At 44.2% G+C, this 144,179-nt stretch overlaps 2 protein-coding genes and 1 pseudogene across 3 annotated transcripts in view; 2 read left to right on the top strand and 1 right to left on the bottom strand.

Annotated features, from left to right (window-relative positions):
- The window catches only part of LOC149287748 (uncharacterized), a 792,175-nt gene extending 769,317 nt beyond the window's left edge, over window positions 1-22,858 (top strand). The window contains exons 3-5 of the mRNA XM_089492616.1: window positions 13,249-13,417; window positions 14,249-14,369; window positions 20,838-22,858. Of these exons, the coding sequence (XP_089348742.1) occupies window positions 13,343-13,417; window positions 14,249-14,369; window positions 20,838-22,495 (1,854 nt within the window). The 5' untranslated portion in view covers window positions 13,249-13,342 and the 3' untranslated portion in view covers window positions 22,496-22,858. The remainder of the gene's footprint in view (window positions 1-13,248; window positions 13,418-14,248; window positions 14,370-20,837) is intronic.
- A 25,304-nt stretch (window positions 22,859-48,162) lies between these two features.
- Window positions 48,163-59,083, top strand: LOC149287747 (uncharacterized; annotated as a pseudogene). Its single transcript, XR_016277456.1, has 4 exons — window positions 48,163-48,205; window positions 50,811-50,989; window positions 52,004-52,124; window positions 57,615-59,083. The product of XR_016277456.1 is annotated as an uncharacterized LOC149287747 (transcript).
- A 742-nt stretch (window positions 59,084-59,825) lies between these two features.
- LOC149287746 (uncharacterized) lies at window positions 59,826-86,255 on the bottom strand. Its single transcript, XM_089492578.1, has 5 exons — window positions 86,181-86,255; window positions 85,220-85,340; window positions 80,581-81,347; window positions 61,811-61,962; window positions 59,826-59,934 (listed from the first exon to the last, which is right to left on the bottom strand). The coding sequence occupies exons 1-5, from the start codon at window positions 86,253-86,255 to the stop codon at window positions 59,826-59,828; spliced, it is 1,224 nt and encodes a 407-aa protein (XP_089348704.1).
- Window positions 86,256-144,179: the final 57,924 nt, after the last annotated feature.

The following is a 144,179-nucleotide window of genomic DNA, read 5'->3' as shown; positions in this document are numbered from 1 at the left end:
TCACAGGTGCAAGGAGGAGATAACGCTTGGTGAGAATTTAATTGTTTTGAGAACAGGCCAGAGAGCCCGGACAAGAGGACACTACGTCATCGGGGTGGAGATTCCTCACTGCGCGGGAAAGACTGATCCAATTAATTAACTTTATTGCTTTATAGGGGTGGGTCTGCTCATAGGACTATATAACCCATCTGTAACTATGTATCTTCATTCCTGACAAAGAAGTCACTTCTGTTGCCTATACCTTTACCTTTCAATAAAGCTGTTACTCTTTAGAAGCACAGCCTCTTGTTGTTTGGGGGGTGGCAATTGGGAGCCTGACAGTTGCCCCCCTTCCATGGGATCCAGCCCTCCTCCCAGGATCGAGGAGCACCAGAGCATTGAGCTGATGGCAAGAAAGAACCCAATTGCCATGGCAGTCTTCTGCATGCAGAGAAGTCATTATTCTGAGAGTGCCTCTGCCCATGTGACCATAAGTGACTGGTGAGTCAATCTATAGGTAAATCCAACTGATTCAGTGATTCTCTTCTGATCAGGACTAAGAATAGGATAGGATACAGGCTAGGATTTAGGAATGCATGTGGCTAGAACAAGAAATTTCCAAGCAAAGATGGACTGGTAACAGTGTGGAAAATAGGCACTCTCCACGTAGAATCATAGAATTGTAGAGCTGGAGGAGACTACAAAGACCACCCAGTCCAACCCCTTGCCATGCAGGAAATCTCAATCAAAGCATCCCTGACAGATGGCCCCCTCCCCATTTAGACACTGGTGAAAATAATTATTTTATTTTTGCAAATGAGACTATTTCTCTGAGCTTAACTGCTGTGTTTGTCTATGTCAGTCATAGTAGGAGCAAGAAGTGTGCACCTCCTCCCTCTGCTTGCTAAAGCCACATAGAAGTTGAGGCATGTACGTTTGTGTGCATTGTTTCAGAATGGACCTATTGTCAAAATCACATTCATCTAAACTTCTCCTTGCCTATTTTTTAAAAGCATGCACACTGCTGAATGTGTTGCACTTGATACATGAAAAGTCTATAAATGTACAGGTTTATGCATGAAGATTACTCCCTGGATTATGCTCATTTTTGGGAAGTGAAGATGTAAGTAAATTCATTATATAAACCAAGTGAAACAAATACCTCACAAAACTCTAGAAAACACCACATACACACACAGTCCCCAAACAAAGGACTCACTGGCGCATTGTGTGTCTGGGGTCTGGAAATCTCACTTCCACCTTCTGGGAAGACAATGCTGCAAGAGACTGATTTGGGGCTTGATGCCTGCAAAGCATGGACTCACTCTCTCAGCTGCTGCACTTCCACACAAACCTGGGCTGAAACATTTAAACAAAGGTCATCTTTCAGCTCCAGGAATAAAAGCCTACCTTCAGTACAAAGACACTGACTTCTTCAGCCCCAGAAAGGGCTCTTCTGCAGTCCTTTATGGCCGGAGCTTCCCTGGGTCAGAGGCCGTCTCCTCAGCCGTAGAGAAGGGTTGCTCTGAGTGCGAAGGAGGAGGAGGTCCACAGGGCTGAGGGAGGGAAGGCAATGGGAAAAGGTCAGTGCCAATGGCCATGGAGGGCAGAAGGTAACAATGCCTAGGAAACTCCTCTGAGTCCCAGCCATTCTAGGAATGAGTGGCAGGAGTGAGTCCAGGGGGATGAGGGGTCTCCTTTCCCAAAGGGGGAGGCAAGGACGGAAGGACCCTCCCCAGCTAGGGCCCAAAGGGAGGGTCTCTTTCCCAACTCTCTCTCCCAGCCCTCAAATCCCAGCCTCCCCACTGGCCCTGAGTCCCTGCCTCTTCTTCCTCAGAGCCCCCCACAGGCCCCTTCCTTCCTTCCTTCCCCCCAAAATGGAGGGGCAGAGGCACAAAGGAAGACACTTCTTTCCTTTTGGCCCAAGGAGCCTGGCCTCCTTCTGACTCTGGAGCCTCAGGAGAGAAAGAGAGGCCTCTGTTCAACTGAGGCCTCAGAGAAGGTTCCGGAACATTTTTCCCCACAGTCACAAGCAGCAGAAAATGGCCGCCAGAACACAAAATGGCCAGGGATGGTGGAAGGGACTGGGATTCCAAGCAATCAGTTCTACGGATAGTGGGAGGGACTGGGATTCTAGAACACAAAATGGCCACTAGAACACAAAATGGCCACTGGGATACAAAATGGCTGCCCCTTCCTCATCGCTTGGCAGTTGGCAGTCTGAGGCCTTCAGGGAACCCAAATTGGTGGATGAAAGGGCCCCAAAGTCGGAAGGGATCCCAAATAGGATTTCCAAACCTTAACAACACCTAGACATTTTCCTGATGCTATTGAAAGTGAAACTGATCCCCTCCTTATTTACAATCAATAGTGAAGGATGTTAATACTAATATTAAGAGTGCCCATCGTCCGCAACCCAGCTCAGGTCTTGACCGTTCAGGGAGGCCAGTCCAGCTGCAGGTGGCCCTCCGTCCGTCTGTCTGTCCTCCTTTTCTTCTGCATTCCTCCTCTTTTCCCCAGCATCAGCCCCTTTCCCAAGAAGACTGCATCTGCACTATAGAAATAAAGCACTTTGACACCGCTTTAACCGCTCAGTGCTATGGAATCCTGGGATTTTATCTTTGGACACTTAGCCTTCTCTGCCAGAGAGCTCTCATGCCACAACAAACTACAGATCCCAGGATTCCATAGGATGGAGCCAGGAGAGTTAAAGGGGTTTCTAACCAGATGATTTCTGTAGTGCAGATGGAGCCCAAGTCAGTTGTAAAAGGATAGAAGCAACCAAGTGAAATTTTTATTCTGTTAAAAATGGTTTTACTTTTTTAAAATATAAGCAGTTTGTTTTTCTGTCTAATCCTTATTCTTCTAGTTGTTGTTTCTTTGTATGTTGGTTTGTTTCATTCTTGGTAATATGAGTTATTCTGGCCGGTCTCCTTCCTTCTTGCCTGAAAGTCTATTAATACGAAAACTGGGGAGTCTTTTTAAACTTTCCAGAGGAGCCACTTTTGGCCTTTTTTGGGGGACTAGCCTCCTCTTAGAAGCCAAAGCCCAATGTTTGTGAAGAAGAAGAATAAGGCTTGTATTAAAACTATCCTCCCATTTCTGATCCCTTTTAACACCCTTGTTCCCCAGAAGAAGCAGAGCTTTGTAATAAGAAAACCCTCTCAGAAAAGAGACACAAAAGACACACAAAGAGACACACTTCCTTCCTTTTGGCCCAAGGAGCCTGGCCTCCTTCTCTCTCTGGAGCCTCAGGAAAGAAAGAGAAGCCTCTGTTCAACTGAGGCCTCAGAGAAGGTTCTGGAACATTGTTCCCCACAGTCACAAGCAGCACAAAATGGCCACCAGAACACAAAATGGCTGGTAGAATACAAAATGGCTGCCAGAACACAAAATGGCCACCAGAACACAAAATGACTGCTAGAAGACAAAATGGCTACCAGAACACAAAATTGCTGCCGGAACACAAAATGTTTGCTGTACCACAAAATGGCTGCCAGAACACAAATTGGCTGCCAGAACACAAAATGGTCACTGGAACACAAAATGGCCGCTGGGACAAAAAATGGCTACTTCTGTCTGAGCGCTTGGCAGTTGGCAGTTTGAGGCCTTCAGGAGAGAGAGAGAGACTGAGGGAAGAGTGGAAGGAGGTCCTGGAGGGAGGGGGCCTTGGGAGATATAGGGCCTTCCTGAGATATTCGGTGTTCACTTCCTAACAAAGGGGGTTCTGGCCTCATAAAGGATTTGGGGCAAACTGGACCTGAAAGGCAGTAGTAGCCTTTTCTCTTGCCAATGGGATTTAAAGTGCATTTCCTGGACTGGATCTCCCAGCATCCACATGGCCAGAGAGAGGAGGGGTCCTGCCTTGCAGTAAGGCCCCTCCAATCCTTCTGAACCAAGGACTACAACTCCCACATCTTCTTTCTTTCTTTCTTTCTTTCTTTCTTTCTTTCTTTCTTTCTCTCTCTCTCCCTAGCTGCCTTGTGTTAGTGGTGTTACTGGACTTGTTGTCGTTGTGTGCCTCCAAGTTGTTCCTGACCTATGCCGACGCTAAGGGAAGCTCTTCGCAGGCTTTTATTGGCAAGATTTGTCCAGAAGTGGTTTTGTAAGTGCCTCTCTCTGAGGCTCAGAGAGTGTAACTTGCCTAAGGTCATTCAGTGGGTTTCCGTGTCTAAGAAGGCATTCGAACCCTGGGCTTCAGGGTCATAGTCGAATACTCCAGCCACTAAACCATGTTGGCTCTTTCTTGAGGCTTTGTCGTTTTTTGTGGAGTGGCTCTAAGTCATTGTCGACTTCTGGGGAGCCTCTCCTGGGGTTTTCTTGGCAAGAGCTGTTCAGAGGAGGTTTGCCATTGCCTTCCCTGAGGCTGAGAGAGTGTGACTTCTTGCCCAATGGACCCAGCTGGTTTCATGGAGGAGTGGGGCACTGGACTCTGGCCTCCAGAGTTCTAACCCAACACATAAACCACTGCACCACACTGTCTCCCATTCCCATGTACAACCTGAGAAATAATTGCAGGTTTTTTTCTTCATGTGTATCTTCAAGTCACTTCTAATTTATGGCAACCCTAAGGCAACCTTATCATGAGGTTTCTTTGGCAGGTTTCTTCAGAGAGGGGTTGCCATTGCCATTCTCTGAGGCTGAGAAAGTGTGACTTCCCAAGGGCCGCCTAAGTCCAAAACACACTGCGGCAATAATCCAATCTGAGATTGCTTTAACTGCCCTAGCTGAGCTCAGTGCTAAGGAATTCTGGGAAATTTAGTTTTCTGAGACATTGAGCCTTCTCTGTCAGAGAGCTCTGGTGCCACAATAAACTCCATTTCCCAGGATTCCCTAGCACTGGGCCAGGGAAGTTAAAGCGCTCTCAGACTGGACTATTGCTGCCGTGTGTTTTGGACCTTACTTGGCCGCAAACTGTCCATAGCCTGCAATGCATCTCCTAATTCTGTTGGCAGTCCCTCCCTCCCAACACTTTCTCATTTCCCCCCCAAAACCAGCGCAAAGCTGGCAGATGGAAAGAGGTTTTAAAGCAGCATTTAAATCTGCCATATTTGTTTTTAAAAGACTAAATGTCCCAAATGCTATTATCAGTTTTGTAGCTATTATTACAGAAAGACGTAGAGTGCAAACTCCTCAAGTACCTTTGTTTTCTGGAGTGAGATGGACTTTTCCAACTGACTCTCTGTGATGATCTCCGGTGGTCCAAGGGACTGTAATAATAATAATAATAATAATAATAATAATAATTTTATACCCTTCTCTTCAGCCAAAAGGCTATCAGAGTGTCTTACAAACTGTTAATTAGACATTTAGACATTATGGCTCTTAGCCCAGCAAACCCTTAACTTCCTTAAATCTCGCTGCCATCATCCAGTGAATTATAAAAGGACTTCCCTTAACCTACACTGGGACCAGTTAAGGAACCTTATTTGTCCTTCTTTACTGATCTTCCCAAGCATCAACTGAGCCAAAAGACGTGTAAAAGGAGTGTCGAGTAGAAGATACTCCAAGGAGGTATTTACTATAAATAACAAAATATAACTAAAATATAACTCACACAAGATATTAAGAATCTTGCAGGTACAATATTTGTAAGTATATAATGTTCAATTCATAAAAGCTATTAAAATAATAAATAGACCTAAACATCCAATTCTGAGACTAACTTCTAAGATCCGCTCTTTAACTCTCTCTCTCTCGATCTCCAACCGACACAATTCCCCCAACTGTCTCTTGGTCTCTCAGGCCTTATATCTCCTTCTCACGGAAGCTTCCAGAAGAACCTTCATCTTGCTCTCTGATTGGTCAAGAGAGCCTTCCATAGCAGTGATGTCACTCTGCATTTGCATAAACCTCCCTTTACTGCCTGAAGAAGACCTCCATTGACTTTAGCCCAGTCATTCCACTTTCCCAAGGCAAGGCTTGCACCTATTTTCCAATGTTGTTCTTGGTGTCTGCCTTCCAGTTGTTTCCAGGTCTTATGGTGACCTTATGGGAGTCTCTGAAGGGGTTTTCTTGGCAGGTTTCTTCAGAGTGGGTTTCCCATGGCCATCCTCTGAGGCTGAGAGAGTGTGACTTGCCCAAGGCTTCAGTGGTTTTGAAGCCTTTTTGCTTTATCTTCTAGAAGGAAGCTGAGGTGTTGCTTCTTGCATTGAAGAATGAGAGGAACCTTGTGGCATCCAAAAGGCTAACATTCTCTGGAGTTATGTCTGATAATATGAATATACAGGATTGCAATCCCTGTTCGTTTATTAAAAGGTTTATAGTGCACCCCATATCATAGAATCTCATAGCTATGACCCTTAATAGCAGTTAACCAAATTAAACAGTATATAAAACAAAAACATGGAACAAGCTAGACAAGAGGCCTCCAGGCTGCACCTGGCTCTTTTGCATTGGTGGCGGCAGTGGAGCTGCGGCTGTGAGGAGGCCAAGCCTCAGACACCTCTCCGCCGTCGCCGCCGGCAACTCCTGTGGTGGTGATGGTGACGGCAGAGAGGAGGCCAAGGAGAGTGCCAGAGGCGTCCTCTCCGCCGCCGCCTTTGCGTGAGGGCCAGGTGCTGGGCTGGAGTCTTCTTGGCCTCCAACACCCAAACCTGGCCCTTTTGTGCTTGCGGTGGCAGCGAGGAGGCTGAGGAGGCATCTGGTGTTGCTGCTTTGCCACCTCGGGCTCCTCGTTGCCAAGGCCAGGTGAAAGGCGAGGTGTTTCTCCTGGAGGCCAACTGTGCTGGCAGTGGAGCGAAGGCCGAGGAGTACTGCCAGAGGCCTCTTCGGCCCCCTCTCCACTGCCGCCATGGCGCAAGGGCCATATGGGGCTATTGGAGGCCAAGAGGCTTCTGGGTCACCACCCGGCCCTTCAGCGGTCATGACAGTGGAGGCGTGCAGGCCGAGGTGGAGAGGAGGCCTCTGGCGCTGATCCTCTGCCTCCTCTTCGCTGCCACCGCAGCAATCACTGCCACCTCCGCAGAAGGGCCGGATGGTGGGCTGGAGCCCTCTTGGCCTCCAACATCCCCACGCGGCCTTTCCCCCGACCATGGCGGTGAGGAGGGAAAAAGTTGGGGAGGGGAGGAGAGGAGAGGGACTTTTGTCCCCAATGTTGGCACGTGTGGATTTGAGCATACGCGGATTTTGGTATACGCCGGGGGGAGGAACGGATCCCCCACGTATACCAGGGCCCCACTATATTTGCAAGCAAAGGAGGGCCAAGAGAGCCCTGGAGAGCCTTGCCTTGGGGTGGCTCTGGATCTCTGGTGCCTAACAAACTACAAATCCCAGGATTCCTCAGGATGGAGCCAGGAGAGTTAACACAGTTTCGAACTGGAATATTTCTGCAGTGCAGACACAGTCTGAGCTGGTTGTAAAAGGGTAGAAGCGCCCAAGTCTGGTTTTTTTCCTCTCTTAATAATGCTTTTACTTTCAAAAACTAAGCGCTTTGTTTTGTTATTTTTGTTGTTGTTTGTTTGTTTCATTCTTGGTAATATGAGATGGTCTGGTTTGTCAACTTCATTCATGCATTAAAATCTCTTAATAATAAAACTGAAGAGACTTTTAAAACCTCCCAGAGGAGCTACTTTTAGCCTTTTGGCGGGGGGGGGGGGGATCCTCCTCTTAGAAGCCAAAGCCTGATGTTATGAAGAATAATAATAATGCTTGTATTAAAACTATCCTCTCCATTTCTGATCCCTTTTAAAACCCATGTTCCCCAGAAGGAGCAGAGCTGTGTCTATTTGAAAAGACACACAAAACACACAAAAATAAACACACTTCCTTCCTTTTGGCCCAAGGAGCCTGGCTTCCTTATCTCTCTAAAGCCTCAGGAGAGAAAGAGAGGCCTCTGTTCAACTGAGGCCTCAGAGAAGGTTCTGGAACATTATTCACCACAGTCACAAGCAGCACAAAATGGCCGCCAGAACACAAGGAGGCAGGGACTGGGATTCCAGCCAATCAGGGCCAGGGACACAAAATGGCTGCCAGAAAACAAAATGGCCTCTGGAACAGAAAATGTGAGTCTGGGGCAGGGGGTGGGGTCTTCCAGCTGCTCTGCCCCCATTGGCCAGCCTCAAGAAGAGGAGGAGCTTCTGCTTCTCTATTTAGCTCTGCGTGCGGAAAAGTGACCGACGAGAGAAGCAGAGTGTCAGAGAGAGAAAGAGACAGATAGAGAGACAGGAAGGAAGGAGGAGAGAGGAGTAGAGTGTAAGAGAGATAAAGAGACAGACAGGAAGGAAGGAAGGAAGGAAGGAAGGAAGGAGAGAGGAGCAGAGTGTCAGAGGGAGAAAGAGACAGATAGAGAGACAGGAAGGAAGGAGGAGAGAGGAGTAGAGTGTAAGAGAGATAAAGAGACAGACAGGAAGGGAGGAAGGAAGGAAGGAAGGAGAGAGGAGCAGAGTGTAAGAGAGAGAAAGAGACAGACAGGAAGGGAGGAAGGAGTGAGGGGAGTGAAGCGACAGCAGAGGGACACGGCCTGGAACCACTAGGCTTCACTGATGCACTGAGATCTGGCTGGGCCTGGCTTGGGCCTACTGCTGCTGCTTTTCTTTGGCCACTGCCATTAAGGAGGGGAGGAAGGAGGCCCAGCAGTCCTTCTAGGCATGGGCCACTCTCTCTGAAGTCCCAAAGGGGATTCCAGTGCTTTTAATGGTGGCGCTCATGCTGTAGCAAAGATGATGATGATGATGATGATGATTTTATCAGGCCTAGGGGGGAGGATAGAGCTGCTGCCAGACCTTAATCATCATTAATGTCACCTTCCTGTGCCTTCTTGCTTTGCACCACTGTAATGGCCATGGCTCAGTGCTATGGAACTCTGGGAATGTTCTTTTGGTTTGGCATTTTAGGTGTTGTTAAGGTTTGGAAATCCTGTTTGAGGACCCTTCCGACTTTGGGGCCCTTTCCTCCTCCATTATGGCTTCCCTGAAGGCCTCAAACTGACAACTGCCAAGCGCTGAGCCAGAGGCATCCATTTTGTGTTCCAGCGGCCATTTTGTGCTGCTTGTGACTGTTGGGAATAATGTTCCGGAACCTTCTCTGAGGCCTCAGTTGAACAGAGGCATCTCTTTCTCTCCTGAGGCTCCAGAGTCAGAAGGAGGCCAGGCTCCATGGGCCAAAAGGAAGGAAGTGTGTCTCTTTGTGTGTCTTTTGTGTCTCATTTCTGAGAGGTTTTTCTTATTACACAGCTCTGATCCTTCTGGGGAACATGGGTTTTGAAAGGGATCAGAAATGGGGAGGATAGTTTTAATATAAGTGTTATTATTATTCTTCACAAACATGGGGCTTTGGCTTCTAAGAGGAGGCTTCTCCCCCGAAAAAGGCCAAAAGTGGCTCCTTTGGGAGGTTTTAAAAGTCTCCCCAGTTTCCTTATTAATAGATTTTGAGGCAAGAAGGAAGGAGACAGACCAGAATAACTCATATTACCAAGAATGAAACAAACAAAAAGAGAAACAAACAAGAACAACAAAAATAATGATTAGACAGAAAAACAAACTGCTTATACTTTAAAAAAGCAAAACCATTTTTTACAGGATAAAAATTTGACTTGGGTGCCTCTATTCTTTTACAACCAACTTAGGCTGTATCTGCACTGCAGAAATAATCTGTTTCGAAACTGCTTTAACTCTCCTGGTTCCATCCTATGGAATCCTGGGATTCGTAGTTTGTTGTGGCATGAGAGCTCTCTGGCAGAGAAGGCTAATGTCCCAAAGGTAAAATCCCAGGATTCCATAGCACTGAGCAGTTAAAGCGGTGTCAAAGTGTCTTATTTCTAAGTGCGGATGCAGCCTTCTTGGGAAAGGGGCTGATGCTGGGGAAAAGAGGAGGAATGCAGAAGGAAAGGAGGACGGACGGACGGAGGGCCACCTGCAGCTGGACTGGCCTCCCTGAGCGGTCAAGACCTGAGCTGGGTTGTGGACAATGGGCACTCTTAATATCAATATTAATATCTTTCACTATTGATTGTAATTAAGGAGGGGATCAGATTCCTCCTTTCAATAGCATCAGGAAAATGTTTAGGTGTTGTTAAGTTTGCAAATCCTGTTTGGGGTCCCTTCCGACTTTAGGGCCCTTTCATCCTCCATTTTGGGTTCCCTGAAGGCTGCCAACTGCCAAGCACTGAGGCAGAGGGAACCATTTTGTGTCCTGGCGGCCATTTTGTGTCCCGGTGGACTTTTTCGTTTCTGTCAGCCATTTTGTGTTCTGGTGGACATTTTGTGCTGCTTGTGAATGTGGGGAATAATGTTCCGGAACATTCACTGAATCCTCAGTTGAACATGTCAGGGAATGACATGGATGTGGCCACTAGGTGGAGCTGTTGTGCACGTTATATACAGCTCTAGTGGCAGTTATATGTGTCGGCATTCGAACAGTGCATCATCACAATGTTGATGCAACTGTCAACTGTCCTTCCTAACTGTCACTGAGAGACAGACTGAGACAGTTGGTGTGTGAGAGCAACTGCCTCTCTGTGGATGGTGTTACTGTGGCTGCGTCACAGGTTGTGTTATTATTGTTGGTTGGTGGAAATAGTGTGTATTAGAGATGGTTGTCCAATACACTGTGTATATATATATTGTAAATATTGCAAACGAAGGTTAAAGTCCTCGTGAAGAGTGAAGGCTTGTTCTGTAGTTATTTCTCAAGCCTGGAGCTGAAGGCCGTTTGCAGTGGTGAAGGAATATTTCCTTCTTGACCAGAATACCTTTGCAGACATCTCCACAGATTCCTTCTCCCTGGCGTCCTGTCGATGTGGTTCAACTCAGCAGGTGGTCGTGGTGGACACAGCGCGTCTTTCCACACGCCCCAACAGAACAGAGGTTCCTCTTTCTCTCTCTGAGGCTCCAGAGCGAGAAGGAGGCCAGGTTCCTTGGGCCAAAAAGAAGGCTGTGTGTCCCTTTGTGCCTCTGACCCTCCATTTTGGGGGGAGGGAAGGAAGGAAGGAAGGAAGGAAGGAAGGAAGGAAGGGGCCTGTGGGGGTCTGAGGAAGGGAGGCAGGACCAGTGGAGAGGCTGGGCTTTGGGGGCTGAGAGAGAGAGAGGTGGGGAAAGAGACCCTCCCTTTGGGCCCTAGCTGGGGAGGGTCCACCAGTCCTTGCCTCCCCCATTGGGAAAGGAGACCCCCTCAGCCCCTGGACTAACTCATTCCTAGGGCTGGGACTCAGAGGAGTTTCCTAGGCATTGTCACCTTCTGCCCTCCATGGCCATTGGCACTGACCTTTTCCCATTGCCTTCCCTCCCTCAGCCCTGTGGACCTCCTCCTCCTTCGCACTCACAGCAACCCTTCTCTACGGCTGAGGAGACGGCCTCTGACCCAGGGAAGCTCCGGCCATAAAGGACTGCAGAAGAGGCCTTTCTGGGGCTGCTGGAATCAGGGTCTTTGTACTGAAGGTAGGCCTTTATTCCTGGAGCTGAAAGATGACCTTTGTTTAAATGTTTCAGTCCAGGATTGTGTGGAAGGGTTGCAGCTGAGAGAGTGAGCCCATGCTTTGCAGGCATAAAGCCCCAAATTCGCTCTCTAACAGCATTGTCTTCCCAGAAGGTGGAAGGGAGATTTCCAGACCTCAGACACACAGTGCGCAAGTGAGTCCTTTTTATGGGAACTGTGTGTGTATGTGTTGTTTACTAGAACTTTGTGAGATATTAGTTTCACTGGGTTTATAAAATGAATTTATATACGTCTTCACTTACCCCAAATGAGCATAATCCAGGGTGCAATATTCAAGTCATAAACCTATACATTTATAGATATTTGTTATATCAAGTGCAACGTATTCAGCAGTTTGCATCTTTTTAAAAAATATTCAAGGAAAAATGAAGAAATTGTGATTTTAACAATAGATCCATTCAGAAACAATGCACACAAATGTATATGCCTCAATTTCTATGTGGCTTTAGCAAGAAGAGGGAGGAGGTTCATACTTCATGCTCCTGCTATGACTGACATAGGAAACGCAGCAGTTAAGCTTAGAAAAATAGTCTCATCTGCAAAAATAAAGTAATTATTTTGACCAGTGTTTAAATGGGGAGGGGGCCATGATGAGGGGAGGACATGGATTAGATCTGTAAGGTAATTCATGTCTCATCCAGCCCAAGAGCTAGAGCTTCTTCACCTGGGACATAAAGCAGGTCCTCCCCTCCTCCTCTGTGTGAAAGAGAAGTCAAATTCTCATCAGTCATGATGACATAGCATGAAAAATTTGCATTCCTGCATTTAAAAATCTGAGGAGTCCTGAATCCTGTTGGTTAACCCTAGAGAGCAGACCCACTGAAACCATAAGTGACTGGTGAGTTAACATATAGATAAATCCAAATTATTCAGTGATTCTATTCTGATCAGGACTAGGCACAAGATAGAGGCTAGGATTAGGACTGCATGTGGCTGGAACAGGATATTCCCAAGACAAGATGGACAGGCAACAGTGTGGAAAATGGGCACTCTCCACATGGGCAGAGACACTCTCAGAATTGTGACTTCTCTGCATGCAGAAGGCTGCCATAGGAATTGGGTGCTCCCTTTCCATCAGCTCAATCCTCTGGTGCCCCCTGATCCTGGGAGAAGGGTTGGATCCCATGGAAGGGGAGCAGCCTGAGAAGAGAGAGCTCCTTTCCTGCCCTTCTTGACTGGGGGCCTCCCTGGAGAAGGGCCATTTGTAGACTCATTCCACCCAGAGAAACACTGGAGCATAGAGAGTTCTGTTGGTTTGGCCACTGGGAGAATGAGGAACCACCAGGCCAGACAGCCTGACCCAGCAAAACCCTCTATGCTCCAGTGTTGCTCCGAGTGGAATCAGGCTACAACTGGCCATTCACTGACCCAGGTCCTACCATAGAGTTGTGGAAGCCATCCCGCATAGCCATTCCATGCCTGGTGAGAGTGTTGGTGTGAGGTATTAGAGAAGCATCCAGCTGTGTTTCTGTAGTCAGAAGCAAAATGAAGAAATCTTCTTCTGAGGGCAACTGGGGACCTCTGCAGGTTTCAGCAGATAATGCACTCATTTCACATCCAGCTATGAGGACATAGTCAGGACCCTTTCCAATTTCCCATCCCCTGATCTCTCACAAGGCATGGAGTAAGTGTTGTGTAGGGGAGCTGCAGTGAGTCTGTGCTAGGTCCAGGGGGTTTTGTTTGGTGCAGAGGGAGGAAGGGGATGCTCACCTCTACATCGGCCCAAAGGAGGCATATGTTACCTGCATATGTCATCAGCAGGATGCTCTTCTCCGTGTCTTTGACTGCTGCAGGGTTTCTTGCTAAACCAAGCTTTACCCTGGTCTCTTTTCTCAGGAACCTCATTGCGATCCCCTTGTACACAGCGTTGGGACATTGTTTGCTGGAAGTGACCAAAGTGCAGGGCCACCAGGATCCCTCTGCCCACCTGATGGCCAACACAAAGGCCAAGCAGACGGAGCTGGGCTCCAACAGAAAGAGGCTGCCGAGGGTTAACAGCTCTTTGGTAAGTTGCCATCCTGACTGTTATTTTCATCTGTGTCTGGGCTGGATCATGAAAGCAAGGGAAGAAGATACTGTCCCAGTTTGGCAGAGAGAGTCCTGGTTAATCCTCTGTCTCCTCATTTTTTCAGGGGCTTAGGAAATGTCCTATTTCACTCTCCTCCTCCCATTTCCTCCTTTCTCCTCAGGTCAGTTCAGTTGCTGCAAAGTGCATTCCAGGTTCAAAAGAGTCTACAGCCCATCAATGCAAAAGAGGGGAGAGGGGAGGAGAGAAGGGGGCAGGGTCTTGCCCTTGCCAGGAGTCTAAGCCAAAAGCAAAATGCTGTACCCTTTCTCGCTTGTGTGATCTTTATCATTAACAACTTTGGCCATCTTGACCCACTTCTGGTGTTGCTTGTCCACATGTGTGTTGCTTTCCCCATCTGTGAAATGCTGGATGATATGGAAGAATATCTCTGGACTTAAATTGAGGGTGGGCCCAGTGGCCCTGAAGCTCAGAGTACTCCCCAGAACTGTTTATTAAAAATGAAATTTGCCTCTGAAATTTGGTGAAATATGGCTAAATGAAAACTAATATAAATGTTGGGATAGTCAGTATGTTAATCAATCAATAATATTCCAGAAATGGCCTAAATTATATTGTTTATCATATTGTATATTATATTGAAAGGATTCGAGACAAACTGGATCTCAAAGGCTGTAGCTTTTTGCTTTCTTGCAGAATTTAAAGTTTATTTCCTGGACTGAAGTGATGAAATAATATTTGGGATGAACCATGTGCTTTCCTCTCCTTTTGTTTAGTCACTCTCTGGATGAGGGCTATTTTCTGTTGCAGGTGACCTTTGCGGATGTGGCGGTATATTTCACTGAAGAGGAATGGAAACTGTTGACGAAAAAGCAGAAACTTATGTACAGTCCTGTGATGATGAACAATTATGAGAATGTGGCCTCTGTGGGTAAGGAACCTGAATCCATTGCCCTTCCTGTGAACCCTGAGGGCCCTTTCATAATTTACTATCAGAGTGCTATGATTCCACTTTAGAATAATAGAATCAAAGAGTTGAAATAGACCACAAGGACCATCCGGTTCAATCTTCTGCCATGCAGGAATAGACATTCAAAGCACCCCCGAGATATGGCTATCCAGCCTCTGTTTAAAGACCTTCAAAGAAAGAGACTCCACCAAACTCTGAGGGAGTGTATTCCATTACTGAAGAGCTCTTATTGTCAAGAAGTTCCTCCTAAAGCTTAAGTGGAATCTCTTGTCCCTGTGGCTTGCATCCATTGTTCCATGTCCTTTTCTCTGGAGTAGCAGAAAGCAAGCCTCCTCCATCCAGAATATGACATCTCTTCAAATATTTGAACAGGGCTGTCATATCCACTCTTAACCTTCTCTATTCAAAGCTAAACATACCCAGCTCCCTAAGTCATTCCTCAGAGAGCATGGTTTCCAGACCATTCACCATTTTGGTTTCCTTCCTCTGGAAATGCTCCAGCTTCTGAACATCTGTTTGAATTGTGGTGCCCAGAACTGGACACAGGATTATTGCAAGTGAGCCCTGACCAAAACAGAATAGAGTGGCACTATTACTTCCCTTGATCTTGACACTATACTCCTATTGATACAGCCTAGGATCACATTGGCCTTTTTAGCTGCTGCATCACAATGTTGACACATGTTCAACTTGTGCTCTACTACCATTCCTAGTTCCCTTTCATACGTAATGTAATTGTCATAACAACTTCCTATGGAATCTTGGAATTTCTCGTTTTAGTGAGACACTATTGTTCTCCAATTCTAAATATCCAATCCTAAACTGCCAATTCTGGAATGTTGTGGGAAGGAGCCATGGAGATTAATGCTTTTTGCCCCTAAATGGTCCTCAGCCCTTTCCTGAGCAAGTTTCCTGGCTTTTGTGGCCCCTCTTCCAGCTTTTTGAGGCTCTGGAGAGGCTTCATGGGGAAAAGGCCTCCCTTGGCCCTGCAATGGATCAGAGAGGGCCCAACAGTGGCAAAATGGCCTCCACTTCCCCAAAGGGATGCTGTGGGATATTGAGGGGCAAAATGTTATGCCATATTTTTATTTTTATGTATTTAAATTTTATTAATAACAGACATCACATTACAAACATTGCAAGCATATAAACAAACATACATAAAACATTGGTTTCAATACCAAAACTCAAAAAAAAACAAACATTGAAAACTAACAACTATGTAAATCTAAAACATTATATTATATTATTTAATTCTAATATATATCGTGGCTTCCTCAAAGTAAATGCATATTTTACATTACTAACCATATCATATCTCCTAGGTATATGTCTTCAAATAAAAAGTTTTTTACTTCTTAATTAGCTTTTTACTTCAAAATTTTTTAGGCATTCCCATTCCCTTTTTATCTTTTCCTTATCCAGATCCTTTAGCGATGCAGTCAATATATCCATCTGCATTGCTTCTTCTAATTTATTTATCCACTCATCTTCTGGTGGAATTCTTTTCTGTTTCCAGGAACTAGCATAAACAATTCTAGCTATTGTAACCATATATAAAATAATACATCTATTTTTTTCACTTTTTCTAATAATCCTGTCATATTTAATAAAAATAATAAAGGACTAAATGGTAATGTTATTCCTAACATGTTTGACATCAAAGTGTGTATTTCCCCCCGGTATTTCCCCGCTTCTGTACACTTCCACCAAAGGTGGTAAAAAGTTCCTCTTTGTTTACTGTATTTCCAACAACTACCGCTTCCATTCTTGTACATTTTGCTTAGTTCATCTGGGGATATATACCAGCGATACATCATTTTAATATAATTTTCTTCATAATTTTGACAAAGTGTGAAAGAATTAGTATCTCACCAAGATTTTTCCCATTGGTCATTTTCTATTGTATTTTTTGTGTCCTGAGCCCATTTTAACATACAATGCTTCACACTTTCCTGTTCCAAATTCCTTTGCTTCAATAATTTGTAATATTTTGATCTATGTCCCCTTTTATCGTCAAAGATTATAGCATCCAGTTCATTTTTCTTATCTGTAAGACCATGCTCTTTTTTTTTTTATCAATTTTATACCTTTCAAAAATTTGTCTAAACAGAAACCAATTCTTATTAATCTTGTTCTCTATCTCATTGCTAGGTTACATTATTAAATATTTTTTTCTGTTGTTAATAGATCCCTGTATGTTAACCATTTCTGACCCTCGATTTTTGTTCTTCTATAGAAAGCTTCTTGAATAGAGACCCATGATGGTATCTGACTATAAAATTGTTTTTTAACTTTAACCCATACTCTAAACAATGAATTTCTTATAAAATGATGGCAAAAATCTGTATTAGCTTTAATTTTGTCATGCCAGAAGAAGGCATGATATCTAAACCTTTTGTGTTTTCCATTTCTAACAACTTATCATATCTTAATTATTCTTATTAATTGTTGATCCACTGTAAACAGACCGCATAATAATACAATTTTTTCATATCTTAAGGTGACACAATGTGGGATTGCCTCTGAGATCCCCTGGGAGGCAATGTCACCCCCCCATCCCCAAGAGTAATTCATCCCAGTCTTGGAGATGTCTTAAAGCTGTTTTAAGGCTCCTCTCTGGCATTTGACCCTCACCAAAATTGGAATCCAGGTCCCAGCCCCCTTGTTCTGCCTTTCCTAATACATTATTTGTAAATTGAATATCCTGCCTTTCTCAACAAATGGCCCTCAAAGTGTCCCTTTTATGCATCACATACACTCTGGAGATTATCGCACTGCGTTCTGAGAACGTTCCGTATCATCACGTGATGAGAACGTTCCTGGAACAGATATTACTGCATTAGTAAACTAGAACGTGATCAGAACTGCATTTTACCGCACAGCGATTCCTGAAACCGTTCCGAGAACATATTCCACCAAGGCCGCCTCCGTCTCCTGATTGGCTGAAAGAATGACAGGCAGGGAGGCAGGGAAGCAGGCAGGCGAGCGACTGCAGTGAGGGAAGGGGTGTGTGTGTGAGAGAGAGGGGGGAAAGGAGGAGGGAGGGAAGAAGGAGGGATCGGGAGGAAGGCAGGGAGAAAGAGAAATGGGGAGAGATGAGCCTTGCAAGTTACATCCCAAACCTCCTTTGCAAGGCTGGGAAGAAGGAGGAGCTCCATGCAGGTCTCTTCAAGCCGAAGGAAAGCAAGTTGCCAGGAAGGGGACTGGGCCAAGGGCAGAGCCCCGGCAGCCATAGCAGCTCTTTAAACCGGTTAGAAAAGAAGAGTCCTCTGCTGTCATCCCAATTCCCCATTTTGGCTGCTTGTCAGCCTTTTGCCTCCTGTGTGTGTGCGCATGTAATGTGTGCCTTCATAGAATCATAGAATCATAGAGTTGGAAGAGACCACAAGGGCCATCCAGTCCAACCCCATTCTGCCATGCAGGAAATCACAATCAAAGCATCCCCAACAGATGGCCATCCAGCCTCTGCTTAAAGACCTCCAAGGAAGGAGACTCCACTACACTCTGAGGAAAGAGTGTGTTCCACTGTCGAACAGCCCTTACTCTCAGGAAGTTCCTCCTAATATTGAAGTGGGATCTCTTTTCCTGGAGCTTGCATCCATTGCTCCGGGTCCTAGTCTCTGGAGCAGCAGAAAACAAGCTTGCTCCCTCATCAATGTGACATCCCTTCAAATATTTAAACAGGGCTATCATATCACCTCTTAATCTTCTCTTCTCCAGGCTAAACATCCCCAGCTCCCTAAGTCGTTCCTTGTAGGGCATGGTTTCCAGACCTTTCACCATTTTAGTCGCCCTCCTTTGGACACGCTCCAGTTTCTCAATGTCCTTTTTGAATTGTGGTGCCCAGAACTGGACACAATATTCCAGGTGGGGCCTGTGAGCTTCCCTCCCCGCTTTAATTCTTGTCTGGCTCTTTGCTATGGAATTCTGGGAGTTGTTTGCTTGCTTTTGTGTGTTGCTCCAAACACCGGAGCTTTTGTGGGTTCCTTCCTGGAGGGAAGGAGGAGAAGGTCCTGGGCATCCCTGCCATCCTTGCCTCCTGCAGGCTGCCAGCACAGGAGCCCCGCTGGACATGACACTAGAGGCCCCCGCAGAAGCAGCCAGACCCTCTCCCTCTTGCTCTCTGCTCTGGCCCCCCTGTTTCCCTCTCTCTTTCTCTCTCTTTCCCTTCTTTCCTCTTCTCTCACTTGTCCCAACTTTCCTCCCTTCCCTCCCTCCTTCTTTCCCCCCTCACACACACACACACCTTCCCTCACTGCAGTCGCTCGCCTGCCTGCCTCCCTCCCTGCCTGTCATTCTTTCAGCCAATCAGGAGACGGAGGAATGAGAGAACGGATTTGAGAACAGATAAGAATACCGCACACACCTCTGTTGGAATGTTTCATCACGTTTCAGCTCTCTGGGAACACATTCATATCTGTACCCTCCTGGAACACATTTGGAACACATTTAACCGTTCTGAGAACCCGATTGGAACACATATGTGAGGTATACTCAAATGCGTTCCGTTCTCATCACGTGATGAGAACATTCTCAGAACGCAGTGCGATAATCTTCATAGTGTTTGTATCTATGATAGAGAGATGGAGGGATTGTGAAAAATAGAAAGGGAGGGAAGAGATGCTGAAGGTGAAATGGTAAAGCAGTACAGAATGGCAAGAGGGAAGGTTGGAGAGTAGAGGGAGAAAGGGAAGGGGATCAGGCCTCTGGGAGCCAAGAGAGGAAGGCAGGACCAAAGCCAGGATCGCCTAGCTCTGTGTGGAGAGGAAGGGACCTCTGGGAAGGGTCAGGAGGGAGGCCTTGGGGATTGGGAGGCAGCCACCAACCGGACAGATTTTAAGAACTGGATTGAGTGAACTGGTGAGAACACGGCTCAGGCTTTTGGTTTCAGACATATTAAGGGGTTCTATAAGCAATTATCAGCAATGTCTATGAAGAGAGGAAAGGTGACATAAAAATTCCTTTTTCTCTAATATTTTTGTCCAAACTGTTTAGCTCCATGGTTGAATCCAGAGGCCCTTTGTTATCGAAAATGCTGGAGTTTGGGAAGGACACCCACAAGTGCGATGCTTTTAGGGGAATTTGGTACTTAGCTGAAAAGAGAGAGATATAATTTGCTTGGGGCAAGACCGACCTCGGGATTCAGCCCAATTGTGCTAGGCCCGGAAGCACACAGAACTGCAGAGGCATTTGAAATAGGTTTTAATGTTTTATTTAGGGGAAAAGCAGAATACACACACACATGTAAGCGTTCACACACATGCACAAGAACTAGATAACAGGTGGAAGTGGTCAAGAGATGTAAGATTTTCATAATGGTAATACTTTACCTAGGCGGATCTGGATTCCAATTGCTGAGGGTTTGAAATGGGAAGAGAAGTCAGGAGCTCCTGTGACAAGTGGGGTTGGCGAGTGCATTGAGGTGCTTAGCCATGTAAACCGACAGACTGTCTGTCTGTAATTGGACTGACATTAAAGAACAACCAGTGAGGGCAGATATTTATACTGGAATTGTTGCTTGGAGGCAGAAACCGAGTGTTCAAAAAGGTTTTAAGAGCGTTAGAATGTGTCCTGGGGGGAAGAATGGTCTGAAACCAAATTGAATGCAATGGGTGCTTGGGGCAAATATCTCAGACAAAAAGGATTAGCACACTGGCTCTCAGGTCTTTCTTGGCTCTGAATTCCAGTAGCGTTGAAAAGCCAATATACAGCATAATCTGAGGGTGACGCTCCAAGATGCAGCGCAATAATAACATAGCAGAGTACAGAAGCAAATACCAGATATAGATATTGGCAATGCACTGACCACTTTCCACAGTTAAAAATAAGTCACAAACACAGTTGATTTCATGAAATCCTTGGAGATTCTCTCTCTTGAATTGCAAAATAAAACAAATATTTGCAAGCACTCCTCTTTGACTTCCATCAACTTCACCATCTCTTGTACACACAACTCCAACCCAATCCTCACCAATCCGCATGTGAGCTGTATACTGTATTGGTTGTGAGTCATCTCCTGGTGCCACACAGCATGAAGCATCCTCTGCAGTTAGCTTCCATCATGACTTGGGCTCTGACTCAGGACTCTATGGCAGTCTCTCAGGATATGATGCCACCTGTCAATCAAATCATTTTTGCACATGTTTGATGTAATATTTTTTTCAACAGTCCTTTGGCTATCTGCTGCCACTGATTCCTTCAAAGCAGTCCCCATACGGTCTCTTCTTTGCTAGATCCTATGAGTAAGGATACAATGGTTCCATAGATTTAGGGGTATAAGCAGCAGGGTCATGCTTGGGTTACTCACAGAATCTTTCTTAATTTAATCTCTAATAAGGAGGGGTTAATGAGGGCTAAATCATGGGGTAACACCCTCCTCTCTTAACTCTGATTTTCAGTCTTATCTGTCATTTTCCTTCTTTACAGAAAAACATTTGAGTCATGAGAGAGTCCACACGGGAAAAAAGTTCCATAAATGCCAGCATTGTTGGAAACATTTTGCTTACAAGTCAATCCTTGTTATGCATCAAAGAGTCCACACCGGAGAGAAGCCACACAAATGCCAACATCATGGGAGATATTTTTCTTGGAAGGCACACCTAATGAGACATCAGAGAGTCCACACAGGAGAGAAGCCTCACAAATGCCAGCATTGTGGGAAAGGTTTTTCTTGGAAGTCAGACCTAGTGACACACCAGAGAGTCCACACAGGAGAGAAGCCATATAAATGCCAGCATTGTGGGAAATGTTTTTCTCAGAAGTCAGACCTAGTGAGACATCAGAGAATCCACACAGGAGAGAAGCCAAACAAATGCCAGCATTGTGGGAAAGGTTTTTCTCAGAAGTCATACCTAATGACACATGAGAATATTCACACTGGAGAGAAGCCATACAAATGCCAGCATTGTGGGAAATGTTTTTCTCAGAAGTCAGACCTAGTGAGACATCAGAGAGTCCACACAGGAGAGAAGCCATACAAATGCCAGCATTGTGGGAAATGTTTTTCTCAGAAGTCAGACCTAGTGAGACATCAGAGAGCCCACACAGGAGAGAAACCATACAAATGCCAGCATTGTGGGAAAAGATTTTCTTGGAAGTCAGTTCTAGAGATGCATCAGAGAGTCCACACAGGAGAGAACCCAAACAAATGCCAGCATTGTGGGAAATGTTTTTCTTCCAAGTCATACCTATTGGCACATCAGAGAGTCCACACAGGAGAGAAGCCATACAAATGCCAGCATTGTGGGAAATGTTTTTCTTCCAAGTCATATCTATTGGCACATCAGAGAGCCCACACAGGACAGAAGCCATACAAATGCCAGGATTGTGGGAAATGTGTTTCTTCAAAGTCATACCTATTGGCACATCAGAGAGTCCACACAGGAGAGAACCCAAACATATGCCAGCATTGTGGGAAATGTTTTTCTTCAAAGTCAAACCTATTGGCACATCAGAGAGTCCACACAGGAGAGAATCCATACAAATGCCAGCATTGTGGGAAATGTTTTTCTTCCAAGTCATACCTATTGGCACATCAGAGAGTCCACACAGGACAGAAGCCATACAAATGCCAGCGTTGTTGGAAATGTTTTTCTTCCAAGTCATACCTATTGGCACATCAGAGAGTCCACACAGGACAGAAGCCATACAAATGCCAGCATTGTGGGAAATGTTTTTCTTCCAAGTCATACCTATTGGCACATCAGAGAGCCCACACAGGAGAGAACCCAAACAAATGCCAGGATTGTGGGAAATGTTTTTCTTCCAAGTCATACCTATTGGCACATCAGAGAGTCCACACAGGAGAGAAGCCACACAAATGCCAGCATTGTGGGAAATGTTTTTCTTCAAAGTCAAACCTAGTGACACATCAGAGAGTCCACACAGGAGAGAGGCCACACAAATGCCAGCATTGTGGGAAATGTTTTTCTTCAAAGTCAAACCTAGTGACACATCAGAGAATCCACACAGGAGAGAAGCCATACAAATGCCAGCATTGTGGGAAATGTTTTTCTTCAAAGTCAAACCTAGTGAGACATCAGAGAGTCCACACAGGAGAGAAGCCACACAAATTCCAGAAATGAACTAACATTATATTTATCAAGAAGCAAAACAAAGAATATATTTTAAATCTTGTGGTGATAAGAAAAAGCCCTTGTGATTCCGTGTGTTAGGTTTGTGTGTCCATATGCCTGTTTATGTTTTTCAATTATATTTTGTTATTTTGAGGTTTTAATTGCCTTTATTATAGATTATTGCTTTCCTTTATAAATTTGAGTGGGGATCATGGTGGTGGAATAGGTTAGTTAAACAGAGGGGTGGGATTGGCTGCAGCTGGTTAGAATAGTTATGGGAATGATAGCATTTGGAATTTGTTCGATGTTGGCTGAAGAAAGTTGGGGACAGGTATTAACAGAAAGGGCTAGTTTGTGGGAATGGCAAAGGGGGCCTTGTTATCTGTGGGACATAGACTGTGGGAATTGGATGTGGGGGCCAGGTTTGGACGAGTGTGATGTTTTAGGTTTTGGGGTTTTAATGTTTGGTTTGGTGAGAGCAGCTCTGACTTAAACACTGAATTTCTGATTATGTGTTTGAAATTAAGTTTTTGTTGTTTCAACACACTGGACTCATTGATGTACAGAAATTCTGCATTTGCACAAAATGTACCCTTTCTTCTCTCCTCAGCCCTCAGCTCCATTCCCAGACATAAAAACAGAGGCAAACACACATATATACTCAGAGAGACAGAGCTATATGTACAAAGCAGAGCCTTCCCAGCCTTTCCCTCCTGAGTCCAGCTCCGCAGCTTGGGCTCCATTCCAGAAGGAAGGAAAAAAGGCCGTAGTCCTTCCCTTCTTCCAAAGGCCAACAATGGAATAAACAGCAGCAGCAGCAAAGGCCTTACGATCCCTGCGCATGCTGAGAAGGGGTCTTTGGGGCTTCTGAAAGGAATGAACGTGCCAAGGGAAGAGAAGCATAAAGGGACTGCTGAAGTTGGGGGGGGGGGGGGATCTGGGACCTATTTCAGGCACCTTCCTCCTGGAACCCATTATTAGAGCCTTCACAGCTCACTATGATGCTTTAAATGATTATTTCACAGATAATGTCTCTCAGATAAGAGCCAAATTGGACGTCAGCATTATTGCGGAGGCTATAAGTGAGGTGTCCATGAGTAAGATCATACTGGATCAATTTGAATCTGAGTACTGAGGGTGTGGACAAGCTCCTTGTAAGTGTGAAGAGGAGAACTTGCCCTCCCAACCCTTGCCCTTTTTATATCACCTGAAATATATCATAGATGCATCTCTTAGTTAGGGCTATTTTCCATCATGCTTAAAAGAAGCAGTGTTACGGCCGTTTATGGAAAAGCCCTCCCTAGATCCCTTGGACATGAACAATTACAGACCGGTCTCCCGTCTTCCATTTCTAACCAACATAATTTTGAGGGCAGTTGCTCTTCATCTCCAAGGGGTCTTGGATGAAACAGATTATTTGGACCCATTTCAAACTGGCCTCAGGATGGGATACGGAGTCGAAACTGTTATGGTTGCCTTAGTAAATGATCTTTGCTTCAAGGGGGGATGTAACTTACCAAACTTTAAGCTGTATTATTATTAAGCTTGTCTCAAATGACTAGAAGAATGATTCAAATTAGAAAACAAGACTTTATTGAATATAGAAAAAGCTAACCTGAATCTTGGTATACATGCATATATGTGGTATACAAAACCAAAAGATAATGATACTTTTAACCATCATGTTATAAGAAGATCATTGCTTAAAGCATGGTATAAAATGAGACATCAATTTTGGGTGTCATTGCAAGAAGCCTATTACAATCGAACAAAGGACAAAGATACTCCATGGCTAAGATATGGAGATTTAATAAACAAAACACCAGAAGGAAAATACAATATGAAATCTATGGAAGAACTTAATGAAAAAGGAAACCTGAAGGATTGGTTTTTATACAACAAATTAAACAATTGTTTTAAGGCAGATAATAAAGCTCCTGGGTTAACGATGGATAACAATGAAATAGATAAAATTATGATGGACAAAAATGGTAAACACATATCCAAATGTTATAAACTATTAAAAGAAAGAGATCTAGAAGATGAAATTATTAAACACAGCATAGTAAGATGGGCATGTGATATAAATAAAACTATAACTATAGAGGAATGGGGAAAATCGTGGAAAGGAACAAATAAATTCACTCTGTGCCAAAACTATAAAGAAAATGATATCAAAATGTTATACAGGTGGTATCTAACCCCCCAAAATCCACCAGATATACAAAACTGGCAATGCTAAGTGCTGGAAATGCGGGGAACCTGAGGGAAGCTTCTTTCATATTGGTGGACATGCATTAAAGCTAAAGGATTCTGGCAAAGGATTCATGGAACCATCCAAAACATTCTGGATATAAATATTCCCTTTGAACCCAATTTATTTTTACTAAACATGACACACAACATAAAGTCAGTAAAATACAATATAATTGTTTTATATATGGTCTCATGTGCAAGGATCTTATTTGCTCAAGTTTGGGAATCTACAATTAATCCTTCTATGGAAGATTGGTTGATTAAGATATATGAAGCTAGACATATGGATATAGTATCTGCCTTACTAAGAGGGAAACCAAAATAATATTTGGAAATGGAATGGAGTTGTCTTAAAACATTTGAAGAAAAGGGCGATAACATTCGGTTAAATCAATAGTTAATATTTGGTTGATATTTAGTAATTTAAATGCTATCATGGGAATATCTCAGTATAATAAACATTTTTAAAGTAAAAAAGGAAGACCAACATCATTGTTGTGGGAGCGCCACACACCGAGTTGTATAGCCACATTCTGTGCTGCTTCTGGCCTTGCTGCAGTGGAGCGATTGACAGTTCGAGGGTGGCGACACGCTCCAATGCTGCAATGGTCAAAGGAAGTGTTGAGACTTTGCTTGTTGTTTCTTGCTCCCTTCACCCTTAAATGTAGGGGGCATTCAGACTACATTTTACCCCGATTCCGAAACCGGTTTAAAAGTTAGAAGTTCACACTCACGCCGATTATAACACAACTCGATCAGGGGCTTGCGCAAGAGATCCAGAGCAAATCCCCGTTAGCATGGTTTTTCTGAAAGCAGACTAGGGACCCTTTCTTTTTGGAAACAACTGGCTCTTCCCTGCTGCTGGCAAATATGAACTCAGCCCCGGTCATGATTGGGTCAAGTTCAGGGGGTAGATTACGCTGACTGAGGTAAAGGGTAGTAGGAACTTGTTTCTGGGGAGATTCGATATGGGGCACCCGGAACTGCCCAGTTCTGTCCAGGGCAAATGACCAAATGGGAATGGGGCCTTTGTGAAGGTGGGGGAACTGACCTTCCTGGTGCTGGCCCCCCAGGTGAGAGATGCATTGGGCAAGGAGTCCCTCTCCTCATCGCCTGAAGCTTTTGGTTCCCCTGGAGGCAGGGCCTCTTCTCCAGCATCACCTGGAACAAGGAACCAGAACAATGGACAACAACAGATGAAGAAATATGGGGTTAAATATGAATACACATGGATGCACCTGCGCATGTATACACCCCCCATGTTCTGGTCAACATCAGCATGTATATATAATTATAATTGTGTATATGTTTACTTCCGGTCATAACAGCATAACTTCCCTGCAATTGCTGTAATTGGAATTTATACTTTGTGATGTTTTTATGATAGGTGTTTTACACATGATTGGCTCCAGAGGACACTCTGAAGGTTGCCATTGGCTCGGGTCCCCTGCCTCCCACCATCCCTGGCCCTGATTGGCAGGAATCCCCTCCCTCCATCCATCCCTGGCCCTGAATGGCTGGAAATCCAGTCCCTGCCTCCTGTTCCGGCAGCCATTTTGCTCTGCTTGTGAATGGTCCAGAACCTTCTCTGAGCCTCAGTTGAACAGAGGCCTCTCTTCCTCTCCTGAGGCTCCAGAGTCAGAAGGAGGCCAGGCTCCTTGGGCCAAAAGGAAGGAAGTGTGTCTCTTTGTGTGTCTTTTGTGTCTCTTTTCTGAGAGGGTTTTCTTATTACACAGCTCTGATCCTTCTGGGGAACATGGCTTTCAAAAGGGATCAGAAATGGGGAGGATAGTTTTAATACAAGCCTTCTTCTTCTTCTTCATAAACATCAGGCTTTGGCTTCTAAGAGGAGGACTACCCCCCAAAAAAGGCCAAAAGTGGCTCCTTTGGGAGGTTTTAAAGGTCTCCCCAGTTTTCTTATTCATAGATTTTCAGGGAAGAAGGAAGGAGGCAGACCAGACCATCTCATATTACCAAGAATGAAACAAACATACAAACAAACAACAACAACAACAACAAAGATAAGGATTAGAAACTAAAACAAGCTACTTATTTTTTTAAAGGAAATCCATTATTAGGAGGGTAAAAACAAGAATTGGATGCTTCTACCATTATAAAACCAGCTCACGCTGTATCTGCACTGCAGAAATAATCCAATTCGAAACCGCATTAACTCTCCTGGCTCCATCCTGTGGATTCCTGGGATTTGTAGTTCATTGTGGCATGAGAGCTCTCTGGCAGAGAAGGCTAAGTGTCCCAAAGGTAAAATCCCAGGATTCCATAGCACTGAGTATTTAAAGCGGTTTGAGAGTGCCTTGTTTCTATAGCGCGGATGCAGCCTTCTTGGGAAAGGGGCTGATGCTGGAGAAAATCACTGGGGACCTCTGGAGGTTTCAGCAGATGGTTTATTTGTTTATTTAATTATTTATGATGCACTCATTTCACATCTAGCTACAGAGAGATAACCAGGACCCTCTCCAATTCCCCATCCCCTAATCACCCCCCACTCTAAGAAGGCATGGAGTAACTGTTGTGTAGGGGAGCTGCAGTGAGTCTATCCTAGGTCCAGGGGGCTTTGTTTGGTGCAGAGAGAGGAAGGGATGCCCACCTCTGCATCGGCCCAAAGGAGGCATATGTCACCTGCGTATGTCACCAGCAGGATCCTGTTCTCTGTGTCTTTGAATGCTGCAGTGTTTCTTGCCAAGCCAATCCTAATCCTGGTCCCTTCTCTCAGGAACTTCATCTCGGCCTCCTTGGACACGGCTTTGGGCCTCTCTTTCTGGAATTGACCAAGTGCAGGGCCACAAGGACCCCCTGCCCACCTGATGGCTGACACAAAGGCCAAGCGGAGGGAGTTGGGCTCCAAGAGAAAGAGGTTTCCAAGGTACAACAGCTCTTTGGTAAGTTGCCATCCTGACCCTTAGTTTCATCTGTGTCTGGTCCGGCTCATGAAAGCAAGCGGAGAATGTACTGTCCCAGTTTGGCCTAGAGAGTCCTGGTTTATCCTCTGTCACCTCATTTTTTCAGGGGCTACTCCTCTTCCAACTTTCCCCCTTCTCCTCAGCTCAGCTCAGTTGCTGCAAAATGTATTCCATGTTCAAAAGAGTGTGCATCCCATCCACTCAAAAGAGGGGAGAGGGGAGGAGAGAAGGGGGCAGGGTCTTGCCCTTGACAGGAGTCAGAGGCAAAAGCAAACTGCTGTACCATTCCTTGCTTGTGTGATCTTTATCATTAACAACTTTGGCCATCTTGACCCCCTTCTGGTGTTGCTTGTCCACATGTGTCTTGCTTTCCCAATCTGTGAAATGCTGGGGGATATGGAATAATATCTCTGGACGTAAATTGAGGGTGGGCCCAGTGGCCCTCAAGCCCAAGGTACTCTCCAGAACTGTTTTTTAAAAATGAAGTTTGCATCTGAAATTAGGTGAGATATGGCTAAATGCACTATAATTCATTGGTGACTAAATGTACTATACATGTTGGGATAGTCAGTATCTTAATCAATCAATAATATTCCAGAAGTGGCCTAAATTATATTTTTGAACATATTGTATATTGTATTGAAAAGATTTGAGACAAACTGGATCTCAAAGGCTGTAGCTTTTTGCTTGTTTGCAGAATTTAATGTTTATTTCCTGGACTGAATTCTGAAGTATTGAAATAATATTTGCAATGCACCATGTGCTTTCCTCCCCTTTTGTTTAGTCACTCTCTGGATGAAGGCTATTTTCTATTGCAGGTGACTTTTGCGGATGTGGCGATATATTTCACCGAAGAGGAATGGAAAATGTTGACGAAGAAGCAGAAACTTATGTACAGTAATGTGATGATGGAGAATTATGAGAATGTGGCCTCTGTGGGTAAGGAACCTGAATCCATTGCCCTTCCTGTGAAGATTGAGGGCCCTTTCATAATTCACTGTCAGAGCGCTATGATTCCACTTTAGAATTATAGAATCAAAGAGTTGAAATAGACCACAAGGACCATTCGGTTCAATCTTCTGCCATACAGGAATAAAGCACCCCCAAGAGATGGCTATCCAGCCTCTGTTTAAAGACCTCTAAAGAAAGAGACTCCACCAAACTCTGAGGGAATATATTCCATTATTGAAGAGCTCTTACTCTCAGGAGGTTCCTCCTAAAGTTTAAGTGGAATCTCTTGTCCCTGTGGCTTGCATCCATTGTTCCATGTCCTTTTCTCTGGAGTAGCAGAAAGCAAGCCTGCTCCATCCTGAATATGACATCTCTTCAAATATTTGAACAGGGCTGTCATATCCACTCTTAACCTTCTCTATTCAAAGCTAAACATACCCAGCTCCCTAAGTCATTCCTCAGAGAGCATGGTTTCCACACCATTCACCATTTTGGTTTCCTTACTCGGGACATGCTCCAGCTTCTGAACATCTGTTTGAATTGTGTTGCCCAGAACTGGACACAGGATTATTGCAAGTGAGCTCTGACCAAAACAGAATAGAGTGGCACTATTACTTCCCTTGATCTTGACACTATATCCTATTGATACACATTGGCCTTTTTAGCTGCTGCATCACAATGTTGACACATGTTCAACTTGTGTTCTACTACAATTCCTAGTTCCCTTTCTCACGTAATTTAATTGTCATAACAACTTCATGTGGCATCTTGGAATTTCTAGTTTTAGTGAGGCACTATTGTTCTCCACTTTGTAAGGCTTCTAAATATCCAATTGTAAACTGCCAGTTCTGGAATTTTGTGGGAAGGAGCCATGGAGATTAATGCTTTTTGCCCCTAAATGGTCCTCAGCCCATTCCTGAGCAAGTTTCCTGGCTTTTGTGACCCCTCTTCCAGCCTTTTGAGGCCCTGGAAAGGCTTGGTGGGAAAAAGGCCTCCCTTGGCCCTGCAATGGATCAGAGAGGGCCCAGCAGTGGCAAAATGGCCTCCACTTCCCCAAAGGGATGCTGTGGGATATTAAGGGGCAAAACGTTATGCCATATTTTTATTTTTATGTTTTTAAATTTTATTAATAACAGACATCACATTACAAACATTGCAAGCATATAAACAATCATACATAAAACATTGGTTTCAATACCAAAACTCAAAACAAAACAAACATTAAAAACTAACAACTATGTAAATCTAAAACATTATATTATATTATTTAATTCTAATATATATCGTGGCTTCCTCAAAGTAAATGCATATTTTACATTACTAACCATATCATATCTCCTAGGTATATGTCTTCAAATAAAAAGTTTTTTACTTCTTAATTAGCTTTTTACTTCAAAATTTTTTAGGCATTCCCATTCCCTTTTTATCTTTTCCTTATCCAGATCCTTTAGTGAGGCAGTCAATATATCCATCTCCATTGCTTCTTCTAATTTATTTATCCACTCATCTTCTGTTGGAATTCTTTTCTGTTTCCAGGAACTAGCATAAACAATTCTAGCTACTGCAACCATATATAAAATAATACGTCTATATTTTTTCCACTTCTTTTTGTAATAATCATTTTTCTAATATTATTTTTAATTAATAAAAATAATAAAGGACTAAATGGTAATGTTATTCCTAACATGTTTGACATCAAAGTGTGTATTTCCCCCCAGTATTTCCCCACTTCTGTACGCTTCCACCAAAGGTGGTAAAAAGCTCCTCTTTGTTTACTGCATTTCGAACAAGTACTAATTCCATTCTTGTACATTTTGCTTAGTTTATCTGGGGATATATACCAGCGATACATCATTTTAATATAATTTTCTTGATGATTTTGACAAAGTGTGAAAGAATTAGTATCTCGCCAAGATTTTTCCCATAGGTCAATTTCTATCGTATTTTTTGTGTCCTTTGCCCATTTTATCATACAATGCTTCACACTTTCCTGTTCCAAATTCCTTTGCTTCAGTAATTTGTAATATTTTGAATTATGTCCACATTTATCATCAAAGATTATAGCATCACAATCATTTTTCTTATCTGTAAGACCATGCTCTTTTTTATCACTTTTATGTCTTTCAAAAATTTGTCTAAACAGAAACCAATTCTTATTAATCTTGTTCTCTCTCTCATTGCTAGGTTTCATTATTAAAGAATTTTTTTCCTGTTGTTAACAGGCCCCTGTATGTTAACCATTTCTGACCCTCCATTTTTGTTCTTCTATAGAAAGCTTCTTGAATAGAGACCCATGATGGTATCTGACTATAAAATTGTTTTTTAAGTTTAACCCATACCCTAAACAATGAATTTCTTATAAAGTGATGGCAAAAATCTGTATTAGCTTTAATTGTGTCATGCCACAAGAAGGCATGATATCCAAACCTTTTGTGTTTTCCATTTCTAATAACTTATCATATCTTAATCATATCCATTCTTCGATCCACTGTAAACAGACTGCATAATAATACAAGTATTCCATATTTTAAGGTGACACAATGTGGGATTGCCTCTGAGATCCCCTGGGAGGCAATGTCACCCCCCCCCAAGAGTAATCCATCCCAGTCTTGAAGATGTCTTAAAGCTGTTTTAAGGATCCTCTCTGGCATTTGACCCTCACCAAAATTGGAAGCCAGGCCCCAGCCCCCTTGTTCTGCCTTTCCTAATACATTATTTGTATATTGTATATCCTGCCTTTCTCAACAAATGGGCCTCAAAGTGTCCCTTTTATGCCTCACACACACTCTGTGTTTCTGTCCGTGATAGAGAGATGGAGGGAATGTGAAAAATAGAAAGGGAGGGGAGAGATGCTGAAGGTGAAATGCTGAAGCAGTGCAGATGGGCAAGAGGGAAGGTTGGAGAGAGGAGGGAGAAAGGGAAGGGGACCAGGCCTCTAGGAGCCAGGAGGGGAAGGCAGGAGCAAATCCAGGATCACTTAGCTCTGTGCGGATAGGAAGGGACCTCTGGGAAGGGCCAGGAGAGGGGCCTTGGGGATTGGGAGGCAGCCACCAACCTGACAGATTTTAAGAATTGGATTGAGTGAACTGGTGAGAACATGGCTCAGGCCCTTGTTTTCAGGGATATTAAGGCGCTCCATATAGCAGTTATCAGCAATGTCTATGAAGAAAGGAAAGGTGACACAAAAATTCCTTTTTCTCTAATGTTTTTGTCCAAACTGAGTTTGCTTAGGTCCATGGTTGATTCCAGAGGCCCTTTGTTATCCCAAATGCTGGCATTTGGGTAGGACACCCGCAAGTGCAATGCTTTTAGGGGAATTTAGTACTTAGCTGAAAAGAGAGATATAGTTTGGTTGGGGCAAGAGTGACCTCGGGATTCAGCGCAACTATACCAGGCCCGGAAGCACACAGAACTCCAAATGCATTTGAAATAGGTTTTTATATTTTATTTAGGGGAAAAGCAAAACACACACACACACACACACACGTAAGCATTCACACACATGCAGAAGAACTAGATAACAATTGGCAGTGGTCAAGAGATGTAAGACTTTCATAATGATAATACTTTACTTAGGCGGATCTGGATTCCAATTGCTGAGGGTTCAAAATGGGAAGAGAAGTCAGGAGCTCCTGTGACAAATGGGGTTGGCAAGAACACTGAGATTCTTAACCATGTAAACCAACAGACTGTCTGTCTGTAACTGGACTGACGTCAAAGAACAGCCATCCAGGGCAGATATTTATACTGTAATTGTTGCTTGAGGGCAGAAACCGAGTGTTCAAAAAGGTTTAAATCGATTTAGAAAGTTTCCTGGGGGGAAGAATGGTCTGATACCAAATTGAATGCAATGGTTGCTTGGTACAAATATCTTAGAAAAAAAGGATTAGCACACTGGCTCTCAGATCCATCTTGGCTATGAAATCCAATCGCGTTGAAAAGCCAATATACAGCACAATCTGAGGGTGACGCTCCCAGATACAGCGCAACAATAACATAGCAGAGTACAGAAGCCAATGTCCAGATATAGATATTAGCAATGCACTGACCACTTTCCACACTAAAAAATAAGTCAAAAACACAGTTGATTTCATTGAAATCCTTGGAGAATTTCTCTCTTTAGTTGCAAAATAATACAAATATTTGCAAGCTCTCCTCTCCGACTTCCATCAATTTCACCATCTCTTGTACATACAACTCCAGTGCAATCCACACCAATCCGTATGTGAGCTGCATACTGTATTGATTGTGAGTCATCTCCTGGTGCCAAACAGCATGAAGGAACCTCTGCAGTTAGCTTGCATCATGTCTTGGCTCTGACTTGGGACTCAACGGCAGTCTCACAGGATATAATGACACCTGTCAATCAAAGTATTTTTGCACATGGTTAATAGAATATTTTTGCAACAGTCCTTTGACTATCTGCTTCCACTGATTCCCTCAAGGCAGTCCCCATTCTTTGCTAGCTCCTATGAGTAAGAATACGATCAGTACATGGATTTAGGGGCATAAGCAGCAGGGTCATGCTTGGGTTACTTACAGCAACTTTCTTAATTTCATCTCTAATAAGGAGGGGTTAATGAGGGCTAAATTGTGGGGTAACACCCTCCTCTCTTAACTCTGATTTTCAGTCTTATCTGTCATTGTCGTTCTTTACAGAAAAACATTTGAATCATGAGAGAGTCCACACAGGAGAGAAGCCATACAAATGTCAGCATTGTGGGAAAAGGTTTTCTCGGAGGTCACACCTAGTGACACACCAGAGAGGCCACACAGGAGAGAAGCCATACAAATGCCAGCATTGTGGGAAATGTTTCTCTTCAAAGGCACACCTAGTGACACATCAGAGAGTCCACACAGGAGAGAAGCCATACAAATGCCAGCATTGTGGGAAAGGTTTTTCTTCAAAGTCAGACCTAGTGACACATCAGAGAGTTCACACAGGAGAGAAGCCATACAAATGCCAGCATTGTGGGAAAGGTTTTTCTTCAAAGTCAGACCTAGTGAAACATCAGAGAGTCCACACAGGAGAGAAGCCATACAAATGCCAGCATTGTGGGAAATGTTTTTCTCAGAGGTCAAATCTAGTGAAACATCAGAGAGTCCACACAGGAGAGAAGCCACACAAATCCCAACAGTGAACTAATATTCTTTTTGTCAATAAGGAATATAAAAAATATATTTTCATTCAAGTGGTGCTAAGGAAAGGCCTTTGTGATTTTGTTTGTAAGCTTTGTCTATCTATATGTCTATGTTTTAAGGTTGTATTTTGGTAAGTATGGGTTTTTATTGGTAACAGTATATGTAGATAATTACTTTGGGTTGTAAATTGTGGGTCGTGGTATTGGTTAGGTAGTTGGGGGGCTGGGAGTTGTTATATATGAGTTATGGGAATGATAGCTTTTGGAATTTGTGGGATGTTGGCTGAAGAAAGTTGGAGGCCGGTATTAAAAGAAAGGGCTAGTTTGTGGGAACGGCAAAGGGGGCCTTGTTACCTGAGGGGCATAGACTGTGAGAATTGGAGGTGGGGGCTACATTTGAAAGAGTGTGATATTTTAGGTTTGGGGGTTTTAATATATTGTTTGGATTGGAGTGGGCAGTTCTGGATTAAAAACTGAATTTCTATGTTTTCTCAATAAAGTTCTTTGGTATTTCAACACACTGGACTCTTTGATGCACAGAAGTTCTGAATTTGCCCAAACTGAACCTTTCTTCTCTACTCAGTCCTCAGCTCCATTGCCCAGCAGAGGCAAATACACACACAAACATACAGGATACACAGGGGCAGCTATATTTCTAAATCAGAGCCTTCCTTTCCTGACTTTCCCTCCTGAGTCCAGCTCTGCACCTTGGGCTCCATTGCGGTCTCTTCAAAGGAAGAAAGGAGGGAAGGAAGGGGAGGCCGCTGACCCCCCCGCGCATACCTTCCTTTCCCGCAAAGGCCACCAGCGGAATAAGTAACAGCAGCTTTGCCCTGGCAATCCCTGCGCATGCTGAGGAGGGGCCTTTGGGGGCATCTGCTCATGCGCAGTCTCAGCCCCTGAAGCCATTGCTGCCCTCACAGTCTGTTCTGAGGGAGGGAGGAAAGTGGGGAGAACCCTTGTTCATTCAGAGGAATGGCTGGAGCATCTTCTGGGGGACACTTGGGGGTTATTAGAAGGAAGGAAGCCCCTCTTCTCCCTCCAAAGAAAGGCAGGGTCCTGCCAGGCCTCCTCTCCCTCTTTCCTTCCCTGCCCCCTCCTCGGGAGATTCCTTAGGGCCCAGGTGTTTGGGGGGTTATTATGTTAAAAGGGGGCAGGGGGGACCCTTGGAGAGAGCTCCCTCCCTCCTGGAAATTGGGGCAGAGGAGAGACCTTTCTGATGCCTCATTTGGAGCAGGGTTTTGTGCCAAATAGAAAGCATCACACAGGATAGGGTTCAATAGCATTGGAAGCAACATTTTTTTTTGGGGGGGGGGGGGAGAGAAGTTTTCTCTGGAGTCCTGGGGGACGGGGGTCTGGGGTGGGGGAGAAGAGCTAAAATCTAGGCCAAAGCCAAGAGAAGGGAGACAGAAGATCTCAAAGCTCTGGCAATCCCCTGGCAACCTGGGAACTAGGTTTAGAGGCTCACAGGATCTGGATTGGGCACCCCCCTCACATACTTACCTTTTCCTTCACAACAACCCTGCAGAGGAGGACCAAGAGAGAGACCCACAGCCCGAGAAACACCCCCCCCCCCCCGGTTCTGGGAGCATAGTGAAAGGGCATTAGAGCCCCTTGAAGGGATGTTGTTATTATTATTTATTTATATTCTGCCTTTTCTCAAAGGAATCAAAGCGGATTACAGTAATAAAATAACATACAATTTCAGAAATACAATTAAAATTCCAAAACTCCCAACCCTCCCCCCGATTATAAGAAGTATTAATCAACCCCTAAAAAGCTAATAAACAGCAAGAAAATGTAAAACATCCAAAACACAATACAGTAAAAAAGTTTTTTCGGGCAGGAAATGGGTCATTTTCTGAAGGTGAGAGGGGAAGGCAGGAACAACACATGAATAACAACTTCCATAATAGTAAAGATTGCAAGGGTAAGGGTCAGGGGGAGGGGGAGGCAAGTCAATAGATCTAATCTACTCTGGAAAGGCCTGCTGGAAGAGATCCGTCTTCATAGCCTTCCTAAAGGCTTCCAAGGTGGAAATATGATGGACCTCATCCGGAGGTCGTTCCAGAGCCTGGGAGCGGCTGATGAGAAGGACCTCTGGGTCACTGCTGAAAGTCTGGTCTTCTTGAGTTGTAGCAGGTTCTTCCCAGAGGACCTGAGTCTGCGGTGGATTGTATGGGAGGAGGCTCTCCCTCAAGTAGTCAGGACCCAAGCCATGGAGAGCTTTACGGGTTAAAACCAATACTTTGTATCTTGTCAGGAAACTAATGGGCAGCCAGTGAGGGATTTAAGAACCGTTGTAATGTGGGCAGTTCTAGAAGTGCCCATAACCAACTTGGCTGCCAAATTGAAGTCTCTAAACTTGGCACAAGGGTAGCCCCATGTAGAGTGCATTACAGAGGTCTAGCCGAGAGGTGACCAGCCCATGTACTTCTGTTTCAAAGTTTCCCTGCTCCAGGAAGCAGCGCAGTTGGCGTATCAGCCGAAACTGATAACAAGTGCTCCTGACCTTTGCATCCACCTGAGCCATCAGATGAAGTGATGAACCCAGGAGCACTCCCAAACTGCAGACAGAACCTTTCAGGGGAAGTGTGACCCCATCCAGAACTGGCTGACATAACTCCATTCCCAGATTAAGGTCCCTCTTACAAGTACCTCCGTTTTACCTGGATTCCATTTGACTATGTTGGGATAGTAGGGTGAATGGAAGGGGAGAGAGATATCTGTCAGGGTCCTAATTGCAGCCCCTCTTGCAACACAAAAGGCAGTACTTTGAAAAAGGAACAGCTTGTATTGAAGATAAATGCAATAGAAGTGACTTTTTTGTCAGGAATGAAAGTATAAACATATCACTTTTATAACCATATCAATTAAACCCCCCCCCCATTAACCAATAAAGCTAATTAATTGGATAGCCTGTTCCCGCGCAGTGTTCTTCCATCCAGGATTCATGATTTTATATATATATATATATATATATATATATATATATATATATAATATGAAACCCCATCAATCCCAATCTAGTATGATACCATATGAAAATATAATAAGCATAAACCCATAACAACATAATACAATATAAAACTACTAATAACTCTCTATGTTCCCCGCTCCTTTTACAGAGAACAGTCTTTTAAAATCAAGCCTCTTTTACAAGGATGATTCCCACACATTCCAGGCCTAGCAAAGAAGCACATTCTTTAGCCATTATCTCCCTACATCTTTATAGTATCTTCTGTTAAAGCATATAATAAAACATATTATTTTAACCCACCATAAATCCCATCTATCTTAACTCTAATTTAAACCTAAACCTATAACCCTTATGGCATGAATCCCTAAATGAATAAATGAATAAATGCATGAATAAAGGGATTAATGACATATTGTGACTTCAGGCTGGTGCTCCTTGCCTGCAGCAATGCAATGGGACCATTGTGAATTTAGGCTAATGCTGCTTACCTGTAGGTTTGAGATATGACCATTGCAACCTGAGGCTGATGCTTCTAGCCTGAAACATTGAGACTGGCCCATTGCGATCTCAGGCTGATTCTTGTTGCCTGAGAGACCGAGATTGGCCCACTGTGACTTCAGTCTGATGCTCCTTGGATGAAGGATTGAGACGGTACTATTGTGACTTCAGGATGGTGCTCTTTACTTGAAGGACTGAGACTGGACCTTTGCAACCTCAGGCTGATGCTCCTTTCCTGAAAGATTGAGACCAGAGAACTGTCACTTCAGACTGATGCTATATACCTGAAGGATTGAGACTGGCCCATTGCGTGTCAGTGTATAAGTGTCCTGTCATAAACATTAAAAATATTAGGGTTTGATTATTAGAGTTAAAGTAGGAGTTATAGTTGTAGTTCATAGTAAGTAGTGTAGAGTGATGGGTTATAGAAAGCATGTGGAGGGAAATGTTAGAAAGACAGATGATTAAGGAGGGCGTTTGGAAAGACGGATGGGGTTGCAGCTGGAGACTGGTTCTCAAGTAGGAGTGAAGCTGGCTTGGGACCACCGTTCTTCAAGGTGAGGCTGTCTGGGGGAAGGGAAGGGAAATATAGACAACCTTGGTATCTATGCACCCTCCGCTTGTGTTGCTTTAGCTTGGGAATTGGGGGCTGGCTTAGGAAGGGGTTGAGCAAGTCCCTTTGGACTTCAGACTTTGCAAAAAGGTGTTAATGGATGTTTCTGCCTGGATTCATCAATAAAGCTTCTTTAGTTTCAAATGGGTTTTATTTTTTGAGCACAGGACTGACTCCAGATCTCACATTGCAACTTCAGACTGATGCCCTTTGCCTGAGAGATAGAGACTGTCCATTGTGACCTCAGTCTGATGCTCCTTGCCTGAAGCATTGAGACGGGATTATTGTGATCTCACCCTGAGGTTCCTTGCCTGAAAGACTTAGATTAGACTATTATGACTTCAGGCTGGTGCTCTTTACCCAAAGCATTGAGACTGTCCAAATTGTGATCTCAGACTGATGCTCCTTGCATGAAGGATTGAGACAGGACTATTGTGACTTCGCAAAGATGCTTCTTTCCTGAAGCATTGAGACTGGCCCACTGTGACTTCAGTCTGATGCTGCTTGCCTGAAAAATGGAGACGGGACTATTGTGACTTAAGGTTGGTGCCTCTTACCTGCAGGAATGAGATGGGACTATTGTCATTTGAGACTGGTGCTTCATACCTGGAGGATTGATACTGACACATTATGACCTCAAGCTGATGCTCATTGCCTGAGAGATTGAGACTGGCGCAGTGTAACTTAAGTCTGATGCTCCTTGCCTGAACAATAGAGACTGTCATATTGTGACCTCAGGCTGATGCTCCTTTACTGATGGATTGAGACTAAACTATTGTTAGTTCAGGAAGATGTTCTTTCCTGAAGGATCGAGACTGTCCCATTGTGATCTCAGGCTAATGCTCCTTGCCTGAAGCATTGAGACTGTGCATTCAAGCTGATGCTCCTGGGTGGAAGGATTTAGACTATCCCATTGTGACTTCAGGCTGATGCTTCTTTCCCGAAAGACTGGGGATGGCTCATTGTGACCTCAGGCTGATTCTTGTTGCCTGAGAGATTGTGACTTCAGGCTGCTCCTTCCTTACCTGAACACATGAGACTGGCCCATTGCAATCTCAGACTGATGCTCCTTTTCTGAAGGACTGACACTTACTTATTGTGACTTTGGGCTGATGTTCCTTCCCTGAAGGATTAAGATGGGCTTATTGACTTCAGGCAGGTGTTCCTTACCTGAAGGATTGAGCCTGGCCCATAGCGAGCAAAGGGTTATGATCCTTGTCTGAAGCATTGAGGCTGTCCCATTGTGATCTCAGCCTGAGGCACCTTTGCTGAAGGATTGTGATGGGACTATTATGAGTTTAGACTGATGCTCCTTGCCTGAAGGATTGAGACTGGCCCATTGAGATCCTTACCTGAAGCATTGAGATTGTCACATTGTGATCTCAAAGCCATCCAGTCCAACCTCCTTCTGCCATGAAGAAAATCTCAATCAAACATATCTGACAGATGGACATCCAGACTCTGTTTAAATACCTCCAAAGAAGGAGACTCCATCATTCTCTATTGAGGGAGTGTGTTCCACTGTCAAACAGCCCTTTCTATCAGGAAGTTCCTCCTAATGTTGAGCTGGAATCTCTTTTCCTGGAGCTTGCATCCATTGTTCTGGGTTCTCTTCTCTGGAGCAGCAGAAAACAAGCTAGCTGCCTTCTCAGTATGACATCCCTTCAAATATTTAAACAGGGCTTTCGTATCACGTCTTAATCTTCTCTTCTCCAGGCTAAACAGCCCCAGCTCCCTAAGTCTCTCCATTGTGGTGACCCTCCTCTGGACATACTCCAAACTTGTCAATGTTGATCCTGTCCTCTGGAGTATTAGCTACTCCTCCTAGTTTGGCATCATCTGCACATTTGATAAACATGTCCTCTATTAAAGCAGGGCTGCACAAGTTGTATCCCACCAAAGGATGAAAAGCGAAACACTTGACGGAACGGAAATAGAGAGTAATCATATTAATTCCCCAATAACTAAACAAGAGGTAGAAAGAGTAAGACAAGATTTAAAAGGATTTAAATCTCCTGGCCCAGACGGATTCACATCTATATTTTATAAAACCTTTAAAAATGAACTGAGTGAGGATATGACTAAAAATTACAATGAAATATTGGATAATAAAATAATCCCAGAAACACGGAAATTATCTGAAATTATATTAATACTTAAACCCAATAAAGATCCAGCCAATTCCAAATCTTATCGTCCGATCACATTAAGCAATCATAATTATAACATTTTAATGAAAATCTAAGCCAATAGATTAAAAAGAATATTTACCTACTTTAATTAAAGAAGAACAATATGGATTTGAGGAAGGCAGATATATTTATGAACCGATAAAGAATATATTTAATATGCTACATCATGCCAAACAATACAAAAATAAATTAGCTTTGATGAAACTAGATGTTTACAAAGCATTCAATTCAATAAATCATGAATATCTATATAAAATTTGTAGGGATTTTGGATTAGGGGAAAGGTTTAGTGAAACCATCAAAGAAATATATAATGATACAGAAGCACAAATTATGATAAATGGAGAGAGATCAAGAAAATCTAAAATGAAAAGTGGAGTAAGGCAAGTTGCCCGCTTTCCCCTTTATTATTTACATTAGCAATGGAAGCGTTTGCAAATATGATTCGGGATCAGAAGAGATAAAGGGATCTGAAATAGATTATTGCCAATGGCTCCGATATTACATTTGCCAGTTCTTTTAACACCCTTGGATGTAGCTCATCTGGAAACCATGCCCTATGAGGAACGACGTAGGGAGCTGGGGATGTTTAGCCTGGAGAAAAGAAGGTTAAGAGGTGATATGATAGCCCTGTTCAAATATTTGAACGGATGTCATATTGAGGAGGGAGCAAGCTTGTTTTCTGCTGCTCCAGAGACTAGGACCCGAAGCAATGGATGCAAACTGCAGGAAAAGAGATTCCGCCTCAACATTAGGAGGAATTAACTGACAGTAAGGGCTGTTCGGCAGTGGAACACACTCCTTCCTCGGAGTGCAGTGGAGTCTCCTTCCTTGGAGGTCTTCAAGCAGAGGCTGGATGGCCATCTGTCGGGGATGCTTTGATTTGGATTTCCTGCATGGCAGGGGGTTGGACTGGATGGCCCTAGTGGTCTCTTCCAACTCTATGATTCTATGATTCTAGATAAAGAGATAAAGTTGAATTTATTTGCTGATGATGATCCTCTGATAATGACACAGAAACCGAATGAAGCTGTAATCAAGTTATTGGAAATATTTCAGACATTTGAAAACATTTCTGGGCTTAACTTCAATATGGATAAATCAGAGATAATGTTTATGAATACGAATTGGCCGGAACAAAAAGAAACCCAAAAGGATTGAAATTGGGGATTAAAAATGTGAGATATTTAGGTGTAAATTTACCAATTAAGTTAGATAATATTCTACAAGGTAATTATAGTCAATTAAGGGAGAAATTAATAATCAGATTTCTAAATGGACAAGTAAAAATGGGGAAATGTTAACAAAAATTAGAATGCTTAAAATGATGGTACTACAAAAGATTTTATATTTATTTCAAATGATCCCAGAAATAATTCCTAGTAAAGTTTTAAAGGCGGGATACAAACCGCCATATAGTACGTCTTCTATACGTACTAGGGTTAGGAAGGGGCGGTGCTTCCGCACCCCCCAACCCTAGTACGTATAGAATACGTACAAGATGGTGGCGCCCCTTCCACATGGGCGCCGCCATCTTGACGTATTGGACGCATAGCGTCCAGACATGTCGCGGGGCTTGTGACGTAGCGAGTGCGCCCCTGGCGCCTCGCTACGTCGCAAACGCGACTCAAGAAGAAGCTCCATTTTGGAGCTTCTTTTTCGCTCCGCGCGGGAGTCGCACCGTATGGAGGCTCCGGCTCCCCCGTGGACTAACCGGTGGCGGCGGCAGACTGCCGCAAAGCAGCGGTTTGTATCCCGCCAAAGAAATAGGAAAGGTCAATATTAAAATGGATATCAGGGAATAAAAAAGCCAGACTATCTAAGGCATTATTATATGAGGATCAAAGTAATGGAGGATGGGGAGCTCCATCCCTTGAATGATATTTTGAGGCAGTTCAAAGGCTAAGAATGATAGAGGCAGAATAGAACCATGATATAAAGTGGGTTGAACTAGAAAGACAGAGCAACCAAATGGAGTATGTCTCTGTCTTTCAGGGGAAAATATGGGGGAGATATGAATTTTAAACATGAGGACACTCTGAGGGGCTGCCATTGGCTGGAATCCCAGTCCCTCCCACCATCCCTGGCTCTGATTGGCTGGAATCCCTGTCCCTCCCACCATCCCTGGCCCTGATTGGCTGGAATCCCAGTCCCTCCCACCATCCCTGGCCCTGATTGGCTGGAATCCCTGTCCCTCCCACCATCCCTGGCTATCTTGTGTTCTGGCATCCATTTTGTGTTCCAGTGGCCATTTTGTTCCAGAACCTTCTCTGAGGCCTGAGTTGAACAGAGTCCTCTCTTTCTCTCCTGAGGCTCCAGAGAGAGAAGGAGGCCAGGCTCCTTGGGCCAAAAGGAAGGAAGTGTGTCTCTTTGTGGGTCTTTTGTGTCTCTTTTCTGAGAGGGTTTTCTTAAAACAAAGCTCTGCTCCTTCTGGGGAACTTGGGTTTTAAAAGGGATCATAAATGGGGAGGATAGTTTTAATAGAAGCCTTATTCTTATTCTTCACAAACATTGGGCTTTGGCTCCTAAGAGGAGGCTAGTCCCCCCAAAAAAGTATAGTTCAATCTGTTTTTCCAAGTGTATTCCCACTGGTCTAATTCAAATGCAAAACCAAAGTTTTGAGGCCATCTGATCATATTTTCTTTAATAACTTCTTCTGTATAGATTTCAACAATACAATTATAAAGTCTTGCTAATAAGGCATCTTTATTCAACATTATTTCTTGTTCTAGATCAGATTCTGATTTGGCAATACCGGATTGTTTTTTATCCATTAGGAAGAGCTCTCTTAATTGTCTGTAAAAGAACCATGAAAGATCACAGCCCTGATCATTAGGATCTTCTTTAAGATGAATGTACTCCCCAAAATGATTTTCCTCTTTCAAAGCTTACCTATTATAATTAGCGATGTCCCATTCAAACAATGGGAGAGAGATCTATCTAAATTTATTTGGAATGGGGAAAAGCCCAGAATTAAAATGAAAATATTGTATGATTCGGTGAATAGAGGGGGAATGGCACTTCCAAGTTTAAAATGGTACTACCAAGCATGCTCTTTAGATTGGGTTCTGGATTGGATAAGGTTAGAAAATAAAAGAAATTTAAATTTAGAAAAATTCGAATTAAAATTTGGCTTACATGGATACTTAATCTATGACAAAATAAAATTAGATAAAAATTTTAATAATCGTATAATCAGAAAATCTTTATTACGGATCTGGCAAAACTTTAAGAAAAAGTGGTGTCCTAAATCCCCTTATGGGCATCAATAAACGAGGCTATGTTTGGAAGGGATGACTGAGTGACTTACAATGATATTACTAAAATGGTTGAGGGAAATAGGATTATGAAAACACAGGAGGAATTACAAGATGAGGATATTATTAGTAACTGGTTTGCCTACAGACAAATCCGGGAACGCTTTCTAGTGGATACAAAAGAAGAAGGAATTGGGGAGGGTGACCTAAATCTAGAAAAGATTATAAAAGAACCGAAAAGATTATAAAAGAACCCAAAAAACAAATTCAAATATATATATAAATTAATATTGGAATATGAATTAGAATCTGAAACAGTAAAAGAATTCATGATTAAATGGGCCAAAGATATAAATGAAACAATACAATTGGATGAATGGGAAAATCTTTGGAGGGGAAAAATCAAAAATATGATAAGTGTTGACGTAAAAGAAAACATATCTAAGTCCATGTATCGGTGGTACCTTACCCCACTTAGATTGGCAAAAATGTTTAAAAAAATAAAAATTTGTGTTGGAAATGTAACAAAGAGACAGGTAGCTATTTACATATTTGGTGGAATTGTCCGACAGAGAAACAATTTTGGAAAAAGATACATATCGAAATGAAAAAAAAAATTGTACTAAAGGGAAGACCGACTGTTAAATTATACCTCTTAAATATATTTGACATCAAGGAATACGGTAAAGAAATACATGAAAAAGTATTATTGTATGCTTTGGCCACAGCTAGAACTATATATGCGAAGAATTGGAAGAAAGAGGAAAGTCCTGGAGTAGAAGAATGGAGATGGAAAATGTTAGATTTGTTAGAGATGGATAAACTGACGCATTTGGTTAATGATAAAAATATGGAAGAATTTAATGATGAATGGGATATTTGGAAGTCATATCTGATTAGTGTGAAAGAGGATAAAATGTCTACTATAATAGAAACATAAGAAAAAGAATTAATAGCAGTGGAAATGTAAAAGCAATACTATTGACTTTTAGAACGTACAACGTATAGAAACTGTTTAGAAAAAGGGGTGCAAGTCATAACTAAGAGTGGAAATATTTAAGGATGGATAAGCTAATAATAACAGGGGAAAGTAGAAAACACTAATGTATTAGGATGTTTGAATAAGATATTTCTTTTTTATATAGGATTTAATAGGGGAAAAGGGTTTTTGTAGAGTCCAATTGAAATAATTAAGATAATAAAGAACGAACGAGATAAGTCAGTAATCTAGGAAGTAAACAACTTTATTAAGAACTGAAGAAAAATATTTTATAGGATGTAGTGGAATGTATTTTAATTAATGTGAATAAGATTGTATTGTACTTTTTTTTCCTTTTAGAATGTTTAATAAAATTTATATTAAAAAAAGAAGAAGAAAAGAGACACAAAAGACACACAAAGAGACACTCTTCCTTCCTTTTGGCCCCAGGAGCCTGGCCTCCTTCTGACTCTGGAGCCTCAGGAGAGAAAGAGAGGCCTCTGTTCAACTGAGGCCTCAGAGAAGGTTCTGGAACATTATTCCCCACAGTCACAGGAAGCACAAAATGGCTGCCAGAACAGAAAATGGCTGCCAGAACACAAAATATGAGTCTGTGGCAGGGAGCGGGGTCTTCCAGCTGCTCTGCCCCCATTGGCCAGCTTCAAAAAGAGGCGGGGCTTCTGCTTATCTATTTAGCTCTGCATGCGGAAGAGAGAGCAGCAGAGTTTTAGAGGGAGAAAGAGATAGACAGAAAGGAAGGCGAGAGAGAGAGAGAGAGTGGAGTGAAGCAACATCAGATAGACAAGGCCTGGAACCACTAGGCTTCACTGCTGCCCTGAGGTCTGGCTGGGCCTGGCTTGGGTCTACTGCTGCTGGTGCTTTCCTTTGGCCACTGCCATTAAGGAGGGGAGGAAGAAGGCCCAGCATCCCTTCTAGGCATGGCCCACTCTCTCTGAAGGTGGGAGAGTGGGACTCCCCAAAGGGGATTCCAATGCTTTTAATGGTGGCCCTGATGCTGTGGCAAAGATGATGATGATGATGATGATGATGATGATGATGATGATGATGATGATATTATCAGGTCTGGGGGAGGGATGGAGCTGCCGCCGTAATCATCATTAATGCCACCATCGCTGGGCATTCTTGTTCTGCCCCACTGTCATGGCCATGGCACAGTGCTATGGAACTCTGGGAATGTTTTTTGGTTTGGCATTTTAGGTGGTGTTAAGGTTTGGAAATCCTGTTTGGGGTCCCTTCTGACCTTGGGGCCCTTTCGTCCTCCATTTTGGGTTCCCAGAAGGCCAGAACTGCCAAGCGCTGAGGCAGAAGCAGCCATTTAGTGCTCCGGAGGCCATTTTGTGCTGCTTGTGACTGTGGGGATTAATGTTCCGGAACCTTCTCTGAGGCCTCAGTTGAACAGAGGCATCTCTTTCTCTCCTGAGGCTCCAGAGTCAGAAGGAGGCCAGGCTCCTTGGGCCAAAAGGAAGGAAGTGTGTCTCTTTGTGTGTCTTTTGTGTCTCTTTTCTGACAGGGTTTTCTAACACAGCTCTGCTCCTTCTAGGGAACATGAGTTTTAAAAGGGATCAGAAATGGGGAGGATAGTTTTAATACAAGCCTTATTCTTATTATTATTCACAAACATTGGGCTATGACTACTATCCCTGTTTTTAAAAACTTTCAATAACTGTCCAATAATTTAATGGTGTTTTATTTTGGATGGGAGGGTTAGGGTTAGGGTTTGGGAGATCATGAAAGAAGTTTTTATTGTATTGTATGGATATTCTTTTATTGTAAACTGCTAAAAGGTGGCCATTCTTGTGTAGTAATTGTCTTGTGATTAACTCCCACAACAGCCTTGTAAGGTAGGCTTCATAGGCTCCTAGGGCTGGAAGGGAGCCACAAGGGCCAAACAGTCAGCCCCATTCTGCCCTCCAAGTCCTCCAAAGACATGGCCATCCAGCCAGAGACTCCTCCAATGCGCTTTGAGGCAGCATCTCCCATAGATTTGCTAAGAGGTCATGGGGCTCACAGTCCCATGGGAAACGGTCCTTGCCTCCCCCTTTGGGAAAGGAGACCCCCTCAGCCCCTGGACTATTTACTACCAGGAGTTACTATGGCTGTGACTCAGAGGAGTTTCCTAGGCATTGTCACCTTCTGCCCTCCATGGCCATTTGCCATGTGGTCTATTCCAACTATTCCAAATAATAAACTGTATTATTATTATTTAAACCAACACTGTAATTTTTTTTCCTTCATAAAAGCACAATATATTTTCTAAGCAAAAACTAACTCTATTTTCTGGGTCCCCTTTCTTTCGTTATAATAAGCTACATATCTTTCAAACCATGAGTAATTCAATGGTCAGTTGACCCCATTTCCTTTCCAAACAATCTATTACCTTTTTCCATACCTCCAAAAATTTGTGCGACTTTCCATCTCTAACTTCCTTGTTAATTTGTGTAGCTCCAGTACCTCAAACAGCTTTCTCAACCACTCCTCAGTGTCCGGGACTTTCTTATTGTTCCAAGACTTCACATATGCAATTCTGGCTGTTGAAATCATATAAAATAACACACATCCGTATTTTCTTTCCAAATCATCATCTACCATGTTTAACAAAAATATCTCAGGCTTATTTTCCAATTTAATCTTCAATGTCTTCTTAATTACTCTATGGATTTTGGACTAATATTTTGCTGCTTTCCTGCACTTCCACCACAAATGGTATAAGGTTCCCTTCTTCCTGGGACACTTCCAGCGTTTATTACTGGTGTGCCCATATATTTTACAATTTTTTTCCGGTGTCAAATACTAGCGGTAACACATTTTATAGTAGTTTTCCTTTATTTCTTGACACAAGGTATAATTTATTATTTTGGACCACGTATCTTCCCATTGTTTTAAATCTCATGATCTACCAAAACCTTGTGCCCAGGACACCATATTAACCTTTACAATTCCAACTTCAGTGTAATACTTTAATAAACATTTATAAAGTGCAGATATTGTGACACCTTTCTTTGACCATAGCATGCCTTATAGCTCAGATTTGTTGATACCTATCCCAGATGTTTCTTGATTAATTTGGAACCGCTCTTTGCCCAAAATCCTTTGTGAGGCCAAAAAAACCCTGAATATCTCAGGAAGGCTCTCTATCTCCCAAGGCCCTCCTTCTATTCTTCCCCTCAGTCTCTCTCTCTCCCTGAAGGCCTCAAACTGACAACAGCCAAGCGCTGAGGAAGAGGCAGCCATTTTGTATTGTGGTAACTGTCTTGTTTTCTGGCAGCCATTTTGTGCTGCTTGTGACTGTGGGGAATAATGTTCCAGAACCTTCTCTGAGCCTCAGCTGAACAGAGGCTTCTCTTTCTCTCCTGAGGCTCCAGAGAGAGAAGGAGGCCAGGCTCCTTGGGCCAAAAGGAAGGAAGTGTCTCTCTTTGTACCTCTGGCCCTCCATTTTGGGGGGGAGGGAGGGAGGGAGGGAGGGAGGGAGGGGCTGGTGGGGGTCTCAGGAAGGGGAGGCAGGGACTCAGGGCCAGTGGGGAAGCTGGGCTTTGGGGGCTGGGAGAGAGAGATGGGGAAAGAGACCCTTCCTTTGGGCCCTAGCTGGGGAGGGGCCACCGGTCCTTGCCTCCCTCTTTGGGAAAGGAGACTCCACCTCAGCCCCCTGGACTCACTCCTGCCTCTCATTCCTAGGCCTGGGACTCAGAGGAGTTTCCTAGGCATTGTCACCTTCTGCCCTCCATGGCCATTGGCACTGACCTTTTCCCATTGCCTTCCCTCCCTCAGCCCTTGGACCTCCTCCTCCTTCGCACTCAGAGCAATCCTTCTCTACGGCTGAGGAGACGGCCTCTGACCCAGGGAAGCTCCAGCCATAAAGGACTGCAGGAGAGGCCTTTCTGGGACCGCAGAAGTCAGTGTCCTTGTACTGAAGGTAAGTCTTTATTCCTGGAGCTGAATGAGGACTTTTATTTAAATATTTCAGTCCAGGAATTTATGGAAAGGTTTCAGCTGAGAGAGTGAACCCATGCTTTTCAGGCATAAAGCCCCAAATTGAGTGTCTGGCAGCCTTGTCTTCCCAGAAGGTGGAAGTGAGATTTCCAGACCTATGACACACAGTGCGTCAGTGAGTCCTTTGTGTGAGCACTGTGTGTACATGTTGTTTACTAGAGCTTTGTGAGATATTTGTTTCACTGGGTTTATAAAATGAATTTACATAGGTCTTCACATCCCAATAATGAACATAATCCAGGATGCAATCGTCCCTCATAAACCTATACAGAAGAAGCAATGGAAATACAGATTAAACTTAAATATCTAAAGGAAAGTGATAACATCCTAAACATCTTAAATATAATTGAATATTTTGAAAGGCACAATGAAGAAAACTTGCACTTATCTTTGTTAATTTAGAAAAAGCCTTCGATAACATAGGATGGGATATGTTATTTGCGACACCTGAAAAAATCGAAACAGGAGCTTCTTATTTAAGATGGATAAATGCATTGTATAAAGATCAAAGAGCCAAACTAATTGTTAACTATAAAAAAACAGAGGAATTTAAGACTTCTAAAGGTAAATGGCAAGCTTTCCCACTTTCACCCCTTTTGTTCATTGTGATCCTTGAAGCACTGAATAATAGGATAAGATTAGAAAATAAGATTAATGGAATAAAAATTAACATACATTGAGTTTAAAATGAGAGTCTTCTCAGAAGACATATATATTCCCTGGAGAACCCAGAAAAGAGCACAAGAGAATTGATGGATGTAATAGTGGAATTGGAATATGTTTCAGGACTAAAAGTAAACAGAGACAAAACACCATTAATAACACAAAATATGGGGGGAAAGAAGAACAAATGCAGGAAGAAATTAGTGGATTTAAAGTGGGAAAGGAAGTTAAATAACAAGAAATAAATTTAACACATAAAAACTCAGATCTATTTCACAATAACTATGAGACACATGGAAGTAAATCAGAAAAGACCTAGAAAAATGGGGGAAATTACACTTATCGCTATTAGGAAAAATATCACTGATCCAAATGAGTTTCCTTCCTGAAATGCTGTTTCTGTTTCAAGCGATACCCATCATCCAGAATGAAAAACCATTGAATCTATGGCAAAAGGAAATCTCAAAATTAATTTGGAATTAAAAAAGAGCCAGGATAAAAACGAAAATACTTTGTGATGACAAAAGTAGAGGAGGGCTGGGTTTACCAAACTTAAAACTTTATTATGCTGCTTGTTGTTTAGTTTGGATTAGAGAATGGGTTATGTCAGAGAATGAACAATTGTCATGTCTCCACATGGCACTCTCCACATGGGCAGAGACACTGTCCGAATTGTGACTCCTCTACATGCAGAAGGCTTCCACAGAAATTGGGTGCTCCCTTACCGTCAGCTCAATCCTTTGGTGTCCCTTGATCCTGGGAGGAGGGCTGGATACCATGGAAGGGAAGCAACCTGAAAAGAGAGAGCTCCTTTCCTTGCCTGCCTGACCTGAGGCCTCAATGGGGGATGGACGGCAACTGGTTTGGGCACTGGGAGAATGAGGGGCCACCAGGCCAGACAGCCTCACCCAGCAAAACCCTCCATGCTCCAGTGTTTTTCTGGGTGGAGTCAGGCTACAACTGGTCATTCACTGACCCAAGTACTACCATAGAGTTGTGGAAGCCCTCCTGCATGGTCATTCCATGCCTGATGAGAGTGTTGGGTGCGAGGCATTGGAGAAGCATCCAGCTGTGTTTCTCTAGCCAGAAGCAAAAGGAAGGCACTGGGGAGGTCAGCAGGTTTCAGCAGATGATGCACTCCTTTCACATCTGGCTACAGGGACATAGCCAGGGTCCTCTCCAATTCCCCATCCCCTGACCCCCCTCCACTCTCACAAGGCATGGAGTGTCAGGACCATGGTGAACAGGTCTGAGGAAATGACAGGCATGTGGCCACTAGGTGGAGCTGTTGTGGAAGCCATTGACAGCTCTAGTGGCAGTTATATGTGTCAGCATTTAAACAGTGCATCACTGGAATGTTGATGCAACTGTCAACTGTCATTCTCAACTGTCACTGAGGAAGAGTGAGACAGTGTGTGCCTCAGAGTAGGTTGTTACTGGTGTGGATGGTGGAGGGTGTCGATGTATATAGTGTTGTACACAGTGGAACCTCTTATAGGAATAAAAGCCTCATCTGAGAGAAGATTACAGTGTCTCTCTGCTCATTGAGAAAGAGACAGGTGTTTCTTCAGCTCACAATCTACTGACTACAGTTAAGGTGGAGAATCTGGCGCCATATGTTAGCGTGTTGCCTCATGTGTTGCGCAACATACCAACCTCAAAAGCGTTTTAACATGTAGAATCTATTATGTAGGGGGAGCTGCAGTGAATCTATGCTAGGTCCAGAGGGCTTTGTTTGGTGAAGAGGGAGGAAGGGGATGCTCACCTCTGCATTGGCATCTCACTAGCAGCATGCTGTTCTCTGTATCTTTGAGTGATGCAGGGTTTCGTGACAAAGCAAGCCTAATCCTAGTCTCTTTTCTCAGGAACTTCATCTCGGTCTCCTTGTACACAGCTTTGGGGCATATTTTGCTGGAAGAGACCCAAGTGCAGGGCCACCAGGAAACCCCCCCCCCCCCTTGCCCACCTAATGGCCAACACAGAGGCCAAGCAGAGGGAGTTGGGCTCCAAGAGAAAGAGGCTGGCGAAGTACAACAACTCTTTGGTGAGTCGCCATCCTGACTATTAATTTCATTTGTGTCAGTGCTGAGGTAGCTCATGAAAGCAAGTGGAGAACATATTGTCCCAGTTTGGCAGAGAAAGTCCTGGTTAATCCTCTGTCACCCCACTTTTTCAGGGGCTTTGAAAGATGTCCTGGTTTCTCTCTCCTTCTCCCACTTTGCCTCTTCTCCTCAGCTGTCTTGGCTTGCTGCAAAATGACTTCCAAGGAGTTTGCACCCCATCAATTCAAAAAGGGAGCGAGGAGAGGAGATAAGTTGCTAGGGTCTTCCCTTGCCAGGAAGCTGAGGCAAAGCAAACTGCTGTGCCTTTCCTAGCTTGTGTGAACTTTCTCATAAAAACTTTGGCCATCCTCACCATCTTCTGGTGTTGCTTGCACACATGTGCCTTGCTTTTCCTGTCTGTGAAATGATGGGGATATGGGAGATCCTCTCTGGATCTAAATTGGGGGTGGGCCCAGTGGCCCTCAAGTCCAGAGTGCTCCCCAGAACTCTTTTTTAAAAATGACATTTCTTGTACTATATATTTTGGGATAGTCAGTATCCTAATTCATCCTCAATAGCCCAGCCATGGCCTAAATTACAGTCGGCCCTTCTTATACACGGATTTTTTATACACGGATTCAAGCATACACGGTTTGAAAATGTTCCAAAAAAGTATAAATTTACCTTGATTTTCCATTTTTTATAAGGGACACCATTTTGCTATGTCATTATGTTTAATGGGACTTGAACATACACGGATTTTGTTATACACGGGGGATCTTGGAACCTCAGCGTATAACAAGGGTCCACTGTATATTGTTTATTATATTATATTGAAAGGATTCGAGACAAAGTGGATCTCAAAGGCAGTAGCTTTTTTCTTGCTAACAGAATTTAAAGTTTATATCCTGTACTGAATTCTGAAGTGATGAAATACTAATATTTGAATATGCACCATGTGCTTTCCTCCCCTTTTGCTTAGTCACTCTCTGGATGAGGGCTATTTTCTATTTCAGGTGACCTTTGCAGATGTGGCAGTATATTTCTCTGAAGAAGAATGGAATCTGTTGACGAAGAAACAGAAACTTTTGTACAATTATGTAATGATAGACAATTATGAGAATGTGGCTTCTGTAGGTAAGGAACCTGAATCAATTGCTCTTTCTCTAAAGACTGAGGGCCCTTTCATACTATATTATCATGTCGCTTTGGTTCCACTAGAATTATAGAATCGTAGAGTTGGAATAGACCACAAGGGCCATCCAGTTGAACCTCCTTCTGCCATGCAGGAATACACATTCAAATCACCCCCAAGAGATGGCCATCCAGCCTCTCTTACAGACCTCCAAAGAAGAGGACTCCACCAAACTCTGAGGGAGTATATTCACTGTCAAAGAGCTCTTAATGTTTAGGTGGAACCTCTTTCCCTGTGTCTTGCATCCATTGTGGTGTCTCCTTTTCTCTGTAGCAGCAAAAAGCAAGCCTGCTCCTTGCGCAATATGACACCCTTTCAACTATTTAAACATGGATATCATATCCACTTTTTATCTCCTTTTCTCCAGGATAAACATACCCAGCTCTCTAAGCTGCTCCTCATAGAGCTTGATGGTTTCCAGAGCCTTCACCACTTTGGTTGCCCTCCTTTGAATATTTGTCAAGATCATTTTTGAATTGTGGGGCCCAGAACTGGACACAGGATTATTCCAAGTGAGGCCTGACCAAAGCAGAATAGAGTGGCACCATTAATTCCTTTGATCTAGAAACTATACTCGTATTGATGCAGCCTAGAATCACATTGGCCTTTTTAGCTGCCGCATCGCACTTTTGGCCCTTGTTCAACTTGCGGTCTACTAGGAGTCCTAGAGCCCTTTAAAGCGTAGTTTAATTGTGATAGCAACATCCTGTAGAATATTTGAATCTTTAGTTCAGTGAGGCACTATTGCTCTACAGTTTCTAAGGATTGTAAATACTCCATCCTAAACTGCCAATTCTAGGATTTTGTGGAAAGAAGCCATGGAGATTAATGCTTTTCACACCCAAATGTTCCCCAGTACATCCCTGAGCAAGTTTCCTACCTTTTTTGGCCCCTCTTCCATCCTTTTTAAGCTCTGAAGAGTCTTCTTGGTGGAAAGACCTCTCTTGGGCCTGCAGTGGCTCAGGGAGGGCCCAACAGTGTCAAAATGGCCTCCACTTCCCCAAAGGGATGCTGTGGGACGTTGAGGGGCAAAATATTATTTCATCCCCCCCCCCAGCAATACAATGTGGGGTGGCCCCCTCAGTAGTCCTTGCCTGTCTTATAGATGTTTTATGGCTCCTCCCTGGCCCTTGACCCTCACAAAAATTGGAGTCCGGGCCCAGCCCCCTTGCTCTGCCTTTGCCAATGAGTTATTTGTATATTGATTATCCTGCCTTTCTCAACAAATGGACCTCAACCAATCCCTTTTATGCACCACACTCTGTGGGTATGTGTCTGTAATAGAGAGACGGAGGGAAAGTGAAATATTTAAAGGCAGGGAAGAGATGCTGAAAATGAGATGCTGAAGCAGTGCAGATAGGCAAGAGGGAAGATTGTAGACAGGGACGTAGCCAAGGGGGGTTCTGCCGCACCCAAGCCCCAATATAATGGTGGCATTTGGTCTGGACCCCCTTCCTAAAATCCTGGCTACGTCCCTGTTGTAGAGCGGATGGAAAAAGGGAAGGGGCTCAGGCAGATGGGAGCCAGGAGGGGAAAGCAGGAGCAAAGCCAGGATTGCCTAGCTCTTTGCAGAGAGGAAGGGAATCTGGGAAGGGCCAGGAGAGGCGCCTTGGGGATTGGGAGGCAGCCATGGACCTGACAGATTTTAAGACCTGAAATGGTGAGAACCAGCTCAGATCCTTGTTTTGAAACATATTAAGGGGTTCCATTTAGAAATTATAAGCAATGTCTATGAAGCGAAGAAAGGACGACACCAAAATTCCTTTTTCTCTAATGTTTCTTTTCCAACTTGAGCTTGCTTAGCTCCATGGTTGATTTCAGAAGCCCTTTGTTAACCGAAATGCTGGAGTCTGGAGAGGATACTCCCAAGTGCTATGCTTTTAGGGAAATTTCATACTTAGCTCACAGAAGAGAGTGGGGCAACAGTGACCTCGGTAGTCATCCTGTTCCGCCCCCCTGGCATTAGGAGAATTCAGTGTATTCTCAAGCCCTCTTTAAATGAATGGGGCTCCGTGCAGTGGAGCGGACACGGTCCTGACAGGCACACTCGCTATTAACCCTTATGGGGCACACCACCCCTTTTCTCAGTGTAGCTTTTAATGTATGCTGCAATCTGCATAAGGCATGCCCGCGTATGACGCAAGTGCACTGTACACGCATGCACACACATATAGGTGTTCACGCACACACACAAGAACTAGGTACCAAAGGTGGGAGTGATGAACAGATGTTAGGCTTTGCTAATGGTAATACATAACCTAGACGAAACTTGATTCCAATTGCTGAGGGTCCAGAATGGGAAAGAAGTCAGTAACTCCCATGGCAAGTGGAGCTGGCGAGTGTAGTGAGGGGTTTAGTAATGTAAACCAACAGAGTGTTTGTCTGCAACTGGACTGGTGCTGAAGAACAGCCAGTTGGTATATTTATACTGAAATTGTTGCTAGTGGGCAGAACCTGAGTTTTCTATAAGCTTTAAATCGCTTTAGAAAGTTTCCTGGGTGGGGAAAATATGGTCCAAAATCAAATTGAATGCAATGGGTGCTTGGTGCAAATCAGGGCTGGCTCTAGACATTTGGCCACCCTAGGCGAGAAATATTTTGGTCCCCCTCCGGTAAGCCCTCAAAATGTAGGGAAAATGTAGGACATTATGTACGACAAAATGTAGGACAAATTGTAGGACGTTCAAAAATGGAGAACACAACCAACTAAAAGCCAAAAACATTAATAAAAAAACAATATAAATTCATGTTTCTCAGTCATGCTCAAAATGGAGAACATTTTGACATTCTTCCTTGGTAGGAGGTTGGGATATAGCTTTGTGTGTTGGACTAGGAGGAACTTCCTGGCAGTAAGGGCTGTTCAACAGTGGAAGACGCTCCCTTGGAGAGTGGCGGAGTCTCCTTCTTTGGAGGCCTTTAAGCAGAGGCTGGATGGCCATCTGTTGGGGATGCTTTGATTGAGAGTTCCTGCATGGCAGAATGGGGTTGGACTGGATGGCCCTTGGGGTCTCTTCCAACTCTATGATTCTATGACTCTGGATACCAGGCTTCAATGAAAATCTGATTCTCTCCAACAGAGAAGGCTAAATATCTTACATGGGGCACGTGTCGATGACGTGGCTCATGCGCCGTGTCCAAATGGTGTGGCCCACGAGGGACATCACAGTGCTTGTCACACTCTCTCAGCCTTAAGGTAAGGTGAAGGCAAATCCCCTCTGAACAAATCTTCCAAGAAAACCATTGGGCAAGTCACACTCTCTCAGCCTCAGAGGATGGCAGAGACAAACCCTCTCTGACAAACCTCCCAAGAAAACCTCTTGAAGGCACACACCCATTCACTCGCACACCCCCAAGTCACCAAAAGCAAACTCTCTGAACAAATCAAGAAAACCCACTAGGCAAGTAAGTCACACACTCTCATCCTCAAGGAAAGACTGGCAAAGGCAAACTCTCTGAACAAACCAGGATGTTTTGAAATTCCTCCTGGGCAGAAATGTAGAATGTGCCCTGGATAAAGGATGATGTCTGGTCACCCTGGTAAAATGGAGGATGTTTTCACATTGCTCCTGGGCAGGGCTCAAATGTGTGCCGTATCCTGGATAAAGGAGGACGTGTGGTCATCCAACCAAAAATGGAAGACATTTTGACATTCATCCTGGCCAGAAGGCTGAAACATAGGACACGTCCTAGAAAAGGAGGACATCTGCTCATCTTACAAAAAATAAGGGTGTTTTGAAATTCCTTCTGGGTAGAAATCTGAAATGTAGGACGTGTCCTATAAAAAGAGGCCAGAAGAGTCAAGCCTTGATATCTGGGCCCCACAACATACCCCATCTCCCAGAATTCCATAGCCATGAGCCAGAAAAGAGTTAAGCCTTGATATCTGGACCCCAGAACATACTCTGACTCCCAGAATTCCATAGCCTTGAGCAAGAAAAGAGTCAAGCCTTGATATCTGGGCTCCACAACATACTCTAACTCCCAGAATTCCATAGCCATGGGCCAGAAAAGAGTTAAGCCTTGATATCTGGACCCCACAACATGCTCTAATTCCCAGAATCCCATAGCCATGAGCCAGAAAAGAGTTAAGCCTTGATATCTGGGCCCCACAACATGCTCACACTCCTAGAATCCATAGCTTTGAGCCAGAAATGAGTTAAAGCGCTGCCAAACCGGGTTAATTCTTCAGTGTGGATGCAGCCTGATGCAGCCTCTTGTCCCTCTCAGCCTCTCCTTCAGGGTTTTTTACTGGCTTTGCAGAAAGGAGTCAGGGCCAGGAGAAAAGGAAAGGGCGCTTGCTGGAGTGCCTGTGCGCAGCCTCAAACAAGCGCAAGGGTGCCACTTGCGCTCCTCCTGAAGCCTACAGGAGCGCAAGTGGCGCCCTGGTGCTTGTTTGGGGCTGTGTGTATGCACGTGTGCGCGCTCCAGCAAGTGCCCTTTCATCTCCTCCGGGCGGCGCACAGCCCAGCAAAGCCAGGAGGAGCGCTTTTGCTGCCCTGGTGCTTGCCTGGGGCTGGAGCTGAGCATGCGTGCACACGTGCGTGCTCCAAGAGGAGCGCAAATGGTGCCCTTGAACTTGTTGCGTCCTGGGCGGCTGCCTATGTGGCCTATATGGAAGAGCCGGCCCTGGTGCAAATACCTCAGACATAAGGGTTTGGCACACCAGTCCCCAGGTCCTTGTTGGCTCTGAATTCCAGTCCTGTTCACAAGCCCATGTACAGCGCAATATGAACACGATGCTCCCAGATGCAGCTCAACAATATTAGCACAGTATGGAAACAAATTTCCAGATACAGGTATTGGCAATACACTGACCACTTTTCACACTTAAAAGTAAGTCACAGAAACAGCTGATTTCATTCGAATCTTTGGAGGTTCTCTATCTTGAGTTGGAAAATAATAAAAACATTTGCAAGCATTCCTCTCTGACTTCCATCATGCTCACCATCTCTTGTATACACAACTCCAATCCAATCAATCCACATGTGACCCGTGTACTGTATTGGTTGTGAGTCATCTCCTGGTGCCACAACATACTCTAACTCCCATGAAGTGTCCTCTGCAGCTAGCTTGCATCATGCCATGTGCTCTGACTCAACCCTCTCTGGCCGTCTCACAGGATATGAGGCCACTTTTCAATCAAAATATGTTTACACATGTTTAAAAGAATCTTTTTTCAACAGTCTGTATGACTATCTGCTTCTACTGATTACCTCAAGATAGTTCCCCCACAATCTCTTCTTTGCCAGCTACTGTGAGTAAGGATATAATCGTTTCATGGATTTGGGGCATCTGCAACAGGGTCATGCTTAGGTCTTCCAGTCCAACTTTATATCAAATAGGGAGGTGTGAATTTAGGGATAAATCTTGGGCTAACACCTTTCTCTCTTAACTCTGATATTCAGTATTGTCTGTCATTATCCTTCTTTACAGAAAAACGTGTCAGTCATGAGAGAGTCCACACAGGAGAGAAGCCATACAACTGCCAGAATTGTGGGAAACATTTTGCGTACAAGTCGATCCTTGTCATGCATCAGAGAGTCCACACCGGAGAGAAGCCATGCAAATGCCAGCATTGTGAGAAATGTTTTTCTTTGAAGGCGCACCTAGTGATACATCAGAGAGTCCACACAGGAGAGAAGCCATACAAATGCCAGCATTGTGGGAAAGGTTTTTCTTGGAAGGGACACTTAGTGAGACATCAGAGAGTCCACACAGGAGAGAAGCCATACAAATGCCAGCATTGTGGGAAAGGTTTTTCTCGGAAGGGACACTTAGTGAGACATCAGAGAGTCCACACAGGAGAGAAGCCATACAAATGCCAGCATTGTGGGAAAGGTTTTTCTCGGAAGTCAAACCTAGTGACACATCAGAGAGTCCACACCGGAGAGAAGCCATACAATGCCAGCATTGTAGGAAATGTTTTACTTCAAAGTCAGAACTAGTGAAACATCAGAGAGTCCACACGGGAGAGAAGCCATACAAATGCCAGCATTGTGGGAAATGTTTTTCTTGGAAGGCAATCTTAGTGAGACATCAGATAATTCACACAGGAGAGAAGCCATACAAATGCCAGCATTGTGGGAAAGGTTTTTCTAGGAAGTCACACCTAGTGAAACATCAGAGAGGCCACACAGGAGAGAAGCCATACAAATGCCAGCATTGTGGGAAATGTTTTACTTCAAAGTCAGACCTAGTGAAACATCAGAGAGTCCACACAGGAGAGAAGCCATACAAATGCCAGCATTGTGGGAAAGGTTTTTCTTTGAAGGGAGACTTAGTGAAACACCAGAGAATCCACACAGGAGAGAAGCCATACAAATGCCAGCAGTGTGGAAAATGCTTTTCTTGGAGGTCATGCCTATTCAATCATCATAGAGGCCACACAGGAGAGACGCCACACAAATCCAAGCAGTGAACAAACATTATTTTTGTAAAGAAGGAATGCAAAAATATTTTTTCAATTAATCGGCGCTAAGAAAAGGCCCTTATGATTTTATTTGTACGGTTTTTCTGTCTGTATGTCTGTCTATGTTTTAAAGTTATGATTTGTTAAGTTTAGGTTTTAATAGCTACTAATATAGACAATTGCTTTCGGTTATGAATTTGGCTGGGGATTGTGGGTCATAATATAGGTTAGGTAGCTGGGGAGCAGGGATGTTGGCTGAAGAAAGTTGGGGACCAGTAGTAACAGAAAGGGAGCTAGCTTCTTTGAATGTCTGGGGCAGGGAGAGATTGTGCGTGTGAGAAGGATGGCAAAGAGGGGCTGGTTTATAGTGGGGGATAGATGGTGGGAATTGCAGGTGGGGGCTAGGTTTGGTAGAAGGTGGAGTTTTAGGTTTTAGGGTTTCAATATATTCTTTGGCTTGGGGAGGGCAGTTCTGGCTTAAACATTGAATTCCTGACTATGTGTTTTCAATAAAGTTCTTTGCTATTTCAACTCACTGGACTCTTTGATGCACAGAAGTTTGAATTTGCACAACACTGACACTTTCTTCTCTCCTCAGTTCTCAGCAACATTCCCAGCCATAAGAACAGAGGAGGCAAACACACTACATCTATCTATATCTATATCTATATCTATATCTATATCTATATCTATATCTATCTATATACATATAGTATACACAGGGAGACTGTTTCCAAAGCAGAGCCTTCCTTTCCTGCTTTTCCTGGGTTCTATTGGGGCCTCTTCAAAATCTCCTCAAAAGAAGGAAGGAAGGAATAAAGGAAGGAAGGAAGGAAGGAAGGAAGGAAGGAAGGAAGGAAGGAAGGAAGGGGAGGCTGCTGAACCCCCAGTGCACTCCTTCCCTTCCCTCAAAGGCCGCCAGTGGAACAAACAGCAGCAGCAGTAAGACCCTGGTGATCCCTGCACATGATCAGAAGGGGCCTTTGGATGTATGTGCGCATGCGCAGTCTCGGACCTGAAGCCATTGCTGCTGTTCTCAGGGAGGTAGGGAAGTGGGGAGATCCCTCTTTCCTATGGAGGAATGGCTGGAGGGTCTTCTGGGGGGCACTTGAGGGGTCATAAGTAGGAAGGAAGGCCTATTCTCACCCCAAAGAAAGGCAGGGTGCCTTCCAGGCCTTCTCTCCCTCTTTCCTTCCCTGTCTCCTCCTCAGGGGATTCCTTAGGGCCCCAGTACTTCAGGGGTTATTATGAGAAAAGAGGGCAGTGGGACCCTTGGAGGGAGGCATATCCATGGAGGGGATCAGGGTCCAAATGTAATAGGGGCTTTGAGGAGCCTTCTCCCTCCTGGAAAGTAGGGCAGAGGAAAGACTGCATCAATAGAAATATAGTGTCTAGATCCAGGGAAGTCATAGTGCCGCTCTATTCTGCTCTGGTCAGTCTGCACCTGGACTACTGTGTCCAGTTCTTTGCACCACAATTCAAAAAGGATGTTGAGAAACTGGAGCGTGTCCAAAGGAGGTGAAGGGTCTGGCAACCATGTCCTATGAGGAACGACTTAGGGAGCTGGGGATGTTTAGCCTGGAGAAGAGAAGTTTAAGAGGTGATATGACAGCCCTGTTTCAATACTTGAAGGGATGTCATATTGAGGGAACAAGCTTGTTTTCTGCTTCTCCAGAGACTAGGACCTGGAATAATGGATGCAAGCTCCAGGAAAAGAGATTCCACCTCAACATTAGGAGGAACTTCCTAAGAATAAGGGCTGTTCGACTGTGAAAGACACTCCTTCCTCGGAGAGTGGTGGAGTCTCCTTCCTTGGAGGTCTTTAAACACAGGCTGGATGGCCATCTGTCGGGGATGCTTTGATTGAGAGTTCCTGCATGTCAGGGAGTTGGACTGGATGGCCCTTGTGGTCTATTCCAACTCTCTGATTCTTCAAAGACATAGCCATGTAAGTCAGTAGAATCAGTATGTACAGAGATCTTGTAGCACCTTTGAGACTAACTGAAAGAAAGAAATTGGCAGCAAGAGCTTTCCTAGACTTAAGTCTATTTCCTGAGATGCATTTGCCAACTTCTTTCTTTTAGTTAGTCCCAAAGGTGCTACAAGATCTCTATACATAATAATAATAAATGCATCTGAGGAAGTAGACCTAAGTCTAGGAAGGCTCCTTCTGTCAACCTCTCTCTTTCAGTGAGTCTCAAAGGGGCTGCAAGCTCTCTACGTATTTGGGATGTCTAGTTTGGCAAGGCATTTTGCAAATTATATATATATATATATATATATATATATGGATCTAGGTTCGAGTCCTGGCTTGAGCAAGATATCTGAGTTGGCCAGATTCACAGCTCTCAAAATGAAAAATAAAATAAAATAAAATAAAAACCTGCGCTTGGAAGGCATTGCAGATTCACATTTGCAAATATATATATTTATATATTTTATTTTATTTTTCATCTTGGAAGTTGTGAATCTGGCCAAGTCAGTCCCAGATCTCTTGCCCAAGCCATGACTCGAACCCAGGTCCCTCCTTCCTTCCAAGGGTCTGCTTATTAAGCAAGGAAGGGGAGGCAGCAAGGAAACTCTTCCTGGGAAGAGGCGGATCTCCCAGGCAACTCAAGGCTTGCAAAGGCAGCATGGCTGGGCTGGATCCTGATCCTGAAGAGCCAGAAGCAGCCTGGGGCTTCTCCGATCTGAGTGACTCCGAATTGTTGCAGATCCAGGAACCGGAGTGAGTCTGCTTTCCTCTCTCTCCCTTTTCCCAAAGTCCCTGGGGTGCTACAAATCCCAGCAACTGAGGTCCCCTCCCTTGGGTGCTCTGGGTTCCCACAGGAATCTGTCCTGGGTCCAGTTGTATTCAACATCTTTATCAATGACTTGGATGACAGAAATGGGGGCATACTTATCAAATTTGCAGATGACACCAAATTAGGAAGAGCACTTAATACTCCATAGGACAGGATTAAAATAGAAAATGACCTGAATAGACTAGAAAGCTGGGTCAAAGCTAACAAAATGAACTTCAGCATGGAGAAATGTAAGGTACTGCACTTCGGGCAAAAAAGAAAGAAAGAAAGAAAGAAAACAGCCCCAAGGACACTCCTTTCCAGGCCGTGGGGAAGCGGCAGATCGGGGCCTTGGAGGCTGCTTCTCTGGCAGCTGAGGCCCTGATCCGGTGAGGAAAGGAGCACCTACAGGCTGCCCAAAAGGGGCGGTCTGTAACGCGCCAATGTCAAATGTTTCCAGGTCCAGTTGCTCTTCCTCCTCTTCTTCCTCCTGTTCCACAATAGCTATGGGCTCACTCCCAGCTGAGACGTAGAAAGGGCCCTGTGGTGGGATCCCTTTATCTCCAACTTTGGCCTCACTCTCTTTGGCCTGTGAGAGAAGAAAACTGGGCAGATTAGTCCTAAAGCAAAATTAGGGATGTGACAAAATCAGGCATCTGACCAATGAAAGAAAGGAGGGTGACAGGGTGTGACATTGCCTTGTTGTGGTGCTGCTGGTGGTGGTGCTGGTGTGTCTCCAAGTCATTTTTGTCTAATGGACACCCAAAGATGCTTTTCTTGATTCTGCATTTTGAATTCTAAGCCACCTTGAGATCCACCCATAGGAGAAAGGTGGGATGAAATGTAATAAATAACACAACCATACAGTTCAAAGAATGTACAATAGGAATGAATGAATAAGAAGGATGCTTTCAGGTGAGATCAACCAGTCCAACTTGTGATGCCTTCACAAAGCAGGAGTAGGTTCCACTGTAAGAAAGACAGTACTCAAAACACTAATATCAAATAGGAAACAGGGAAACTAACCCAGAGAAATGCTCTTGTCCTGAGGTCTCTCCTCCTTCTCTCAGCCTCAACTGACTCAACTCCCACCTTGGCCAAGATTCCCAGTTCTTTCCAGGGAAACCAACCAAAGAAACACATTCTCCTTGGTTCCATCTGACCACTTCTCCATGAGTCCAATTACATGGGTTGCATTTCTCTTAACAGGATGATTTCAACTGCTTTTTAACCTTTCACAGTCAGCTCTCAGGATCCACAGATTCTGCATCTCAATATATCCCCCAAAAGCCAACCCTGATTTTGCCATTTTATGTAAGGCACATCATACTACAACCCCATTGTTTGTAATAGGACTTGAACATCCACAGATTTTGGTTACTAAGTGGGGTCCTGAAACCAAACCTCAGCAGATACTGAGGTCAAACTATAAATAATGTTCAAATTCCTTTTATTTTCAGAATAAACAACCATACAATCAATAAAATTACAATTCAAACATACATCACACTTCTTCTTATTTTCTTATTATTACCATCTTTCTCCTTCCTACCTCCTCTATTCTTTAAACTGCATGTCATCCTACCTTTCTACTACCTTCTTTTTCATTCTTTTCACCTCTCTCCTCCTTTCTCTCTATCTCCTTCACAACTGTGCCACTCTCTTACTCATCATTCCACTCTACCCAACTGCAACTTCTACCTTCTACAGTTACACATACCTCCAACTACATACATAACTCTCTTTTTACCACCTCTATCTTCTTTCTCCCTTTCTTTCTCACTTCTAGAAGAATAGGAAGGAAGATCTTATTTCAGCTTCCTCACTTCTAATTTAGTCTATACTTTACTATGTATCATAACTTTCCTTTCTTTCTCTATTTCATATTTACTTTACTACTACACTTCTATGCTGTTACTCAATTTACATTCTTCTACTCTATCCAAAGTTCAGTTCAAACACAGAAAAGAATCTACAATGTCATCTTCTTCTATCTCCTTTGAAGGCTGACTGATGCATTTCTGCATCATTATATACAACAGTGATGACTCCACTCCACTCTTATGCCCTCTAACTCTGGGTGAATTTATAAATAATAATAATAATAATAATAATAATAATAATAATAATAATAATTTATTTGGATCCCACCTTTTCCTGAAGGAATCAAGGCGGGTTACAAGAAAGAGTAATAAAATACAATATGTGTAAAATATACATTTAAAATAATAGCCAAACCCTAACCCTCCCTCCCACACCCCAGTCCCAGTTATAAAAGTAAATGATGGGTCTGAACAGACATGCCAAAATAAAGCTGCATCGGGTCACTTTGGAGGTATGATCAGAGACACATGCGTCTTAAGAGGCCAGAAGCTGCACCAAAGCTGCACTCCAGTCCTTAGGACTGTAGCATGGCTTTGGCATGGCTTCTTGGCTCTTAGGACACATGCATCATTTAAATAGCATACCTCCAAAGTGACCCGAAGCAGCTTTATTTTGGCCTGTCTGTATGGGCTCTAAGTAAGATAAATTACAATACAGATAAGAAAAAGAAAAAAGGGGTTAAAATTAGGGTGGAGAGGCTGATGGGAGAACTTATATCTATGCAAGTTAGCCAAGGTATCGGTATCAATAACTATGTCAGTGACAATGAAAAGCCCTAATCTGGAAAGGCCTGACAAAAGAGATCTGTCTTAACAGCCTTTTTAAAGGCTTCCAAGGTGGTGATGTGACGGATCTCTTCCGGAAGGTCATTCCAAAGCCTAGGAGAGGCAGAAGAAAAGGTCCTCTGGGTTGTTGTAGCCAATCTAGTCTTAGGCTTTAGGAGACTTTTTCCAGTGCAGGGAGGATTGTGTGGAAGAAGGCACTCCTGAAAGTAGTCTGGACCTAAGCCATGTAGGGCTTTAAAGGTTACAACCAACACCTTGTATCTTGCCCAGACACTAATGGGCAGCCAGTGGAGGGATTTAGGAACCGGTGTAATGTGGGCAGTTCTAGAAACTACAAACTACAAATTCCATGATTTCACAGGATGTTGCTATAAAAATTAAATTGGAACTAGTGTTGCATGCAATGTAGGGTTCTAGAGCACTTGCCCCCATTCTATAGGAAGGCAATGGGTCCTTACCCACAGAGGACACATTTTCATAGGTTTCCATCATCACCTCGTTGTACAGAAATTTCTGCTTTGGACTCAAGAGTGGCCCTTCCTCCTCTGAGAAGAACACTGCCACATCTCAAAAGGTAATCTGCAATAGAAAATAGCCTTTGCTGAAAGACAGAGGATTGTAAATAACACCCCATTGCATCCTAGTCAGTCAAATTCCCAACGGCTCCACCACAAAAAAGGAGGTCTGGACACTAACCTGTCCGGAGGTCTTCTTTCCTCCAGTTTCTTCCACAAAGGAGGAATTGAGGGTCATTTATCTTCTCTCCCTTCCTTTGGAAGAATCTTGGTTCTTTCCACACTTGCAGAAAATACAAAGTGTTTTTATGTGCACACATTTATGCAATCTTTCATGGACCACCGAAAATACAATTCAATAGCGCTAAGGGCAAATCAAACCTGAACCTTCCCTAAACTTCAAAATAAATCCATTGGAAAGCAGGATATAAATTAGTGATGATATTATTATTATTACTATTATTAGTCTCACCTCCAAACCCTCAGAGAGAGAATCTTGTGAATGCTGGAAGACTAAGACAGTTCACTGGGCCTTTCGGGGTGTAGAGACCAGCATCGTTAGCCAGCATGAGGGCGAAGATGGCGTCTGCACAGCGCACTCCCTGACTCTTCCCGCATGCCGGTGTGATGCTGCACATTGCACCACATCGCAGGTGATGTCACGGCGTTCCTCTGGTGCTACATCCAGATGACGCATTGCCAAAGGAGTGCAGAAAAGAAGCACCGTTGGCGGATATGGCACTTTTTCCCCAGTGCAGAAAGGAGCTCCTTTTTGCACCATGGAAAGGCCACATCAGGGCCACACTGTACCTTATCATAGTTCAAAAAAGAGCTGCAAAAAGCAGCGTGTTTGCCGTGGCCTTGATCTGGCGCTAAAAGGGGTGGCCTGTACATCCCCTTAATTTCTAGAAAATGGGTCTAGGATTGGAGTCCTAGGGTTGGCCCCAGCCTTCATGACTCCCAAAGATGTCAATAGAAGGAGGGCTGGGTGGGAATCATGTGTCTGATTGATTTTAATGGGTCTATTTTTTTCTTGCAATAATCTACATAAAATGATAATGATAGACAATAACAACAACAACCCAATAACAACAACCATAGCAACTGCAATATTTAAATGTCTATATTTAATGTTCCCATTGCCTTCCCCTAAGGCTGAGTGAGTGTGACTTGCCCAGTCACCCAGAGAGTTTCTATGTTGGAGCTGGGATTCAAACCCTGATCTCCAGAGTCCTAGTTCCACTATGCTCAAACCACTAGGCCACACTGGCTCCTATATCATGGACATCATTTCACTGGACCATTGTATGCCATGGACTTGGGCAGCTTCCTCATCCATGGAGGTCATTTTGCAAGCCCCCCTTCTCCTCCTCCATTTCCAGGCCCAGCTCCTTCTGCATACCCTCCATCTCTCCCAGTTTGGCAGGGACCCTCCCCTTGTTCATCCTCTGCCCTCCCACCTTTTCAGCTGCTCTTCAAAGGCCACAGTTTCCTCCTCCTGCTGCCATTTCTCCCCTTCTCTTGAGTTCACTGCCATTGCTGCAAACAGAGTCCAAAGGGCAAAAGGAGTCTGCCCTCCATGAAGACAGCCAAGGAGAAAGGAGAAGAGGGGCCCTTCCCAGAGGCTCAGGCAAAACAGCTGCAGCCTCTACTAGTTTGCCTCTCCTTCCTCAGAAAGAACCTTGCAATCTTGATCATATTCTGAGGTTCCTTGGTCACAGCCTCCCTTTGATTCTCTTGGATCCCTCTCCAAAATCTCTTGGCCCCACAGAGACTCCCAAGAGAGGAGAGGAGGCCTGGCAGCCGGAGAAGAGGGGGGGAGGAAGGGGGCTTACTTGCTTCCGGCCCCCAAAGCTGCCTCCCTACAAAAGACCCTCCAGACCCCATCCTTGGCTCCAAAATGGGGCTTTTCCGCCTCAGCCATCCTTCTCTCAGAGGAACCAAATTTGCCCCCCATCGCCATCTTGAGGCACCCATCTTCCCTTTCCTGCGAAGGAAACCCAGAAGGAGCCCTTCTTCTTCCTAAGCAGCCAACGGTCAAAGCCACCAGCCTTCTAGAACCCTATTCAGGCTCCAAGCCAACCGCCAGCCTTTCCCAGAATTCCACGCTCTCCCTCCTCCCAGCGGAAGAGACCGGGAGACGGAGCAGTGTGTGCAAATGCCAGGAAAAGAGAGTTTATTGTCTTAAACTTGTAATTTCAGTTGTGTCCCTTTATGAGAGCGAATGGGATATTATCATCATCATCATCATTAACAACAATTATGATAATTAGCTTCTTGTTCCCAAAACCACAGAGCCTTGTGAAATCTGAAAGACTGTGTTTATCACACGGAGGTTTCTGCCGCTCTTTGCAGCTCAGATCCGAAGCCACTGCGGGTCCAACGATGCAAATTCAGGCGACAATGTTTTGTGTTATCACACGCGATTCCTTTCTTCTTCTTTTTAAACAAAGTTTATTGAGTTTGAAATAAAACATACATACATACATCTTCCTAAAAACCACCGACAGTTACATTGACAAGGTATATGATATATCAATATTTGTATGTAGCCTTTTATCCTCAGAGGTTCACCACTCAGTTCTTTGGCTTCTCCCATCTCAGACCTTCTTCAGATCAGCTCCCTGCTCCTTTTATCTTTCTTATCTCACTCATCCAACTAATCACACTTTCCGTGTCTCTTCCTCCTCGTTCATACATACTCTAACCTTCTTCACTTACTTACTCTTCTCTCTTCTCTTTACGAATCTGCCTCTGAATCTACATCTTCTACACACCTTGCTAATCTATCAACTACTTCTTCTAACGTTCTCATCTTCCTCATTAAAAGACTTCCACCGCCATTGATTTATAAAGCTTAGTCCTCTCTTGCAATCCACTTCTCTTCTGTCGGTTCAGTTGTCCATTTGAAGTATAAGTTCTAGAAGATGGTCTGTTTACTTATATGAAATGATGCAAATGGATAAAGTCTCCTTTAAGATTAAAGAAGACTCCTGGGAGACTGTTTCTAAGGACTGGTGCAAAGTCTTAGACCACATTAAGAAGAAATGGGGTGATATAATTATATGCTGTTATCAGCTAGATCTTGGGATACTATGTTAGAGGTTAAAGAGAGCATTACTTTTCTCTATCTGAAAGCATGCTGGAAGAAATCTATTGGTTTACTTTGTTGTTGGAATGGTTTACCCTTTACTATAATTCTGAATTTGGTGAAAATAGTTATTCTTCAAGACTGGGCAGCTGTTTCGATCTCCATTTCTTTGCATACAGGATCCTGGCGATAGAAACCATATACATTACGGTTTTCTCATGTTTCCTATCCAGATTACCTTCAAACATCCCTAATAACATAGCTTCAGGGGATAATGGAAGTAGGAACCTATAGCTTTGTTACATTTCCAGCATACATTATTTGTATTTTTATGTATTTTAACCAATTTTGCTGGTCCTAGATGCCATCTGAAATACATCTTGTACCAATGTTCCCTAAGGTTTTGGGCCGCTGTCAATTTAATGCTTTGATTCCATGCTTTCCCCCATTGATTTAAATTGATAGTGTGACCACAATCTTTGGCCCATTTTAGCATTGATTCCTTGATTATTTCTTGCTCTGAGTCTCAGCTTAGCAACTCCTTTTATATTTTACCCGTCAGACCTTTTTGATAGCCTTTGATCAATAAAAGCTTTTCTAGCTCTGAACTATCATCTTTTTTTCTCCCATGATTTTAGGTCTTGCTGCGTTTTGGAGTAAATTTGTTGATATTCAAACCAATTCAGACTAAAACCTTGTACTGTAAATTTAAACCTTTTTGTGTTTTAATTTCTATTTCTTCACCCTTAAACTTTAAGAGATCGTCATAAATAACCCAATTCCCTTCTCTCTCCATTTTCGTTCTGTAAATGGCTTCTAAGGCGAGGCCCATTTTGGGAATCCCATAACTATCCGACCTTTATACTTGTTCCAAATCCTAAACAACGCATGTCTAATACAAGGATTGTTAAGCGAGGGATCTGCTTTTTCTTTGTCATATAAGAGAAAAGCATGCCTTCCAAATTTAAGGCCTTCGCCTTCCAATTCTCATGATTCTTTATCCTGCAAATTAATCCAGTTTTTAATTAGCCTCATCATATAATTTAATATTTGGAACCATTAACCCTCCTCTTTCCTTTGCGTCTTGTAAGACCTTTAGTTTTACTCCAGGGTTTTTCCCTCCCAAATGAAGTCTGTTAAATCCCTTTCCCAATTCTTAAGCATTTTCTCTGGGATTATAATAGGGAGAGTTTGAAATAAGAAGAGGATTTAAGGTAATATCTTCATTTTAATGGCAGCTATCTTACCTAAGAAGAGAAGTACAGTTTATTCCAATTATTAATTTCATTTTTAATTGTTTTTCCATAGAGTGCCATAGTTATTCCCGAAGAGTTCATTTGTTTTATTTGAAATAATTAATCCTAAATATCCAATTTTCCCTTTAACTTCAATTCCAGTGAATCCGGTTACTTTGGACATTTGTTCTTTATTCATATTTTTCATTAAAATCGCGGATTTTGGTAAATTCACTCTGAAACCACTAAAGTCTCCAATGTTTTTTAGAGCCTTGATAAGCTTATCTCCATTATCTAAGGGCTCCTCTAGATCTATAAACAAATCATCCGCATAGGCTTTTATTTTATATGAATGTGGTTTAATTGTTACTCCCTTCAAATCAATATCCAATATTACCTTCTTAATTAAAACCTCAATCACAACTAAGAAGAGAAGGGGAGATAAGGGGCATCCTTGACGCGTTCCCTTTTTAATTGGAAAGGAGGGGGGTTTCTCTCCATTTCTTAAAATATTAGCCTTTTGATCCGAATACAATCTCTTTCCGTCTACGAAAATTATCTCCTATATTCATCGCCTCTCAGATTTTAAACATTGTGTTCCAATTTACAGAATCGGATGCTTTTTGTAGGTCTAAAAGAAATAAACCTGGCTGCTTGCCATTATGTCTATGATGGTCCTCCAAAATATTCAAGGCATGCTGAGTTTTCTCTTTTAGTTGTCTTCCAGGGAGAAAACCTTTCTGATCTACATCAATAATTTTACTTAAGATCATTTTAAATCTTTTAGCCAAAATCACTGTGTATATTTTGTAGTCAGAGTTTAATAACGAGAGAGGCCTATAATTAGCGGGGTCATCATCTGCTTTGCTTTCTTTCACAATTAAGGTCACATTCGCTTCTTTCCATGTATATGGTCTTTTACCAGTAAGAGCTTCTTTGGAAACTTGGTATAACTCTTCTTTAAATGTTTTATACAAATCTAAGGGAAAGCCATCTGGGGTTTTATGGGCTTTCCTTCCTCTCTTTCTTCCAAAATTTCATCCATAGATATATCTGGCTCTAAGAAATTTCTTTGTCCTTCGTCTAGTTTCACTCTTTCTTCTATGTTACACCAATTGAGTAAGTTTTCCACCTTGAGATTTTCACTTCCGTATAAGTTTTTGAAGTATTCAAAGAAGGTCTGTTTAATATCTTCTTGTCTTGATAATATTTTCCTGTCTTTCTTGATTTTTAAAATTTGGTTTCCATTTCTCTTCTCTTTTAATTTAAGGGCTAACCATCTCCCTACTTTCTTGGCATGATCAAAACAGTCTAATTGGGGGCTCCTTCCGTGGGGCTTCCGCAGTGATTCCAAAGTGACCCCTCATTTTGGCGAAATCGGTAACAAGTGAATTCACAGAAACCGCTTCCAAGCTCACTCCGATTCCACTCCGAATTGGTCTGGTGTGGAATGCAACTTCGCTTCTGCTCTGTTTCACCACCGCAAACCCCCCGGTTGCAAATTTCCCATGATGCAGCGCTGCAATTCGCCCCATTTCCTTCTGGGGGTCCTTTCGCTTTCAGGGCAACTGAGGGGGGGAACAGGCAGCCAATGGGAGTGGAGGAAGGTCCAGGTAAAGGGAAGGAGGCCACGCCCCCTCAGGAATGGGGAGCCAATGGGAAAATCACATTAGTCCCCATAGACTTTGGTTTTATCAATCAAGAACATTCCTAATACAATGCCGCCCTCTTGTGGCTACTCAGGGCATTGCAGCCTCCTTGGGCTTCTCTCCAACTTCTATCCTGGATCGCCATCTGGTGGCCACTCTTGGTAATTCACTAATAGCAGTTAACCAAATTAAACAGTATATAAAACAAAAACATGAAACAAGCTAGACAAGGAAACTGTTACATGGATTTGTAATTAGCTGACCTGCGAAAACCTAAAGGGCACTCAACAATGACTCCTTTTCATCCTGGAGAGAAGTGACCAGTGGGGTGTCCAGCGGGGTTCTGTCCTGAACCCAGTGCGGTTCAACATCTTTATCAATGACTTGGATGACTGAATTGGTGGCATACTTATCAAATTTGCAGATGACACCAAATTAGGAGGAGTAACTAATACCCCAGAGGACAGGATCAAAATTCAAAATGACCTGAATAGACTAGAAAGCTGGGCCAAAGCTAACAAAATGAAATTCAATATGGAGAAATGTAAGGTACTGCATTAAGGGCAGAAAAATGAAATGCACAGATATAGACATATGGGGGACACCTGGCTGAATGAAACTAGGTGTGAAAGTGATCTGAGAGTCCCAGGTAGACCACAAGTTGAACATGAGTCAACATTGCGATGTGGCAGCTAACAAGGCCATTGCGTTGTTAGGCTGCATCAATATAAGTATAGTGTCTAGATCAAGGGAAATAATAGTGCCACTATTCTGCTCTGGTCAGCCCCCACCTGGAATACTGTGTCCAGTTCTGGGCACCAAAACTGAAAAAGGATGTTGAGAAACTGGAACACGTCCAAAGGAGGGCGACTAAAATAGTGAAGGATTTGGAAACCTAAGATCACAATGGGACAGTCTCAATGCTTCAGGCAAGGAGCATCAGCTGCCCTCGGTTCGCCTCTGACATCTTCCTCCTCCGCATCTTTAACTTGGGCACCATCCACTTCATAAGGTCCTTTAATTCCTTTATGTCTTCCTCCATTCAATAAACGTCTACCTGGGGTTCTTCTGTCCTGGGGCAGCTATCAAGGGACTCCCCCACTGCCAGGTCCCAGGCTGTCATTCCCTCCCCCCCCCCCCCCCGACGGCCTTCCTTTCCCCAGTCTGGGGCCGGAAACCCAAATCCTCCAGTGGTGGCCTGGATGGTGTGAGCTTCAGGAGGTTTCCCAGTCTTGGGCTTGGCCCTAGTTCCTCTGAAGAAGGCAGGTGCTCCTCCACCACCGGGATCTCCAGAACCACCTGGTTCCCCAAGGACTCTTCTTGTTCCTGAGTCTCCATTGGAGTTAAAACTGTGAGACTTTACAAACGGTGATATCTTAAGTCAGTCCTGTGCTCAAAAAATAAAACCCATTTGAAACAAAAGAAGCTTTATTGATGAATCCAGGCAGAAACATCCATTAACACCTTTTTGCAAAGTCTGAAGTCCAAAGGAACTTGCTCCCTTCTTAACCCACTCAACCCCTCCCTAACCCAGCCCCCAATTCCCAAGATAAAGCAACACAAGCGGAGGTTGCATAGATACCAAGGTTGTGTATACTCCCCCTTCCCTTCCCCCAGACAGCCTCACCTTGAAGAACGGTCTTCCCAAGCCAACTTCACTCCTCCTTGATAACCATCTCCAGCTGCAACCCCATCGATCTCTCCAAACGCCCTCCTTCATCTAAAAGCCACTCGATCTGTCCTTCTAATTTCCCACTACATGCTTTCTATAACCCATCACTCTACACTACCTACTGTGAACTACAACTATAACTCCTCTTTAATAACCAAATCCTAATATTTTTACTCTTTATGACAGAACCCTTATATACTGTTTCAGACACACAATGGACCAGTCCCAATCCTTCAGGTATACATCACCAGTCTGAAGTGACAATTCTCCCATCTCAGTCTTTCAGGCAAGGAGCATCAGCGTGAAGTCATAATGAGCCTGAGTTCAAATTGGGCCAGTCTGAATCCTTCAGGTGAAGTCACAATAGTACCATCTCAATTCTTCAGGCAAGGAACCTCAGGCTGAGATCACAATGGTTCAGTTTCAATCCTTCAGGAAAGAAGCATCAGCATGAGGTTGCAATGGGCCAGTCTCAATCCTTTGGGTAAAGAGGACCACCCTGAAGTCACAATTGTACCATCTCAGTCCTTCATCCAAGGAGCATCAGACTGAAGTCACCATGGGACAGTCTCAATGTTTCAGGCAAGAAGCATCAGCCTGAGGTCGCAATGGGCCAGTCTCATTCAGGGAAGGAGCACCAGCCTGAAATCACAATATGTCATGAATACTTTTATTCATGCATTTATTCATTTGGGATTCTAGGTTTACGTTTAGATTAAAGTTAAGATAGATGGGATTTATGGTGGATTAAAATAATATGTTTTAATATGTGCATTAATAGAAGATACAGCGCGCCCGCGCCATACGCGGGTGCGCTTTACGCGGCTTGAGCATACGCTATCAAGCCGCGGGGCGCGCGCAGGGCAAAAGGCGTGGCACGTCCCATTCAATTGCATGGGAGCACGCGCCTGTTGCACCCCGCGCGCCACCGCGCCACCATGCACGAGCCCCATTTTTTACAATGGGGCTTGAGCATAGGCAGAATTTGCCTTACGCGGAGGGATCCGGAACGGATCCCCGCGTAAGGCGAGGGCCGACTGTACTAGAAAAAGGTAGAGAGATCATGGCTAAAGAATGTGATTGTTTGCTAGGATTGGAATGTGTGGGAATCATCCTTCTAACAGAGGCTTGAGTTTAAAAGACTGGTCTCTGTAAAAGGAGGGGGAACATAGTTATTGGTATCGTTATATTGTATTGTGTTGTTATGTGTTTATGCTTACTATATTTTTACACGGTATCATATTAGATTAGGATTGATGGGGTTTCATTATATATATATATATATATATATATATAGTTAAGCCATAATGTTAATTAAAACTGTTGTGTGGCTGAGTTCTGTGGTCCAAGGAGATAGGTGCAGTGGTTGGGATAAGGCACATGAGAGCTTAATAGTTTTTAGAAACGCTGCCACAATCCCAGATGGGAGGACACTGCGCAGGGAAGGGCTATCCAATTAATTAGCTTTATTGGTTAATGGGGTGGCATTAATTTATGGTTATAAAAGTGATATAACTATACTTTCTTTCATTCCTGACAAAAAGTCACTTCTGTTGTATGTATCTTCTTCAATAAAAGCTGTTCCTTTTTCAAAGTACTGCCTTTTGTGTTGCAAGAGGGGCTCCAATTAGGTGCCTGACAGATATCTATCTCCCCTTCCATTCACCCTGCTCTCCCAAAAGAGCTGGAGAGCATACCAAACCAACCACAGAACCTTCCCCTGCTCTTGTGTAATGCCAAGTCAGTCAAAAATAAAACACCCATAGTCCATGATCTCCTACTGGACCAAGAGGCTGACCTGGCTTGTTTCACGGAGACCTGGCTGGGTGATGAGAGCTCAGCCACCTGGGATCAGGCCTTACCAGCTGGGTTCTCCATCAGTGAGCAGGTAAAGGGAGTGACTTTGGTCCATGCTTTGGCCAGGATACCTATCCGTAAAATGGACCACATCGAATTTATTTATCTCATCTTAAAGACTAGGGAAAGTCTAGGGATTGTGTTGGTTTACCATCCATCCCATTCCTTAACAGACTCTCTAGCGGAGCTGACACAACTGGTCTTTGAGCTGCTGCTGGATTCACCTAGGCTTTTAGTCCTGGGCGACCTCAACATCCCCCTTGATGCCCCTCCTCAGCATGCGCAGGGATTGCCAGGGCCTAGATGCTGCTGCTTATTCCACTGATGGCCTTTGCGGGAAAGGAAGGTATGCTCTGGGGGTTCAGTAGCCTCCCCTTCCTTCCTTCCTTCCTTCCTTCCTTCCTTCCTTCCTTCCTTCCTTTGAGGAGACTGCAATGGAGCCCAAGGTGCAGAGCTGGACTCAGGAGAGAAAGGCAGGAAAGGAAAGCTCTAGTTTGGAAATATAGCTCTCTGTATCCTGTATGTTTGTGTGTTTCTGTGCGTGTTTGCCTCTGTTGTTCTTATGGCTGGGAATGGAGCTGAGGACTGAGGCGAGAAGAAAAGGTCAGTTTTGGGCAAATTCAGAACTTCTGTGCATCAAAGAGTCCAATGTGTTGAAATAGCAAAGAACTTTATTGAGAACACATAGAAATTCAGTGTTTAAGCCAGAACTGCCCACTCCAATCCAAACAATACATTAAAACCCCAAAACCTAAAACTCCTCCCTTTTCCAAACCTAGCCCCTACCTCCAATTCCCACAGTCTAAGCCCCACAGGTAACAAGCCCCCCTTTGCCATTCCCAGAAACTAACCCTTTCTGTCAATACCTGCCCCCAACTTTCTTCAGCCAACACCCCACACATTGCAAAAGCTATCATTCCCATAACTATTCTAGACATCTATAACAAATCCCAGACCCCGAACTTCCGAACCTATACTACGACCCACAATCTCCAGCCAAATTTACAACCCAAAGTAATTATCTATACTATTAGCTATTAAAACCTTAAAATAACAAAATACAACTTTAGAACACAAACAGACATATCGACAGACAAAGCTTACAAACAAAATCACAAGGGCCTTTTCTTAGCACCACTGGATTGAAAATATATTTTTTGTATTCATTATTGACAAAAATAATGTTAATTCACTACTGGGATTTGTGTGGCTTCTCTCCGGTGTGGACTCTCTGATGTGTCACTAGGACTGACTTCGAAGAAAACCCTTTCCCACAATGCTGGCATTTGTATGGCTTCTCTACTGTGTGGACTCTCTGATGCTTGACAAGGACTGACTTGTAAGCAAATTTTTCCCCACAATGCTGACATTTATGTGACTTCTTTCTTGTGTGGATTCTCTCATGACTGACAAGTTCTTCTGTAAACAAAGACAATGACAGACAAGACAATCTCAGCATTAAGAGAAGAAGATGTTACCCCACGATTTAGCCCCACGTTCACCCCTCCCTATTTCAGTTTAGATTAATAAAGTTGGTGTGAGAGACCTGAGCATGACCCTGTTCTGGATGCCCCCAAATCTATATAATGTTTGTATTCTTACTCATAGGATCTAGCAAAGAAGAGACTGAGGGAACTTTGATGAGGGAATCAGTGGAAGCAGATAGTCAAAGGACTGCTGAAAAACATATTCCATTAAACATGGTTTGCAGTAAACTCCTGCGGCTGTGAGAGGGTCTCTCTGGTCCTTTTTCCAGGCAAAGCATTTTTCGAGGCAAAGCATTCTCTGAAGATGCCAGCCACAGATGCTGGCGAAACGTCAGAAAGAAACTCTGCTAGAACATGGCCACATAGCCTGAAAAACCCACAAAAAACTGTGTATGCCGGCCATGAAAGCCTTCGACTTTACATATCATAAAAACATCACAAAGTATAAACATTCCAGTTACAGTAATCGCAGGGCAGTTATGCTGTTATGACTGGAAGTAAACATATATGCAATTATAATTATATATACACACTGATGTTGAACAGAACGTGGGCGGTGTATACATGTGCAGGTGCATCCATGTGCATGCTTATGTACCCGCATATTTCTCCATGCGTTTGCTTAAGTTTAAATTGTATGCAAGTAGAAGAGTATATATAAATGTGTGTGTGTGTGTGTATATATACGTGTGTGTGTGTGTGTGTGTGTGTCTGTGTGTGTATATATATATATATAATCCAACATATATGTGTACATGTGCTTGCTCTCTCTCTCTCTCTCTCTCTCTCTCTCTCTCTGTGTATATATATATATATGTGTGTGTGTGTGTGTGTGTTTAAATACGTGCGCATACACATGCACACGTTCAGACAGGTATCTATGGATATGTATAGGTGTATCTATGGATGTTGTATGCAAGATCTATACACTTGAAACATTATATATATATATATATATATAGGTTCATAAAGGTATAAGTCTGAGTGGTCTTAGATAGAGATGCCTCCACATATATACATATATGAATATGCACAAACACACATGCACACATCCATCTGTTGTTGTCCGTTGTTCTGGTCCGTTGTTCCAGGTGATGCTGGAGAAGAGGCCCTGCCTCCAGCGGAACCAGAAGCTGCAGGCGATGAGGAGAGGGACTCCTTGCCCAATGCATTGCTCACCTGGAAGCCCAGCACCAGGAAGGTCACAAAGGCCCCATTCCCACTCCCTCATTTGCCCTGGTTAGAACTGGGCAGATCCGGGTGCCCCATAACGAATCTCCCCAGAAACAAGTTCCTACTACCCTTTACCTCAACCAGGGTAATCTACCCCCTGAACTTGACCCAATCATGACCGGGGCTGAGTTCATATTTGTCGGCAACAGGGAAGAGCTGGTTATTTTCAAAAGGAAAGGGTCCATAGTCCGCTTTCAGAAAAAACGCACTAAGGGGGATTTGCCCTGGATCTCTTGTGCAAGCCCCTGACAGAGTTGTGTTAAAATCATTGCGAGTGTGAACTTCCAACTTTTAAACCGGTTTGGGAACCAGGGTAAAATGTAGTCTGAATGGCCTTATATTTAAGGGTGAAGGGAGCAAGAAACAACAAGCAAAGTCTAAACACTTCCTTTTACCATTGCAGCGTTGGAGCGTGTCGCCACCCTCGAACTGTCAATCACTCAACTGCAGCAAGGCCAGGAGCAGCAAAGAATGTGGCTAAACAACTCCGTGTGTGGCGCTCCACACAATAAGGATGTGGGTCTTCCTTTTCTTATTACACTGAGATATTCCCATGATTGTATTTAAATTACCAAATATCGACCAAATATTAACTATTAATTTAACGGGATTTTATCACCCTTTTCTTCAAATGTTTTAAGACAACTCCATTCCATTTCTAAATCTTCTTTTGATTTCCCTCTTAGTAAGGCAGATACTATATCCATATTTCTAGCTTCATATTTCTTAATCAACCAATCTTCGATAGAAGGATTAATTGTAGATTTCCAAACTTGAGCAAATAAGATCCTTGCACATGAGACCATATATAAAACAATTCTATTGTATTTTACTGACGTTATGTTGTGTGTCATGTTTAGTAAAAATAAATTGGGTTCAAAGCGAATATTTATATCCAGAATGTTTTGGATGCTTCCATGAATCCTTTGCCAGAATCCTTGAGCTTTAATGCATCTCCACCAATATGAAAGAAGCTTCCCTCGGGTTCCCCGCATTTCCAGCACTTAGTATTACAAGTTTTGTATCTCTGGTGGGTTTTTGGGGGGTTAGATACCACCTGTATAACATTTTGATATCATTTTCTTTATAGTTTTGGCACAGAGTGAATTTATTTGTTCCTTTCCAAGATTTTCCCCATTCCTCTATACTTATAGTTTTATCTATATCATGTGCCCATCTTACCATGCTGTGTTTAATAATGTCATCTTCTAGATCTCTTTCTTTGAATAGTTCATAATATTTGGATATGTGTTTACCTTTTTTGTCATCATAATTTTATCTATTGCATTGTTATCCATCGTTAACCCAGGAGCTTTATTATCTGCCTTAAAACGACTGTTTAATTGGTTGTATAAAAACCATTCCTTCATGTTTCCTCTTTCATTAAGTTCTTCCATAGATTTCATATTGTATTTTCCTTCTGGTGTTTGGTTCATTAAATCTCCATATCTTAGCCATGGAGTATCTTTGTTCTTTGTTCTATTGTAATAGGCTTCTTGCAATTACACCCAAAATAGATGTCTCATTTTATACCATACTTTAAGCAATGATCTTCTTATAACATGATGGTTAAAAGTATTATCATCTTTTGGTTTTGTATACCACATATATGCATGGATACCAAGATTCAGGTTAGCTTTTTCTATATTCAATAAATTATTGTTTTCTAATTTGAATCATTCATCTAGTCATTTGAGACGAGCTGCATAATAATACAGCTTAAAGTTTGGTAAGTTACATCCCCCCTTGAAGCAAAGATCATTTACTAAGGCAACCATAACAGTTTCGACTCCGTATCCCATCCTGAGGCCAGTTTGAAATGGGTCCAAATAATCTGTTTCATCCAAGATCCCTTGGAGATGAAGAGCAACTGCCCTCAAAATTATGTTGGTTAGAAATGGAAGATGGGAGACCGGTCTGTAATTGTTCATGTCCAAGGGATCTAGGGAGGACTTTTCCATAAACGGCCGTAACACTGCTTCTTTTAAGCATGATGGAAAATAACCCTAACTAAGAGATGTATCTATGATATATTTCAGGTGATATAAAAAGGGCAAGGGTTGGGAGGGCAAGTTCTCCTCTTCACATTTCCAAGGAGCTTGTCCACATCCTCAGTACTCAGATTCAAACTGATCCAGTATGATCTTACTTATGGACACCTCACTTACAGCCTCCGCAATAATGCTGACGTCCAATTTGGCTCTTATCTGAGAGATATTATCTGTGAAATAGTCATTTAAAGTATCATAGTGAGCTGTGGAAGGCTCTAATAATGGGTTCCAGGAGGAAGGTGCCTAATCAGGTCCCAGATCTCCACCCCCCCCCCCCCCCCGACTTCAGCAGTCCCTTTATGCTTCTCTTCCCTTGGCACTTTCATTCCTTTCAGATGCCCCAAAGACCCCTTCTCAGCATGCGCAGGAATCGTAAGGCCTTTGCTGCTGCTGCTGTTTATTCCATTGTCGGCCTTTGGAAGAAGGGAAGGACTACAGCCTTTTTTCCTTCCTTCCGGAATGGAGCCCAAGCTGTGCAGCTCGACTCAGGAGGGAAAGGCTGGGAAGTCTCTGCTTTGTACATATAGTTCTGTCTCTCTGAGTATATATGTGTGCTTGCCTATGTTTTTATGTCTGGGAATGGAGCTGAGGGCTGAGGAGAGAAGAAAGGGTACATTTTGTGCAAATGCAGAATTTCTGTACACCAATGAGTCCGGTGTGTTGAAACAACACAAACTTTATTTCAAACACATAATCAGAAATTCAGTGTTTAAGTCAGAGCTGCCCTCCCCAAAGCAAACATTAAAACCCCAAAACCTAAAACATCACACTCGTCCAAACCTGGCCCCCACCTCCAATTCCCACAGTCTATGTCCCACAGATAACAAGGCCCCCTTTGCCATTCCCACAAACTAGCCCTTTCTGTTAATACCTGTCCCCAACTTTCTTCAGCCAACATCGAACAAATTCCAAATGCTATCATTCCCATAACTGTTCTAACCAGCTGGAGCCAATCCCACCCCTCTGTTTAACTAACCTATTCCACCACCATGATCCCCACTCAAATTTATAAACGAAAGCAATAAGCTATAATAAAGGCAAATAAAACCTCAAAATAACAAAATATAATTGAAAAACATAAACAGGCATATGGACACACAAACCTAACACACGAAATCACAAGGGCTTTTTCTTATCACCACAAGATTTAAAATATATTCTTTGTTTTGCTTCTTGATAAATATAATGTTAGTTCATTTCTGGAATTTGTGTGGCTTCTCTCCTGTGTGGACTCTCTGATGTGCCAATAGATATGACTTGGAAGAAAAACATTTCCCACAATGCTGGCATTTGTTTGGGTTCTCTCCTGTGTGGACTCTCTGATGTATCACTAGGTTTGACTTTGAAGAAAAACATTTCCCACAATCCTGGCATTTGTTTGGCTTCTCTCCTGTGTGGACTCTCTGATGTGTCACTAGGTTTGACTTGGAAGAAAAACATTTCCCACAATGCTGGCATTTGTTTGGGTTCTCTCCTGTGTGGACTCTCTGATGTATCACTAGGTTTGACTTTGAAGAAAAACATTTCCCACAATCCTGGCATTTGTTTGGCTTCTCTCCTGTGTGGACTCTCTGATGTGTCACTAGGTTTGACTTGGAAGAAAAACATTTCCCACAATGCTGGCATTTGTTTGGCTTCTCTCCTGTGTGGACTCTCTGATGTGTCACTAGGTTTGACTTGGAAGAAAAACATTTCCCACAATGCTGGCATTTGTTTGGGTTTCCTCCTGTGTGGACTCTCTGATGTGCCAATAGGTATGACTTTGAAGAAAAACATTTCCCACAATGCTGGCATTTGTGTGGCTTCTCTCCTGTGTGGACTCTCTTATGTGCCAATAGGTGTGACTTCTGAGAAAAACATTTCCCACAATGCTGGCATTTGTATGGCTTCTCTCCTGTGTGGACTCTCTGATGTGTCACTAGGTTTGACTTGGAAGAAAAACATTTCCCACAATGCTGGCATTTGTTTGGGTTTCCTCCTGTGTGGACTCTCTGATGTGCCAATAGGTATGACTTTGAAGAAAAACATTTCCCACAATGCTGGCATTTGTATGGCTTCTCTCCTGTGTGGACTCTCTGATGTGCCAATAGGTCTGGCTTCTGAGAACAACATTTCCCACAATGCTGGCATTTGTATGGCTTCTCTCCTGTGTGGACTCTCTGATGTGCCAATAGGTATGACTTTGAAGAAAAACATTTCCAACAACGCTGGCATTTGTATGGCTTCTCTCCTGTGTGGACTCTCTGATGTGCCAATAGGTCTGGCTTCTGAGAACAACATTTCCCACAATGCTGGCATTTGTATGGCTTCTCTCCTCTGTGGACTCTTCGATGCATGACAAGGACTGACTTGTAGGCAAAACACTTCCCACAATGTTGGCATTTGTATGGCTTCTCTCCTGTGTGGACTCTCTGATGTATCACTAGGTGTGCCTTTGAAGAAAAACAGTTTCCACAATGCTGGCATTTGTATGGCTTCTCTCCTGTGTGGACTCTCTCGTGAGTGACAAATTCTTCTGTAAAGGAGGACAATGACAGACAAGACTGAATGTCAGTGTTAAGAGAGGAAAGGATTACACCAAGATTTAGCCCCACATTTATCCCTCCCTATTTGAGATTAAATTAATAATGTTGGTGTGAGTGACCTGAGCATGACCCTGTTCTGGATGCCCCAAATCCATATAATGACTGTATCCTTACTCAGAACTACCAAAGAAGAAATTGAAGGGGAACTGTCATGAGGAAATCAGTAGAAGCAGATAGTCAGGCATTTGAAAAATATTCCAATATATATATGTAAAAATACTTTGATTGAAAAGTGGCATCATTTCCTGTGAGACTGCCATAGAGTGTTGAGTCAGAGCACATGGCATGATGCAAGCTAACTGCAGAGGAAGCTTCATGCTGTGTGGCACCAGGAGATGACTCACAACCAATACAGTATACAGCTCACATGTGGATTGATGTGGGTTGGAATTGTGTGTACAAGAGATTGTGAAGTTGATGAAAGTCAGAGAGGAGAGCTGGTACATATTTGTTTTCTATTGCAACTCAAGCTAAAGAACCTCCAAGGACTTGGAGGAAATCAACTGTGTCTGTGAGTTATTTTTAAGTGTGGAGAGTGGTTAATGCATTGCCAATGCCTATATCTGGAGATTTGCTACTGTACTCTGCTATGTTATTATTGAACTCTGGGAGTGTCGCCTTCAGACTGTGCTATACATTGGCTTTGAATGGGACCAGAATTCAGACCAGAATTCAGAGCCAAGAAGGACCTGAGAACCGGTGTTATAATCCTTTTTGGCTGAAGTATTTCCACCAAGCACCCATTTCATTTAATTCAGTTTCAGACAATTCTTTCCCCACCCAAGAAACAGGCTAAAGCAATTCCAAGTTATGGAACAACTTGCCGGAGGAGATCCGTCTTAACACCACCTTGGATGCTTTCAAGAAAGGACTTAAGACGGATGCCTTCCGGCAGGCTTACCCAGCTGACCTCTTGTAAAGAACTTAAGGAAAAATTCCACTTCTGATCACAACGGTGCATTTTAAATGAATTTTTTATTTGTCCCAAATTGTGTTTTAAGCGTTTTGTTGTTTTACTGTGTGTAAATTGGATGCTATTGTTGTTTTGTGGCTATTTTACGGTTGTAATACCGCCTCGCTCCATTGAGAGAGGCAGGTAAATACAAATAAAACTTATTATTATTATTATCAGTATAATCTGTGAGGTTGGTGGCTGCCTCCCAATCCCCAAGACCCCTCTCCTGGCCCTTCCCAGAGGTCCCTTTCTCTCCGCACAGAGCTAGGAAATCCTGGCTTTGCTCCTGCCTTCCCCTCCTGGCTCCCATAGGCCTAGAATCATAGAGATGGAAGAGACTACGAGGGCCATCCAGTCCAACCCCATTCTGCCATGTAGGAATCAAAGCATCCCTGACAGATGGCCATCCAGCCTCTGTTTGAAGATCTCTAAGAAAGGAGACTCCACCAAAATCTCAGAGGGAGTTTGTTCCATTGTCGAACAGACCTTACTGTCAGGAAGTTCCTTCTTATGTTGAAGTGGAATCTCTTTTACTGCAGTTTGCATCCATTGTTCCGTGTTCTAGTCTCTGGAGCAGCAGAAAAGAAGCTTGACATTCCTTCAAATATTTAAACAGGGCTATCATATCACCCCTTAACCTTCTCTTCTCCAGGCTAAACATCCCTAGTTACCCAAGTCGTTCCTCATAGTTTCCAAATCCTGCACCATTTTAGTCGCCCTCCTTTGGACATGCTCCAGTTTCTCCACATCCTTTTGAATTGAATTGTGGTGCCCAGAACTGGACACAGTATTCCAGGTGGGGCCTGACCAAGGCAGAATACAGTGGCACTATTACTTCCCTTGATCCTGACACTATATTTCTATTGATGCAACCTAAATCGCATTGGCCTTGTTAGCTGCCGCATTACACTGTTGATTCATGTTCAACTTGTGGTTTACTTGGACTACTAGATCCCTTTCACACGTAGTTTCATTCAGCCAGGTGTCCCCCATCCTATATCTGTTATTTCATCTCCCTCTTAAGCCTAATCTCCTTCCCTTTCTCCCTCTGCTCTCCAACCTTCCTTCTTGCCCATCTGCACTGCTTCAGTATTTCACCTTCACCATCTCTTTCCTGCCTTTCTGTTTTTCACATTCGCTCCTTCTCTCTATCACAGACACACACCCATTTATGTGATGCATAAAAGGGACACTTAAAGGTTCATTTGTTGAGAAAGGCAGGATAATCCATATACAAATTACTCATTGGGAAAGGCAAAGCAAGGGGGCTGGGACCTGGAGTTCTGTTTTGGTGAGGATCAAGCACCAGGGAGCAGTATTAAGACATCTCTAAGACAGGGATGGGCTACTGTTGGGGATTGGGGGCGTCACATTGGCCCCCTGGGGATCTCAGGGGCAACTGCACATTGTATTGCCTGAAAATAGGAATAAAGTTTTGTGACTCAGTATCCCATTGCATCCCTTTGGGGAAGTGAAGCAGAACCTCAAAAGGCTGGAAGAGGGCCAAAAAAGGAAACATACTCAGGGATGTGCTACCATTTCAATGAGAAATGCATTACTGGTAATCTCCATGCTGTCTTCCTACAAAATCCTAGCATTGGTGAGATATCTGGGGGCGGAATTTAGTTTCAGAATTAAAAAGTCCTTTACTTCCACCAAAAGGTTTATTGAGAAACTCAGGCAGAAGGGTCCATTAATAAGTCTAAGCTGTCTCTGAAGCGTCTAAACCTTTTCCCTCCGTCATTAACTACCTTCACACTCCTCCCTTTTCCTCCCCTTCAGCCCCTAACCAGCCCGGCTGCCAAGGTACCTCTTGCCTTCTTCTTCCACCGTTCACATGCGCCTCTCCCCCCAGGGGCATGTCTGCCACCCAGAGTTCACAGACCAGGCAGTTAATAGCCTCCACATCTGCTTCCCTTCCCCGAAGCCACTCTAGGCCCCAATATCCTTACCAACTACTTAAAACTACTAGCATTTAAACTACTAACATTCTCCCCTAAACCCCAATACTATTCGGATGAACCACAGAACCTGCTTCTGACAATTGGCAGTTTACAATGCAGTATTTGGAATCCTTATAAAGTGGAGAGCAATAGTGCCTCACTAAACTACAAATTCAAATATTCTACAGGATGTTGCTATCACAATTAAACTACGCTTCAAAGGGATCTAGGACTCTTAGTAGACTACAAGTTGAACTTGGACCAACAGTGTGATGCGGCAGCTAAAAAGGCCAATGTGATTCTAGGCTGCATCAATACGAGTATAGTTTCTAGATCAAGGGAAGTAATAATGCCGCTCTATAGAGCTTTGGTCAGGCTTCACTTGGAATAATCCTGTGTTGAGTTCTGGCCTCCGAAATTCAAAAAGGATGTTGACAGGTTGGAACATGCCCAGAGGAGGGCAACCAAAATGGTGAAGGATCTGGAAATCATCAAGCCCTATGAGGAGCGGCTTAGAGAGCTGTGTATGTTTACCCTGGAGAAAAGAAAATTAACAGCGGATATGATATCCATGTTTAAATATTGGAAAGGGTCGTATTGAAGATAGAGCAATCTTGCTTTCTGCTGCTACAGAGAAAAAGAGACACCACAATGGATGCAAACGACAGAGAAAGAGGTTCCACCTAAACATTAGGAGGAACTTTGGGACAGTAAGAGCTCTTCGACAGTGGAATATGCTCCCTTACAGTTTGGTGGAGTTTTCTTCTCTGGAGGTTTTTAAACCGAGGCTGGATGGGGCTTGGAATGTGTATTCCTGCATGGCAAAAGTGGGTTGAACTGGATGGCCCTTGTGGTCTATTCCAACTCTATGATTCTATAATGCTAGTGGATTCCGGTTCCTTACCCACAGAGGCCACGTTCTCATAATTCTCCATCATTACAGAACTGTACATAAGTCTCTGCTTCTTCGTCAACAGTTTCCATTCGTCCTCAGTGAAATATACTGCCACATCCGCAAAGGTCACCTGCAACAGAAAATAGCCCTCATCCACAGAGTGACAAAGCAAAAGGGGAGGAAAACACATGGTGCATCCAAATATTATTTGATCACTTTAGAATTCAGTCCAGGAAATAAATTTTAAATGCTGTCAGCAAGAAAAAAGCTACTGCCTTTGAGATCCAGTTTGTCTCGAATCTTTTCAATATAATATACAATATAATAAACAATATAATTTAGGCCATGGCTGCGATACTGATGATGGATTAGGATACTGACTATCCCAACACATAGAGTACATTTAGCCACCAAAGAATTATGGTGCGTTTAGACATTTCTTGCCACATTTTGGAGGCAAATGTCATTTTTATAAAGCAGTTCTGGGGAGCACTCTGGGCTTAAGGGTCACTGGGCCCACCCCCAATTTATATCCAGAGACATTCTCCCATAGCCCCCATTTCGTTGATGGGAAAAACAAGACACATGTGGACAAGCAACCCAGAAGGCAGTGAAGATGGCCAAAGTTGTTTATGAGGAAGATCACACAAGCTAGGAAAGGCACAGCAGTTTGCTTTTGCATCAGCCTCCTGGGAAGGGCCATATCCAGTCTCCCTCATTCCTCTCCTCTCCCCACTTTTGAGTTGATAGACTGTAAACTCAATTGCACTCAGGAACTGAAGTGAGCTACGAAAGGGGAAAGTGGGAGGAGGATAGACCAACTGGGACATTTTTAAATGCCCCTGAATACGTGGGGTGACAGAGGATTAACCAGGACTGTCTCTGCCAAACTCGGACAGTATATTATTTGCTTCCACTCATAAATTGGCCCAGCAGTGACACAGATGAAGCTAATAGGATAGTGACTCACCAAAGAGCTGTTGTACTTCGGCATTCTCTTTATGTTGGAGCCCAACTCCCTCCGCTTGGCCTCTGTGTTGGCCATCAGGTGGGCAGGGGGTCCTGGTGGCCCTGTTCTTGGTCACTTCAAGCAAGAGAGGCCCCAAAAGCCGTGTGCAAGGAGGCCGAGATGAAGTTCCTGAGAAAAGGGAGCAGGGTTAGGATTGGCTTGGCAAGAAACCCTGCAGCACTCAAAGACACAGAGAACAGAATCCTGCTGGTGACATACACAGGTGACATATGCCTCCTTTGGACCAATGCAGAGGTAGGCATCCCCTTCCTCCCTCTGTACCAAACGAAGCTTCCCAGACCTAGGATAGATTCACTGCAGCTCCCCTACACAACAGATACTCCATTCCTTCTTAGAGTGGTGGGGGATCAGGGGATGTGGAATTTGAGAGGGCCCTGGTTATGTCCCCGTAGTTAGATGTGAAATGAGGGCATCATAAATAAATAAATCATCTGCTGAAAGCCCCAGAGGTCCCCAGTGCTTTTCCCCATCATCAGCCCTTTTCCCAAGAAGGCTGCATTTGCACTATAGAAATAAGGCACTTTGACACCGGTTTAACCGCTCAGTACTATGGAATCCTGGGATTTTACATTCTCTGCTAGAGAGTTCTCATGCCACAAAAAACTACAAATCCCAGGATTCCACAAAATGGAGCCAGGAGAGTTAAAGTGGTTTCACACTGGATTATTTCTTCAGTGCAGATACAGCCAGAGTCGCTTGTAAAAGGGTAGAAGCGCCCAAGTCTTGTTTCATTCTTGGTAATATGAGTTATTCTGGTCTGTCTCCTTCCTTCTTGCCTGAAAATCTGTTAATAAGGAAACTGGGGAGACTTTTAAAACCTCCCAAAGGAGCCACTTTTGGCCTTTTTTGGGGGACTAGCCTCCTCTTAGGAGCCAAATCCCAAAGTTTGTTAAGAATAAGAATAAGGCTTGTGTTAAAACTATCCTCCCCATTTCTGGTCCCTTTTAAAACTCAGTTTCCCCAGAAGGATCAGAGCTGTGTAATAAGAAAACCCTCTCAGAAAAGAGACACAAAAGACACACAAAAGGACACACTTCCTTCCTTTTGGCCCAAGGAGCCTGGCCTCCTTCTCTCTCTGGAGCCTCAGGAGAGGAAGAGAAGCCTCTGTTCAACTGAGGCTCAGAGAAGGTTCTGGAACATTATTCCCAACAGTCAGAAGCAGCACAAAATGGCCTCCAGAACAGAAAATGGCCACCAAGACACAAAATGGCCACCTCCACCTCAGTGCTTGGCAGTTGGAGGCCTCAGCACAGAAGTGAAGCCTACCTCTTCCAGGCCTTGTTCCTCTCCCCTCCTTCCTTCCCTCCTTGTCTTTGTCTCTCTCCTTCCTCCTTGTCTCTCTCTGTCCCCTTCTCACTCTCTGCTCCTCGCTCACTCTTCCTTGCGCAGAGCTAAACAGAGAGGCAGAAGCTCCTTCCTTCTTCCAAGCCTTCCAGGCCTTGTCCCTCTGATCCCACTCCACTTCTCTCTCTCTCTCTCTCTCCTTCCTTCCTTGTTTCTGTCTATCTCTATTTCCTTCCTCTCTCTCTCTCCTTCCTCCTTGTCTCTCTCTGTCCCCTTCTCACTCTCTGCTCCTCACTCGCTCACTCTTCCTTGCGCAGAGCTAAACAGAGAGGCAGAAGCTCCTTCCTTCTTCCAAGCCTTCCAGGCCTTGTCCCTCTGATCCCACTCCACTCCTCTCTCTCTCTCTCTCTCCTTCCTTCCTTGTTTCTGTCTATCTCTATTTCCTTCCTCTCTCTCTCTCCTTCCTCCTTGTCTCTCTCTGTCCCCTTCTCACTCTCTGCTCCTCACTCGCTCACTCTTCCTTGCGCAGAGCTAAATAGAGAGGCAGAAGCTCCTTCCTTCTTCCAAGGCTTCCAGGCCTTGTCCCTCTGATCCCACTCCACTCCTCTCTCTCTCTCTCTCCTTCCTTCCTTGTTTCTGTCTATCTCTATTTCCTTCCTCTCTCTCTCTCCTTCCTCCTTGTCTCTCTCTGTCCCCTTCTCACTCTCTGCTCCTCACTCGCTCACTCTTCCTTGCGCAGAGCTAAATAGAGAGGCAGAAGCTCCTTCCTTCTTCCAAGGCTTCCAGGCCTTGTCCCTCTGATCCCTCTCCACTCCTCTCTCTCTCTCTCTCTCTCTCACTCCTTCCTTCCTTGTTTCTATCTCTCTCTTTCTTTCTTTCTTTCTTTCCTCTCTCTCTCTCTCACTCTCTGCTCCTCACTCACTCTTCTGCGCACAGAGCTAAATAGAGAGGCAGAAGCTCCTCCCCTTCTTCAGTCTGGCCAATGGGGGAAGAGGAGCTGGAAGGTCCCGCCCCCTGCCCCACCCTCACAGGCTCCTCCTGCAGTTAATATGGAACAAGGCAGGAGGGACTCTGGAGCCCCAGCCACACGGACGCTGGCCAAAGGCACACATTCCCAAAGCCCAAGACCCATGAGATGGCAGCCCTATGCAGGGCAGGACCTTCCTCTCTCTGGCCCTGTGGATGCTGGGAGATCTAGTCCAGGGAATGCACTGTAAACCCCATTGGCAAGAGGAAAGGCTACTACTACTCTCTGATGTCTCACTAGGTGTCAGAACCTGTTATTAAGATCAGTTATAAGGTTATATCTTTTCAGTTCATATACATTCACTTGATTTTAAAACCTCCCAAAGGAGCTACTTTTGGCGTCGTTTGGGGGACAATCGTCGTCTTAGTGGCCCTCCTATTAGAGACCCCTCCTCTTTTGACCCAAATCCTATATGTGGCCCAAAACCCCTTTGTTAGGAAGCGAACACCGAATATCTCAGGAAGGCTCTATATCTGTGAGGGTTGGAATCCTCTGATCAATGGCCCACAACCAAACGTATACCAAAAGTAGAAAGTCTATTGTAAGAGCATTGCAGTAGTGATCTGTAACACTTTTTTGCAGAGTCTGAGGCTTCAGAGAAAAATGTACACTTTTAAAATTATTATTATTACTATTAACCTTTATTTATAAGGCACTATAAATTTACACAGCGTTGTACATACAAAATTGCCCCCTCCTTTCTCCCCCTGCTAGTTCCCCACCCCAGACACACTTAGCCAGGTCCCCATCACAACCCAGCCTCACTCAAGACATTTGCAACATTGCCAGCTAGTTGTCTAAAACAACACTCCAAAGCAGTTAACAGGGCCCCACTTAGAAACTAACACCGACTTTAATATTCTACCCATATACTCTCCACTCCCCACCCCCCAACATCTTAGCTAACAGAACAATATAGAGCAGATATCTCAAGACATACATGAAGTGATTATATATGAACTGAATATATACAGCATTATAACTAGAGTTGCCATCCCGGGGGACCTCAAAACTGGGAAAAAATGTAGGACAAAGCTTAAAATGTAGGACATTTTTTAAAAATTCCCTGGCCAGGAAATTAACCAAAAAAAAAAAAGGTCCTACATTTTTAAACCTTCTCCAACGCCTTGCTGGGCCTGGGAGACAGCCTCTCCCAAGCCGCTCGAGGACTCTAGGGCCCCGCTGGGGCCTGGGAGACTCTGTAGGCAAGAGGTGCACCATGTTAAGAACTGCATTAAGCAAACTTAGGCTGCTGCACACTGCTTTCACTCTCATCACTCCATCCTATGGAATCCTGGGATTTGTAGTTTGTTGTGGTGCCAGGGCTGGGCTTTGAAATCTCAGACATAAGAGAGGCAAAAGGCTTGGGCTGCATCTACACTGCAGAAATCATCTGGTTTGAGACCACTTTAACTGCCTCAGCTGAATGCTATGGAATTCTGGGAATGGTGGTCTGTTCCAGCACCACAGCAGAATGGCAGTTAAACCCCTGGAAAGCTATCTGACCAAGGTGACCAATGCCCTCACCCCAAAATGTAGGGCACCCAAGCAAAAAAATGTAGGATATGGCCAAAAATAAAAGCTAAAAACACCCATGTAATTATAAATCCATGCTTCTTAGCCATGATCCAAATGGAGGACATTTTGAAATGTGACAGAAGAGGACATGTCCTGGAAAAGGAGGAGGATGCCTGGTCACCTTGTCTCTGGTCCAAAATACACTGCAGAAATAAAACAATGCTGGGCTGAAATGCCCAGAGTTCCTCACCAAAGCTGCATCCACACTGAGGAAATAATCCAGTGACTTAACTGTCCTGGGTTAGTGCTGGGGAATGCTGGGAATTGTAGTACACTGTGGCCCCTGAGCTATCTCTGACAGGGAGTCCCATAACTCTCCAAACGTAGTTGAACTGCAGTGCCCAGAATTCCTCCCCAGGTGCATCCACACTGAGCAAATGGTCCAGTTTGAGACTGCTCAGTGCTGGGGAATCCTGGGAATTGTAGTCTATTGTGGCACCAGAGCTCTCTGACAGAGAAGGCCAAATGCCTCAGACACCAGAATTCCAGAGCATTGAGCTTTGGCAGTTAAAGGGGTCTCAAAGTGCAGAGAGGGGGGAGAGAGAAAAGCCTGGGAGTGTGAATGAGCTTGGCTGTGGGGCTGCTCCGAGAGGAGGAGGAGGAGGAGGAGGCGGAGGGAGGGAGGGAGCCAAGGGAAGTGCCAGGACCATCCGGAGCATCCTCCTCTCTTCCACCGCAGCCCCCAGGCAACGCCTCCTCTGTGGATTATTCAGGCTCCTTTTGTCAAAAGAGCTCTGGTGCCACAAGAAACTACACTTCCCAGAATCCTATAGCACTGAGCCATGGATGTTTAAGGGGGGAGTCAAACTATTTCTGCAGCCTTTGCTACCCCAAAGCCCTTCCTATTTACAAGCAAGACAAAAGCTCTTCCTTTACCAAGCCATTGAAAACCAACCCAAGCGGAGGGCTGATTGCTTCTTTCCCATTGGTCAGCTTCGGGATAAATTTGCATATTACAATTAAAGGTGTTTAGGGCCTCAAAAACGATACTGTGATAAAGAATTACAAAAATACAGACGCGGTAGACATTTAAAAGATGAGGCAATTAAACTCCCAGACAACATGAACAATTTATGGCCTTTTTTTCTTTTCTCACTCTAACCTGGAAAGTAAGGCTTCCTGAGGGTATATATACCAAGTGGGCTCACTCGGTATATAATAGCTCTGAGTGGCAGATGTTTTAAAGAGCTGCTCTCTAGGCTACGCCAGTGCGCCAGGTGGGGAGAGTGGCGCACAGCCGTGCGCGGAGGAGCAGACCCCGAACCGGGAACGAGGCGTGGGGGGCCCCCAAACTGGGCCGTGACCGTGAGGGGCCCCCCAAAAGAGTGATTGTCACGGGGGCCGCCGGGTTATGGCATCCCTAATTATAACTGATCTCAATAACAGGTTCTGACAATATCTCCCAAGGCCCCCTCCCTCCAGGACCCCCTTCCACTCTTCCTCTCAGTCTCTCTCTCTCCTCTGAAGGCCTCAAACTGCCAACTGCCAAGAGCTCAGGCAGAGGCAGCCATTTTGTGTTCCAGTGGCCATTTTGTGTTCTGGGGGCCATTTTGTGCTGTTTATGAGTATGGAGAATGTTCCAGAACCTTCTCTGAGTCCTCAGTTGAACAGAGGCTTCTCTTTCTCTCCCTGAGGCTCCAGAGAGAGAAGGAGGCCTGGCTCCTTGGGCCAAAAGGAAGGAAGTGTGTCTCTTTGTGTGTCTAGTCCTCTCCTCTCTTGGGAGACTCTGTGGGGCCATGAGATTTTTTTGGGGAGGGGGGAATCTCAGAGAATCAAAGGGACGCTGTGACCATGGAACCTCAGAGTATGATCAAGATTGCAAGGTTCTTTCTGAGGAAGGAGAGGCAAACTAGGAGAGGCTACAGCCTTTTGCTTTTGCCTGAGCCTCCGGGAAGGGCCCCTCTTCTCCTTTCTCCCTGGCTGTCTTCATGGAGGGCAGACTCCTTTTGCCCTTTGGACTCAGTTTGCAGCAATGGCAGTGAGCTCAAGAGAAGGGGATAAATTGGGAGAGGAGGAGGAAACTGTGGCCTTTGAAGAGCAGCTGAAAATGTGGGAGGGCAGTGGATGAATCAGGGGGAGGGTCCCTGCCAAACTGGGAGAGTTGGTGGACATGCAAAAGGAGCTGGGCTGGAAATGGAGAAGGGGGCTTGCAAAATGACCTCCGTGGATGAGAAAGCTGGGCCAAGTCCATGAAATGAAATGGCCCAGTGAAATGGTGTCCATAGGAGCCAGTGTGGCATACTGGTTTGAGCATAGCTGAACTATGACTCTGTAGTTCAGATTTGGAATCCCAGCTCTGCCATGGAAGCCCATTGGGGGACTTTGGGCAAGTCACACTCTCTCAGCCTCATGAAAAGGCAATGGGAAAATTATTCTGAAGACATTTGCCAAGGAAACCCTGTGATAGGTCTGCCTTAGGGTCACTATACATTCAAAACGACTTGGAGACATGCAGTAATAACAACAACAAAAGCAATGTCTATTATATAAAATGGCAAAAACAAGAGTTGCTCTTGGAATTTATATTGTGTTTCTATGTTTTCAAGCTTTGGATGGTTCAATCCATGGGTAAAGAAATCTCTAGATAGAGAGGTCCATCATCGTCCTCCTCCTCATCATCATGAAAAAATAGAGGGTCTTCTTTATCAGATTTTTATCAGGAGGGCGACTAAAATGGTGAAGGGTCTGGAAACCATGCCCTATGAGGAATGCCTTAGGGAGCTGGGGATGTTTAGCCTGGGGAAGAGAAAGTTAAGAGGTGACATGATAGCCCTGTTTAAATACTTGAAGGGATGTCATATTGAGGAGGGAGCAAGCTTGTTTTCTGCTGCTCCAGAGACTAGGACCCGGAGCAATGGATACAAGCTATAGGAAAAGAGATTCCAGCTCAACATTAGGAGGAATGTCCTGACAGTAAGGGCTGTTCAACAGTGGAACCAACTCCCTCAGAGATTTTGGTGAGTCTTCCTCCTTGGAGGTCATTGCGGAAGCAGAGGCTGGATGGCCATCTGTCGGGGATTCTTTGATTGAAAGTTCCTGCATGGCAGAATGGGGTTGGACTGAATGACCCTTGGGTCTCTTCCAACTCTACGAATCTATGATTCTATGGTCAAAAGTGTTAAAAATCAAACAGGAGAAAGGCATCACTCTTTTGTACATTTTGGATGTTATTGTTTACAGTGTGGCCAAAACACCTTCTCCTGGATATGCTTTCTAGACACTATATTTTTTTTAACTTTGGTGCTAAAAGAAAAAAAACCCACATAGGACCAAGAACAATAACACAAATACAATTAAGAGACTTGACAAATACAAATATTTACAAGCAAAAGAACTTGTGAAACATACTAAGGCGGGGTACAGGCCGCCAGAGAAAGGCGCATCCCCGGCGCCACTCTTTCCTCTGCAGAAGCGCCGCAACAACCAAATTGAGCAAAAAAGGAGTGCACGGAAGCGTCTCCTTTTTGCGGCGCACTTCTGCCACCCCAAAGCGCCAGCGATGGCGCAGGTACGTTGCAGTTGTGCCACCCCATTTGGAGGTGGCACATCTGCAGTGTCATCGTTATGCGCCGTGTATGGTGGTGCACTGCAGCTGCGACGCCCTCGTCACATGCGAGGGTTGCCATCTGTGTGGTCACTCCACCTACCAGGCAACCCTCACACGTGACAAGGGTGCCTCAAAGGCTTCTAAAGGCTTCTAAAAACCGATCAAAGCAGCTAACAGTAAAAGCACTGGTGAAAGACAATAACAACTTGTCATTGTTGTGTCCCAAACTCTCCCAGTTCCTCCCATCCATAATAAAATATAATTAGTTCTTAAACAATAATTAAAACAATTATTAAAAATAGGGCAGAAGCAGTTAGAGCAGTTGCTGAACAATTCAATTAATAAGAGATTGCTGGAATGTTAATCTGGAAAGAGATATGTCTTAATGAACTTTTGAAAGCCTTAAAGACTGGTGATATGTCAGATCTCTTCTGGAGGCTATTCCATAACTTGGGAGAAGGTCCTTTGTGTAACTGCAGAGAGCCTTGTTATTGATGGCTGCAGTAAGTTTTTACTACAGGACCTCAAAGTGTGGGGCAGATTGTATGGGAGAAGGCGATCCCGTAAGTAAGATGGACCCAAGCCATGGAGGGCTTTAAACGTTATAACCAAGACCTTGTACTGTCCCAGGAAATTAATGAGCAGCCATTATAGGTGTGATATGGACATCTCTAGATATTCCAGTGACCACTCTGGCTGCCATATTTTGGATTAGTTGGAGTTTCCGTACTAAGTGCAAGGACAGCCCTATGTAGATCTCATTGCGGAAGTCAAGGCATGAGGTTATCAGCGCATGCATCATAGTTTTCATGTCCTCAGGTTCCAGGAAGAGGCGCAGTTGGCGTATCAACCAAAGCTGATAACAGTCACTCCTTGCTGTCGTACTTATCTGAGCTGACATCTGGAGTGACAGATTCAGGAACACCCCAAATTGCAAACATAGTCCTTTAGGGGAAATGCAACCGCTTCCAGGACCAGTTGGCAAACCTCCATACCTGGATTAGGACCTCCAACAATCAGCACCTCCGTTTTACCTGGATTCAGTTTGAGTCTGTTTTTCCTCATCCAGCCCATTACTGCCCCAAGACATTCATTCAGAGGGGAGATGCCAAAAGCCTAGGCGACTCCTGCAGCAGCTCAGAGGCCAGTTGTGTCAGCTTGGCTAGGGAGTCTGTTAAGGAACGGGGAGGACAGGAAACCAACAGATTCCCCAGACTTTCTCTAGTCTTTAAGCTGAGGTAAATACATTCAATGTGGTCCATTATACGGATAAGTATCCTGCTCAAGGCAAGATTGTCTTTATGGACGAAAGGCACTCCCCTTACCTGCTCACTGACAGAGAATCCGGATGGTAAGGCCCGAACCCAGGTGGCTATCTTCACCCAGCCAGGTCTCTGTGAAACAAGCCAGGTCAGCCTCTTCATCCAGGACTATGGACTATCTGCGTTGTATTTTTGACTGACCTGGCATGACACAAGAGCAGGGGAGGGTTCTCTGGTTGGTTTGGTATGTTCTCCAGCCCTTTTGGAATAGCAAGGTGAATGGAAGGGGAGATAGATATCTGTCAGGGTCCTAATTGCAGCCCATCTTGCAACACAAAAGGCAGTACTTTGAAAGAGGAACAGCTTTTATTGAAGAAGAAGAAGATACATGTAATAGAAGTGACATTTTTGTCAGGAATGAAAGAAAGTATAAAGATATCCCTTTTATAACCATATGAATCCACCCCATTCCATTTACCAATGAAGCTAATTAATTGGATAGCCCTTTCCCGCACAGCGTCCTCCCGCCCTTTTCTGCGCAGTGTCCTCCCATCCGGGATCCTGGCAGCTTTTCTTAAAGCAATTAAGCTCTCATGTGCCTTTTCTCAACCACTGCACCTGTGGCCTTGGACCACAGAACTCAGCCACACAACAGTTTAATTAACATTATGGCTTAACAATATATATAGTTATCTATAATATAAAACCCTCTCAATCTCCACATAATATGAGACCGTATGAAAATATAATAAGCATAAACCCATAGCAACATAATGCAATATAAAAATATCCCTGGTGGTGCAGTGGTTAAATGCCTGTACTGCAGCCATTCACTCAAAACCACAAGGTTGCGAGTTCAAGACCAGCAAAAGGGCCCAAGCTCAACTCAGGCTTGCATCCTTCCAAGGTCGCTAAAATGAGTACCCAGACTGTTGGGGGCTAGTTAGCTTCCTTGCAAATTAGCTTACTTGCTGTTCACCGCTATGATCTCTGGAATAGCGGTATATAAATAAAATAAATTATTATTATTATTATTATATAAAAATACCAATAACTCTCTAGGTTTCCCCTCCTTTTCCAGAGACCAGCCTTTTAAACTCAAGCCTCTGTTAGAAGGGTGATTCCCACACTTTCCAATCCTAGCAAAGAAGCACATTCTTTTTTTTTATTAATGTTTTCAAAGTTTTTGACAAGCATGAGATAACAAAAACATAGAACCAAATACATTATACAATAATAACACATAAAATATACATTTACCTAGACAATATATACCCCACTCAACCTCATCATTAAACATTTAACACTAATAAAAAAACACTTAACATATACTGTACCTTCCAGCTGTCTGAATCCCTATACAGTCTATCAATTTTACATTGTCTTTATCTTACATGTTATTCAGATGTTTCCTTCACAAAGTGCACAATTAGTTCAATCCCATTTCAACCATGAATTTCTTATTCTATTGTTTTTGAACAGTCTTTTACCCTGTAATTTACCTTAAGTGAGTAAATCTATATGAACATATTACTAGTAAATGTGAACAGCATACACTCAATTTAATACTCAATTGTTTTCTTCACAGAGTACACAAATTGTTTGATCAATTTTTTCGGAGTGGATTTTCTATCATTTTAGCCTGTTCTTTTTTTTCCCTTGGTTTTTTTCCTTCCTCCTCCTCTCTCCCTCCTCCTTTTACCCTATAAAATTACTTCATATAAGGAGAATTGTGTAGGCGAACTTCAACTTAGTTATAAAGAGCATACCCTCAATTTCATTGCTCTGTATTCATTTATAAATTGGAAACCTAAATTCACATTGAAATCTGGTTTCTGAAACTATCAAATTACTATTTCTCACTGCTTACTGAATGTCATATTACGTAATTATCTCAAAACCACAATATTTTCCCATTTTCTTTCTATAAATTTGTAAAAAGGTTCCCATTCTTTTTTGATAGATTCTTCATTTTTTCCCCTCATCCAACAGGTCATCTTATCCATTTCTGCCATTTCGAATACTTTCATTAACCACTTTTCCATGGATGGGGTCTGGTCAGATTTCCAAAATGTAGCATATGAAATTCTGGCACATGTAAGAAGATAGAAGATTAATTTACCATGTTGTTTCTGCAATTCTGAATCAACCATACCTAGCAAGTATGTTTCAGGAAGAAAAGAGATTTCAACATTTAGTTCTCTAGTTATAATATTATGCACTTTTAGCCAATATTGTTTTGCCGCAGTGCATGTCCACCACACATGGTAGTAAGACCCTATTACTTTCAGACACTTCCAACACTCTGGTTTGCTGCCTTTAAACATCAAGGAGATTCTTTGTGGAGAGAGATGCCATCTATATGTCATTTTGTATATGTTCTCCTTTAAATTCTGATTACTGGTATACTTAAGATCTTTGGTCCAAATGTTCTCCCATTTTTATATGCTAATTTGTGACCCACATTCTGTGCCCATAGGATCATGCTACGTCTAATTACCTCTTCCTCCGTATCCCAGCTCAAAATCATTTTATAAAATCTGGCGATGGCATTCTTCTTTCCTTTCCCCATTATCTCTTCCCATTCAGTTCTCTTGTTACATATGCCTGGCTGTAACTGATCAATTTTCCATCTTTCTTTCAATTGCATGTACAAATACCAATGACATGCAATGCCCGAACTTTGTAACTCTTCCACTGTTTTGAATTCTGTCAGATTCTGTGTTACATTAATTAAATCTGCGTATCTTAGCCATTTTTTTCTTTGGTATACCTTCCCTCCCAAAAAAGGCTTCGTGTGGAGAACAACTGTGAATAATTTGGTTACACAGTCTCGGTTTTAATTTATCCCACACCTTCAGCATTGATCCAATTATAATATGATTTTTACATTCTCTGTGGATTTTATCTTTATTATAAAATAGATAGCCGTGAAGCCCAAATCTTAGTCCGTCTCCTTCTAAATTCAGTATATACTCATTTTCTAACCGAATCCAATCTATTAACCACAATAATGTAGATGCAAAATAACAGATTTTCAAATTTGGGAGTCCCAGGCTCCCTCTACCTTTCTCATCACACATTATTTTCTTTCCAATTCTGGCCTTCTTTTTGTTCCAGACAAATTTCATTATATCATTTTGCCACATAGCCAAAGGTTTAAAGGAATGCAAAATCAGAATAGTCTGAAACATAAACAAAATTTTAGGAAGCACATTCATCTGAATGACTGCTATCTTCCCCAAAAGAGATAGCTGAATATTCCCCCATTTAACAAGGTCTTGTTTAATGTTCCTCCACGTTTCCTCATAGTTGTTATGGAATAAGTCTGTGTTCCTGTTAGTTATAGTTATTCCCAGATATTTCACTTTTTTTCCTATTCTGAATCACGAAAGTTCTTCCAAATTCTTAATAGCCGCATCGTCCATATTTTTCGTCAGCATATTGGTTTTCTCCTTGTTCACCTTAAGCCCAGAAGCTTTTTCAAATTCTTGTACTAGGGTGATTAAAGCTTGAATACTGTTACAGGGGTTTTCCAGGATATAAACCACGTCGTCGGCGAATAACCTCATTTTAAATTCAGTTTTCTTAATTTTTAAGCCTTGAATTTGTTCTTCCAACCTAACTCTATTGTTTAACATTTCTAATACAAAGATGAATAACAATGGGGATAGGGGACAACCTTGTCTCATTCCCCGTTTTATTTCAAATTCTTCAGATTTACTGTTATTTATTATTAAATTCACCTTTTGTTTCTTATATATTTCCTGGATCCATTTCTGGAATTGTGCCCCAACCTCCAGTTTTTCCAACATTGTAAATAGCGTTGTCCAGCTAATGTTAACATTCTTTAGCATGATCTCTCTACCTCTTTCTAGTATCTTCTATTAAAGCACATACTAAAACATATTATTTTAACCCAGAATAAATCCAATCTATCTTAATTCTACTCTAAACCTAAACCAATAACCTTTATGGCTTGAATCCCTAAATGAATAAATGCATGAATAAAGGGATTCATGACATATTGTCACTTTAGGCTGGTGCTCCTTGCCTGCCGCAATGAGATGGGACCATTGTGAATTTAGGCTAATGCTGCTTGCCTGAAGGTTTGAGATGTGACCATTGGAACCTGAGGCTGATGCTGCTTGCCTGAAACACTGAGACTGGCCCATTGTGATCTCAGCCTCAAGTTCTTTGCCTAAAGAATTGAGACGGTCCTATTGTGACTTCAAGGTGGTGCTCTTTACCTACAGGATTAAGACTGGCCCATTACAACTTCAGGCTGATGTTAGTTACCTGAAGGATTGAGATGGGAGAATTGTCACTTCAGACTGGTGCTCCATGCCTGAAGGATTGAGAAAGGTCCATTGCGTGTCAGAACTAGTGTATAAGGGTTCTGTCATAAAGGGTAAACATATTAGGGTTTGGTTATTAAAGTAGGAGTTATAGTTGTAATTCATAGTAGGCAGTGTGGAGTGATGGGTTATAGAAAGTACGTAATGGAAAATGATAGAAGGACAGATGGAGTGGCTTTTAGATGAAGGAGGGCGTTTGGAGAAGGGGATGGGGTTGCAGCTGTAGACTGGTTATCAAGGAGGAGTGAAGCAGGTTTGGGAACACTGCTCTTCAAGGTGAGGCTGTCTGGGAGAAGGGAAGGGAAGTATACACAACCTTGGTATCTATGCAACCTCCGCTTGTGTTGCTTTAGCTTGGGAATTGGGGGCTGGCTTAGGGAGGGGTTGAGCAAGGTCCTTTGGACTTCAGACTTTGCAAAAAGGTGTTAATGGATGTTTCTGCCTGGATTTATCAATAAAGCTTCTTTTGTTTCAAATGGGTTTTATTTTTTGAGCACAGGACTGACTCCAGATCTCACTGTTTGCAAAGTCTCACAGTTTTAACTCCAATGGAGACCCAGGAACAAGAAGAGTTCTTGGGGAACCTGGTGGTTCTGGAGATCCCGGTGGTGGAGGAGCAGGTGGCTTTTTCAGAGGAACTAGGGCCAAGCCCAAGACTGGGAAACCTCCTGAAGCTCACACCATCCAGGCCACCACTGGAGGATTTAGGTTTCTAGCCCCAGAGTGGGGAAAGGAAGGCCGTCGGGGGGCAGAGAGACAGCCTGGGACCTGGCAGTGGGGGAGTCGCTTGATAGCCGCCCCAGGACAGAAGAACCCCAGGTAGACGTTTATTGAATGGAGGAAGACATAAAGGAATTAAAGGACCGTATGAAGTGGATGGTGTCCAAGTTAAAGATGTAAGACAAATGTGTGAGTTCTGACTTAAACCAAGAGCTAAAGAACCAAAGAACCTAGGAATGGTGTTTTAAACCAAGCTAAAGAACTAAACAAGATGGTTCCGCGCAGAGCATTGATGTGAAGGAGGGATTTGGCAACTGAGATGAGGAAAGGCTGAGGAATTTGGAAGCTGAAGCCGGGTGTTGTTCAGGTATGTCGAACTATGACCGGGAAGGTGCCTTTTCTCCTGAGTCACAATAAAGAGGAACTGACAGGACAATGGACTAATTTGAACAGAACGACCTGCCTTTGAACAGCTGTCTCCTCCCGAAAAGAAGAAGTTGAGTAATGGGCTGCAATATTGCAAGATTTCAACAGCCAAAAGCCAGAGAGAAGAAAAGTATAAGGAGCCTTGGCTTTTACCCTAATTTTGTTGGCCCCAAACGCACGGCAACAATGTCATCCCCAGCCTTCGAGGACAACTGATTAATGTCCGGCGGAAGGAAAGTGTGTGTGAATATTGTATGAATGTGTGAGTGAATGAAAGAGCTCTTGATAATCAATGTTTCTATTATTTTTTGTGATTTAATAAATGTTGCATGTATAGTGTTTAAACCCAAATTTGGTGTCTCACTATCTGTCTTAGCCCTGCTAAGTCCACAGAAAGAGAAATTTTCATTACATGCTCTCAGGTTAAACAGGTTTCCCTAACAAACTTGGGCATAACAAAGATGTGGAGGAGGAAGATGTCAGAGGCGAACTGAGGGCAGCTGATGCTCCTTGCCTGAAGCATTGAGACTGGCCCATTGTGACTTCAGTCTGATGCTCCTTACCTGAAGCATTGAGACTGTCCCATTGTGACTTCAGTCAGATGCTCCTTGCCTGAAGCATTGAAACTGTCCCATTGTGACTTCAGTCTGATGCTCCTTGCCTGAAGCATTGAGACTGTCCCATTGTGACTTCAGTCTGATGATGCTCCTTGCCTGAAGCATTGAGACTGTCCCATTGTGACTTCAGTCTGATGCTCCTTGCCTGAAGCATTGAAACTGTCCCATTGTGACTTCAGTCTGATGCTCTTTGCCTGAAGCATTGAGAATGTCCCATTGTGACTTCAGTCAGATGCTCCTTGCCTGAAGCATTGAGACTGTCCCATTGTGACTTCAGTATGATGCTCTTTGCCTGAAGCATTGAGAATGTCCCATTGTGACTTCAGTCTGATGATGCTCCTTGCCTGAAGCATTGAGACTGTCCCATTGTGACTTCAGTCTGATGCTCCTTGCCTGAAGCATTGAAACTGTCCCATTGTGACTTCAGTCTGATGCTCTTTGCCTGAAGCATTGAGAATGTCCCATTGTGACTTCAGTCAGATGCTCCTTGCCTGAAGCATTGAGACTGTCCCATTGTGACTTCAGTATGATGCTCTTTGCCTGAAGCATTGAGACTGTCCCATTGTGACTTCAGTATGATGCTCTTTGCCTGAAGCATTGAGACTGTCCCATTGTGACTTCAGTCTGATGCTCCTTGCCTGAAGCATTGAGACTGTCCCATTGTGACTTCAGTCTGATGCTCCGTGCTTGAAGCATTGAGACTGTCCCATTGTGACTTCAGTATGATGCTCTTTGCCTGAAGCTTTGAGACTGTCCCATTGTGACTTCAGTCTGATGCTCTTTGCCTGAAGCTTTGAGACTGTCCCATTGTGGTTTCCAAATCCTTCACCATTTTAGTCGCCCTCCTTTGGACATGCTCCAGTTTCTCAATGTCCTTTTTGAATTGTGGTACCCAGAACTGGACACATTCCAGGTGAGGCCTGACCACAGCAGAATAGAGTGGCACTATTACTTCCCTTCATCTAGACACTATACTTCTATTGATGCAGCCTAAAATTGCATTGGCCTTTTTAGCTGCTGCATTGTACTGTGGACTCATGTTCAACTTGTGTCTACTTGATTCTTAGATCCCTTTCACACATAGTTTCATTCATGCATGTGTCCCCCATCCTATATCTGTGCATTTCATTTTTCTGCCCTTAATGCAATACCTTACATTTCTCCGTGTTGAATTTCATTTTGTTAGCTTTGGAACAGCTTCCTAGTCTATTCAGGTCATTTTGAATTTTGATCCTGTCCTCTGGGGTATTAGCTACTCCTCTTAATTTGGTGTCATCTGCAAATTTGATAAGTATGGCCCCAATTCTGTCCTTCAAGTCATTGATAAAGATGTTGAACAGCACTGGGCCCCAGACAGAACCCCACTGGACACCCCACTGGTCACTTCTCTCCAGGATGAAAAGGAGTCATTGTTGAGCACCCTTTGGGTTCATCCAGTCAACCAATTACAAATCCATGTAACAGTTACCTTGTCTAGCTTGTTTCATGTTTTTGTTTTATATACTGTTTAATTTGGTTAACTGCTATTAGTGAATTGCGAAAGTGGCCACCAGATGGCACTCCAGGATAGAAGTTGGTGAGAAGCCCAAAGAGGCTGCAGTGCCCTGAGTATCCACAAGAGGGCGGCATTGTATTAGGAATGTTCTTTATTGATAAAACCGAAGTCTATGGGGACTAATGTGATTTTCCCATTGGCTCCCCATTCCTGAGGGGGCGTGGCCTCCTTCCCTTTACCTGAACCTTCCTCCGCTCCCATTGGCTACCTCTCCCCACGAAAGGTTTCAGCCTTATCCCAGCAACAACGGAGCGAACAACGATCCCCCCCTCGGTTGCCCCGAAAGCGAAAGGACCACCGGAAGGGAATGGGAGGAATTGCAGCGCTGCATCATGGGAAATTTGCAATCGGGGGGGTTGCGGTGGTGAAATAGAGCAGAAGCGAAGCTACATTCCACAGCAGACCAATTCGGAGTGGAATCGGAGTGAGCTTGGAAGCGATTTCTGTGCATTCGCTTGTCACCGATTTCAGCAAAATGAGGGGTGACTTTGGAATCACTTCGGAAGCCCCACGGAAGGAGCCCCATAGAAAGGAATTGCGTGTGATAACATAAAACGTTATCGCCTGAATTCGCATCGTTGGACCTGCAGTGACTTCGAATCTGAGCTGTGAAGAGCTGCAAAAACCTCCATGTGATAAACACAGTCTTTGAGATTTCACAAGGTTCTGTGGTTTTGGGAACAAGAATTACCATAATTGTTGTTGTTGATGATGATGATGATAATAATAATAATATCCCCTTTCTCTCTCATAAAGGGACACAACTGGAATTACAAGTTTAAGACAATAAACTCTCTTTCCCTGGAGTTTGCACCCATTGCTCCATCTCCCGGTCTCCTCCGCTGGGAGGAGGGAGAGCGTGGAATTCTGGGAAAGGCTGGCGGTTGGCTTGGAGCCTGAATAGGGTTCTAGAAGACTGGTGGCTTTGACTGTTGGCTGCCTAGGAAGAAGATGGGCTCCTTCTGGGTTTCCTTGGCAGGAAAGGGAAGGTGGGGGCCTCGAGATGGCGATGGGAGACCCCTAAATTTGGTTCTTCTGTGAGAAGGATGGCTGAGGGGGAAGAGCCCCCATTTTGGAGCCAAGGATGGGGGTCTGGAGGGTCTTCTGTAGGGAGCCAGCTTTGGGGGCTGTAAGCAAGGAAGCCCTCCTCCTCCTCTTCTCTTCTCCGGCTGCCAGGCCTCCTCTCCTCTCTTGGGAGTCTCTGTGGGGCCATGAGATTTTGGAGAGGGATCCAAGAGAATCAAAGGGAGGCTGGGACCAAACAACCTCAGAATATGATCAAGATTGCAAGGTTCTTTCTGAGGAAGGAGAGGCAAACTAGGAGAGGCTGCAGCTGTTTGCTTTTGCCTGAGCCTCTGGGAAGGGCCCCTCCTCTCCTTTCTCCTTGGCTGTCTTCATGGAGGGCAGACTCCTTTTGCCCTTTGGACTCAGTTTGCAGCAATGGCAGTGAGCTGAAGAGAAGGGGAGAAATGGCAGGAGGAGGAGGAGGAAACTGTGGCCTTTGAAGAGCATCTGAAAAGGTGGGAGGGCAGAGGATGAACCAGGGGAGGGTCCCTGCCAAACTGGGAGAGTTGGAGGGCATTCAGAAGGAGCTGGGCCTGGAAATGGAGGAGGAGAAGGAGGCTTCTAAAATGACCTCCATGGATGAGGAAGCTGGGCCATGTCCATGACATACAATGGCCCAGTGAAACAATGTCCATGTTGTAGGAGCCAGTGTGGCCTAGTGGTTTGAGCATAGTGGAACTACGACTCTGGAGATCCGTGTTTGAATCCCAGCTGCAACATAGAAACTCACTGGGTGACTGAGCAAGTCACACTCTCTCAGCCTTAGCGGAAGGCAATGGGAAACATTAAATTTAGAAATATAATATTGCAGTTGCTATGGTTGTTGTTACTGGGTAGTTGTTGTTGTTCTTATTGCTTTCTATCTATACATTATGATTTTATGTAGATTATTGGAAGAAAAAAAATCAAAAATAGACCCATTAAAATCAGACACATGAGTCCTACCCAGTCCTCCTCCTATTGACATCTTTGGGAGTGATGAAGGCTGGGGCCAACCCTAGGACTCCAATCTTAGCCCCATTTTCTAGAAATTAATGGGATGTACAGGCCGCCCCTTTTAGCGCCAGATCAGGGCCACAGCAAACACACTGCTTTTTGCAGCTCCTTTTTGCACTATGATAAGGCTACACCGTGGCCTTTCTGTGGGGCAAAAAGGAGCTCCTTTCTGCACTGCAAAAAAAGTGCCATATCCACCAACGGTGTGGCTTTTCTGCACTGCTTTGGCACTGCGTCATCTGGATGTAGCACCAGAGGAACACCGTGTCGTCACCTGTGATGTGGTGCAGTGTGCAGCGTCACACCGGCATGTGAGAAGAGTCAGGGAGTGCGCTGTGCAGACGCCATCTTCACCCTCATGCCGGCTAAGGATGCTGGTCTCTACGCCCCAAAAGGCCCAGTGAACTGTCTTAGTCTTTCAGCATTCACAAGATTCTCTCTCTGCGGGTTTGGAGGTGAGACTCCCTCTTTCTTGCCAAGATAGAGACTTGTTCAGGGAAGGCTTGCCATGGCCTTCCCCTGAGGCTGAGAGAGTGTGACTCTCCCAAAGTCACCCAGTGAATTTCCATGGTCCCATTTCTCCCCCCCCCCCCATAACTCCTTCCTCCTTCACAGACTTTGGCCCCATTCTTCCCTATCCACCCACCTTTGCATCCCTTCCCATCACTTGTTGTTGTTGCTTGTTGTTGTGTACCTTCAAGTCCTTTCTGCCTCCTGGCCATCCTCTCATGGGGTTTCCTTGGCAAGGTTTGTTCAGAGGAGGCTCACCATGGCCTTCCTCTGAGGCTGAGAGAGTGTGATGCCCCACCCAGTGGATTTCCATGGCCGAGCTGGGATTTGAACCCAGAGTCATAGTCCAATCAATGCTCAAACAACTAGTCCACACTGGCTCCAACAATTCACTTTAAAAGCTTGGTCTTTTTCCCAGATGTCTTCACCGCAAAGGAAGGCACCACAAAATGGAAGACATTCAAGAAAAAGGGAAGACAGGACTCAAGAAAAGCTCCAAACACCCCTAGAAATGTTAATGCATGCTTCTTAGTCATGCTCAAAATGGAGGATGCTTTAGAATACCTCCTGGACAGAAGGTTGGAATGGAGGACATGTCCTGGAAGAGGAGGAGGTCTGTCCTGCCCTGAGGTGAACCTACCATGGGGGTTTCTTGGCAATATGAGTTCAGAGAAGCTTTGCCATGGCCTTCCTTTGAGGCTGAGAGAGTGTGGCTTGCCACTCTTGGTGGCTGTGCCTACTATGTGTCTTTTCTTTCTCAACCTGGAGCCATTCCCATCCTTTTTTCATAGGCTGCAGCTACACTGCAGAAGTAATGCCATTTGACACCGCTTTAACTGCTCTGGCACCATGCTATGGAATCCTGGGATTTACACTTTGGAGAAGTCGCCTTCTCAGTCAGAGAGCAGTGGAGCCACAACAAACTACAAATCCCAGGGCTCCATAGCATGGAACCCGCAGGATGACCAGATGTCCTCTTTTTCTGAGGTATACCTTACATTTCAGTCTTCTGTCCAGGAGGAATTCCAAAAATGTCCTCCCTTTTGAGCATCACTAAGAAGCATGAATGTATATTTATATGAGGGGTTTCAGCTTTTACTGGTCATGTCCTCCATTTTACTTGAAAGTCCTACATTTTGCGGTGCCTTGTCCTCCTTTGCGGTTAGTACAACTGGTCACCATGGGAGCCAAAGGCGGCTAAAGTGGTGTCAAACTGCAGCCCTGGTCCTCTCACCTGGAGACCCTATGGGTTTTCTTTCTTGTGACACCCTTTTCTGCCCCTTGGGTGAAGATTTCTAGTTTTCAGGGGTCATACATGGACCACTACTACCCCATAAATTCATGGGATGGGACCCAGATTTTTCCACATCATTAGAATGAATAATGCTTCCAGCTTGCAAAAGGAATATGTGTGCGTTAGTCGCCATTCGAAATATCACAGCAATCAATTAACCTGTAAAAACCTAATTGGCATTTTGACTAATTCTCAATATTGTGATGAGAGATTGGAACCCAAATTTTATGTCATGTTAAGCTTTAACAAATGAAACAGCGGAAATCAAGGAGTGAAAATAATTATGAGGGGCGACGGGTGCCAAAATATTTCTCGCCTAGGGTGGCAAAATACCTAGAGCCGGCCCTGGGAACAACTGTCCCCAAGCGTCTCCATCTGGAATCTGCTTGAGAGATAGGACTAGAACCACCACAACGTATTGTCCCCATCCTCAATTTCCTCAAACCATTCTGGATGCCATGGTCGACGGTATCAAAAGTCGCTGAGAGATCTAAAAGCACCAGCAGGGTCACACTTTCCCTGTTGATATTCAAGTGGAGATCATCTACTAAGGCGACCATAACAGTTTCGACTCTGTATCCCATCCTGAAGCCAATTTGAAATGGTCTAGATAGTCTGTTTCATCCAAGACCGCTTGGAGTTGAAGAGCAACTGCCCTCTCAAGCACCTTGCTTAGAAATGGAAGATGGGAGACTGGTCTGTAATTGTTCATGTCCAAGGGATCTAGGGAGGGCTTTTCTATAAACGGCCGTACCACCGCTTCTTTTAAGCAAGATGCAAAATAGCCCTCCCTAAGAGAAGCATATCTCAGGTGAGTCCTAAGTGCATCTCCTCCTTGGATGACCAGCCATGAAGGGCAAGGGTCCAGAGGGCAAGTTGTCTTCTTCACACTTCCAAGGAGCTTGTCCATGTCTTTGGTACTTACAGATTCAAATAGACCCAATATGTTCTTATTCACAGAGTCACTGGACACCTCACCTATAGCCTCTGCAATAATGCCAGTGTCCAATTCGGCTCTTATCTATGTTCTCTGTGAGATAGTAATTTAAATGGTCAAAGTGAGCTGTGGAAGGCTCTAATAATGAGTTCTCGGGGGAAGGTGCCTGAGTCAGGTCCCAGATGCCCCTCCCCCCAACTTCAGCACTCCCTTTATGCTTTTCTTTCCTTGGCACTTTCACTCCATTCCTTCCTTCTTCTCCTTTAACATACATCCCTTCAAGGGAGTCCAAGGCCCTTTCAGCATGTTCCCAGAACCGGGGGGGGGGGGGGGGGCATACTTTCTGGGGCTGAGGGTCTCTCCTCTGATCTTCCTCCACAGACTTGTTTTGAAGGGAAAGGTATGTATGTTGGGGAGTGCCTAATCTGGATCCTGTGGGCCTTTAAGCCTAGTTCCCAGGTTGCCGGGGGGTGTCAGTGTCCCCAGAAGGGGCTTTGGGGTCCCTCCATCTCCCTTCTCTTGGCTTTGGCCTAGATTTGGGTCTTCTCTCCCCCCAAACAGAGCCTCATCCCTCCAGAGACAACTCCACCCTTCCCGAATAATGTTGTTTCCAATGCTATTGAAGTACCTGTGCCCTAAGGCCATGCCTCTCTCCAAAGATCCCCCTGCCCTCTTTTCCCATAATAAACCCCCCCCCCCAAGTACCTGGGCCCCGAGGAATCCCCTGAGGAGGGGGCAGTGTTTTGTCCCAAGAGCAATGCTATGGACTTTGGGTGTAGTAAGGCCTCTGGCTCTCAGAAACACAGCCAGAATAAAAGGCTTGTCCACAAATTTCTTAAGTTTCCAAAAGCTTTACTGGTTATAAACACAAAAAACACAAAACTGATCTCCTTTTTCTCAATAGTCCTTCCTAAATACCTTGTTCTCTTTTTGGTGGACTCTTATCTTTCTTCTTCTGAGGACAATCTTTCTTCTTTTGTGGACTTATCTTTTTGTCAAAGGAAAATACTCTTTCCAGGTATGACTTGGCTGAAATCTTACTACACACTGAAACTAACTAGACAGCATAAGACCCTGGGATTTCCCAAAATCCTTGTCATTCTTAAAGCTGTAGATTTCTATTTCCCCTCCTAAACTGATACATAGAAAGCCTAAAATAATCTCAACTAAATATATGTCTCAAGAGCATCAAAGATGCTCTGGAGGCATGACAATAATAATAATGTCTCTTATCCACAAAACCACAGAGCCTTGTGAAAACTGAAAGACTAACAGAGATCCAAAACACACTATCCAGTTTGGGACTGTTTAACTCCTCTGGCTCAATGCTAGGGAGTTCTGGGATCTGTAGTTTTGTGAGACATTTAGCCTTCTCTGTCAAAGAGCTCTGGGGCCACAATAAACAACAATTCCTAGTATTCTCTAGTATTGAACAAAGGCAGTTAAAGCAATCTCAAAGTGGGTTATTTCCGCCATGTGACTGGGACCTCTGTTAGTCTTTGAGCTTCCACAAGGCTTTGAGACCACTTTAGCTGCCCTGGCTCAGTTCTAGGGCATTCTGGGAAATGTTGTTTTGTGAGAAAGAGCTCTGGAGCCACAATAAACTACAATTCCCATGCATCTGAGGAAGTACGCTTAAGTCTAGGAAAGCTCACACTGCCAACTTTTCTTTCAGTGAGTCTCAAAGGTGCTACAAGATCTATCTCTCTATTATCATCACAATCATTATTATTATCATTATTAAATCCAAATGCAGCTGAAGAAATGGATTTAAATTGGCAACACTGATATACTGTAGACTCTTTCTATGGGGCTGTGATCTGGAACCTCAAACCAGGGAATCCTGGGAATTGTAGTTTGTTGTGACATGTATATATATATGTGTGTGTGTGTGTGTGTGTGTGTTTGACTGTATATATATATGTGTGTGTGTGTGTGTGTATGTAATATATGTATATATTATGTGTGTGTGTATGTGTGTGCGCATATATATAGATATAGATATATATAGAGATATAGATATATAGATATAGATATAGATATACCTTGAAGTCTGAAGAATAGCCAAGAAAATCCGACAAGAAAGAGGGCAAGGTAGGGCCTGAGGAAGAGGAGGGAGGAGAAGAAGGCTTAGAGGAAGGGTCTGAGGAGGAGGAGGAGGAGGAAGAAGAAGAAGTCTTAGAGGAAGGGCTTGAGGAGGAGGAGGAGGAGGAGGAGGAGGAGGAAGAAGAAGAAGTCTTAGAGGAAGGGCTTGAAGAGGAGGAGGAGGAAGAAGTCTTAGAGGAAGGGCCTGAGGAGGAAGAGGAGGATGAGGAAGAAGGCTTAGAGGAAGGGCTTGAAGAGGAGGAGGAGGAAGAAGTCTTAGAGGAAGGGCCTAAGGAGGAGGAGGAGGAGGAGGAGGAAGTCTTAGAGGAAGGGCCTGAGGAGGAAGAGGAGGAGGAGGAGGAAGAAGGCTTAGAGGAAGGGCCTGAGGAGGAGGAGGAAGAGGAAGAGGTCTTAGAGGAAGGGCCTGAGGAGGAGGAGGAGGAGGAGGAGGAGGAGGAGGAGGAGGAGGAAGAAGTCTTAGAGGAAGGGCTTGAAGAGGAGGAGGAGGAAGAGGTCTTAGAGGAAGGGCCTAAGGAGGAGGAGGAGGAGGAGGAGGAGGAGGAGGAGGAGGAAGTCTTAGAGGAAGGGCCTGAGGAGGAAGAGGAGGAGGAGGAAGAAGGCTTAGAGGAAGGGCCTGAGGAGGAGGAGGAAGAGGAAGACGTCTTAAAGGAAGGGCCTGAGGAGGAGGACGAGGAGGAAGTCTTAGAGGAAGGGCCTGAGGGAGAGGAGGAGGAGAAAGAAGTCTTGGAGGAAGGGCTTGAAGAGGAGGAGGAGGAAGACGTCTTAGAGGAAGGGCCTGAGGGAGAGGAGGAGGAGGAAGAAGTCTTGGAGGAAGGGCTTGAAGAGGAGGAGGAGGAGGAAGTCTTAGAGGAAGGGCCTAAGGAGGAGGAGGAGGAGGAGGAGGAGGAAGAAGGCTTAGAGGAAGGGCCTGAGGAGGAGGAGGAAGAGGAAGACGTCTTAGAGGAAGGGCCTGAGGAGGAGGAGGAGGAGGAAGTCTTAGAGGAAGGGCCTGAGGGAGAGGAGGAGGAGGAGGAAGTCTTAGAGGAAGGGCCTGAGCAGGAAGAGGAGGAGGAGGAAGAAGGGTTAGAGGAAGGGCCTGAGGAGGAGGAGGAAGAGGAAGAAGTCTTAGAGGAAGGGCCTGAGGAAGAGGAGGAGGAGGAGGAAGAAGTCTTAGAGGAAGGGCCTGAGGAGGAGGAGGAGGAAGAAGTCTTAGAGGAAGGGCCTCAGGAAGAGAAGGAGGAGGAGGAAGGTTGAAAGGAATAAGGAGAAGAAGAAACAACTCCTGGGCAGAATCCTTTTTGGTTGTTGCTTATTATTATTATTAAATTTAATTTATTTGTTTATAAAGACTTATTTATAAGGATAATCAGGGAGTTTCTATAGCATCACATTAGGAAAACATTTAGATGTTGTTAAGGCCTGGAAATGCTGTTTGGGGTCCCTTCCAACTTTCCAGCCCTTTCAGCCTCCATTTTCGGTTCCCTGAAGCCCTCAAACTGCCAAGTGATCAGGCAGAGGTGGCCATTTTGTGTCCTGGGGGCCATTTTGTGTCCTGGGGGCCATTTTGTGTCCTGGGGGCCATTTTCTGTGCTATTTGTGATAGTGGGGAATAATGTTCCGGAACCTTCTCTGAGGCTTCAGTTGAACAGAGGCCTCTCTTTCTCTCCTGAGGCTCCAGAGTCAGAAGGAGGCCAGGCTTCTTGGGCCAAAAGGAAGGAAGTGTGTCCCTTTGTGGGTCTTTTGTGTCTCTTTTCTGAGAGGGTTTTCTTATTACAAAGCTCTGCTCCTTTTGGGGAACATGGGTTTTAAAAGGGATCAGAAATGGGGAGGACAGTTTTAATACAAGCCTTATTATTATTCTTCACAAACATTGGGCCTCTATTCTCCAGTGTTGCTACAAGTGGGATCAGGCTAAAACTGGCCATTCACTGACACAGGTCCTACCATAGAATTGTGGAAGCAATCCCACATGGCCATTCCATGCCTAGTGAGAGTGTTGGGTGTGAGGTATTGAAGAAGCATGCAGCTGTGTTTATGTAGTGAGAAGCAAAATGAAGGCATCTTCCTCTGAGAGTCACTAGGGAGGTCAGGAGGTTTCAACAAATGATGCAACCATTTCACATCTAGCTACGGGGACATAACCAGGGCCCTCTCCAATTCCCCATCCCCTAATCCCCCACCACTCCAAGAAGGCATGGAGTATCTCTTGTGTAGGGGAGCTGCAGTGAATCTATGCTAGGTCCAGGGGGCTTTATTTGATGCAGAGGGAGGAAGGGGATGCCCACCTCTGCATCGGCCCAAAGGAGGCATATGTCACCTGCGTATCTCACCAGCAGGATGATGTTCTTTGTGTCTTTGGGTGCTGCTGTGTTTCTTGCCAAGCCAATCCTAATCCTGGTCCCTTCTCTCAGGAACTTCATCTCGGCCTCCTTGTACACGGCTTTGGGCCTTTCTTTCTGGAATTGACCAAGTGCAGGGCCACAAGGACCCCCTGCCCACCTGATGGCTGACACAGAGGCCAAGCGGAGGGAGTTGCTCGAAGAGAAAGAGGCTGCCGAAGTACAACAGCTCTTTGGTGAGTCACTATCCTTATAGCTTCATCTGTGTCAGTTCTGGGCCAATTTATGAAAGGAAGCAAATAACATACTTTCGGAGTTTGGCAGAGACAGTCCTGGTTAATCCTCTGTCACCTCATTATTTCAGGGGCTTTTAAAAATGTCCTGGTTGCTCTCTCCTCCTCCCACTTCCCCCTTCTCAGCTCACTTCAGTTCCTGAGTGCAATGGAGTCTGCACCCCATCAACTCAAAAGTGGGGAGAGGAGAGGAAAGAAGGAGACAGGATATGGCCCTTCCCAGGAGGCTGAAGCAAAAGCAAACTGCTGTGCCCTTCCTAGCTTATGTGTTCTTCCTCAGAAACAACTTTGGCCATCTTTACTGCCTTCTGGGTTGCTTGTCCACATGTGTCTTGCTTTTCCCATCTATGAAATGTTTGGGGCTATGGAAGAACATCTCTGGATCTAAATATGGGGTGGGCCCAGTGGCCCTCAAGCCCTGAGTGCTCCCCAGAAGCGTTATTAAAAATGACGTTTGCCCTAGAAATGTGGCAAGAAATGTCTAAATGCACCATAATTCTTTGGTGGTTAAATGTACTGTATGTGTTGGGATAGTCAGTATCCTAATCCATCTTCAATATCCCAGCCATGGCCTAAATTATATTATGTATTATATTGAAAAGATTCTAGACAAACTGGATCTCAAAGGCAGTAGCATTTTTCTTGCTGACAGAATTTAAAGTTTATTTCCTGGACTGAATTCTAAAGTGATCAAATAATATTTGGATGCACCATGTGCTTTCCTCCCCTTTTGCTTAGTCATTCTCTGGATGAGGGCTATTTTCTGTTGCAGGTAACCTTTGCGGATGTGGCTGTATATTTCACTGAGGACGAATGGAAACTGTTGACTTCTTCTGCTTCAGCGCTTGGCAGATTGCAGTTTGAGGCCTTCAGGGAACCCAAAATGGAGGATGAAAGGGCCCAAAGTCAGAAGGGACCCCAAACAGCATTTCCAAACCTTAACAACACCTAAAATCTTTCCTGATGATATAATATAGAGACTCACTGAGATACTCTTTATAAATACGTCTTTCCATGTCTTTATAAATAAATAAAATTTAATAATACTAATGCTACTAGTAATAATAGTAATAATAAGTTACAACTAGGAGATTTCTCCCTGTGGCTTCTCCCCCAGAGGCCTCTGCGTATGCTCAGGAGCCCCTTCTTCTTCCTCTGCAGAATCCTCCAGAGGTCTCTCTGCTCCTCCTCCTCCTCCTCCTCCTCAGGTCCTTCTTCTAAGCCTTCCTCTTCCTCCTCCTCTTCCTCAGGCCCTTCCTGTAAGCCCTTCCTCTTCCTCCTCCTCCTCAGGTCCTTCTTCTAAGCCTTCCTCTTCCTCCTCCTCTTCCTCAGGCCCTTCCTGTAAGCCCTTCCTCCTCCTCCTCAGGTCCTTCTTCTAAGCCTTCCTCTTCCTCCTCCTCTTCCTCAGGCCCTTCCTGTAAGCCCTTCCTCTTCCTCCTCCTCCTCAGGTCCTTCTTCTAAGCCTTCCTCTTCCTCCTCCTCTTCCTCAGGCCCTTCCTGTAAGCCCTTCCTCTTCCTCCTCCTCCTCAGGTCCTTCTTCTAAGCCTTCCTCTTCCTCCTCCTCTTCCTCAGGCCCTTCCTGTAAGCCCTTCCTCTTCCTCCTCCTCCTCAGGTCCTTCTTCTAAGCCTTCCTCTTCCTCCTCCTCTTTCTCAGGCCCTTCCTGTAAGCCCTTCCTCTACCTCCTCCTCCTCAGGTCCTTCTTCTAAGCCTTCCTCTTCCTCCTCCTCTTCCTCAGGCCCTTCCTGTAAGCCCCTCCTCCTCCTCCTCCTCCTCCTCCTCAGGTCCTTCCTCTAAACCTTCCTCCTCATCCTCTTCCTCTAAGCCTTCCTCCTCCTCCAGCCCTTCCTCTAAGCCCTCCTCCTCCTCCTCCTTCTCCACCTCAGGACCTTCCTCTAAGCCTTCCTCCTCCTTTTCCTCCCAGATTTTGGGGGAGAATTGTGTGCCTTCATTTCCTTTCTGGGGATCCTAAGGCAACACTGTCACAGGAGTCTATTTGTAGGTTTTGTTGAAGGGTGTTTACCATTGCCATCGTCTGAGGCTGAGAGAGTGTGCCTTTGGGGCTGGGGGTGTGCTGCGTGCCTTGAACTCGTGTCTAGTGACCCTATTCCCAGGGTTTTCTTGCCTTCAGGTTTGTCTTCCACTTTGCCCTTTGTCTTCCTCTGACACTGAGAGAGTGTCTACTGCCCAAGGTTCCCCCGCAGTGGGTTTCATGGCCCAGAATGAATGCCATTTCCTACATGTAGATGTGTGTATGTCTGTGTGTGTGTGTGTGTGTGTGCGTGTGTGTGTGTTGTGTGCCTTCCAGCTGGTCATTGGTCTTCCTCTGAGGCTGAGAGAGTGTGAATTACCCAAGGTCACCCATTTTATATAATGGGACTTGAGCACCCATGGATTTTGCTATCCAAACCAAATCCCAAAGGATACCAAGGGCCCATTGTTTTTCCATCTTTTTTTGCAAACAGCAAAGCAGATCTTGCTTGCCTGATCTTTGCATGTTCAAGAGCAGTGTTGGGCAAATGCTAAGAGCTGCCTTGTAAGGTTAGGAAGAGGGTCCTGGAAAACAGTCCTCTTCCTCTGGACCCACAGACTCGGAAAGACATGGGCCCCCATTCAATGGGACCCCTTCCTTTGAGGCTGCCCTATGTCCAGGAGGGTCTCTCAGGAGAGATTGGGAAAGTCAGCCTTTGAGGACTTCTCTTCCTTAAAGGTTAATATCTCCAGGCTTTCCTGAGAGGGCAATATTTGGGATTTGGGCAGATCCAGGCTGCAGGGCTCTCTCAGATCTGGTTCAAAAACACTGCAGAAATGATGATGATGATGATAATGATGATGATGATGAATCTTCCATTCAAACCCACAGAGCTTTGTGGATGCTCAAATAGTAACAGAGGTCAAAAACACATTTTTGCAAATTGGAAATAATCCAATTTGCAGAAATAAACCACTTCAACTGCCCTAGTTCAGTACTCGGGAATCCTGGGAATTTTAGTTTATTATGGCATCTGAGTTGTCTGACAGAGAAGACTAAATATCTCACAAAACTACAGTTCCCAGAATTCCCTAGCATTCAGCCAGACAGTTAAAGCAGCCCTGAACTTGGACCATTGTTAGCGGTTGGCTTGGAGCCTGAATAGGGTTCTAGAAGGCTGGTGGGTTTGGTCATTGGCTGCTTGGGAAGAGGGGCTCCTTCTGGGTTTCCTTGGCAGGAAAGGAAAGGAAAGGTAGGCCTTTGGGAGACCCCTAAATTTGGTTCCTTTGTAAGAATGCTGACTGAGGGGGAAGAGAAGGTGATGGATTTGGTCCCCAGGGAGGCCCCCAGTCAGGCAACACAACATTCGCTCACTCCCAAGTCAAATCCTGGTTTCCCTTCTTTTGCCCAGGACCTAAACCTGGACCAGAAAGGATCAGGCTTTATTTGCTTTCTTCTCCTGTAACAGGTGTTTTTCCTTGCCCTTTTTACACGTGGCAGTAAAGATACGATACAGCAGGGCCTGGCATTGAGCTTCCAGTTTTCATGCATGATCTTCAGACAGGAGATGAGGCTGCCTCTTCTCCATTTTGGAGGGAGCCCAATTCCAGGAAAGAGGAAAGGTCAGATGTGATGTGAGAGCAGTAGCTTATTATAAATTGCAAGGCTTGGTTAATTGGTTTCTTCAACTAGAAACATTGCAGTCTATGGATTGGTTTAGTTTCTTGCTTTCTCTCAGTTGTGGTGGTACAAGGGCTCACTACTATACTCTGCATTCGCCATCTGGCTAGAAAGAAGGAGGCTAAATTAAATGCTTTTTATTCTTAGTTTTTTGTGGATATTTTGGGCTATGTGGCCATGTTCTAGAAGAGTTTCCTGATGTTTTGTCAGCATCTGTGGCTGGCATCTCTGAAGAAACTCTTCTAGAACGTGACCACATAGCCCGAAAAACCCACAAAACCTATGGAAGCCAGCTATAAAAGCCTTCGACTTCACACTTTTTATCCTGTCTCTCCAAGCAAGTGAGAAAGAATAATTCTCTCATTTCCCCTTGATCTGGGAACAGACCTCTAAAATTTTCTTTCTTCATTTCTACACAGGAAAGTATATTAGTACAGTGGAACCTCGCCATACGCGGGGGATCCATTCCGGATCCCGCCGCGTATGGCGATTTCCGCCTATGCTCGAGCCACATTGTAAACAATGGGGCTCGTGCACGATGGCGCGGAGGTGTGCGGGGCGCAACGGGCGCGCGCGGGGTGCAACAGGCGTGTGCGCCCATTCAACTGAATGGGACGCGACGCCCATTCTGCCCCGTGCGCGCGCTGCGGCTTGAGCGCGTATGCTCAAGGCCGCGTATGGCGCACCCGCGTATGGCGAGGTTCCACTGTAGATTTGAATGACAAACTGTGAGCGACTGTGGTTAGTAATTTATGCATTGGGCTGAATGAGATCGCTAGAGGCCCTGCCCCAGGTCCTAGATTTTAGCTCACAAACCTCAGGACCTGAATTCACAACCCTATAAGAGAGATGGAGGGACACCAGAAAGTAGGCAACCAAAGTCCTATACATATTATCCAATTGTACCAGTTTGGTGCCATGTTACCGGCTGTGGATCCATCCTACAGAAACCTGGGAATGGGGTGCTTAGAACTGGATGATTGGTAGAGAGCCCCAGTGCAGTCCTTCATGAGTTGCTATATAATTCTAAGTACTTCATGAAATAAGAAATCCCAGGATTCTATGGGACAGAGTCCTTTAAGTTTCATGGTGTCAAAGTGCTAAGTTTGGGCAATGGAGACACAACCCAGGTGCCAAAAATGACCCCTAGCAATTCTGGACAGACTCATTCAATCTCTGTCTCTATTGGTGGAGGGCTATTTACACCAAGAAACCCATTGATCTTCAAAGGATCTCCAGTTTATTTAGTTTATTTATATACAGTGGGTCCTCGCCTTACGCCGGAATCCGTTCCGGATCCCTCCGCGTAAGGCGATTTCCGCCTATGCTCAAGCCCCATTGGAAACAATGGGGCTCGTGCACAGTGGCGCGGCGGTGCGGGGGGCGCAACGGGCGCACGCGCCCATTCAATTGAATGGGACGCGCCACCCCTTCCGCCCCGCGCACGCCCCACAGCTTGAGCGGGTATGCTCAAGCCGTGTAAAGCATGCCCGCATATGACGCGGGCGCGCTGTACATCCATCCTTTCTCCCAATATAGGGACTCAGGGTGGCTAACAATAAATTTAATACAGTACAAATTCAAGACAATGCAAATGTATTAAAATTATAACTATTTTTAAAAATTAAACTATTTATATAATTACACCTTGAAAAAACCATATACAATTGCACCTTGACCTCTGAACTGCACAGCAGTTCAAACCTTATCTCTCGTTTTGCTTAGGATCCAGCCCTTGAGGCATCAGCATTTCCAGAAAGGAGAGAAAGTGGAAGAGCAAAATACTTTTTGTTTGGAGGAAGTGTCTATCCAGGTTCTGTCCTCTAAAACTATTAGAGCCTCTTTGATGCTGTCTTTGATTCAGAACATATGATTTTAAGGCATCTTGCACTTCTATCTCCATCCAATAAACTTTTGAATTCTTTGAAGCATTCTGTTTTCCTGGCTGCCCATCCCAAGAGTATGAAACATAGCACCAGTCATGGAGATTCAGTCTTTTTCTTGATGGGGATACAGAGCGAAGGCCACAGGATCCCCACTCCTGACATAACATTTGGCCCAGTTCATTGCAGATATTTGACATACTTAATGTTAGAGCCAGACTGGGAGGTTTTGGGAGTCCCTGTCCCTCCAAAAGTAACTTTCCCAAGAGCACTCTAGGTCTTCCTTCCAAAGACCAGCAGTGGATGGAGGAGGAGGCCTTGGGGAAGCAGAGGAGAGCTTGGTTTGACACCCAAAGACTCTCCCTTGAAGGTTTCCATCTCTCTAGGAAACGGTGGAGCTTGGGAGGGAGACTGAGGACTAGGGCATGCTGGGAAAAGCTTCAGGGGAGCTTATGGGAGCAAATGTGGGTCTTTGCTTTCTCCTCCCGATTACTTTCCTGCTCTCTTTTGACAGGCTTGAAGACAACACAAGGTAAGCTCAATGGTGGAAAAGATTACCAAAGCCATCTTCCCTGTATGTTCCATGCTCACCTGTATGGCACCTTAGAAGCAAGCAAGTCTCCACTGAGGGCAGCACAGTCAAAAAACAAAATCCAAAATGGGGACTGGTCTTTCAGATCCTGATGGTCCTCTGAGAGGAAAATGCCAGCCCCTGAAACCAATCCTGGCCAGCTTTTGGAAAAGTACCATCACGGTTTCGTCCAAGCAACTGTCAGGCCCTGGCAGACTGTCCCTTGCCTGAGTCTTGCTCTCCTGAAGGCTCAGAGGAGATTCTGGGGGCCTGAGCACCTCTTCTTCTTAGGGACCCTGAGCCCCCGTTCAGCTGATAAACGGTAATCCGCCCATGAGGAACCCCCCGTTCCCCGCTCTGTCCTGGCACATGCCTTAGGAAACCTCTTCCATGGGAATTTGGGAACTCCTAATCTTAGTGGAAATGGAAACTTCTGGAATCCTCCTATTATTCCCAACCAGGAAACAAGGTATAGTTGTGAATCTCTTCCAATAAAAAGAGGGGTTGTTGTTGTTGTTGTTGTTGTTGTTGTTGTAATAACAGGGCTCCAGTCAATTGAGATCTTCTTCAGGCAGTAAAGGGAGGTTTATGCAAATGCAGAATGACATCACTGCTACGGAAGGCTCACTTGACCAATCAGAGAGCAAGATAAAGGTTCTTCTGGAAGCTTCCGTGAGAAGGAGATATAAGGCCTGAGAGACCAAGAGACAGTTGGGGGAATTGTGTCAGTTGGAGATCGAGAGAGAGAGTTAAAGAGCGGATCTTGGAAGTTAGTCTCAGAATTGGATGCTTGGGTTTATTTATTTGTTTTAATACCTTGTATGAAATATCTTGCATGACTTATAATTTAGTCATATTTATTATTTATAATACATATCTCCTTGGAGTATCTACTACTCGACGCTCCTTTTACACGTGTCTTGGTTCGGTTGATGCTTGGGAAGATAAGTAAAGAAGTAGAAATAAGGTTCCTTAACCGGTCCCAGTGTAGGTTAAGGGAAATCCTTTTATAATTCACTGGGTGGAGGCTGCGTGATTTAAGGAATTTAAGGGTCTGCTGGGCTAAGAGCCATAACAGGGCTGTGGTTTGGCTGCTTGGGCCCCAGGAGATCATCACAATCTCTGATCCCACGCATTGTGCAGGTCATACTCTCGATGTGGTCTTCTGTATGGAACAGGCACATCCGTGGGTGGAGGTAGTCCATATCTCTGCATTGCCATGGACCATGGATCGTTTCCTGGTCAAGGTTGGGCTGAAGGTCACTATTCCCTCCGTTGGGGGCAGAGGACCTATTAAAATGGTCCCACATAGAAGCTAGTAGAGCAATGGCTGTGAGATCTATTGGAGCAATCCTTAGATCCTACAACCAGGCAGGGGGTCATCTGGTCGCACCAGCTCTAAAGTTATAGCTCAGATCCTATATGGCGCTTGTGTGGGGATGGGATGATTCCCAATTGCTGAAACTGGAGGCCATCCAGAATACATCTTTCAAGAAATTGCTTCTACTTTCACCCGAAACACCTGCAGCTTTGGTTCGGGCTGAGATCTTCCTCCCTTCCATCAGAGCTTGTATTCATTTTGCTTTATTTAACTACTGGAGATCTGTAATAGGTTCTCCAGTTAAGGTTTTTCCTAAATTGTGTTTCCAACATTTACCAAGCTGCAAAGTCTGGAGTTTAAGATACAATAGGTTGCTTGAATCATATCCTGCTCTAACTGAAAATCCTTCTACCCGGAATTCAAGAGAGAAGCTTCGTGAATACATTTTTAACCATGATGTGTATCTGGATAGACTGGCTATTAACAATTAGAAATTTCCCAAATGGTTTAGATTATATAAATTGGACCATCAGAGGATTTTTTACTTAGGGAAGCTTACATTCCCAAAGCTTAGGCAGGCTTTTACAGCTCTTCGTTTCCAAACAATGCCTTCAGCCATGATCGATGGTAGATATTCACACACACCTACGGATCCCCGTTTATGTATTTGTGGAGCTCCAGAAACAGAGGACTTAACACATTATCTGCTTTTTTGCTCACTATATACTGATCCAAGAACTAAATTTATGGGATCTATTCTGGCCAATTTACAGTGAAAAGATTTTTTTCTCCTGTGTGATATTGATTCTCAGGTAACTTATAAGGTTTCACTGTTTGCCTCAGCAGCAATCCAAATTCGGGCAAGGATAATAGCGGACATAGCAGTTGATTGTCATGGGGATGATCTTATCTAAACTTTGAAGTTCTTTTTAATGTTGTTTTATTTAAATGTCTTGAATTTTATTATGTTTAATGTATAAAATTTGGATGTTAGTTATTTGATGGAGCATTTTATAATTCTGAATTTCTGTCACCGATTTTACATTTTAATCATGCGAATGGCCTTTGGCTTAAGCATTAATAAAAAAAATTGATTGATTGATCTAATGCTATTGAAGTCTATGCTGTGTGATGTTCTTTATTTGGCACAAAAATCTCCCCCAAATAAGGCATCTGAAGGGAGGGTCTCTCCTCTGCCCCACTTTCCAGCAGGAAGGGGGCTCCTCAAACCCCTTTTTACCTTCAGATCCCCCTCCCCTCCATGGCCATGCCTCTCTCCAAGGGTGCCCCCTGCCCTCTTTTCTCATAATAACCTCCCAAGTACCTGGGCCCCAAGGACCCCCTGAAGGAGGGGGCAGGGAAGGAAAGAGGGAGAGGCGGACTGGCAGTTCCCCTGCCTTTCTTTGGGGGTTTCATTCCTTCTTACAACTCCCCAGACCCCTCCCCAGAAGACCCTCCAGCCAATCCTTCAAACGAACAAGGGCTCTCCTCCACTTCCCTCCCTCAGAGCAGGCTGTGAGGGCAGCAATGGCTTCAGATGCTGAAACTCTGCATGCACATTAGCAGCCATAGGCCCCTCCTGAGTATGCGCAGGGATTGCATGGCCCTTGCTGCTGCTGCTTATTCCACTCTCGGCCTTTGGAAGAAGGGAAGGAGTAAGCCCTTCCGTCCTTTTTTCCTTCCTTCCAGAATGGAGCCCAACCAGCGGAGCTGGGCTCAGGAGAGAAAGGCTAGGAAGGCTCTGCTTTGTACATATAGCTCTGTTTCTCTGAGTGTGAGTGTGTGTTTGTGTGTGTGTTTGTCTGTTTGCCTCTGTTCTTATGGCTGGGAATGGAGCTGAGGACTGAGGAGAGAAGAAAGTGTCAATTTTGTGCCAATTCACAACTTCTGTCCATCAATGAGTGTGTTGAAACAGCAAAGAACTTTATTAAGAACACATAGTGAGAAATTCAGCTTTTAAACCAGAGCTGCCCTCCCCAAGCCAAAGAATACATTAAATCCCTAAAACCAAAAACTCTAACCTCTTACAAACCTAGCCCCCACCTCAAATTCCCACAGTCTACGCCTCATAGGTAAAAAAGCCCCCTTTGCCATGCCCAGAAATTAGCCCTATTTATGTTAATACCAACTACCAACTTTCTTCATCCAACATCCCACAAATTCCAAAAGCTATCATTCCCTTAACTATTCTAGCCAGCTGCAAGAAATCCCACCCCTCTATCTAGCTAACCTATTCCATAACCCATAATCCCCAGCCAAATTTATAAACTAAAGCAAAGAAATATACTAATAGCAATTAAAACCAAAACTTAACAAAATATAACTTTAAAAGTTAAACAGACGTATGACAGACAAAACTAACACACAAAATCACAAGGGCCTTTTCTTATCACCAGCGGACTGAAAATATATTCTTTGTATTCATTCTTGAGAAAAATAATGTCATTTCACTTCTGGGATTTGTGTGGCTTCTCTCCTGTGTGGACTCTATGATGTCTCACTAGGTTTGGCCTCTGAGAAAAGCATTTCCCACAATGCTGGCATTTGTACAGATTCTCTCCAGTGTGGACTCTCTGATGCTTCACTAGGTGTGCCTTTGAAGAGAAACATTTCCCACAATGCTGGCATTTGAATGGCTTCTCTCCTGTGTGGATTTTCAGATGTGTCACTAGGCATGACTTCCAAGAAAAACATTTCCCACAATGCTGGCATTTGTGTGGCTTCTCTCCTGTGTGGACTCTCTGATGTCTCACTAAGTTTGACTTTGAAGAAAAACATTTCCCACAATGCTGGCATTTGTAGGGCTTTGCTCCTGTGTGGATTCTCTGATGCAACGTGGCAAACTTTACTTTATACATTGAAGAAGGAAGAAGATTTTGATAACTCTCTGTGTTATAATTGAATCTGTGAGCAGCAGCTCCTTACCAGGAAGAGTGTGGGAAAAGAAAACCTTGGACTGAGGAAAGCTGGACTCTGTTGTAAATTACTGATAAACACGTTGGTAAAAAAGAGGAGTAAGCTTCTGAACTTATTTTTCTGTGGTAGGTGCCTGCTACTCCTTTACAGACTATTTGTTGTATCTAAGCTGAAAGTCACTAAGTATTGAGTTGTAAGAAATTGATGTAGAAAGTTAATAACAGATCCTGAATGTTTGGAATACCTGAATGTTTGTGTTTACAAAAGGGGTTTTCTTTGGTGCATTAGAATTAACAGAAGGATTTGAATAAGATTGGATACTGGACACTGGACTGGACATTCGATATCTTGATAAAACAAACTTTAAACATTAATTTGGAGAGTGTAATTGTTGGACAACAAAAGAAATTGGAAATATTGGGAGTTGACTGCAGACAGCTGGGAAGACAGCAATTCAAAAGTGAGATAAAACAGCAAAAGGAACACAGCTGGAGCTCATTATGGACAGCTGGGAGTACAGGCTGAGTAAATTAAGAGAGAGAAATAACAGCGTAAAGATAACAACCAGACCTCACTGTAAACAGCTGGAAAGAAGGTGGAATTAAAAGACTAGACAGTGATGGAAGAGAGAATCAGACTCAAGGCACCCACATATTAAGGGGAAAACATCTAAAGCAATAAGGACTATAATTATCTGATTCCCATATTGGTATTTGATATAGGGATACTTAATGTTTAGTACGGATATTGGTTTTGCATGAATAGTAAATTAGGGATTGTAATCCTCTAAAGTGAGTAAGGAAAATAGGAGAAAAGGTAATAGGTAAAACATAAGTGAATGCAAACTAGAAGTATGACGGCAAGAAGAGGATCATTGGGGCAAGCGGACATCTCTGCTATAATACTACAAGAAGTAAGGGAATTAAAAAAAATTAAGAAGGAGATAGGGATGAATTGAAGGATAACAGGAATGAGATAAGGGAGGATATGCAGAAAGAGATAGATGGATTAGGGGGGAAAATAGACAACTTAGCTAAAGAGATATCAGGAGTGAAAGTGGAGGTGGAGGAAGTATTAGAAAGAACGGAAAGTCTGGAAAAAAACAGAAGAATTGGAAAAGGCTCAATTAAGGGAACAACAGAGTAATCTTCTGCAGCAGGTCAGATATAGGGAAAGGGCAATTAAAATTAGGGAAAGTAAAGAACAAGACAAACAAATATATGACAAAATTATACCTATGCTGGCAAAATATGTGGATATTGAGGAGGATTTGATGGAGGCACAGATTAATAAGATATTTAGACTTAGCTCAAAGATAGCAAAGGAAAGGAAATTGGACAGAGACATTACGGTATGTTTTACAAGCTCAAGGATGAGAGAGCAAATATTGTAAATATGAGAAAAAATTGATTGTGGAAGATAGAATAGTGGAAATTTATAAGGATTTACCATTGCAAATAATTAGAAAGAGACAGGAATATAAATTCCTAACAATATTCTTTTGCAGTAAGAATGAGATACTGTACAGATGGGATAAGATAGAAAGAGTGATCTTTCATTACCATCAGAGGAGATATAGGATAAGTACAATAGAACAAGGAAAAGCCTTTTATGAGAGATTAAGCAGAGATAACAGAGAGCAAGAAGAAAGAAATAAAGAAAGGGACAAGAAGGAAGGAGAAAGTGTAAATGGACAAAGAGAAGAAAAGACCCAGAGAAAAGGGCAAGGAAGGAGAGATAATCTAGGGATTAAGGAAGTAAATACTGACAATTTGGGAAACAAAAGCTCAGAAGAGGGTTACTCAGGAGAGATAGGAAAGTCTACATAAAAGACATAAGAACCTCTCTAAAAGGAAAATGGGGCTTAAAATAGTTTCGTGGAATGTAAAAGGAATAAGCCAAGAGAAAAAGAGAAAGCATGTAATGCAGTATCTAGGGAAGAATAATTTTGATTTATTGTGTTTACAGGAAACAAAAATAAAAGATGGAGATATAAAATATTTGAGAAATAGTAAATTGGGGACATTATTTTGTGCCACAGTAAATAAAAGGAAGAGGGGAGTTGCAATCTTTGTGAATAAAAGGTATGCAGCAAAGCTACTGAAGAAAGATAAAGACGGTAGATTCTTGTGTGTGGAGATTTTGATAGATAATGTTAAATATGTACTGATTAATGTTTATGGGCCATTAGAGAAGAAGGAAACCTTTTACAGAAATTTGGCGGAGGTTATGAGAGAAGTTGATAATGACAAATTAATCTTGACAGGAGATTTCAATGGAGTTCGAAATCCAATTTGGGACAGGAAATCCCAGAAAAAAGTAATTAAGAAAAGACAAGGAAAATTACCAAGAGGTTTTTTGTTTTAAAAGAGGAATTTAATTTGTTAGATGTTTGGTCACATTGTAATGGGAACAAAGGAGGGTATACCTTCTATTCAGATGCACATAAATCCTTCTCAAGGTTGGATATGTTTTTCGTGACGAAGCAACTGGTTACTAAAGTGAAAAAAATAATGGAAATTTGGCCAAGGACGATGTCGGATCATAATATGATAGAGCTGGAATTAAATATAAATTGGGACAACAATATAGGATGGAGAATGAAAGAGGATAGCCTAGATGACGAAGAATTTGTAAATAAGGTAAAGAGAGAGTTAAAGATGTTTTTCAAAGAAAACAGTGGAAAGGAGGTAAAAATGAAGGTTGTATGGGATACTAGTAAGGCATTTGTAAGGGGACTATTTATACAAAGAACAATGGAAATAAAAAATGAGAAAAGCAGAAAGAGGAAAAAATTAGGAATGAATTTAAAATTAGAGAACAAAAACTACAACAAACAAAAGGGGATAAAAAAATAACGAATGAAATAAAACTATTGAAAGAACAATTAGAGAAAAAAATGACAGAGGAAATAGCTATAAATTTAAGAAGATCAAAGCAAAATCACTTTGAGAATGCTAATAAAATAAGCCGACGGATGGCTAATAGTTTAAAGCATGAGAGAGAAAAGAAAATGATAACTAAAATTAAACAAAATAACACAATCATAACGGAACAAGGGAAAATTAAAAATACTTTCACTACATATTTTGAAAAATTATTTGAGGAAAAAGGTGAGCAGATATATATTCAGAAAATCAGTTAATAGAAATAATTGATAAATATAATGAAATAAAATTAAGATCAGAACTATAGTGTTTAGGTCTTCAGCTTCCAGGACTGGGTGCAGTTAGCATATCAACTGAAGGAGATAATAGGCACTCCTCGCCGTCACATGTATCTGAGCTGACATCTGGAGTGATGGATCCAGGAGCATCCCCCAAACTACTAACATAGTCCTTTAGGGAAAGTGTGACCCCTTATACAGGTGGATCACACGTCTCAAACCTCCATACCTGGATTAGGATCTCCAGCATTACACAGCTCTGTCTTATCTGGATTCAGCTTCATTCTGTTTTTTTCTCACTCAGCCCATTAATTCTTCAAGACATTCATTCAGAGGGGAGATGCCTTTCTTAGTTGACGCTGAAGTCCGGGACATGGAGAGATATATCTGGGATTCCTCAGCATACTGATAACACCCCATGCCATGTCTCCAGATGATCTCTCCCAGCAGCTTCATGTTTATGTTAAACAGCATTGGGGAGAGGATGGTGTCCTAAGGAACATCAGATTTAAGCTCCCTCTTAGAGGACCAACTATCCCCAAGAATCTCCATCTAGAATCTGCCCAAGAGATAGGACCAGAACCACTGCAATGCATTGCCTCCTCGTCCCCAATTCCTTCAGACGTTCAAGAAAGATGCCATGGTTGATGGTATCGAAGGACCCTGAGAGATCCAAAAGCACCAGCAGGGTTGCACTTCCCCTGTCCATACTCAAGCGGAGATAATCTACTAAGGCGACCATAATAGTCTCGACTCCATATCCCATCCTGAAGCCAATTTGAAATGGGTCTAGATAATCTGTTTCATCCAAGACCACATGGAGTTGAAGAGCAACAGCTTTCTCAATCACCTTGTTTAGAAATGGAAGATGGGAGACCGGTCTGTATTTGTTCATGTCCAAGGGATTTAGGGAGGGCTTTTTCAGAAGCGGCTGTACCACCGCTTCATTTATGGAAGATGGAAAATAGCCCTCCCTCAGAGATGCATCTATGATATATCTCAGGTGAGTCCTAAGTGCATCTCCTCCTTGGATGACTAGCCATGAAGGGCAAGGGTTGAGAGGGCAAGTTGTCTTCTTCACACTTCCAAGGAGCTTGTCCATGTCTTCAGTACTCACAGATTTAAATTGATCCAGGATGATCCCATTCACAGAGTCACTGGACACCTCACCTATAGCATCAGCAATAATGTCAGCATCCAAGTTGGCTCTTATCTGAGAGATTTTATTTGCAAAATGGTCATTTAAAGCATCACAGTGAGCTGTGGAAGGCTCTAATAATGGGTTCTGGGGGGAAGTGCCTGAGTCAGGTCCCAGATTTCCCCCTCCTCCCCCCAAGACCCCAGAGAAAACTCCCCCCCCCCCAAAATAATGTTGTTTCCAATGCTATTGAAGCCTATGCTGTGTGGTGCTCTTTATTTGGCACAAAAATCTTCTCCAAATGAGGCATCAGAAGGGAGGGACTCTCCTCTGCCCCACTTTCCAGGATGGAGGGGGCTCCTCAAAGCCCTTTTTATCTTTGGACACCCCTCCATGGTCTTGCCTGTCTCCAATGGTCCCCCCTGCCCTCTCTTCTCATGATAACCCCCAAGTACCAGGGCCCCAAAGAATCCCCTGAGGAGGAGGCAGGGAAGGAAAGAGGGAGAGGAGACCTGGCAGGCCCCCTGCGTTTTGGTTGGGGGGAGAAGAGGGGATTCCTTCTTCTTATAATCCCCAAGGCCCCCCCCCCCCCGAAGACATTCCAGCCATTCCTCTGAACAAACAACGGTTTCCCCCCATTTCCATCCTTCCTTCCCTCAGAACAGAGTGTGAGGGCAGCAATGGCTTTAGGGCTGAGACTGTGCATGCGCACATACATCCAAAGACCCCTTCTGGTCATGCGCAGGGATCACCAGGGCTTTACTGCTCCTGCTGTTTATTCCATTGGCGGCCTTTGAGGGAAGGGAAGGAGTGTGCCGGGGGTTCAGCAACCTCCCCTTCCTTCCTTATTTTGAGGACACTTCAAAGAGGCCACAATGGAGCCCAGGAAAGGCAAGAAAGGAAGACTCTGCATTGGAAATATAGTCTATGTATACTGTATGTCTGTAGATATAATACACACACACACACACACACACAAACACACATATATACATATATATAAATGTATGTGTGTTTGCCTCTGCTGTTCTTATAGCTTGGAATGGAGATGATGGCTGAGGAGAGAAGAAAGGGTAAATTTTGGGCAAATGCAGAACTTCTGTACACCAATGAGTCCAGTCTGTTGAAACAACAAAGAATTTTATTGAGAACACATAGTCAGAAATTCAGCGTTTACGTCAGAACTGCCCACTCCAATCCAAACAATACATTAAAACCCCCAAACCTAAAACTCCACCCTCTTAAAACCTAGCCCCCACCTTCAATTCCCACAGTCTAGGCCCCACAGGTAACAAGCCCCCCTTTGCCATTCCCAGAAACTAGCCACCTTCCTGTTAATATCAGCCTCCACTTTCTTCAGCCAACATCCCACAAATTCCAAACGCTATCGTTCCCAAAACTATTCTAACCAACTGCAACAAATCCCAGCCCCCCATTTAGCTAACTTATACCACAAATCACAATCCCCAGCCAAAGTTACAACCTGAAACAATTATCTATCCTATTAGCAATTAAAACCTAAATCTAACAAAATACAATTTTAAAACATAAACAGACATATGGACAGAAAAACAAAATCACAAGGGCCTTTTCTTAGCACAGCAGGACTGCAAATATATTTTTTGTATTCCTTATTGACAAAAATAATGTTAGTTCACTGCTGGCATTTTTATGGCTTCTGTCCAGTGTGGATTCTTTGATGTCTCACTTGGTGTGACTTTGAAGTAAAACATTTCTCACAATGCTGGCATTTGTATGGCTTCTCTCCAGTGTGGACTCTCTGATGTCTCACTAGGACTGACTTCATAGAAAAACATTTCCCACAATGCTGGCATTTGTATGGCTTCTCTCCAGTGTGGACTTTTTGATGTACCACTAGGTGTGACTTCATAGAAAAACATTTCCCACAATGCTGGCATTTGTATGGCTTCTCTCCTGTGTGGACTCTTTGATGTGTCAGTAGGACTGACTTCATAGAAAAACATTTCCCACAATGCTGGCATTTGTATGGCTTCTCTCCAGTGTGGACTCTCTGATGTGTCACTTGGTGTGACTTTGAAGAAAAACATTTCCCACAATGCTGGCATTTGTATGGCTTCTCTCCTGTGTGGACTCTCTGATGTGTCAGTAGGACTGACTTCATAGAAAAACATTTCCCACAATGCTGGCATTTGTATGGCTTCTCTCCAGTGTGGACTCTCTGATGTGTCACTTGGTGTGACTTTGAAGTAAAACATTTCCCACAATGCTGACATTTGTATGGCTTCTCTCCTGTGTGGATTCTTTGATGTCTCACTTGGTGCGACTTTGAAGTAAAACATTTCTCACAATGCTGGCATTTGTATGGCTTCTCTCTTGTGTGGACTCTCTGATGTGTCACTAGGTTTGACTTCGAAGTAAAACATTTCCCACAATGCTGGCATTTGTATGGCTTCTCTCCTGTGTGGACTCTCTGATGTGCCACTAGGACTGACTTCATATAAAAACATTTTCCACAGTGCTGGCATTTGTATGGCTTCTCCCCTGTGTGGACTCTTTGATGTACCACTAGGTGTGACTTCTGAGAAAAACATTTCCCACAATGCTGGCATTTGTATGGCTTCTCTCCTGTATGGACCCTTCGATGCACGACAAGGATTGACTTGTAAGCAAAATGTCTCCCACAATGCTGGCATTTATGTGACTTCTTTCCTGTGTGGATTCTCTCATGACTCAAATCTTTTTCTGTAAAGAAGCACAGTGACAGATAAGACTGAAAATCAGCGTTAAGAGAGGAGGGTGTTACCCATGGTTTAGCCCTCATTAACCCCTCCTTATTAGAGATTAAATTAAGAGAGTTTCTGTTAGTAACCCAAGCATGACCGTACTACTTATGCCCCTAAATCCATGGAACAATTGTATCCTTATTTATAGGAGTTAACAAAGAAGAGATTGGAGGGGGGACTTAAGGGAATCACTGGAAGCAGATAGTCAGAAAAAGGAATGTTGCAAAAATATTCTATTAAACATGTGGAGAAATAGTTTGATTGGCAAGTGGCATTATATCCTGTGAGACTGCCATAAAGTCCTGAGTCAGAGACCAAGGCATGATGGAAGCTAACTGCAGAGGTCCCTTCATGCTGTGTGGCACCAGGAGATGACTCACAACCAATACAGTATACAGCTCACATGTGGATTGGTGTGGATTAGAGTTGTGTGTACAAGGGATGGTGAAGTCGATGGAAGTCGGAGAGGAGAGCTTGCAAATAATTGTATTATTAGGAGCAGGTAACTGTTAAAGTTGCCAGATATTGTGCATCTGCGATTATTTGTAGCAGATTTTTTTTGGAACAGATGTAGAAACACCCATGTAATATCTTGAAATAATTATGACCAAGAGTCAGGCTATTACATTTTTATACAACTTCCATTTTGGAATTAATAGGGTTGTATACGGTGTTTTCTGCACTATATCCATTTGACTGTTCTGTTTTATATGAATCATTTTAGAAGTTTGAAGTTAATGAGTGGGTTGCCACTATAAACACTATAAACACGCCATGTGCAGCTTGTATTCTGCTTGAAATGTTATATAACTCAGCTTGGGAGATACTCGATTAGGATACAACTTTCTAAGCAACCGTGCCAAAGCTACTATTTTAAGTCTATATTTCTCAAAGTTATTTGGGACAATTTTTACCTGCCAGGTTTAGGATTTCATTTTATGGATTGATGTTTACCCTTATTGCTACAATACGAATTACTTTTTGTGATGCTTTGTGTGTTTTTCAAACTAGGCGATCCTGGCTTTGCTCCTGCCTTCCCCTCCTGGATCCCAGAGGCCTGATCCCCTTCCTTTTCTCCCTCCGCTCTCCAACCCTGCCTCTTGCCCATCTGCACTGCTTTACCATTTGACCTTCAGCAACTCTTCCCTGCCTTTCTGTTTTTCACATTGCCTCCATCTCTCTATCACAGACACACATCCACAGAGTGTGATGCACAAAAGGAACACTTTGAGGCTCATTTCTTGAGAAAGGCAAGACAATCATTATACAACTAATTCATTAGGAAAGGCAGAACAAGGAGTCTGGGAACTGGTTTCTGATATTAGTGAGGGTCAAGTGTGAGGGATGAGCCTTAAAACAACCTTAAGGCATCTCTAAGACAGGGATGAACTACTTTTGGGAAGTGGGGTGGTCACATTGAACCCCAGGGGATCTCAGGGGAAACCCCAAATTGTGTTGCCTAAAAATATGGTATAATGTTTTGCCCCTCAATATCCCACAGCATCCCTTTGTGGAAGTGGAGGCCATTTTGCCACTGTTGGGCCCTCTCTGATCCATTGCAGGGCCAAGGGAGGCCTTTTTCCCATGAAGCCTCTCCAGAGCCTCAAAAGGCTGGAAGAGGGGTCACAAAAGCCAGGAAACTTGCTCAGGAATGGGCTGAGGACCATTTAGGGGCAAAAAGCATTCATCTCCATGGCTCCTTCCCACAAAATTCCAGAATTGGCAGTTTAGGATTGGATATTGAGAATCCTTACAAAGTGGAGAACAATAGTGCCTCACTAAAACTAGAAATTCCAAGATTCCACAGGAAGTTGTTATGACAATTATATTACGTGTGAAAGGGAACTAGGAATGGTAGTAGAGCACAAGTTGAACATGTGTCAACATTGTGATGCAGCAGCTAAAAAGGCCAATGTGATCCTAGGCTGTATCAATAGGAGTATAGTGTCAAGATCAAGGGAAGTAATAGTGCCACTCTATTCTGTTTTGGTCAGGGCTCACTTGCAATGATCCTGTGTCCAGTTCTGGGCGCCACAATTCAAACAGATGTTGAGAAACTGGAGCATGTCCAGAGGAAGGAAACCAAAATGGTGAATGGTCTGGAAACCATGCTCTCTGAGGAATGACTTAGGGAGCTGGGTATGTTTAGCTTGGAGAAGAGAAGGTTAAGAGTGGATATGACAGCCCTGTTCAAGTATTTGAAGAGATACTGAGTATGCAGCAAGCTTGCTTTCTGCTGCTCTAGAACAAAGGACACAGAACAATGGACGCAAGTGTTAGGAAGGATCGAATCAGAGGAATTTAATTAGCTCAAATTAACAAGAGGCGTGTCCTAACAACGCACGCAGCGGATTGGGTCCCTATGTGTATACCAGAGGTCATATAGTCCAACCACAAGAAACAGAGACTGCAATGTCAATGAGTTGCAAATAAAATACAGTGGTGCCCCGGGTTACGAAATTAATTCGTTCCGCTGTCAATTTCGTAACCCGAAAGGCTTTCGCAAGCCGAATTCCCATAGGCGCTAATGGGGAAAAGCCGCGATTCCGTGTGAAATCGCGCCGAAAAGCACCAAAAGTTTTTTCGTAACCCGAAAAAACTTTCGTAACCCGGAACAATGTTTGCCTATGGGTTTTTTTCGTAACCCGGAAATTTCGTAACCCGGAGAATTCGTATCCCGGGGTACCACTGTATAAACATTTATTAAAGCCACACAACCAAAAAGGGATCACAGACGCACATGCACATTCAATGCTAAAGCAAGGGAGGGGAAGAGTTGGGGGTAAAGGAGAAAGGATAGAGGCACCGTTGAAATATTTACCTTAGGAGTCTTTTCCAAGCGACAGATGTGAGGGATGTTGGTAAGAGAAAACAGCAGTGTGGAACAGAAAGCAAGCGGCAACCGCGATGGCTAGGAGCTAAGTTCCAGCGGGCTAAGCTAACAAGAGGCCCGAAAGAGACAGTGGGCTTTGGCTTGCCCAAGTGATTTCAGCAGGGCACAGTGCCCAAGAGAGCTCCGGAGCGATTGCTCGACAGAGTTGAGGTTTGGAACTGTAGCTCACAAAGCCCAAAGGAGGGCTGGAATCTGGGTCTTATTTATACTGGCGAAACGTATCCTCAGGCTATAGCTACCTGCGGAACAAAGGTCTTCATGGCTATCTATTGACTAAGACTAAAGTTAAACAATGGATACACAAAAGGGTCTGCCACTTCTTTGGGAGAAGACTACTATGTAGATGGCTGGGTACTTAATACCATCAATAGGTGAGGCAAACTTCCTTTGTCCTCATTCAGGTTGCCTGCGACAATGGCAACTCCCAGAACTGGTTTTAAAGGTTTAAATCTACCTTTCTGCTTTAGCCATGGCCTACTAAGCTTGTCTGGCTACGTGGTCAGCTCGCTTTTGGGATAATGGCGGCTGTGATGGGGTCAGTCAGGGGTCATGATTTTTGATCGCTTGGTACCCAAAATTTATATAAATCCAAACTCGATCACACAAGCCACAGGAAAAAAGGTTCCACCAAAATATTAGGAGCAACTTCCTGACAATAAGAGCTATTCAACAGTGGAATATACTCCATCAGAGCATGGTGGCATCGCATTATGGTTTATTATTATTATTATTATTATTATTATTATTATTAATTTCAAATTAATGGACATGGCACAATGGATGCAAGCCACAGGGACAAGAGATTCCACTTAAACCTTAGGAGGAACTTCCTGATAGTAAGAGCTCTTCAAAAGTGAAATATACTCCCTCAGAGTTTAGTAGAGTCTCTTTCTTTGGAGGTCTTTAAACAGAGGCTGGATGGCCATCCCTTGGGGTTGCTTTGAATGTCTATTCCTGCATGGCAGAATACTGAACCGGATGGTCCTTGTGGTCTATTTCAACTCTTTGATTTTATAATTCTAACGTGAAATCATAACACTCTGACAGTGAATTATGAAAGGGCCCTCAGTCTTCACAGGAAGGGAAATGGATTCAGGTTCCTTACCCACAGAGGCGACATTTCCATAATTCTCCATCATCACATAACTGTACATCAGTCTCTGTTTCTTCGTTAACAGTTTCCATTCCTCCTCAGTGAAATATACAGCCACATCTGCAAAGGTCACCTGCAATAGAAAATAGCCCTGATCCAGAGAGTGACTAAACAAAAGGGGAGGAAAGCACATGGTGCATCGCAAATATTATTTCAACACTTCAGAATTCAGTCCAGGAAATGAACTTTAAATTCTGCAAGAAAGCAAAAAGCTACAGCCTTTGAGATCCAGTTTGTCTTGAATCCTTTCAATATAATATACAATATGATAAACAATATAATTTCAGCCATTTCTGGAATATTATTGATTGATTAACATACTGGCTATTCCAACATGTATATTAGTTTTCATATAGCCATATTTCACCTAATTTCAGAGGCAAATTTCATTTTTAATAAACAGTTCTGGGGAGTACTCTGGGCTTCAGGGCCACTGGGCCCACCCTCAATTTAAGTCCAGAGATATTCTTCCATATCATCCAGCATTTCACAGATGGGGAAAGCAACACACATGTGGACAAGCAACACCAGAAGTGGGTCAAGATGGCCAAAGTTGTTAATGATAAAGATCACACAAGCGAGAAAGGGTACAGCATTTTGCTTTTGGCTTAGACTCCTGGCAAGGGCAAGACCCTGCCCCCTTCTCTCCTTCCCTCTCCCCTCTCTTGCATTGATGGGCTGTAGACTCTTTTGAACCTGGAATGCACTTTGCAACAACTTAACTGACCTGAGGAGAAAGGAGGAAATAGGAGGAGGAGAGTGAAATAGGACATTTCCTAAGCCCCTGAAAAAATGAGGAGACAGAGGATTAACCAAGAATCTCTCTCCCAAACTGGGACAGTATCTTCTTCGCTTGCTTTCATGATCCAGCCCAGACACAGATGAAAATAACAGTCAGGATGGCAACTTACCAAAGAGCTGTTAACCCTCGGCAGCCTCTTTCTGTTGGAGCCCAGCTCCGTCTGCTTGGCCTTTGTGTTGGCCATCAGGTGGGCAGGGGGATCCTGGTGGCCCTGCACTTTGGTCACTTCCAGCAAACAATGTCCCAACGCTGTGTACAAGGGGATCGCGATGAAGTTCCTGAGAAAAGAGACCAGGGTAAGGCTTGGTTTAGCAAGAAACCCTGCAGCAGTCAAAGACACAGAGAACAGCATCCTGCTGATGACATATGCAGGTAACATATGCCTCCTTTGGGCCGATGTAGAGGTGAGCATCCCCTTCCTCCCTCTGCACCAAACAAAACCCCCTGGACCTAGCACAGACTCACTGCAGCTCCCCTACACATCAGTTACTCCATGCCTTGTGAGAGTAGCTGGGGATCAGGGGATGGGGAATTGGAAAGGGTCCTGACTATGTCCTCATAGCTGGATGTGAAATGAGTGCATTATCTGCTGAAACCTGCAGAGGTCCACAATGCCCTCAGAGGAAGATTTCTTCATTTTGCTTCTGACTACAGAAACACAGCTGGATGCTTCTCTAATACCTCACACCAACACTCTCACCAGGCATGGAATGGCCATGCGGGATGGCTTCCACAACTGTATGGTAGGACCTGGGTCACTGAATGGCCAGTTGTAGTCTGATTCCACTCGGAGCAACACTGGAGCATAGAGGGTTTTGCTGGGTCAGGCTGTCTGGCCTGGTGGTTCCTCATTCTCCCAATGGCCAAACCGGCAGAACTCTCTATGCTCCAGTGTTGCTCTGGGTGGAAAGGGTCTACAATTGGTCCTTCCCCAGGGAGGCCCCCGGTCAAGAAGGGCAGGAAAGGAGCTCTCTCTTCTCAGGTTGCTCCCCTTCCATGGGATCCAGCCCTTCTCCCAGGATCAGGGGGCACCAGAGGATTGAGCTGATGGAAAGGGAGCACCCAATTCCCATGGCAGCCTTCTGCATGCAGAGAAGTCACAATTCTGATAGTGTCTTTGCCCATGTGGAGAGTGCCCATTTTCCACACTGTTGTCTATCCATCTTGTCTTGGGAATATCCTGTTCCAGCCACATGCAGGTCTAAATCTTAGCCTGTATCCTATGCCTAGTCCTGATCAGAGTAGAATCACTGAATCAATTGGGTTTATCTACATGTTGACCCACCAGTCACTTATGGTTTCAGTGGGTCTGCTCTCTAGGGTTAACCAACAGGATTCTGGACTCCTCAGATTTTTAAATTCAGGAATACAAATTTTTCATGCTGTGTCATCATCACTGATGAGAATTTGACTTCTCTTTCACACAGAGGAGGAGGGGAGGACCTGCTTTATGTCCCAGGTGGAGAGGCTCTAGCTCTAGGGCTGGATGAGACATGAATTACCTTACAGATCTAATCCATGTCCTCCCCTCATCATGGCCCCCTCCCCATTTAAACACTGGTCAAAATAATTACTTTATTTTTGCAGATGAGACTATTTTTCTAAGTTTAACTGCTATGTTTCCTATGTCAGTCATAGCAGGAGCATGAAGTATGAACCTCCTCCCTCTGCTTGCTAAAGCCACATAGAAATTGAGGCATATACATTTGTGTGCATTGTTTCTGAATGGATCTATTGTTAAAATCACAATTTCTTCATTTTTCCTTGAATATTTTTTAAAAAGATGCAAACTGCTGAATACGTTGCACTTGATATAACAAATATCTATAAATGTATAGGTTTATGACTTGAATATTGCACCCTGGATTATGCTCATTTGGGGTAAGTGAAGACGTATATAAATTCATTTTATAAACCCAGTGAAACTAATATCTCACAAAGTTCTAGTAAACAACACATACACACACAGTTCCCATAAAAAGGACTCACTTGCGCACTGTGTGTCTGAGGTCTGGAAATCTCCCTTCCACCTTCTGGGAAGACAATGCTGTTAGAGAGCGAATTTGGGGCTTTATGCCTGCAAAGCATGGGCTCACTATCTCAGCTGCAACATTTCCATACAATTCTGGACTGAAACATTTAAACAAAGGTCATCTTTCAGCTCCAGGAATAAAAGCCTACCTTCAGTACAAAGACACTGACTTCTTCAGCCCCAGAAAGGCCTCTTTTGCAGTCCTTTATGGCCGGAGCTTCCCTGGGTCAGAGGCCGTCTCCTCAGCCGTAGAGAAGGGTTGCTGTGAGTGCGGAGGAGGAGGAGGTCCACAGGGCTGAAGGAGGGAAGGCAATGGGAAAAGGTCAGTGCCAATGGCCATGGAGGTCAGAAGGTGACAATGCCTAGGAAACTCCTCTGAGTCCCAGCCCTAGGAATGAGTGTCAGGAGTTAGTCCAGGGGCTGAGGGGGTCTCCTTTCCCAAAGGGGGAGGCAAGGACCGGTGGACCCTGCCCAGCTAGGGCCCAAAGGGAGGGTCTCTTTCCCCACCTCTCTCTCTCTCAGCCCCCAAAGCCCAGCCTCTCCACTGGTCCTGCCTCCCTTCCTCAGACCCCCACAGGCCCCTTCCTTCCTTCCTTCCTTCCTTCCTTCCTTCCTTCCTTCCCCCCAAAATGGAGGGTCAGAGGCACAAAGGGACACACAACCCTCTTTTTGGCCCAAGGAACGTGGCCTCCTTCTCGCTCTGGAGCCTCAGAGAGAGAAAGAGGAACCTCTGTTCTGTTGGGACGTGTGGAAAGACGTGCTTTGTCCACCACGACCACCTGCAGAGTTGAACCACATTGACAGGACGCCAGGGAGAAGGAATCTGTGGAGATGTCTGCAAAGGTATTCTGGTCAAGAAGGAAATATTCCTTCACCACTGCAAACGGACATGAGCTCCAGGCTTGAGAAATAACCACAGAACAAGCCTTCACTCTTCATGAGGACTTTAATCTTCATTTGCAATATTTACAATACAGTGGTGCCTCGGGTTACGAAATTAATTCGTTCCGCTGTCAATTTCGTAACCCGAAAGGCTTTCGCAAGCCGAATCCCCATAGGCGCTAATGGGGAAAAGCCGCGATTTGGTGTGAAATCGCGCAGAAAAGCACCAAAAGTTTTTTCGTAACCCGAAAAAACTTTCTTAACCCGGAACAATAATTTCCTATGGGTTTTTTTCGTATCCTGAAAATTTCGTAACCTGGGTAATTCGTATCCCGAGGTACCACTGTATATATATATACACAGTGTATTGGACAACCGTCTCTAATACACACTATTTACACCAACCAACAATAATAACACAACCTGTGACGCAGCCACAGTAATACCATCCACAGAGAGGCAGTTGCTCTCACACACCAACTGTCTCACTCTGTCTCTCAGTGACAGTTAGGAAGCACAGTTGACAGTTGCATCAACATTCCAATCATGCACTGTTCGAATGCTGACACATATAACTGCCACTAGAGCAGTATATAATTTGCACAACAGCTCCACCTAGTGGCCACATCCATTTCATTCCCTGACATGTTCAACTGAGGCTTCAGAGAATGTTCCGGAACATTATTCCCCACATTCACAAGCAGCACAAAATGTCCACCAGAACACAAAATGGCTGACAGAAACGAAAAAGTCCACCGGGACACAAAATGGCCGCCAGGACACAAAATGGCTCCCTCTGCCTCAGTGCTTGGCAGTTGGCAGCCTTCAGGGAACCCAAAATGGAGGATGAAAGGGCCCTAAAGTCGGAAGGGACCCCAAACAGGATTTGCAAAATTAACAACACCTAAACATTTTCCTGATGCTATTGAAAGGAGGAATCTGATTCCCTCCTTAATTACAATCAATAGTGAAAGATATTAATATTGATATTAAGAGTGCCCATTGTCCACAACACAGCTCAGGTCTTGACCGCTCAGGGAGGCCAGTCCAGCTGCAGGTGGCCCTCCGTCCGTCCTCCTTTCCTTCTGCATTCCTCCTCTTTTCCCCAGCATCAGCCCCTTTCCCAAGAAGGCTGCATCCGCACTTAGAAATAAGACACTTTGACACCGCTTTAACTGCTCAGTGCTATGGAATCCTGGGATTTTACCTTTGGGACATTAGCCTTCTCTGCCAGAGAGCTCTCATGCCACAACAAACTACGAATCCCAGGATTCCATAGGATGGAACCAGGAGAGTTAAAGCAGTTTCGAAACAGATTATTTCTGCAGTGCAGATACAGCCTAAGTTGGTTGTAAAAGAATAGAGGCACCCAAGTCAAATTTTTATCCTGTAAAATATAAGCAGTTTGTTTTTCTGTCTAATCCTTATTCTTCTTGTTGTTGTTTGTTTCTCTTTTTGTTTGTTTCATTCTTGGTAATATGAGTTATTCTGGTCTGTCTCCTTCCTTCTTGCCTCAAAATCTATTAATAAGGAAACTGGGGAGACTTTTAAAACCTCCCAAAGGAGCCACTTTTGGCCTTTTTCGGGGGAGAAGCCTCCTCTTAGAAGCCAAAGCCCCATGTTTGTGAATAATAATAATAACACTTATATTAAAACTATCCTCCCCATTTCTGATCCCTTTTAAAACCCATGTTCCCCAGAAGGAGCAGAGCTTTGTAATAAGAAAACTCTCTCAGAAAAGACACACACATCCTTCCTTTTGGCCCAAGGAGCCTGGCCTCCTTCTCTCTCTGGAGCCTCAGGAGAGAAAGAGAGGCCTCTGTTCAACTGAGTTCTCAGAGAAGGTTCCGGAACATTATTCCCCACAGTCACAAGCAGCACAAAATGGCCGCCAGAACACAAAATGGATGCTTCTGGCTCAGCGCTTGGCAGTTGTCAGTTTGAGGCCTTCAGGGAAGCCATAATGGAGGAGGAAAGGGCCCCAAAGTCGGAAGGGTCCTCAAACAGTATTTCCAAACCTTAACAACACCTAAAATGCCAAACCAAAGAACATTCCCAGAGTTCCATAGCACTGAGCCATGGCCATTACAGTGGTGCAAAGCAAGAAGGCACTGGAAGGTGGCATTAATGATGATTAAGGTCTGGCAGCAGCTCTATCCTCCCCCCTAGGCCTGATAAAATCATCATCATCATCATCATCATCATCATCATCTTTGCTACAGCATGAGCGCCACCATTAAAAGCACTGGAATCCCCTTTGGGACTTCAGAGAGAGTGGGCCATGCCTAGAAGGACTGCTGGGCCTCCTTCCTCCCCTCCTTAATGGCAGTGGCCAAAGGAAAGCAGCAGCAGTAGACCCAAGCCAGGCCCAGCCAGATCTCAGTGCATCAGTGAAGCCTAGTGGTTCCAGGCCGTGTCTCTCTGCTGTCACTTCACTCCCCTCACTCCTTCCTCCCTTCCTGTCTGTCTCTTTATCTCTCTTACACTCTGCTCCTCTCTCCTTCCTTCCTTCCTTCCTTCCTTCCTTCCTTCCTTCCTTCCTTCCTCCCTCCCTTCCTGTCTGTCTCTTTATCTCTCTTACACTCTACTCCTCTCTCCTCCTTCCTTCCTGTTTCTCTATCTGTCTCTTTCTCCCTCTGACACTCTGCTTCTCTCCTCGGTCACTTTTCCGCACGCAGAGCTAAATAGAGAAGCAGAAGCTCCTCCTCTTCTTGAGGCTGGCCAATGGGGGCAGAGGACCTGGAAGACCCCACCCCCTGCCCCAGACTCACATTTTCTGTTCCGGAGGCCATTTTGTTTTCTGGCAGCCATTTTGTGTCCCTGGCCCTGATTGGCTGGAATCCCAGTCCCTGCCTCCTTGTGTTCTGGCGGCCATTTTGTGCTGCTTGTGACTGTGGTGAATAATGTTCCAGAACCTTCTCTGAGGCCTCAGTTGAACAGAGGTCTCTCTTTCTCTCCTGAGGCTTTAGAGAGATAAGGAAGCCAGGCTCCTTCGGCCAAAAGGAAGGAAGTGTGTTTATTTTTGTGTGTTTTGTGTGTCTTTTCAAATAGACACAGCTCTGCTCCTTCTGGGGAACATGGGTTTTAAAAGGGATCAGAAATGGAGAGGATAGTTTTAATACAAGCATTATTATTCTTCTTCATAACATCAGGCTTTGGCTTCTAAGAGGAGGATTCCCCACACACACACACACACACACACACACACACACCAAAAGGCTAAAAGTAGCTCCTCTGGGAGGTTTTAAAAGTCTCTTCAGTTTTATTATTAAGAGATTTTAATGCATGAATGAAGTTGACAAACCAGACCATCTCATATTACCAAGAATGAAACAAACAAACAACAACAAAAATAACAAAACAAAGCGCTTAGTTTTTGAAAATAAAAGCATTATTAAGAGAGGAAAAAAACCAGACTTGGGCGCTTCTACCCTTTTACAACCAGCTCAGGCTGTGTCTGCACTGCAGAAATATTCCAGTTCGAAACTGTGTTAACTCTCCTGGCTCCATCCTGAGGAATCCTGGGATTTGTAGTTTGTTAGGCACCAGAGATCCAGAGCCACCCCAAGGCAAGGCTCTCCAGGGCTCTCTTGGCCCTCCTTTGCTTGCAAATATAGTGGGGCCCTGGTATACGTGGGGGATCCGTTCCGCCCCCCCGGCGTATACCAAAATCCGCGTATGCTCAAATCCACACGTGCCAACATTGGGGACAAAAGTCCCTCTCCTCTCCTCCCCTCCCCAACTTTTCCCTCCTCACCGCCACGGTTGGGGGAAAGGCCGCGTGGGGATGTTGGAGGCCAAGAGGGCTCCAGCCCACCATCCGGCCCTTCTGCGGAGGTGGCAGTGATTGCTGCGGTGGCAGCGAAGAGGAGGCAGAGGATCAGCGCCAGAGGCTCCACTGTCATGACCGCTGAAGGGCCGGGTGGTGACCCAGAGGCCTCTTGGCCTCCAATAGCCCCACACGGCCCTTGCGCCATGGCGGCAGTGGAGAGGGGGCCGAAGAGGCCTCTGGCAGTACTCCTCGGCCTTCGCTCCACTGCCAGCACACTTGGCCTCCAGGAGAAACACCTCGCCTTTCCCGTGGCCTTGGCAACGAGGAGCCCGAGGTGGCGGAGCAGCAACACCAGATGCCTCCTCAGCCTCCTTGCTGCCACCGCAAGCACAAAAGGGCCAGGTTTGGGTGTTGGAGGCCAAGAAGACTCCAGCCCAGCACCTGGCCTTCACGCAAAGGCGGCGGCGGAGAGGACGCCTCTGGCATTCTCCTTGGCCTCCTCTCCGCCATCACCATCACCACCACAGGAGTTGCCGGCGGCGACGGCGGAGAGGTGTCTGAGGCTTGGCCTCCTCACAGCTGCAGCTCCACTGCCGCCACCAATGCAAAAGAGCCAGGTGCAGCCTGGAGGCCTCTTGTCTAGCTTGTTCCATGTTTTTGTTTTATATACTGTTTAATTTGGTTAACTGCTATTAAGGGACATAGCTATGAGATTCTATGATATTATATGGGGTGCACTATAAACCTTTTAATAAACGAACAGGGATTGCAATCCTATATATTCATATTATCAGACATAACTCCAGAGAATGTTAGCCTTTTGGATGCCACAAGGTTCCTCTCATTCTTCAATGCAAGAAGCAACACCTCAGCTTCCTTCTAGAAGATAAAGCAAAAACGCTTCAAAACCACTGAAGCCTTGGGCAAGTCACACTCTCTCAGCCTCAGAGGATGGCCATGGGAAACCCACTCTGAAGACACCTGCCAAGAAAACCCCTTCAGAGACTCCCATAAGGTCACCATAAGACCTGGAAACAACTGGAAGGCAGACCCCAAGAACAACATTGGGAAATAGGTGCAAGCCTTGCCTTGGGAAAGTGTAATGACTGGGCTCCAGTCAATGGAGGTCTTCTTCAGGCAATAAAGGGAGGTTTATGCAAATGCAGAATGACATCACTGCTACGGAAGGCTCTCTTGACCAATCAGAGAGCAAGATGAAGGTTCTTCTGGAAGCTTCTGTGAGAAGGAGATATAAGGCCTGAGAGACCAAGAGACAGTTGGGGGAATTGTGTTGGTTGGAGATCGAGAGAGAGAGTTAAAGAGCGGATCTTGGAAGTTAGGCTCAGAATTGGAGGCTTAGGTCTATTTATTATTTTAATAGCTTGTATGAATTGAATATTATATACTTACAAATATTGTACCTGCAAGACTCTTAATATCTTGTATGACTTACATTTTAGTTATATTTTGTTATTTATAGTAAATATCTCCTTGGAGTATCTTCTACTTGACGCTCCTTTTACACGTGTTTTGGCTCAGTTGATGCTTGGGAAGATCAGTAAAGAAGTAGAAATAAGGTTCCTTAACTGGTCCCAGTGAAGGTTAAGGGAAGTCCTTTTATAATTCACTGGATGATGGCAGCGAGATTTAAGGAAGTTAAGGGTTTGCTGGGCTAAGAGCCATAATGTCTAAATGTCTAATTAACAGTTTGTAAGACACTCTGGTAGCCTTTTGGCTGAAGAGAGGGGTATAAAATTATTATTATTATTATTATTATTATTATTATTTCAGGGCCGCAGTTTGGCTGCTTGGACCACCGGAGATCATCACAGTGAGTCAGTTGGAAAAGCCTATCTCACTCCAGAAAATAAAGGTACTTGAGGAGTTTGCACTCTACGTCTTTCTGTAATAATAGCAACAAAACTGATAATAGCATTTGGGACATTTAGTCTCTTAAAAACAAATATGGCAGATTTAAATGCTGCTTTAAAACCTCTTTCCATCTGCCGCTTTGCGCTGGTTTTGGGGGGAAATGAGAAAGTGTTGGGAGGGAGGGACTGCCAACAGAATTAGGAGATGCATTGCAGGCTATGAACAGTTGGCGGCCAAGTAAGGTCCAAAACACACGGCAGCAATAGTCCAGTCTGAGAGCGCTTTAACTTCCCTGGCCCAGTGCTAGGGAATCCTGGGAAATGGAGTTTATTGTGGCACCAGAGCTCTGACAGAAAAGGCTCAATGTCTCAGAAAACTAAATTTCCCAGAATTCCTTAGCACTGAGCTCAGCTAGGGCAGTTAAAGCAATCTCAGATTGGATTATTGTTGCAGTGTGTTTTGGACTTAGGCGGCCCTTGGGAAGTCACACTTTCTCAGCCTCAGAGAATGGCAATGGCAACCCCTCTCTGAAGAAACCTGCCAAAGAAACCTCATGATAAGGTTGCCGTAGAGTTGCCATAAATTAGAAGTGACTTGAAGATACACATGAAGAAAAAAACCTGCAATTATTTCTCAGGTTGTACATGGGAATGGGAGGCAGTGTGGTGCAGTGGTTTATGTGTTGGGTTAGAACTCTGGAGGCCAGAGTCCAGTGCCTCACTCCTCCATGAAACCAGCTGGGTCCATTGGGCAAAAAGTCACACTCTCTCAGCCTCAGGGAAGGCAATGGCAAACCTCCTCTGAACAGCTCTTGCCAAGAAAACCCCAGGAGAGGCTCCCCAGAAGTCGACAATGACTTAGAGCCACTCCACAAAAAACGACAGAGCCTCAAGAAAGAGCCAACATGGTTTAGTGGCTGGAGTATTGGACTATGACCCTGGAGCCCAGGGTTCGAATGCCTTCTTAGCCATGGAAACCCACTGAATGACCTTAGGCAAGTTACACTCTCTCCGCCTCAGAGAGAGGCACTTACAAAACCACTTCTGGACAAATCTTGCCAATAAAAGCCTGCGAAGAGCTTCCCTTAGGGTCGGCATAGGTCAGGAACAACTTGGAGGCACACAACGACAACAAGTCCAGTAACAGCACTAACACAAGGCAGCTAGGGAGAAAGAAAGAAAGAAAGAAAGAAAGAAAGAAAGAAAGAAAGAAGATGTGGGAGTTGTAGTC

The sequence above is a fragment of the Sceloporus occidentalis genome, unplaced genomic scaffold (assembly GCF_023333645.1).
Source record: "Sceloporus occidentalis isolate IW3139 unplaced genomic scaffold, rSceOcc1.0.p SCAF_57, whole genome shotgun sequence".
NCBI classification, from domain to species: domain Eukaryota; kingdom Metazoa; phylum Chordata; class Lepidosauria; order Squamata; family Phrynosomatidae; genus Sceloporus; species Sceloporus occidentalis.
This window is presented reverse-complemented; position numbering and strand designations above follow the sequence as displayed.

What these genes read in the sequence shown, in the direction of transcription:
- LOC149287746 (XM_089492578.1), bottom strand. Translation starts at nt 86,255, where the DNA reads ATGGCCAACACAGAGGCCAAGCGGAGGGAGTTGGGCTCCAACATAAAG. An exon ending in TGAGAACGTGGCCTCTGTGG is followed by an intron (nt 81,348 to 85,219) that starts GTAAGGAACCGG and finishes CCTCCTTTACAG; the next exon opens with AAGAATTTGTCACTCACGAG. An exon ending in GAAACATTTGACATTGGCGC is followed by an intron (nt 59,935 to 61,810) that starts GTTACAGACCGC and finishes CCTACTTTCCAG; the next exon opens with GAGGGAGAAGGCTCCTCAAA.